General features: G+C 44.5%; 6 protein-coding genes across 13 annotated transcripts; 2 read left to right on the forward strand and 4 right to left on the reverse strand.

The window, feature by feature from the left end:
* Window positions 1–3987: 3987 nt before the first annotated feature.
* glra2 (glycine receptor, alpha 2) lies at window positions 3988–13452 on the reverse strand (the record flags this gene model as incomplete). Of its 2 annotated transcripts, none has more annotated exons than XM_080019455.1 (8): window positions 3988–4281; window positions 4632–4781; window positions 6310–6524; window positions 6600–6737; window positions 6826–6908; window positions 9662–9885; window positions 11010–11077; window positions 13333–13452. In XM_080019455.1, the coding sequence occupies 8 exons, from the start codon at window positions 13409–13411 to the stop codon at window positions 3988–3990; spliced, it is 1251 nt and encodes a 416-aa protein (XP_079875581.1). The 2 variants fall into 2 exon arrangements, with proteins under 2 accessions (XP_079875581.1, XP_079875582.1); XM_080019456.1 differs by lacking the exon at window positions 11010–11077 and adding an exon at window positions 10859–10926 and having other exon boundaries at window positions 13333–13411.
* A 25015-nt stretch (window positions 13453–38467) lies between these two features.
* gpm6bb (glycoprotein M6Bb) lies at window positions 38468–72027 on the forward strand. Of its 3 annotated transcripts, none has more exons than XM_080019231.1 (7): window positions 38468–38561; window positions 63114–63300; window positions 64107–64263; window positions 65578–65746; window positions 66228–66301; window positions 66404–66469; window positions 66946–68800. In XM_080019231.1, exons 1-7 carry the CDS (start codon window positions 38558–38560, stop codon window positions 67024–67026), a joined length of 738 nt encoding a protein of 245 aa, XP_079875357.1. In that variant the 5' UTR covers window positions 38468–38557; the 3' UTR covers window positions 67027–68800. The 3 variants fall into 3 exon arrangements, with proteins under 3 accessions (XP_079875357.1, XP_079875358.1, XP_079875356.1); XM_080019232.1 differs by lacking the exons at window positions 38468–38561; window positions 66946–68800 and adding exons at window positions 55766–55900; window positions 69282–72027; XM_080019230.1 differs by lacking the exon at window positions 38468–38561 and adding an exon at window positions 55766–55900 and having other exon boundaries at window positions 66946–68802.
* A 117-nt stretch (window positions 72028–72144) lies between these two features.
* ofd1 (OFD1 centriole and centriolar satellite protein) lies at window positions 72145–87491 on the reverse strand (the record flags this gene model as incomplete). Its single annotated transcript, XM_080018846.1, has 22 exons — window positions 72145–72291; window positions 73457–73563; window positions 73636–73797; window positions 74003–74184; window positions 75793–75930; window positions 79770–79852; window positions 79938–80070; window positions 80913–81767; window positions 82691–82802; window positions 82955–83085; window positions 83742–83910; window positions 84079–84170; window positions 84263–84336; window positions 84810–84929; window positions 85024–85130; window positions 85311–85484; window positions 85976–86112; window positions 86226–86333; window positions 86420–86447; window positions 86545–86613; window positions 86705–86908; window positions 87396–87491. The coding sequence occupies 22 exons, from the start codon at window positions 87489–87491 to the stop codon at window positions 72246–72248; spliced, it is 3327 nt and encodes a 1108-aa protein (XP_079874972.1). The 3' UTR covers window positions 72145–72245.
* A 917-nt stretch (window positions 87492–88408) lies between these two features.
* Window positions 88409–91181, forward strand: trappc2 (trafficking protein particle complex subunit 2). Of its 4 annotated transcripts, none has more exons than XM_080019666.1 (5): window positions 88409–88421; window positions 88661–88766; window positions 89793–89935; window positions 90639–90726; window positions 90812–91181. In XM_080019666.1, the coding sequence occupies exons 2-5, from the start codon at window positions 88674–88676 to the stop codon at window positions 90908–90910; spliced, it is 423 nt and encodes a 140-aa protein (XP_079875792.1). In that variant the 5' UTR covers window positions 88409–88421; window positions 88661–88673; the 3' UTR covers window positions 90911–91181. The 4 variants fall into 4 exon arrangements, with proteins under 4 accessions (XP_079875792.1, XP_079875791.1, XP_079875793.1 ...); XM_080019665.1 differs by having other exon boundaries at window positions 88420–88489; XM_080019667.1 differs by lacking the exon at window positions 88409–88421 and adding an exon at window positions 88433–88460.
* Window positions 91182–91322: 141 nt separating this feature from the next.
* rab9a (RAB9A, member RAS oncogene family) lies at window positions 91323–93969 on the reverse strand. The gene is made up of 3 exons (XM_080018776.1): window positions 93832–93969; window positions 93399–93515; window positions 91323–93037 (listed from the first exon to the last, which is right to left on the reverse strand). Exon 3 carries the CDS (start codon window positions 92995–92997, stop codon window positions 92389–92391), a length of 609 nt encoding a protein of 202 aa, XP_079874902.1. The 5' UTR covers window positions 92998–93037; window positions 93399–93515; window positions 93832–93969; the 3' UTR covers window positions 91323–92388.
* Window positions 93970–96220: 2251 nt separating this feature from the next.
* On the reverse strand, window positions 96221–105954 carry egfl6 (EGF-like-domain, multiple 6). 2 transcript variants are annotated; one of them, XM_080019699.1, is made up of 13 exons: window positions 105725–105954; window positions 103883–103989; window positions 103530–103622; window positions 103204–103323; window positions 102900–103019; window positions 102163–102297; window positions 101949–102071; window positions 101277–101339; window positions 100497–100751; window positions 98001–98075; window positions 97813–97908; window positions 97125–97387; window positions 96221–96940 (listed from the first exon to the last, which is right to left on the reverse strand). In XM_080019699.1, exons 1-13 carry the CDS (start codon window positions 105796–105798, stop codon window positions 96833–96835), a joined length of 1632 nt encoding a protein of 543 aa, XP_079875825.1. In that variant the 5' UTR covers window positions 105799–105954; the 3' UTR covers window positions 96221–96832. The 2 variants fall into 2 exon arrangements, with proteins under 2 accessions (XP_079875825.1, XP_079875826.1); XM_080019700.1 differs by lacking the exon at window positions 101277–101339.
* Between the last annotated feature and the right edge of the window lie 12667 nt (window positions 105955–118621).

Consider the following 118621-nt stretch of genomic DNA (forward strand, 5'->3'; position numbering starts at 1 on the left):
TGCGCATTTTCTATTGATAGTTGAGGTATGAGGCGTCCTCTCGGGCTCATTTACATCCGTTCTGGGGGTCCATGAATCGATGGAATTGTGTTTGAACATCCAGTTGTTCAGGTTATTGATTACATGTTGCCAAAAACAGCTGTAGTGACACCGAAACATCGATGCCGTAGGTGGTGGAGTGTGGCCAACGATGCTTTCAAGGGCGCAACGTCAAATGAATACATCGTGTTGAGGAAATGCCAATGAATCATTGGAACCAAATAAATGGTTATCTGTCCTGTATACATTCAATGAATGAACAAAATGACTTGCTTATATTTTTGATTATTATATCACCACATCTTTACTCATCTTCCTATTGGATCAGGGTGATGTCTCTCTGGATTTGCTTTTACCATATGACATGGATGTTATTGAACCTCCCATAAACCATGAGGTGCTCACATCTCTCTGGGCGGTTTAACCCAGTGAAAGCCTGGGAATCGTGCTGCTGCGTCAGAGAAATTTGTAAGTAGTCGGACAAACAAGCCTCCGTGTGAACTGAAGCGTTCACTGTTACATTTCATCCCCATTGATTATGGCCGAGACCACTGGGATCCACAACAAAAGAGCGTGGATCGATGTGGCCGACTCACGCATGAATGCCCGCCGGTCAGACAATTGTGTCCCAGCGTCCCGTCTGCGCTGCGGCACGACTTTTAACTTTGACTCCAATGCATAAATGCTTATAAAAAAAGATACACTGTATTTCAACGGCAATTGCCTGGTTCGGGGTTTTCCCCGGAAATGAATAATGGAAATTATAAGAATTGTGCGCCCTGTAGGTAAACTAGCTCTAAATTCGACGACAGCATGTGAGCTGTGCTGGAAGCCACATCGATAGTGACATTAAACTGTTGAAGTGATCCCATTCGAGTGATATCCAACTGTTTCACGACTGTCCTCAACGTCTTCAAACTCCCCCTGTTCTTCACGACTTTTTATTTTTCTGAGAGGTTGCCATGGAAACCCCTCTGTTTTTATTGGAGACCTTACAAAGCTAGTCTCCTGGGCATCAATGAATTATGGGATGCTGTATCCTCTTTAAAGACAATTAAGCCGGTCTATTTTTACGGAGGGAACTGAAAAGAATTGCCTTTTCACAAGCTGTCATTCCGGGCTTGATTGGAAACTCCATGGGAGATTTCATCCTTTCTTATTCATGGAGAAATAATAATGAGCAGTTATGTAAAGCTTTGCCATTAAAGGGAATGGTGCTTCCATCTGAGGATTAGTATTATTGATTAGTTTATAATCCCGGTGCTTTAAGTCTTAAGCGTCGAATGGTGAATCATGCGTCGTCTTACAAACACCGCGTCCGTATCTAAATACGATGGTTTATGGATCCTAATGCTGATGCCTGGAAGCATTATCACAGCATGGTAATGAACTGCATTATTAGGAAGATGAATTCCATCACCGCGTATCTGTGAATCTCGTGGTTCATGGAACGGCGGCCTCTTGTCATATCCCATCTCATGAGCAAAGGCTGTGGTGTCAAAGAGCACAATGCGGTATTTTTCTTCTGCTCGGCTTCATAGCTTGTGGTTATGAAAAAATACAACAAAAAAAACAAAAACTAAAGGAGGTTCGAGAAATGTCAAAATGTACGTCAAAAAGAATTGTCTTCTGTTGTTTTCAGCAGGAACCGGGCTGGTGCTTTCTGTTGGGGTTGGTGTCCAAACAGGTGAGCCGTGTCTGATGCGAGCGCCACACTATGGAGTGTGAAGTCCATTAACCTGCAATAATAGAAACCTGGTGCCAGGACGTATCTGTGTCACTCGGAGGCAGGTGGAATCGCCTCCGAGTGAGAAGATACTTTTGCTTTGTTTCTGTTTCCCTGCTTTGATTGGATCCCTCGCCTTCTTTGAGGCATAGTGCTACGGATCTATTTGTGGCTTGTTTTGCTGATATTTCTCACTGCACTTATGATTATTTTATGTAGTGTGTTTGTATTTGTGTGAACTGTGATTTGGTAATGGGTGACTGATTTGTGTGTGTGTGTGTGTGTGTGTGTGTGTGTGTGTGTGTGTGTGTGTGTGTGTGTGTGTGTGTGTGTGTGTTTGACAGTAATTTCTTGAAAAACATCTTGATCTCGAGCTGACAAATTAATTGTATTATTACTATTATTATTATTATTATATTAAATAACACTTTATTAGTAGTATTATTTTATTAAATATAACTTTTTAGGGGTCCAGCATGAAGTGTGCGAAACCCTATTGTTTTTTATTATTATTATATCGCAATTTCCTTCCTGCGATTAATCAGGTATCTGTCTGTGTATGTCTCTGTCTATCTATCTATAACTAACTGATCATTTTCTCTGTCTTTGTCTTCTAGAGTCTAGCTCTGAGCATAAAATACGAAAACATTTTTGTCTCATATATATTACAGGAGGCATTCTTAAGTAGGTGCACACTCAGCTTTATTGATGTACAGTAGGGTAAATAACCCTTTTTTTGGAAACAGCCTTCGTGAAAATAGCTCTTCACCACAGTGTATGGAGAGTGCAAAGTCCGGTAGCTGCTCTATATCATGAGTGTTGTGGGAACCTCCTCCTTCCTCGCGCCACCTCACAAACGTGGAACCATCCAGCAAGAACACAGAAAGTGAGGGGATGCATTAAATAGAGATTTAAGAAGTTTACATAAAGCGAACATATCCTTCCCCCCCTCCCACTACCCCTGTTAGAATATATATTTTGTTGATATTTCGACTAAAATCTACAAAAAACATACACGGCCAACTCTAAAACCATACCTAAGACATCTGAAATATAATTTTTTTTCTGTAATAAAAACAAATTCACTGGCATATGGGCACATTGAATAGTAACACGAGACGTCCCCAGAGTGCGTGGTTGTAGTCTGCACGGAAGCCTACCTATACACTGGCTCAGTATTGATTATTTCTAAAATTTATCAATGTCTTTTGGTAGAATTTTGGTATCATGGAAGCGGGGGTAATCGTTTTGAGACAAGTGAACAAAACCTTTTGAACTCAAAATTTGGACGATATCAATTTTGTGTGAATAATCATTTATAGTACATTGACAGGAAAGGGAGCAACAACGTTAACGTGAACATAATCTGGCCCTATTGGGGAAGTCTGACCAGAACCAGTGCATTCACTTGACACTATGGAACACCAGAACAGGGTTGAAGAACAGGCAGGCATGGCACTCCATCACCAAATCCATGATATCTAAGGCCCCGGGTAGTTTGTGAAAATGCAGTACCAAACACCAAAGTCCATGTTTCCAGTCTCATCCTTCGTGACGGTGTGTCTGTTTCGCATTTAACGTTTGTAGAATTACGTACGTTGAGTATATGTGCTTTCTGCTGTAGATTCGCCGCGTGTCGTATTGTATAAATAGTGAGGAAGTGCTCGACAGTAGTACGATATAAAATAGTTCAAAACGTCCTCCATATGAAATACCCATTTGAACCGCGAACCGTAAAAAGCCTCGGAGTGAGTTTCTGACTATTCTACCGTTCCGATATACAAACCCGCTGGAATGTTTCCTCGTTGCCCCCGGACGCACAGATCCCTAGGCAGTGATTCGGGGAGGATCTCAGAGAACTTTGGTCCGTGTTTCTTCGGCAATTTTATTTATTTTTTTTCTTTTTAACTTTTACCTTGAGTTAGAAATGTCGCGTGTCTCCCGGAGCCTTACGTCTTTATACTTTACGCGGCGACGCGACAAACAGACCCTCGGTACCGCCCGTTTCCTCCGCTCGCTAACCACAAAGGCGTGCGTTTTGACTGTGTGGTGATGCACGGACATCAGATGCACGTTCCCTGAAAGAGCGCCGCGACGTCTGCGTGTGCTTTCAGCGCGGGTCTCGATCTGAGACACGCAGATAGAAGGAGAGAGAGAGAGAGAGAGAGAGAGAGAGAGAGAGAGATTGAAAGAGGTCGAACGAATGTCTTCACTGAGAGTCTTCACTCCTTGTGGATGTCCTCGTGCCTGATGATCTTGTAGGTAATCCAGTAGAAAATGTTGAAGATGAGGAAGGCCAGCGGGAAGGCGGCTCTGCTGATGGTGTCTATCCTCTTGGCTCGGTCCACGAACTTCTTGCGCACGGTGTCCACGTCCTTGGGGGCCGCCGGCGGGGGCGTGGGGGTGGGGGCGGCGGCGGCGGCCGCGCTCTTCACGCCGGAGCCGTCCTTCATGGGCAGACACTGGCTCATGTTGTAGCCGGAGAAGTTAAAACGACCCTCCCGCAGGTCGTCGTCCTGGAAAAACCCGGAAAGCGCAAGGGAAAAAAAGCCCCACACACACACACACACACACACACACACACACACACACTGTGACTCAGGTGTCTTTTACCTGTGGACGTCCACAGGCCATGATGTTCAGTGGCATGGCAAACACAGCTGAAAGCCTCCTCCTCCCACCCTTGAATTAACAAAAAAAGCCCTCAAATAACCCGAGACAGCCCCGCCCCCCCAAAAAAGAGAAAATGTACTCAGCCAACCACTAATCATGTCATGCAAAGTTGGTATAAGGAAAAGAAAAAAAAGTTTGGTCACCAAGCAGCGACCTCGCCCGAAGAACCCCAAGTGCAGCTTGAAGCGCTCACCTTGTGGCTCCTGCGCTGCCTCCGCCTCAAGCGAAGGAACTCTTTCTGTTGCCTGGAGACAAAATTAACTCCGGCATATTCCAGCAGCGCGGCGAATACAAAGAGCAGGCACACCGCCATCCAGATATCAATGGCTTTAACGTAAGAGACCTGCGAGCACAGACACAGGGGTTTTGTTTTTTTTCCTTTCTGCTCAGTTCCACGTTTCAAACCCGACGGCGTGAACCCCGCGGTCCCGCGCGGGATGCACGCACCACGACGGATGGGGAAACAGCGTTTGATGTTTTTTTTTTTTTAGGGTTTTTTTTTTCGGTGCGGTTTCTATTTTCAACGGCGGCATCTAATCAGAGGCTTCCTATTGTACGAGTTAAATCAGAATGGGAATACTGTATCGCTATGTTAGCGCCTCAAAAGATGATATACGGTGTATCGCCCGTTACAGTTCTAATCTCCTTTCATCAAATCAACTCGCTGCGGTTTTTGAAACGACTCTAATCACCAGGGCGACGTTTGCTGTGTCAAACATAACGGGAATATCAGTAATTGCACAGTGGGGAAATAATTGCTGCCTCAGTTACGAAGCGACAACTGAGCGGAACTGTCCCTCATTTGCGCACCTTCACCCTCAGAATTGACCTGTTTACCATGACAAAGTAACGGCAGGAAAAGATGAAAAAGAGCGCCTCTCCTCCTCCCGCCTCGGCCCCCGCGTCCGTGACTTCCCCTCCGCGGCTGATTTGCATGGAGAGGAAAACAAACCGGGCCCTTCGAGGGCCCTCGGAGCCGCCCCTCGGAGCCCCTCCCTCTAAATATTTATCGCCGCGCGCGTGTCTTTCATGTGCCTCTCGTCGGCGCCTCTGACGCGCCGCGAAGCGCCCGTCTCCGCCCGTGGCGCGGGAGAGCCATTGATCTGCGGCCGCTGACTCGCGCGTCTCGGAGTGGCCCCTCGCGGACGCCACGCCAATTTAGCCCCGACTGGAAACAAGCGCTGAGAGCATCTCCACCCCTCTCCACCGTGCATGCATAAGCAATGGCGGGGGCGGCGGGGGCGGCGCCATCACGATTTCTAAAAAGATATATATACTGTAAAAATTACCTTGTTTGGCAATTAAACTATTTTATTATGGGGAGATTTTCGATTTTTTATTTTTTATTTTTTGGGAGGTGGGGTTTTACATGGCTACGGGTTCTTTTAGTCATAGAAACCCTGTTTTAAGGTGAGAATTGTAAAATGACAAATACAAGCTCTTCAGATTCCTCGTTTCAGTTCCTACGCAGTGGCTACCAACAGTGAAATGACCATATCAGCTGAGAAATGAGTTTTTCATGAACAGCTTTGTTTGACCCTTTTTCCGGCTGAGTAACAGCTCTTGTTTCTTTTTACTTCTTTGTTGTTGTTTTTGTTTTTCTTCTTCCAGTTTTTGTTCTTAAATGATTCCTTCAGGGAAGTGTGTTTGGGGAGGGGGGTGGGGGGGGGGGGATATATAGATCGCCAACCCATTTTTTCGCAGCTCGTTCTTTGATGTTGTGTGGAACGGGCCCTCATAATGGGCTTATTTACAGCACGCTCCGTCAGTGTATTATTGGCTGTTAGGCACAAAACCTTTGACGAGAGGAATTCGGCCGAGCCTCATTACGGGACGGACGGCTCGGTTTGCGGAGCGAGGCGAGGCTTTACCTTGGGAAGGGAGGCCCTGGAGCCGGAGCTCTGCGTGGTCATGGTGAGCACGGTGGTGATGCCCAGCGCCACCCGAGCCGGCGCGGCGTCCATGTTGATCCAGAAGGAGACCCAGGAGAGGATGACGATGAGGAGGGATGGGATGTACATCTGGATCAGGTAGTAGCCCATCTGGCGCTCCAGGTGGAACTTGACCTCGATGCAGGTGAATTTACCTGGTCGGCAACACCAACAGTTAGGGTACGGCGCTGAGAGACGTTAAATGCAGCCAGTAATGTGGGTTTTCTGACCGGTGTTGTAGTGCTTGGTGCAGTATCCCAACTCCTTCTCGTCCCTCATGATGAACTGAGGCAGCGTGAGGCCTTCCGAAACCTGCACCGCCCCGTTCTCCAGCCACTCGAAGATCAGGTCATTCATGGTGTAGCCGACTGCATAGTGCAAATGGAAGGTTAGCAAAATGATTGGTTAACAGTTCCTCCATGCATGTATAAAGTAGAAGTATTGTGGGCTGCTCACAGCTTTCCAGTTGCATTGTGCACGTTTGAACATCCATGGGGAAGTTCTTCAGATCCATCGGGCAGGAGAGGATGAGGGTCAACCTATGGTGTTAGACAAGAGTTTTTGAAAAATATAATAAATAAATAAATAAATAAATTAAATAAAATGGGGATATATATATATATATATATATATATATATATATATATATATATATATATATATATATATATAAAAGAAACTTCTGTAATTGTGGACAAGAATAAAAATATATATATTTTCAAATCTTTTTTTATCATAAGTGGGGGAAAAAGTAAGTGGAAAAACAAAACAAATTTGTACAGTGTTTCTAATTCTGACACCGTGTCTGGTCCTCGGGGTGACTCCTCTCCCGGCGCTCTTCTCCTTCTTTCTCTCTCCCTCTCTTTCCTTTCACAGCGTGAGGGATTTTCTCCAGCGGGTTCCCATCACACTTTTCATTAGTCCAACTTATTGTCTCTGAGATGCATTGCGCTCTCCAGTCGGCACTCAGATGGAAAAAAAAAAAAAAGTGGCTCACCAGCTTTCATCTCTCCCAAACCGCCCGCTGTCTGCGGCCACACCTGGGCTCGGCTCGGCCTGGAACCCAGTTTCTCCTAAATGGACTTTAAATTGATCTCCTTTATATACCAGCATCACACGGAGGATCGAATGGCGGCCCGCTATCACTGAAGTTATATTCAAAATGAAATGAAGCACAATTTTCATATCTTGTCTTACAGGGTTTTGTGGCGTGTGTGTGTGTGTGTGTGTGTGTGGGGGGGGGCTCGTTGTGCCAGAGGGGGATGCACTCTAAGGTGAGGTTGGTTTGATGTTCTTGGATTCTTTTTTTTTTTACGTCCCATGGAATGTCAAATATACTTACCATGCAGAAATCACCAGGAAAACAAATGCATGCACCACGTTATTAGCGTGTTCAATCTCTTTGAAACTTGCTGTTCAAATGCTGAGTAGTAACCCAACCGGTTTAAATTCGTGTTTACTTCTGCTTTTGGTTTTCAACCATATGACCTTAAAAACTGAACTTAATCTAGATGATGGATCCAATTAAGAGCTATTAATATGAATAAATCTACTTCACATACGGTTCACTTTTTTCCGATTTTGTTATTCTACAGCCTTATTCAAAAATGGACTAAATTCATTTCCCCCTAATCAATCACAATGACAAAGCAAAATTCATTTATTTTAAAATTTTTGCAAATGTATATAAAAAAGAAAACCCTGAAATATCACATTTACATAAGCATTCAGACCCTTTGCTATGACATCCACAATTGAGCTCAGGAGCATCCTGTTTCTGTTGATCATCCATGATGATATGATGTTTCTACCAGTCCACTCGCGGTCAATTTCAACTGATTGGACCTGATTTGGAAAGGCACACGCCTGCGTATATAAGTACCCATGGTTGACAGTACATGTCAGAGCAAAAACCAAGGCACGAGGCCGAAAGAATTGTCCTGAGTAGACCTGCGAGACAGGATTGTGTTGAGGCACAGATCTGGGCAAGGATATAGCAAAATGTCCGCAGCACGGACGGTCCCCAAGGACGCAGTGGCCTCCATCATTCTTAAATGGGAGAAGTTTGCAACCACTCTTCCTAGATCTGGCTGCCCCGGCTAATTTGAGCACGGGGACAAAGGGTCCTGGTCAGGGAGGTGACCAAGAGCCCGGTTGTTCGAGAGGCAACCGGGCTCAGAGTTCTTTTGTGGCGATTTTGGGGAGAACCTTCCAGAAGGACAACCATCTGTGCGGCACTCCACCAATTAGGGCTTGAACCATAAAGCCCTAATTGGTGGAGTGCTGCACAGTATGGCCACACGTAAGCCACTCCTCAGTAAAATGCACATGCCAGCCCGCCTGAAGATTGCCAAAAGTCACGTAAAGGACTCTCAGACCGTGAAAAAACAAGATTATCTGGTCTATGAAACCAAGATTGAACTCTTTGGCCCTGAACGCAGAGCTGCATGTATGGAGGAAACCAGGCGCCGCTCGTCACCTTGCCAATATCATCCCTACAGTGAAGCATGGTGGCGGCAGCATCGGGCGGTGGGGATGTTTTTTCCGCGCCAGGGATCGATGGAAAGATGGACAGAGCGGAGTACAGAGAGGTCCTTGATGAACACCGGCTCCAAAGCGCTCGTGTGCTTGAGTGGCCCAACCAGAGCCCGGACCTGAACCCAATCGAACGTCTCTGCAGGTGACCTGTGAAAATGGCTGCGCACCCATGCTCCCCATCCAACCTGACAGAGCTTGAGAGGATCTGCAGAGAAGAACGGGAGAAACCCCTCAAATACAGGTGTGCCGAGCCTGTAGCGCCGTTCCCAGGAAGACGTCCAGGCTGTCGTCGCTGCCAAAGGTGCCTCAACAAAGCGTAGCGTGAAGGGTCTGAATACTTATGTAAACGTAATTTTGAGTTGAGTTTTTAACTCATATGAGTTGATGAGTTTTTATTATTTTTATTTCATTTGAAAAAAAAAAAAAATCCCCCAAACTTTCTTTACTTTGTCATTGTGGGATATTGGGTGTAGATTGAAGAGGATTCTTTATTTATTTAATTCATTTTAGAAGGAGGCTGTCACATAACAAAATGTGGAAAATGTGAAGGGGTAGCTCTGTCAGATGTTTAAGAAGAAACCAAAGGTACTCAAAAGGTTTTGAGGTGTCACTAAAATCTTTAAAAATCCAAACTAAACATCTGGATATCAGATATTTTTTATTATGTATCATTTCACTTTATTTGCGTTACGTATTACATTTCCGGATTTTTTTTTTTTTAGGAACCTGTACCCGGTGGGGCCCTCTGCCTCACCTGATGCTGTACAGAACGGTTCCATCCTTGAAGATCCTCAGCAGCTTGTTGTCGGTGGTCACGTCATGGAAGTTGGCTCCCTTCTCGTTGGCGAAGAACAGGTCCGGCTTCCAGATGGAGTCCAGCATGGAGGGGTCCAGGTCCAGGGAGGAGTCCGGGTACTTGCTGTACGCCAACCGCGGGTCGTTCCACTTCTGTCGCAGGAAGATGTTCACCCTGTAGTCCTGGGAGGAACGGCAGGCAGCTTCACACCCGAGCAGAACGCCACGCGTCAGTACGCTTCCCCCTCACTTTGAAGTGGGGGCGGCCGGCGCGGATTTTAAGGATGCGCTACATTTTAATCCTAGCGCGTTTTCTTGAGGCCCCCTTTGTGTTCCGGCGACAAATCGCATCCGTCCCCTCCTAACGTAGCGTAATTCTGACAAAACATGAATGGAAAACATAAACCTACGGTCGCGATGCAGAGCAGCTTCGGCATGCAACGCTCATGTCACACTAAAATACATTCACATTCACATTCGCACAGAAATGCCACATCAACGGTTGTACGGTTTAGTTGGGAAAAAGGTTGTTTTTTTTTTATCTAGTAAACAATAACATGTGAGAAATAATATAAAGGATGGGTGACATATGGATTATAATGCACAGCTGTCCATTACAGCCATTTTCTTTTTCTTGTTATTATTATTATTTTTTCTTTTTCCGTCTATGCTCTCTGTGATCGCGGCTTGCATCCGGGTTCCAGCACTTTCCCAGGTTTGATATTGTTGACGCCTTGGGCAGCCCCTGGTGTCTTTGGAGATCAGCCAGATCAATCTGTTTGAACCTCCAGCACCGTGCCCCACACCCACCGCAGATATTGGCTGCGCTTAATGTGAATTATTAGCCGGCGTACAATATGTGAATTATTAAACCTGAACTAATTCAACACATGTACAAGCAAGAATCCAATGTTGCTCCATGTTTGCATATGACCCATTTCTTCCTAAATTAGGATAAAATATGTTCGTTATATTCGCTACTAAATGCCTCCTGGACCAATGGACCCCTTGATGGCGACAACTAGACTGTGTCATGAATAAGTAAAAATGCTAATGAGAAACTCAAAAAAGGATTGTTGATTTTGGAAAAAAAGTCGATGGTCAGACTTGGGGAGAGAGCAAGGCTGCGGCTGTGGCACGATTCAACTCAACTCACCATTGTAGTTTCTGCTATAGAACCAAAGCTGTTGATAAATATGTTGCAGGTAACATTAACGGGTGGACCTGCAGTTTGGGGGAATAGAGCGACAACACACGGACACACATCGGACAGGACACAAATCAATCAAAGCGTCAAAGGGACTTACCATCGTTGTCTCTGTTACAGAGCCGAAACTGTTGATAAAAATATTGCATGTAACGTTTACGGGCGGACCTGTGAAGTGGAATGAGAATGACACGACAGGAATAAAGACAAGCATTTTTTATCCCATCGACAGTTTGGAGAAGATGAGGATGTGTGGTAAGGCCTGGCTCCAGAGCAGGGGTGGAAAGGGTTAATCCTTACTGGAGGACAAAGTTCTGCCACTGCAGAGATACTTCACTTGCGTACAAGTACAAGTAGTGACGAGGAAAACGGCGACAGTATATAAGTAGTTTACTAAAAGAACGATTCATGTAATTACTGTGTATTTGGGGGGACAATCCTTTTGAGTTGACATTGGCTACGTCCCATTTGTAAATAACATGGACAGACACACTGTAAGGAATTCATAAGCAATTGTCATCTTGTGGACACAACAGCGGCGTTCGCATCAATACAAATGAATTTTAAAATATTAACTTTGTAAGTGTCATCAAAATGGAAATGATGACGGCTCCTTCGTCTTTAGAAAACAACTTGTGTAGTCAAATAAGCTTTTTGCTCCATAAAGAGCGATTGAGTTATGAATGTACCCAAGTGCTGTCAGGTAGTTGTCACTACTTACTTTCCACCTCTGCTGGAGAATAACACACTGTGAGTTTGTGAATTGAATGGCGTTAAACGTATCAGAGAGGGGCCATTCCTGCATTTAATACAGTTTAACCAGCACACACTGTAACAGGGCTTATGTATATTGTACTTTGTCAACTTGATGCTCAGGCCGAGCTTCTTATTTTCTTTGTTTTGGGGCTGGTGGGAGAGCACCAACACACACAGAGAGAAATCCACACAGAGAAGAAAGTAAGGACTGGTAAATAAGTAGTGCCACTCTGGAATCATAATACCCGCTATCCTACACTGCCTTAAATATGAAAAGTGTCATGCATCCTGCACTGAGCGGTGTAATTTCCCTCTTCTAGCTTCCTCGGAGCTGAAACCTCTTGACAGTTGATACCGTTTAAAGCCACAGCAAATCTCGTTCTCATCTGTTAAGTGAACGTGTAGGCGCAGTCCCCCTTTTCCTGTGCTTTCCTCATCAATATTGCATGGGTCTCGGTATTAATATTTGCCTCGGTTTGTAGTCAGGCAGCTACATTTAACAGCGGTAGCAGAAATAAAAAAAAAAAAAAAAAAAAAAACACGCACACACACACACACACACACACACACAACAAACTCAGCAAGCAAATCTAGGTCAGGCTCCAGCAATACAGTTTTACGCACTCTTCAAAGTATGACTCGCAGGTTCTCAAGCAGAACCTCGCGTTTCCATCATGATGGGAGCGTGCGGTCTCAAGCGTTTGCCTAAAACACGACGATAGGTAAATGTGTCAGTGTGTATCAGCGTCGGTGTGTGTGTGTGTGTGTGTGAGACAGAGAGAGTGGATTTATGTCTGAGAAAGAAAGTGTTGAGATAGAGATGTTCTCGTCATCACACCCCAAAGTTATTTCCCTTTCTCTCCTGCTCATCCTCTCCATGTCAGCCATGCACCGTTGTTTCAATTCTCTCTCACCCCTGGATTCTCCTGGACTAAGACTACTCGGCGCCCCTTATCTCATCTGAAGTCCATTTTTGTCCGTCTGAGTCATCAATTTTACCACTTTCCCCGATGGGTTGGATGGATCCTGGGCTTCCATTTGGCTGAATCTTTGCCCCTGTCCGCCTCCCAAATCCAGCACCCCTCTCGTATCTCTGCCCGCCCGAACCCGCTCGGGTCCCAGAGAGACCCCGGTTTTCACTTCTAGCTCCGTTCCACGGGGCTCTCCTGAGCGCCACTGCCCACAGAGCCGCTCGGGGGGGCTCGGGGAGGGGGGTCCATCCATCACTTTGGACGTGGCATCGTGGCGTCCTTGTTGTTCTGCAATCGGTAATCTCTGACCTCATTAGGGCGTGATGTGAAGTCTGTTTTGTGTCTTTCTGTCTCTTTGCGGGATTTTAATGTGAGTATGGATCTCAGAGTCATAAACTATAGCTTGAAGGAATTCTGTCCGTTTGAGTGATCATGTCACCGTCCACGGTCATGATTGATAACCACTCTTATAAAAAGCCAGAGGAGGTATTTTGCCAATGGCCGATTTATTTCACAGACAGGTCTTTTCAAATTGTGTTTATGGTTGATTGACGTAATAAAGCATCTATTAATTCAGCCCTACAGCAGGCGGTCCTTCACATGCGTTTAGTGCATAATTCTGTTTCTCCACAAGACAGATGCAATCAGAAGAGCGACGGTGGACAATGGGAAAAGGGGAGGCGAGGGGAAACACACCTTTAAAATTGGGTCTTATTCGTGCGTCGTAGCCTGACGTTCGACCCATGAGCGAGTCCAGAAAGTCAGACGGAGACATGTTGGAGGATGATCTGGACTCTGGCTCCTTGGCATCTACAAGCCTGAGTCACCGGCAAAACCAACACATCAGTCGCGCGGAGAATCACGGAAAAAAAAAAACAACAACCTTGATTTGGGTGACGAAAGCAACTTTAGTTGAATGGTCGAATGTACAGTGTTTAAGCCCAATCTCAGAGCAGGCCCCGTTTATCACGAATTAACGTTTTATGTGTAATATGACAATTCAAAATATAATATATTTAATATTTTATGAATAATAATGTATTCCACATTTCCGACAGGACAAACGCTCCCCTTTGGTGCGTTATTCCTTCCATTTTTTCCAACCCCCTCGCCCCCCCCCCCAAAAAAAAAGTCAGCCTACCTGAAGTTGCTGGACTCCACAAAACACGCAATTAAAGCTGTCAAGACTTTGAAGAGGGAGCGATTCATTCCTCTTGGTGTTTCTTCTTTACGGGCTCACTTCTTTGATTTCTCCCATCCGTCCACGCCGGTCAGACACATCATCCGAGCTGGAGGCGCGGCGCGCGTTTCTCCTCCCCGCCGCGTCGTGCGTGTGTCGGGGTGTTTTTTTTCCCAGCCGCGCCGGATCGCAAGAGGCATTCCAGGAGGCAGACCCCGATCATGCCGTAGTTTCATGGAACACTGTGATCTGCGGGAACAGATTTGGGGGGGACGAGGAGGAGGAGGAGGAGGAGGGGAGACATCGGTCGGTGCAGGGAGGGGGGGGACTGGTCCACTTGGTCAATCTCTCCAAGAAGCGGGACGTGAAAAGATCCTTGTGCTTCTGTGGAGACGCGAACGGTGCGTGTTATTTTTTTATTATTTAATTTCTTCTCTTTTTTTCTTTTACTTGTGGAGTGGAGTGAGTCTCTCTCTCTCTCTCTCTCTCTCTCTCTCTCCCTCGCCCTCTCTCTCCCACCCTGCCCCCCTCCTTCTCTCTCTCTCTCTCTCTCTCTCCCTCCCTCCCTCGCCCTCTCTCTCCCACCCTGCCCCCCTCCTTCTCTCTCTCTCTCTCTCTCTCTCTCGCTCTCTCCCCCTCCCTCCCTCTCTCTCTCCTTCCTGTCTCCTCCTCTCTCTCTCTCTCTCTCTCTCTCTCTCTCTCTCTCTCTCTCTCTCTCCCCTGTCTCCCCCCTTCTCTCTCTCTCTCTCTCTCTCTATCTCTCTCTCCCTTCCTCTCTCTCCCCCCTTCTCTCTCTCTCTCTTTCTCCCCCTCCCTCTCTCCTGCCCCCCTCAGGTGGAGGACCCTCCTCTGCTGAGGAATGGCAGAGGAACGCCTTTTTCCATTTCAGCACTTGGACAGCTCCCGGTGTCTTTACGCGCAAGCGCAAGGCTTAAAAACCGGAGGATGGACGTGAGTTGGTTTCCAATAAGAGAGGCAATCTATTCAAACCACTTGAAAGTGTGTTTCCATTCGATGAGACTTAAGATACACACTTTTCTTCTTGTCTTTTTCTTTTTTTTGTTTGTAAATAGAGGAGCTACTGGTTCAGGAGGTCTCGTGGATCAGTTGCGATTGGATGTTTTTAGAGTTGTCCACGGTTTAAAATGTACTTTATCCTATGAATTATTAGGGGTTATAAATTTGGTATAAACACTGGTTTTTACAATGTTTTAACACCGGTATTACAATGGTATTGACACTGGTATTACAATTGCGTTAACATTGGTATGACAGTGTATTAACACTGGTATTGCAATGGTGTTAACACTTGCATTGCAATTTATAAACACTGCTATTATTGTATTTACACTGGTATTACAATGGTATAAACACTGGTATTACAATGGTGTTAACACTGGCATTACAAGGTATTAACATTGATATTACAGTGTATTAAGACTGGTATTTCAATGTATTAACACTGGTATTGCAATGTATTAACACTGGTATTACAACGTATTAACGCTGGTATTACTGGCATAATATACTTAAGTAATAAATATAACTATGACTATGATTATTACAATAATAACACTTATATAACAATGGTATTAAACAGTGGAATTAACAAGGGCATTAACACTGCAAGGAAAATGGTATTACCACTGGTGGTACAACGGTTATAACACTTGCATTAATACTGGAGCTGCTCATCTGTGTATGTAGGCGTATAGGATCTGACTTATGTCTGACTGAGATTGTCTGACATAATATTAGTCTCTATTGTCTGTATTTAACTACATGTGTTGTTTACTAACGTTTTTTTGTCTGTCTAGAACAGGCCCAATCCTGCCTGAGATATGAATAGTGTAAACAAAGGACACACCAAGAAGCCGCTGGGGATGTATTTGGTACCCTGGTTGCCCTGGAAACAGATTTCCAAGGCACATCATTGGAAATGCTGAAAGGTTGGCCTCCCAGAGCGAGACGGAGGAGAGCTTAGACTGACAGACAGAAACACAGACAGGGACGAGAGGGGAGGAGAGGAGAGGAGAGGAGAGGAGAGGAGAGGGAAAGGGAGGAGAGGAGAGGAAGATCAGGTCACTGTGGTCAGAGGAAGAAACGGTGGGCTTTTCAAACCACGTCTGGAACGCAAATTTAGTCCGCAATTCAAACCCACCAGATGCTCGATACAAGGAAGAAGAAGAAGAAGGAAAAAAAAACGAAAACCCTGCAAACCTTTGTTTTAGAATGTAGTGTTTGTATTGACACTGGGGCCACAGACCTGACGGTGTAAGGCTTTGAGTGGGCTGCGAGTGCCTTGAGGGGCATAGGCATGAACGGCTCATTCCACACGAGCACACAGGCATGTGCTGCGGAAAGAGGCGGCGGCGGTGAGAAGAAGAAGCCCCCCGCCCCCCCTTCATTAACAGCAAGCCAGCCGTACAGGAAACCGTGTCGTGAGATTACTCCCAGTGCGTTACGTGGGCCCGACGCCGCGGCGCGCCGGAGGCCGTGTTGTACACCTCAAGTCTGGCACTTGGACGCGGACCAGTTTCCAGATCATCAGCCACGGGAGGCGGGCTGCCTCCGCCCCGGGAACAAAAGCTTCAACGGTGTCCCCTCCCGTCTCCGACGCTGTGGTCCAAATTACAAGTGTCACATTGGACCTGATGGTGGTGAATGTGTCGAGCGTTATCTAGATGAAGATTCCTAAATGCCCGTGGAGGATGGTATCTGGACGTATATGAATGACAGCTTCAATGTGAATAACTTCAGTGGTATCGTGTCCGATTTTAAGCGTACTTAATATTTTCTTTTTTTTTTTAACCCCCTTTAATGAGTGCATTCGCTTGCAGGAGAGGGTCAAATTTCACCCGGACCCCGAGTCCTTTCTCCTCCATCTCAAAGACAGCTGCGGAGGGCTTCTCTTTGTTACAATAACCAAGCAGGACTCCAATTGGCCATTAGTCTCCGCACGGCAGAACCTTTGGCCAAGTAGGTCACATAATTAAAGGTGGAAAAGGAAGGTAAAAATCTACGTGTTACCTTGGGGACCGAGAGCGTAGTTTATCCCTCCTTGCGGAAGGAAAGAATAAAAAAGAATAATCCCTTTGACAGGAGCTCCCTGTTTCATTCATTCAGTGCCGTCCGCAGCTATTAAAATTAAGAGCTCAACACCGCGCTGTTTTAAAGCTGCCCACATACAACCAGGATTGTCTGCTGCTTGCCCATTTTCCTATTGGGAATTAGATGTTTTACATCATCTGGTTTATATTGGCGTACACTTACAGTCTGGTGCTGAAAGGGATTAGCAGCGCCGCATCTTTGAAATTCAAACAAAAGATTTTCTCTTCCTACAATCACTCTTGCAGGACTCCCGTTTCATGCCCTGAAACATCTGAAACCATTTTTTTTACAATTCTGTTTTGCAATTTTTTTCAAGCCTTATTGAAATGTTGGTTCCTACAATTCAGAGCTGTTGATCACCCCTTACATATAAGTGTCATTTTATAAACCCTTTCCCTCTTTCAGGGAAAATTGAACTGGCGCAGCTTCCTGTTTCTAGTCCAATGATGGTAGTATGGACCTCTCCAATTGGCAGAAGAGCAAAACAGTCAATTACACCCTGATATAATGCACAGTTTGTGAATATTTATTTTTAATTTTTAGGGTAACATATAAAGGCTGTCTGACTATATTGTGAGAGAAGAAAATACATTTATATGTATATATATATATATATATATATATATATATTTTTTTTTTTTTTTTTTTTTACTGCTTAAGCATTTGCCCCATTGGACTGCATGTTAACGTCTGTATAACCTCTAAAACGAAGCCCGTATAGGCTTTCCCTAACTCACAAGCTTCATCTTTGGTATTTGGCATCTGCGTATTATACAAAGAAAGCTGTTTTGTGGTGAAGAGTGTGGTGAACGCGCCGACGGTCCCCGTGCATCTTCCGCGCATCCTGGGCAGGCTGCTCTCGGTGATCCCCTTCGACAACCAGGGACCTCTGGATGGACCGGAGAGCTCACCTGGAAACTGCAACCCCCGGCCTCTGCAATCCCGGGGCTTATGTGCACCGGAGTGAAAAGAATCAAATACGGCTGTATATCCATTGCCCCATCGATTCCTCGTATTTTTATTCCACTTAACGTCCCCCCCCCCCCCCCCCCCTCTCTATAATTCACCTCATGGATCTGATCCCCGGGCGCTGTAAAAAAAAAAGAGAGAGAGAGAGAGGAAAGAATCGGGGGGCAACTTTGGGGCCAGAGCCATTGAGTTAGTGTATGTTATCGTAAGCCCACACGCCGAATGAAAAATGCAAATTATTTAATTAGTGGATTGCTGGAAGTAGGATGCAAATAGGGGAGGAGAGAGAGAGAGAGAGAGAGAGAGAGAGAGAGAGAGAGAGAGACGCAGAACGTGACTGCAACGCGGTGATACCACAGTACCGAGCAGTGACATCTGAGCACACAGCGCTAGTGGAACAACGCTCCTATAGGGTTTCCTTGTCCGCGGGCCGTTAGCGTTCGCCGTTTTGCATTATCATATTCGTACGGAACGCCAATGCCTGAGCTGAGCTCCTTGAGCAATAACCGTTGAAGCACGACCTCTGCTTTGCGGCCCCTACAACTCCGCCGTAGATCTGCGGCGTAGTCACCCGGTCCCTAAACAATAGACGCACCCCCCCCCCCCCCCCTTGGTCAGTGCCTGCCGGGTGTTGACACTGGCTCACAATTAATCTATTTCTGGCTGGCAGACTTGTCTCGCTGAGCAATGTCACTCGAGCTGTGCAGCCGTCAGAAGAATTAAAGAGGAGATTGGAGATTGAACACAACTCCAATTGCTTAACTTGCTTTCCATCCAGTCCCCCCCTCCCGGTGGAGCTCACGAGTATGTTATAGGACCAATTACCCGCAAGAAGGGCACTGGCAGAGGCAGCGCCGCCGAACTCTGCTTTTTTTTTTTTTTAATTTTTATTTATTTATTTTTTCTGCAGGAGGAGGGAAATGAGCGCAAAAAGAAATCCTGAAGCGTGCAGCATGTTGTGTTGGATATATTTGGGGGTGTAAGAATTTCCTCTCTGCTCGGAAACTCCCCGTGGGTGGGAGGATGTTGTCCGATGTGACTGATCGTCACATTTGACCGGGGCTGTGGGTCAAAAACCTCCCCTCACCGCTGCCATCTTTTCGGGCATTCTTACGCCGACGCCACGGGCGACAAGGAGTGGGGGGGGGGGGGGGGGGGGGAGACCAAAAAGACTGTGCATACGGTTAAAGGCTGACGACGTATAGACAACGCAGAACAGAATAATGCGCTTGCACGGACGGGGCTTCGCAGCGGTGATTGGCGTGCACCCCGTCGGGGCTGAGAAACGTATGAACAGCGACTGACGGCCACACTTGGTCCGGTGCGTGGCTCCCTGCTCCACCGCCTCCCATTACGTGAACGCAGATTACCGAAGCTATTTGCTGGCGTGACACTGTGCGTCTGCGAGGTGACCCGGCCGCGGCTCTCCCTCGATGGGCGGCGGGCGACGGAACGATCCGCTCCCCGTCGAGGCGTCGGCGCCCGCTGGACTCGGCGCGTCGCCCCCCTCGCCCACCGGCCCCTCGCCCCTCACCCCTACTCCGAGGTTTCGTCCGCGCGTACACCGTCAAGCCGGCGTCGCAGGCGCAGTGCCGGTTCATCGTCTTCTCCCTTCCACCAAAATGTGAGCGGTACCGATCGTGGATCTTCAGAGCGCCGGGTCAAGCGAGCGAGCGATCGGTCATTCGGTCTCTACCTTGATAGACACGACCGTTGAACCGCATTTTGAATTTTAATGTGATGTGATTGCGTTTTCAAAATAAATTTGCACTCCAGGCGCTGATACATCAATTTACCTATCGGGAGATGTTTCGGCAGCCAATCTCGCCGACATATTTTTTTACTTTATTTATTTTTTTATGGCGAACTTACATTGTAGGTCCGAAATATTCTAGTCTTCCTCAAAAACGAAATGTTCCCAGCATTTCCAAAGCTTCTTTTTCAAAAATCTCTTCAACAAATGTTTATTTAAGCTTTTTTTTTTTTTTTTTTTTTCCCCAGAAGAGATCAGAATTTTTACATTTTTAATGGGCTCACTTTGAAACCTAGAGGGTCAGAGTAGTACAGTAGCTCATATTAAATGAAATAAGATCCAAATGCAACTCTTTCTACGCCGTCTCGCCGTCACTTCTTAAACGACGTTAAAACGATATCATTTTTTTTTTTTGCACTATTTAAATGTCAAAAATGTCCGATCAACGATCTGTCCCGTTTATCATTTAGTATTATTATTCCCAGGGCAGCCAGGCCGTCGGGTGGAGCGCCGTGTGGTCGCTCTCTGACAGCTCGCCGGCGCCGCACGCGTACGTACACTCTGGCGTCCCGGTGAGCGTGGGCCCCTCCGAGCGCCGCGACCGCCCAGGGGTCAGCCCCGAGGAATAGTTAAACAACGTCTCCCGCGGTTTCCCCTTTTTGGGGCTCGGTAGCCCCGGCACCACGCCCGAGGAGGTCAGGCATCGCGCGGCGCGGCGCTCGGGGGAACTCCCATATCCTGCATGGCCCCCGGAGCCACGGCCATAGATCCCCCCCCCCTCAGATGTCCGTCCAGAGATGAATGGATCATAGATCGAACTTAATGGACGAACACCCCCCCCCCCCCACCCCACCCCACACACCCCTGGTCAGTCCGGGGTTCCTGGAAAGGCAGAATGAAATCCCAGATTCTGCGCGTCTGAGGGGAATATTCGGGAGTTGGATCGTGTGATAAGACACGGGGAGGAGGAGCAGGCTGGAGGCCAGAGCCACAGACGATTAAACAAGGGGGGGGGGGGAAGAAAAAGAGGGGGGAAATGTAAATGTTTGTGCTGAAGAAAGAGCAGCGTGTTCATTACAGCTTTGTTATGGAAATCCAATGTATGCGCATGGAAGACGGGACGTTGCACAACGAGGGCGGCGGCCGCGCGGGAGCCGTCACGTACGGGGGGGATGTTTGAATCGTCTCCGCCCTCCTCCGCTCCAACTTAACAGTTCGTAATTGTCTCCCGCACGCTTTTTGAAAAAATAAAAAAAAAAAAATATATATATATATATATTTAAAAAAAAATTTTTACGCCGTGCGCATTTCAAAGCCACAACTGTTGTCACTTCGTAATTCTATAATTGTTTTTCTTATCTATATACCATCTGTTATGTGCATTTCCTTTCTTTCATTTCAATCGTCTCTTGGAGTTTCTTTTTTTCTTTTTCTCTCTCTCTCGGACCAAAGGAGCTGAAGGATATTCATGTAAAGCATGAATGTGACGATGGATATTCTGTTAGAATAGCCATTGAAATCCGGGGGGGGCACACGGGTCTTAGTGGATGCGCCGATGGAATCCAAGTTATATTTGAAAAGAAAGAGGCCTGATGACAATAGTTACACCCAGTCTTATTCTACTGTTTGGGCTTCACACGGACAATGAATAAGCACAAGGTCAAGCCTGTACCTCTCATTCCCTTTTATCTACATTTTGATCACGAGCTTCCATATTTGATATCTTCCTTCATAGCTACAGTGTGCACTACATGCCTGGTAACCTGGCAACGTCTGGCCACCCTCACGTTCAGACCGACTTCCAGTCGACCTGGCCAGCGTCGGCCTATCACAACTGTTTATCTGATATGGTGCGGGATTGCAGCGCTGCGTCACACCTTTCGTTGCTCCGATTGGCTGTAGGTCTAGCCAATGCTCTGATTGGCTGCAGATACATCCAAACCTCTGATTGGTTGTAGATATATCCAATGCGCTGATTGGTTGTAGGTCTATCCAAGGCTCTGACTGGCTTTACGTATAACCAATGCTCTGATTGGTTGTAGGTCTATCAAAGACTCAGATTGGCTGTAGGTATATCCAATGCTCCGATTGGTTGTAGGCCTATTAAATGCTGTAATTTGTTCTAGGTCTATCCAATGCTCTCATTTGTTGTTGGTCTATCAATTGCTCTCATTTGTTGTTGGTCTATCCAATGCTCTCATTTGCTGTAGTTCTATCCAATGCTCTCATTTGTTGTTGGTCTATCCAATGCTCTCATTTGTTGTTGGTCTATCCAATGCTCTCATTTGTTGTAGGTCTATCCAATGCTCTCATTTGCTGTAGTTCTATCCAATGCTCTCATTTGTTGTTGGTCTATCCAATGCTCTCATTTGCTGTAGTTCTATCCAATGCTCTCATTTGTTGTTGGTCTATCCAATGCTCTCATTTGTTGTTGGTCTATCCAATGCTCTCATTTGTTGTAGTTCTATCCAATGCTCTCATTTGTTGTTGGTCTATCCAATGCTCTCATTTGTTGTTGGTCTATCCAATGCTCTCATTTGCTGTAGTTCTATCCATTGCTCTCATTTGTTGTTGGTCTATCCAATGCTCTCATTTGCTGTAGTTCTATCCAATGCTCTCATTTGTTGTTGGTCTATCCAATGCTCTCATTTGTTGTTGGTCTATCCAATGCTCTCATTTGTTGTAGTTCTATCCAATGCTCTCATTTGTTGTTGGTCTATCCAATGCTCTCATTTGTTGTAGGTCTATCCAATGCTCTCATTTATTGTTGGTCTATCCGATGCTCTCATTTGTTGTAGGTCTATCCAATGCTCTCATTTGCTGTAGTTCTATCCAATGCTCTCATTTGTTCTAGGTCTATCCAATGCTCTCATTTGTTGTAGGTCTATCCAATGCTCTCATTTGTTGTTGGTCTATCCAATGCTCTCATTTGTTGTTGGTCTATCCAATGCTCTCATTTGTTGTTGGTCTATCCAATGCTCTCATTTGCCGTAGTTCTATCCAGTGCTCTCATTTGTTGTTGGTCTATCCTGTTATGAACAGAGACACTTTGGTCTGTGCCCGTTGGTAATGCCCCTTGGAAATCGAAAATGAACTGAGAGGTTCCAGACTAATACGCATTCGCAAATTGGTCTGGTGATGTCAGGCTGGAAAGCCATCTTTCAACTATCGAGATCTAAAGTGACATTGTAGGTTTTTCATACTTCGTGTGAACTTTATGAGCTGTAACTGAACACAACACTGCTATCAAAAGATGACACAGGCATGCGTTGGAAATTAGTATTATCTCAGGAAGAATACAATTAATTGCCTAATATGTGTACATATCATACCAATCATTGAGGTTTGTCACATATGTACATAAAAAATATATAATATATTATTAGTATTATTTTGAATATAACAATACAAATAAATACAATAATACTTTCATTTAATGCAGTGTGCAATGTCAGGTTATTATATTTTGGAATTTATCCTTGTAGAAAATTGACAATATATTATACATGTATTGCAGAATATTTGTGGAGTCCAGTGTATTCAAATGTATTTTAAAGTGTTCCAATGTTATTCAATTTAAATATGATACATGGGCATAATGACCTCGACATACATGTATAAACACAGTAGGGTACATGTCAATATCTGTCTGTTCCATAAGGCGCCGACTTCCCGAGAGAAAGAGAGGGAGTCTAAGCAGGGAGGGGCGAAGCGCCTTCGAATTCAAATAAAATGCCACAGAAATGACGGCGTTCCGAACCCAAAAGACGCCATTATTCGCCCGTGCCCAGCCCACCTGTTACCGCGTCCCCGTCACCGCGCCGCACGCGGCAGTCTGACGCGCGCCCTACCGCTCTTCTGGAAAGCGGGGCGGCGAGCACAGTTTCCATGGAAACGTCACCCAGACGCACACCGACGAGCGGACTGGCGCGGCTGCACCGCTCTGGCGGCGAATGAAACCCGCGAAAGCAGCAGACGCAATTACACACTGCCGCTGTATTCCGGAAGAGGAATCGCCCTGATTATTATTATCTTTTCGTTATTATATATATATATATATATATCCCCCCCACCCCCCATTATGATAAAAATAACAAACTGTTATCTGGTGTTCACCAAAGCGTCCCCTGGCTCCTGCTGCCTTGTGCCGCCAGATGCTTCCCAGCATCCAGTTCCAATTAGATGTGACTTAACATGCGGATACATCGATCTGGCTTTTAGTCAATCCAGGGAGGAATGATCAGCCCAAGTTGAATTTTTGGCATCAATCCATAGAGTTAAGCAGATGAAAAGGACAATATAAGGAAGCTTAAATGTTTTTAGTGCGGCCCTGCTGTTGAGAGAAAAAAGGTAGATAGATAGATAGATAGATAGATAGATAGATAGATAGATAGATAGATAGATAGATAGATAGATAGATAGATAGATAGATAGATAGATAGATAGATAGATAGATAGATAGGCAGACAGACCGATAGAGAGACAGACAGACAGACCGACAGACAGACAGACAGACAGATATATAGATGGATAGATAGATAGAGAGAGAGAGAGAGAGAGAGATCAATAGATAGATATACAGAGAGAGAGATAGATAGATAGATAGATAGATAGATAGATAGATAGATAGATAGATAGATAGATAGGCAGACAGACAGATAGAGAGACAGACAGACAGACAGACAGATATATAGATGGATAGATAGGTAGGTAGGTAGGTAGATAGATAGATAGATAGATAGATAGATAGATAGATAGATAGATAGATAGATAGATAGATAGATAGATACTGCACATGTATAATAAGTACATATATTATAATGTATATTACATAGATATAATATAAATATATATGACATATTAATAAAGGTTATAAAAATAGAACATTTGTTATCTGTCTATCTATCTATCTATCTATCTATCTATCTATCTATCTATCTATCTATCTATCTATCTATCTATCTATCTATCTATCTATCTATCTATCTATCTATCTATCTATCTGTCTGTCTATCTGTCTGTCTGTCTGTCTGTCTGTCTGTCTGTCTGTCTGTCTGTCTGTCTATCTATCTATCTATCTATCTATCTATCTATCTATCTATCTGTCTGTCTATTATCTCATCACATCAGACACCTTTGGTCCGTGTCCCCGCTCTCGTGGTTTGGGACTCAGCTGTTTGGACGCCACAGAGAAACTCACCTCATCCCCGCGCTACCGATGGTGACCGCAGAAAGGCCATCGCTTTCCCAAAAGCTCTGCGCAAGAAGCGGACGTCCGTCGGTTGAACGCTGGAAAATGTGAGATGTGAGCGGATTGATATACAGTACCCGGTTTATTTTGGGAATGCAATTAGTGGAAAGGCATCGATGAACCAGGGGGTCTGATGCCCCAGCAACAATAGCCTGGAAGTGGATATGTTAAAGGGAAGTATAAATAGATTGTTTTGTCCTTTTGGGATCATGGAAGATCGTTTTATGCACGAGTCAAAACAAACGGCTCTTTGGGGAAAAGAAGGACGCTTCTCCTCGACGTGCGCGACGTCCAGTGATGAATTGGAAGCGAATGGGTCTGTTTTCTAACCGAGTGGAGTCCCAGAAGGAAATGAAGACATATTCTACTGGCACCTGCCACAGAACACTGGCTATCTGAGATCTCCCATCATCCTCGCAAAGCTCCCTTTGTGCTTGAAATAGGAATATGTATATACGGCTATCTGAAGCACATATCAGAAGCTCGGGAGGGGAAAAAAAGCCATTGTCTGCAACCAATGAGACGGGGGGCCGAGAGAAAGTGACGTCAAACGGAATTTTTGGATAAATTCCACTTTTGAATATCTCTGATGTTCCAGTAATTGCCCTATCAAAGGCAAAGAAATCTGGGTCAAAGATGTCCTGTGTCACCGAGATTGAAATCGCTTGTCGTACACTTAAAAGCTTCAGTCAGCCTTTTGGAAGGGGGGAAGAAAAAAAGTAATTTAAAATGGCAAAGAGTGTCCCCGATATCGGAGTCAGCAAAAGTCACTGCACCCACTTAACTGTAGGTACCAGCAGAAACGGCAGCATCATAGCCGGTAAAACCAACAGTTTTCCAAGTTTCCTTTGATTTACCGAGACCAAGAAACAGAGCGAGAGTCCTTTAAAAAAGAATATGGGAGGTTTATGGAGAGCGGCTCTACTTTGGTCAAATGAGGCCGCCGCCAACAGATGCTACCAAAACCATCGCAATTAGTAGCCGTTGTTGTTGTTGTTGTTGTTCTGTTTCCTTTTCCAAAGCAAAGAGCACACACTCTAATGGAGCCACGCCGACCACATGAGCATCCGCTCTGCGGCGCGGTAATCACTTGACACAGTGTGAGGCGTACACAAACCCCCACCGTAATCGCCCGCGGCTCACTAATGGTTTCGCCGCGAACCCGGCCCCGTTTTTTGATTGTGCCGCAGAGGGCCGTCGCACATCAGCCGGCGCGCCGCGCGCGGTTTGGAACCGTCTTCGGCGAAACCCGTAAAACGAATGAAAATGCGAGCGGAAGGACCATTTATCTCGAATTAGTATTGACGTTGTGCGCGCGAGCGTGTGTGTGTGTGTGTGTGTGGGCGCGCGCGGGGAAAAAAAGATTGTCGGCGCTCTGCAGGGAAATTATGTGTCGGACCGACGGAGTATAATCACCCGGCGAACGGAGGCTGTGATGCATGGCCTTAATATGGGACGTGAATGGCGCCGCGGTTTAATTTGACGCAGGTTCGGCGTCGAAAGGAAATAGATCCGAAGATGACAAATGTTTGCGGAGGGCGTGTCGAGAGGTTGCCGCTGCGGAGACGGGTCAAGGAGAAATGAGTCACTGGGCGCGTACGGATGAACCCCCTCCATGCGATAAACGTGACGGTTTTCGAACGAAGCGACGCGCGATGATGCCGGACGAAACCAGCGCGTCAGGGTGCATCGAAAGGGAGATCCTCGATAATTAAAAAAAAAAAAAAAAAAAAAGGTCTAAATTGAAATACATGCATTGAGTGGTTGTAAGGTCTCCTTTAATGTGCCTGCAAACTTCAAAATCGCAATTCAATAGATGTATCTCGGAAAAATAAAAACTGACGAACGCAGTAAGAAAAGGCACATTTTGGGGACATTTCATCGGAGCTAGGAGCCATGCACTGAGCTAACACAGTTATCGTGTAGCCAGTCGATAACTTGGTTCTGGACAGGCAGGGATGATATACGTACGGATCGTCTCGTCTGAATGTAGGTAAGATAGACGGACAAATTTCCCCAAAAATATCCCCTTTTAGTGTCAGTAGGACGACCTAAAGGGTGTGGCTTTCATGCCCATAAGTGTCGCAGTGTATTTTCTCACTCGTTCCTTTTATTACTTTTCGTTTCTCTCCAGTTTGCACTATAAATGTGCATCTTTTTTCAAATCGAGTATTATTCCTGTTTATTTATTTATTATTTTTTTATTGTATTCACTGTAAACTCAAACACAACACAACACAACGTAGCCCCACAGGCAACAAAAGCAGATTACACACGGGATCAGAGTGGAAAGTGAAAATAGTTAAATCCCCCCAAAAAAAGGTGAAAATGTAAGTTTTTGTCCGCGCTTCCAATCAGGATAGGCAAGCAAAAAGAAACGAAAGAGTGTGTTTTTGTTTTCTCTTTTTGTCCGTTCAATCATTTGATGCCTCCTCAACAATTATTTGGCGTTCCCATCACCACACAAGCCGGTGCTGTCACTTTGGCTGTTTCCGGCCCCCGATCAAGCCTCCACGCAGCCACTCAGCAGCGCCGGAGGGGCCTGTCTGCCGCCGTCACTCTGAGGCTCTGATGCACACTGCCATCGCCCCTCCACACCTCCACACCTCCACACCTCCACACACATCCACCTTTCATTCTTCTCGTCTGCAAGAGCAAGTGAGCGTGTTCAAGCACGGAGAATGTGTTCAAAACCAAGGGCGCACACTGTGCATACATAATGCTCTAATATATCCATCCATCCATCCATCATCCACCCATCCACCCATCCATCCATCCATCCATCCATCCACCTATCCATCCATCATCCATCATCCATCATCCATCCATCCATCATCCACCCATCCATCCATCCAGCCATCCATCTGTCCCACCAAACATACATACATACAAACATACATACATACATACATACATACATACATACATACATACATACATACATACATACAAACATACATACATACATACATACAGTACATACAGTACATACATATATACCGTTACCTACCTACATACATACCTACATACATACATATATACCATTCTTCCATACATACCACTACCTACTTACATACAAACAAACATACATACATATATACCGTTACCTACCTACATATATACATACATACATACATACAAACAAACATATACACCGTTACCTACATACATACATACCACTACCTACCTACATACATACAAACATACATACATATATACCGTTCTTCCATACATACATACATACACACATACATACATACAAACATACATACATATATACCGTTACCTACATACATCCATACATCCATACATACATACATACATACATACAAACATATATACCGTTCTTCCATACATACATACATACATACATACATACATACATACATACATACATACATACAAACATACATACAAACATACATACATATATACCGTTACCTACATACATAGATACATACCATTACCTTCTTACATACATACATACATACCGTTACCTACATACATCCATACAGCCATACATCCATACATCCATACATACATACATACATACATACATACCGTTACCTACATACATCCATACAGCCATCCATACATCCATACATACATACATACATACATACATAATTTCCTTCAGATGACCAGCATAAAAACAGCATTTGGTGTATATTCAAAATTATTGGTGTATATTTCAAATCCAACGTGCCACAGCATAAAACTGCCATTGCCATTGTTCCTGATCACATGGCTTCTCCTACCCAGAAATATATGTAGATCAGCCAGGTCGATCCCTCTAATATCGAATCTACCTTGAAATATATACAAAATACACACTATTTTCCAATCAAAGTACATTTTTGACATCATAAAATAAACTAAAATAAATAAATAAATAAAAACAGCAAATTTGATCCGTTATCTTCGATGAGGCGCTTCACTGCTGCACTGCTCTGTTAACCTTTTGGATTTGGAGTTTCATTTGGGATTCTTCTGGAATTCCACAGCTTTGACCTAATATTGCTTTTGTTTGGTCAGTTGCTGAACCACAATTCATTTGCATGTGTCACAAGTTACTCTGTGCCTATATGTTTTTTTTAATTTGTTATACACTACTTTATGGCTGTAGTTTTGGAAAGATGCTACAAACACACACACACACACACACACACACACACACACACACACACACACACACACACACACACACACACACACACACACACACACACAGAGAGAGAGAGAGAGAGAGAGAGAGAGAGAGAGGCCCACAGATGACGGGGCAGGAAGCAGGAGACTCCCGCTTTACTCGGACGGATGCAACTGGAGAACGGCTGCTTGGAGGCGATACCATTCAAGTAACGTAAGTCCGCCGTCATCCAAGGAGCTGATCATTTCTACTGAGGTAAAACTAAGTGCACATGTTTATTAATCTGCCAAACAACCTAACAGGAAGCCTACAGAGCCTTTGGAGAAATCAGCATCCCATTCAAATATATATATATATATATATATATATATATATATATCACACGGAATTGACACAAATGATAATGGTAGAATATGGGTTAATTATTGGTGTATATTTAAAATCCAACGTGCCACAGCATTTAACAGTCATAGTTTCGTCTTCTTCAGACAGCTTCCATTTGACCTTTACCCGAAGCGGTTTGTTGGTAGGCTTGTTTATGGGCTGTAGTCATGATAAACCCAAGGGGAGTGGAGGAACGTCTACGTCCATCTCCAACGGCACCACTAGGTGGCAGTGGTCGATCAACGTTGAAAAGCCCCCCCCTTCACCTAACCGCTCCGAGTGATAAGCCTAGCCCACATAACCCAGAGGTACGGTAAACAAAGCAATTTCCAAACAAACCAAACATTTACGACGTTGAGCAATGTTCACGGGTTAACCCGTCGATTGTGAGACGTGACACTCGCCGATGGCCGCCTCCAGAGAACGCTAACGTTTTTGACTTAAAAAAAATTGAAGAGGGATCACGCTCGGCAACCCGTCCCGGCAGATCCCGCAGTCTGTTGACTCTGTCCGGCATCTATTTGCTTTCGAAGACTCTGCAGTTTAGCTGCGGACGCGCAAGTCACAAGGGCCCGCATGGCTTGCTCTTTGTCCCTGTTCTCACACCGAGGCTGTCTGCTTATTCCTCACTGCTGGGGCCACTCCCAGCTGCTCTCTCTCTCTCTCTCTCTCTCTCTCCGGATCCCAAAAAAGAGCTCCAAGGCGGGCGGACGCAACCAGAGCGGTCCTACGACGGAAAAAACTTCCCGTCTCATCCCCGACCTCACCCCTCGTTCCCTCTCTCTCTTTCAACGTTTTAATTTTTGTCGACGGCGAGTCGCAGGCAAAGCTGGCGGCTGAGTCATCCACGCGATTGGGCCGCGACGGTCGAATCGCTTGCGAGTCCCGCGCCACTCTCCGACTCTCCAAAACAACTCAAGGGCGGCGAGATTTGTTCCGCTTTTTCCACTTTACACAATCGCGTCGAGACAGCTTCCTCATTGCGTACCTGCACAGGAAACCCATCTCTCTCCTCGCCCCCCCCCCCGTGTCTTACCCGGAAGTCTGGCGTGTCCGTGACAACAAACGAGACAGAACCTCTTTTGATGACGTTCTCCTTTCCACGCGGGGCCCCTACGGCGCACATGTGACTTCCTCCCTGGAAACCCACCCCCCCGACGCGACCTTAACCTCCGCCTCGGCCCGCGTGGTGGAGCTCGGTCCAGCGGAGGCGGTCACCACTTCCGCTGACCTCGCTGAGTCAGTCACTCCCCAGCCACCCCGCCGCGGCCTGGGGGGGGGGGCGAGAGACCACTACCACTAAGGAGCGCTGGTCATGCTTTGTGGTTCCAGAATTCGATCGGAAAAAAAAAAAGCCTCCAGATATTCACAGGACCACCCCGCTGCTTATACAACTAGATATTAAGACAAAAACAACAAAACACTGATGTCCTTTCGAACAGTTTTGGACTGGTCCTTGTTTGTCGATAGAAACCTGTTGCGTACACTGTCTCGCCGTGTCTGCCGAGCGGCGGCGGACACTGCCTTGTTTTTGTACTTAAGTAAATTTTGAATGTGTGCATATTTACTTACCCAACTTAGTGAGTTGGAGTGCAACTAATTGTCATTGCACAGAGTACAAGTACTGAGGCAACGAAATGCATTCCACCATCCTAGTAACTGACGTATCTAGGAGCAGTGGGTTGCCATATAGCGGCACCCGGGGAGCAGTTCAGTCTCTCGCTCAAGGACCCATCAGCGCGCTACCAGGAGGAGCCGGGGATCGAACCGGCAATCTCCCCATTACAAGGCGACCCGCTCCGCCTCCTGAGCCCCTGCCCCAACGCGACGCCCCGCCCTTCCCCCCGCCGGGTCACCTTCGCGCTCGGCCCCCGGCCTCCGCGGGCTTTCAAACCTGCGTTTGCGCTGCCGGCGCTCAAAGGGCCACCCGGCATCGACCCCTCAAGGCGTCCCGACGCCGACGTTCTCGTGCAACGACTTGTCTCTTTGAGCCGCTCTCTGAGTCTTGCGAAGCCCCGGCCGTCTCCTCCAATCATTTGATCCGAGAAACAGGACTTGGATAGAAAAATACCAGCACTTGAACCTGTGACTGTTTCAGACTTTGGTCTAAAACCCATTTTGTGTTTTGTGCTCGATGTGTCTGCTTTGAGGACGAGATGAGATCTTTGTTGTTATTTTGCTTGCTAAAATATTTGATTTGAATTGTATTGCCAATGTGGTACTTCCATTTTGACTAGAGTCATTTCGTGTCAGGGTATTTGTACTTTTACTTAAGTAAAAGGTCTGAGTGCTATAATAAAAATCCCTCACTAGTTGTTTAAGCAGCCACCAACATAGCTTTGGGACATTCCTTGAACACAATATGCAGCATTTAGGAAATTACAAGCAGATTCCAGAGGTTTTGCTAAGCCGAACTGGTGCTTGGGTTTAGTTAAAGTATAAGGAGACAAACCCCTCTTGAAGCCAACCTGCTTTCTGAGCAAGCAGTGGAGGCTTTTTGAGTTGCACAGCAAAATTCATTTTTACAGCCAGGCCGCACGGATAGTACTCTTTTAGATAGACTTTTGTGGCGCGTGGTAAACAATGCGCTTCTTTATGCATCTGGCCCGAGATGGCGGCGGAAAAATTCTTTCCCACTTGTTCTGAAAATATATTCGACCAGATGTTCCACACGTCGCGTCCTCTCTTCGGCTCGCGAGGGAAAATCGATGCGAGGCGCTTAACGCCTTTCATTTCCACGGGGTTTAATCCGAAGTGGACATGTTTTTTCTCGCGCGTATTGGACACGACACGGATCCATTAAAAGAAAATGCCGAAAATGTGGTTTGTCACCTCACTTCTTTAGAAAGCCGCCGTGTTCTCGCTGGCTCCGTAACCATGGAGTTTGGTGTTTGTTGTGTGTGTTTCTACTCAGCAGCTTTACTTTACTTGCGATTAGAAAGCTGCAGGATTAGCTCTGTTTGCCCCGCCGCCTGCCATCCTCCATGTTATAGAGTGTTGATGTTTAATGAAAAACATAAGAGGGGGGACTTGGAGGGGCTTTAGCCGGGTGTGTTTCAGACAGCAACACCAATAAACAAATAGATGCATGGTCATCACAGCTCTGAGCAAATGCAGTGACCGCCTGAAGTAGTAAGTTGCTGCATTGGGTGGTTCCACAGTCTCGTGGAACCAATTGACAGAGCAATTTCCAATACATTCCCACGAATGACCATAACCAACTAAACAACTATCAACTACAATCATAATAACTGTCCTGTGCAGAGGGTCGAGTTGTACATTCTGTTTATTTGATATATTGGACTTTTCTTGTTTTGCTTTTTTAGGCTATTTCTGTATATTTGGCCCATTTTATTTGATGTTTTTACTTTGCTCTTTATTCTGTTTTATTTTATTCTCATTTTATTCTTATTTTTCTCAGAATGTTCAATTTTTTTGTCATGCTAATCATCAGTAGACATGTACCAAATGAAGTCATTCTGGCTAAATAAAGTAATTCTGATGAAAATAGGGGGACAATATAATCCATCCAAAAATAGGGTATTTGTGAAAATGTGCACGCTTTTCTTTTTATTAGGTAAACCCGTTGATGTAATCTAAACTTGTGACTTTCACATCCGAAGCGTGGCAGCATGAGGTTAAATTGCACCCTGGCCAACACTTGGGCCCATAACAGTTGCATGAGCCCAGTCTGGCAGCTGGTGCTAGCCCCATGCTGTAGCCGATGCAGTGCTGGAATGTTCCCATGCAGATCCCCCATTCACAGGGAGACCTGCAACGTACACACAACGTACACACTGAAAGCCCCAAAGCACAGCGCGCTAATGCCCTCTCACCGACGTGTCAAATCAATATTTTGGTCCCGAAAAGTCAGGTCGGCCAAATGGCCTGCTATGCTGCAACTAGATATTATTGTTATTATTATTATTATTTTTTTTGCCATTTTGTTGGCTAATCTGGGTGATTAAACCGGTAATGAAAACAATCTAGACAGAAATCCAATACCCCGAACATATGGAAGACTAAACGCTGAGACAGAGGAACTCATGACATTTTGACGATGGACAGAGTTATGGATGTGCAGATGTTTTCAGTTTGAAGATTTAATATCCAGCTGAGTGAAATAGCACGCTAAGCACGCAAACGTGTGTTACTTTTTTATCATTTGATTGTGTGCAAGTGGGAAATCTAGTTGTTATCAATGGACAGAAATGTTTTGGGTTTTTTTTTGCAAGTACGGGCAATACGTATGATCCTACCTTCTGTATTCATTATTATTATTATTATTATTTAACTTTTATTTATTTTTTAATTTTTTTCATTTATAAAATCATAGTCTTGGGGCTGTATTCAGAAGGACCAAATATTTGGCTTTAGACGCTGTTGTCCTCACCACGTTGGGAAGATGCCTTGTTTCTCTCCATCACATAGTCCATTACGCTTTGTCCATCTGGCAGCTACTGAAAAGAGTGGGGACGCGGGGTGCAGGGCGCTGCTTGGATACCGGAAACCAGCGCACTGCATGGATGTGGATTCTGTTCCCATGATTGGGAAAAATAAATAGTGTATTGGACCTAAAACAATCCACCCAACATGTACAGCCTTCAGAGGGGTGCAATGTGCAATATTTATGCCACGACACCGCGTTTCTGGTGGCTCCTTGGGGAGGTGCAGGTTTTCCTGAAGCCCTATCCTGTCCCACTAATTTGTGGACGGATCATTTGTTCCTTGTCGAGAGTTAAGTAAGTAAGCAAAGCATCCAGTCACCTGATAATCACCGGAGGCATCTAGTAAAGCTAAAGGAGAAATATCAGTGACTTGCTTAGTGCAGCGCCGAGGGTTTTTTTTTTTTGTTGTTTTTTTTTTTTGAACCACGTGTCTTAGTTCTCAAATTGAAAAAGTGCAGCAAATTTCCTACTGTAGGTGGTGGGATGTAATCTATTATGTGGAATGTTTTGTAGTGTTGAATGGGGTACTGGAAGGGTTGAGGGTGTTAAAGACAGTGGTTGAAGAAGTACTTAAATTGATTAGATTAGGCTAAATGCATGGTGCTCATGTTTGAATGGATCATATCAAAAGTAACAGCATAAATAACACAACACAAAACGGCCTTTTACTCTAGTGAAAGTGAAATGTAATGTTCTTAAAATATTGAAAGTAAAATAACTTGTCAGATCCAGAATACATAATTATAAATAAAGTACCTTTTTCTGCTACTGTACCTTTTTTTTCCTGTTAACAAGTACTCATGCATATTCTGATCAATCAACAAAACTAGGATAGGTGGTTTCATAGTAATTTACAAGTATATGGACGCAATGAATAGTTGATGAGCAGTTTGATAGGTCCAGTCCTTCATTATAAAAAAGAAAAGGAAAAATGTTTTGCTTTTGCTTACTTTTGATATCCTGCAAATATAAAATCCAAATTTTATAAAAATCTTGATATCAAAAATGAATTTTTATTTATATTTTTTTATAAAATCCTGGTAAAATCTTGAGAAAATCCTAAAAGTATTTATATACATATATATATATATAAATATATATACACTACTCACAAAAAGTTAGGGATATTCGGCTTTTGGGTGAAATTTCAGGATGAACCTAAAATGCACTAAAACCTTTACAGGTGAACTTCATTTGACCTTCTCTAAACTTTTGAATGCACATGTCCAACTGTTCAATGTTTCAGTACTTTTTGCACAACTTGCTGTTCTCTAACATGGAGCCGAACGGCAAAATTCACAACAAGTGTTTGATCCATGAATCGACCAATACATTTCCTGGTTCAGTTAGAATTGGTATTTAAACAGTCCTCTTCATCATGCTGTTCACATTTTGACATCATCAGACCAAGACGACACCTAACAATTGATCAACAGTACCCTGACATTGCGAGATTTCAAACAGGATGTTCTCAGAGGGAAGTGGCCACTGAGCTTAAAGTGTCACAGAGTGTCATCAGCAGCTACAGCAACAGAGATACAGAGACTGGAAGAGTCACAGAAAGGCATAGAAGTGGACGTCCTTTGGCCACATCCCACACTGATCAGCGCTTCATTGTGAACAGTGTCCTGCGGAACCGGATGATGAATGCCACTCAACTCCAGGCACATTTAAGGGAGGTGAGAGGCACCCAAGTGTCACGTCAGACCATTCGAAACCGTTTCCATCAGCATGGTCTGGGTGCTAGACGACCTGCAAGGGTACCTGACCACACCACCAGGCACAGGCATCATCGTCCTGCATGGGTCACGGAGCATTTACGCTGGACGAGGCACCGGTGGCCTCAGTGCTGTTCTCTGATGAAAGTCGATTCACATTGAGCAGAAATGATGGCCGCCAATGATGTTGGAGACGTCAAGGAGAGCGCTATGCATCAGCAAGTCACCAGACGAGCCTTTGGGGGTGGTGGTGTTACAGTGTGGGCAGGTGTGTCTAGTCAATACAGAACTGCCCTACACTTTGTGAATGATACAGTGACAAGCCCATAATACCTGAATAACATCATTAATCAAGTCATTGTGCCCCTGCGTGAACAACACAGGCCTAATTTCATCTTCATGGACGACAATGCTCCAGCTCATCAAGGTCGCATCATTAGGGAACGGCTGCTGGAGACTGGGGCACCTCAAATGGAGTGGCCTGCACTTTCTCCAGACCTGAATCCCATAGAAAATCACTCTGTACCCCAGAACCTCAATGACCTGAGGGCCGCCCTTCAAGAATAGCGGGGTGCCAGGCCTCAGCAGACAATAAGTCGACTTGTGAACAGCATGAGACGTCGTTGTCAGGCTGTAATTGATGCTCAAGGGCACATGACAAGTTATTGAGACATTGACATTTTTTGTTGTGGTAAACCCACCACTGTTGTTGGCTTTTGTTTTAATCAATTGTTTGAGATGAGGAAATCACCATTGCCTGCTTCTACTTAAATGCCCTACTTTCATGATATAATACCACTGTAGCGTGAACTTTTTTCATTTTCCATAAATTTCACCCAAAAGCCAAATATCCCTAACTTTTTGTGAGTAGTGTATGTACTGTATGTATGTATGTATGTATGTATATAAATACATTCAGGATTTTTTCAGGATATATATATATATATATGTATATAATATATATAAATCCTGATATAAAAGACAAAAACTTAAGTAACCCAACTGTGTGAGAAATTCAGTAGAGTAAAAAGTTTAGATATTTGTTTTGAAATGTAATGGAGTAAAAGTCGAAAATGAATATAATGTAAGTACATGATGAAAAAATTACTTAAGTATATTGGTGACATTAGTGTTATTACTATTATCACTATCATTATTATACTATAATAATAATAATATTATTATTATTATTACTATTATTATTATTATTATTATTATTATTATTATTTCAAAGTCAGAATGCCCTCCCCTCCTCAAATTACTTAAGTATATTGTTAATATTTTTATTATTACTATTATCACTATCATTATTATACAATAATAATAATATTTTATTATTATTATTATTATTATTATTATTATTATTATTATTATTATTATTATTATTATTATTATTATTATTATTATTATTTCACTTCCCACTTTTCCTCCAGTTTAATGAGGGCCCCTAATAAGGAGGATGGATGAGGTTAGGGGCCAAAGTCAGAATCTCTGCCCTCCCCTCCTCAAATTACTTAAGTATATTGTTAATATTAGTATTATTACTATTATCACTATCATTATTATACTAAATTAATAATAATTATTCTTATTCTTATTCATATTCTTATTCTTCTTCTTATTTTTCTTCTTCTTCTTCTTCTTCTTCTTCTTCTTCTTCTTCTTCTTCTTCTTCTTCTTCTTCTTCTTCTTCTTCTTCTTCTTCTTCTTATTATTATTATTATTATTATTATTATTATCAGGGGCTAAAGTCAGCATCTCTGCCCTCCCCTCCTCAAATTACTTAAGTATATTGTTAATATTAGTATTATTACTATTATCACTATCAATCTTATACTATATTAATAATTCTTATTCTTATTCTTATTTTTATTATTATTCAAATTCTTCTTCTTCTTCTTCTTCTTCTTCTTCTTCTTCTTCTTCTTCTTCTTCTTCTTCTTCTTCTTCTTCTTCTTCTTCTTCTTCTTCTTCTTCTTCTTTTTATTATTATTATTATCATTATTATTATTATTATTATTATTAGGGGCCAAAGTCAGCATCTCTGCCCTCCCCTCCTCAAATTACTTAAGTATATTGTTAATATTATTATTATTACTATAATCACTATCATTATTATACTATAATAATAATAATATTCTTATTCTTATTCTTATTCTTATTCTTATTCTTATTCTTATTCTTATTCTTATTCTTATTCTTATTCTTATTCTTATTCTTATTCTTATTCTTATTCTTATTCTTATTCTTATTCTTATTATTATTAGGGGCCAAAGTCAAAATCTCTGCCATCCCCTCCTCAAATTACTTAAGTATATTGTTAATATAAGTATTATTACTATCACTATCATTATTATACTATATTAATAATAATAATCATAATCTTCTTCTTCTTCTTCTTCAAGATTCAAGATTCAAGATTCAAGATTTTTTATTCGTCACATACATATACATACTTCCATACATGTATGCAGTGAAATGTAATGCAACGCACCCGGTGATAGCGCACAATATGTCCTAGGAAGAAAAATAGAAAATAAAATAAAAAGTAGAATAAATAAAAAATAATAAAACAAAAAATAAAATACGATAGAAAATAAAAAGTCGTCTTCTTCTTCTTCTTCTTCTTCTTCTTCTTCTTCTTCTTCTTCTTCTTCTTCTTCTTCTTCTTCTTCTTCTTATTCTTGTTCTTATTATTCTTATTATTATTCTTATTATTGTTATTATTATTATTATTATTATTATTATTGTTATTATTATTATTATCATCATTATTATTCATCTCTGCCCCCCCCCCCCGCCCCCCCCCCGCCCCGCGCCGCTGACGTCACCCCCCGCGCCTCTCCAAAGGCACGCGCGGCGGCGGCTCGCGCACTTGGCTGCGTCGCTGCGTGGCCGCTTCACTCAGGCTCCTCGCGCTCGGACAGCTCCTCGCCCCGCGAACGCCAAGAGACGGCAACATGGGTGAGCTCCCCCCGCCGCCGCCGCCGCCGCCGCCGCCGCCGCCGCCGCCGCCGCCGCCGCACGGACACGCCTCGAACTTCCAAAACCCGAGCCCGGAGACCCAACTTTCCGCGAGGCGCTTTACGTCCGTTGGCGTGCGCCGCCTGCTTCGTTCGCGCGTCGGCTCGGGGTTTTTAAGCGCCCCCCCACCGCTGCCGCCGGCGCACCCGGGCCTGGTTCTCGGTTGGGTCGGCATTAGCGGGAGGAGATTAGGCCGATAAGTCCCGTTCTCCCAGCACCTCACCCCGCACGGAGGAGCTGCAGCCTCCCCCCCCCGCTCCCACTAGGCTCCCGGTAGGGCGGTGGATTCGTGGGAAACCCCCCAAACAGACTCTTCCGTCCTTTGAGGATGCCCCCCTGTCGTCGATCCCGATTCTTCAGTTGGTCGGTCGAGGATGATTGCTCACTCCATTGTTGCTCGTGTCATTGCGTCGATTGCTTCGATGGGCTGTTGTCATTGGCTTCCGTCTGCTAAATGTTGATGAAGCCCATGTTTTAGAAGTGGGTTTTTTGAATCAATTTGAGTTACGATGTTGATTTATCGAGAAAACACACGCACACACACACACACACACACGTATTGGTAGCTATTGATTGAGAAAGCATAACTGAGGTATGCAGTAGATTGGGCTTTGCATAGAATACATTTTGCACACAATGCCACAGGGATTTCTTTTTGTCTGTTGTGGGAATGTATGGGAATGGTTTTGTGTCTCAGTCCCAAGTGTTGGCCATCTGTGCTCCCACCCTGGGAATGCATGGGAGGGGAGAGACGCTCCATGGATGTTTGGTAACTTCTAGCTGACTTAGGGCTCTGAATTACAAGCTGTCGGCCAGATGGGATTGTACGAAGTGAGACCCATTCAGTTCTATTCACTTTCTGGCCTTAAAAAGTTGATGAAGTCATATTGAGATTCCAAAAACGTGTAATAACTGCAGATGTACCTGTTGACGCTTGGTGGCCAGGACTCGCACGCAACTCCGGTTGCCGTTGAATGGGGGCTCCGCGACTGAGGGAGCATACTGATAGTGTGAGAATCTGTATCAATGCTCATTAATTCACTCTGAGGCCCTCACAGAGCTGCCTTTGTGCTCTTAATTTGGAACCACTCCTTTGTGAAGATTCAGTCGCTCCTAATGTAGAGAAAAGTTCACTGAATTGCAAGTCTCACAGTGGATGGCTGAAATAATTCTGCGCGGCCCAATTTCACCATCTCATGGAGGATGTTGCCCTGTGTAGCAAGGGACCGTTTGGAGTTGTCTAGTTACCCGTCATATTAAAAAACAGTTGTTTTTTTTATGAACCTTCAGATGGCAACTCACCTCGGGTTCAATTCAAACTTGTGCAAAGTTCACCATTTTCAAATCCACCTCGAGGTCAGTTATAGTTAGAGGAGCACAGTAAATCACTTGTCATTATTGTTTTTGTTCTCCAGTTTTCTTTTTTCATAAGAAATATCTAACGAAGAAGAGGTGTTTGTGTGTTGCCTTCTTTTTCGTGATAGACTCACTTTTCAAAAGAGATAGGGAGTCTATGGGACTCGCTCTCTAGTTGCATATAAATCGACATCGGCGTCATTAAACTGTGTTGTGTTTTGCTGTTCCTTTGAAAACTTTGAAAGCATGAGCGTCATCAAGTGGAATTGCGTACTTGGATTAGTTCTGCCCTTAACGAACACAATGTCATGAGGCTGTTTTTGCGTGAACCTAAAAATGGAGGTCTGAAGATGTCCCTCCCAGGTTATATAAACTATCAGCTGTCTGATTTGATTTCATAGTTTCTTTCACCTGAGGCAGGGGCCGCATTCTTCAGAGAGTTGGTCCTCTGGCCTCATGTTTTAACAGTGCACTGGCCTGTGTGGAGGATGTGGGAGGCCAACTTGGCCACTGACCGTGGGAGCTCAATGTGTTTCTTTGCTCAGGAGAAGACAACATGTCCCTCTCATTTAATATCTTGCTAACGTCTCAGTTGTAGTGCACCAGTTACCCCCCCCCCCCCCCCCCCCCCCCCCCCCCCCCGCCCAACAGCATGCTGTTGCCATGGACCTCCTTGACAACGTGGGAGGACACTGTTCTGTTCCCCTCAGTATGTTTAGGTCAGTGCACGCCACCAAGGACTTCAGTGTTCCTTGGTAGATGTAGTGCTCATAACTACTGCAGCTAGAAATGAATAGCATTATTCTTCATATTGGGAAGTACAAACCGTTTTTCCACACAGAACTGGCACAAACTGTGTCTTCTCTTCAGGATCAACATTGTGGTCCTGGAGGCCTTCTTCCTAAGAGAGCTTGGAAAACACACTAACCTGTCAGTACAAGACATGTATTTTTTTTAAATACTTGATTTAATTACATGCTGAATAACCTTGTATTTGGAGCTATGCTTAATCGAATACACCAAATCCTTGACTATAAATAGTTTCTGTTTCAGTCTTAAGTTCCAGACTCTTCAAAAAAACATTTCATTTTCCTATTGGAAAGTATTGGACCTTTAGTCTTAACAAGCTGTCTGTGTTCAGGTCCTCTGGAGAGGGCGGTGTTTAATTAATCTAATAAAGATTAATCTAATAAAGAACTAAAAGTTAGATCATTGTTTTTTAGGCGGGAGAAACGGTAAACTCATCTCAATCAAAAGTTAGACTGAATCATATTGAAACAGCCTAATAGCTGTTTCAATAAACATATCATTTTTGTGTTCGTCTGTAAGGCTCAAATAGTCAGATGGTCTCCGTGAGTCATGCTTTGTTAGAAGGCCGACACCCTGAACAGGAACAAGTGGGTAATGAAATAGATGGATGGATGGAGAGATGGATTGCTGGGTAGATCGATGTGATGTGATGTCCCAAAGCATTGCCTGGTGGACTAAATGTCTAGAAAACTATTGGTTATTTTTCCCCAAGCCTCAGCAGTTATCACTGTCTTAGCGTCATGTGGCCGTGCGCATTTTTGACCCCATATCCTGAGTACGAGCAGAGGAAAGAGCGATCACTGTTGGTGTCATGCCGATCGAGTGATCGCATTCCCTCTCCTAATCAACAGCTCAGCTGATTCCTGAGCAGTTACAGAGGGTAAGATAACGTTCCCCCACATTTTTGTTTTGAGACTCAAGGTGATAAATTGTCACGGGCCATGTGGAGGAGTTTATAGAAATTATAGCTATTCCCCAGAGTGCTTTCAGAAGATGTGAAAAATAACATATGACAGACAGAAGTAATCTCCACAAAAATGCTGTGGAGTTTTTGGACCACGGGTTCCATTCTTTTTGTTTTAGTATTTGTTGCCTACAGAATGTATCTTTCCTCACTCAAATACATATTCTGCAGTCTCCAATCTCCAAACAAAGCACAACAGTTTTTAAACCTGGTCCCACAATTATACGTTAGCTTTAATATTTTATTATTCTTTATGTATGAATATTTGATTTCCAATCTCCTTCCCGTCCCTGTTGTCTTTCAACGTCTTGATTTTTGTTTGCACTTTTTAAAACTTCCTTATGCATTTGCACTTTCTGAGAGCTGGTCGTCTGCCACCAGCAGTGTGGGTCTGCAGGAGCAATCATGTTAATTTGTTGAGCTTAATAAGTCCTCTGATACAAAGGGGGTCGTTGTGTATTGTCACATGAAATGATAGGAATAGAAACTTCTGAGTTTGGGGGCTTGCTCAAGCGTGCTGCTTGACTGTCAATTTTATTAAGAGCCTATTCACCATTACACGGAAGGGATGTGACAGTGTGTTACCCACCCACCCACCCACCCGCCTACCCGCTGTGTGTGTGTCTGTGTGTGTGTGTGTGTGTGTGTGTGTGTGTGTGTGTGTGTGCATATGGGTTAACAGGGTGGAGGTCTAACTGACTAACTCTAAGTGTTCAACCTCGTTAGTGAGGTGACACATTGCCACATGGTGGAAGCAGCATGACATTCAAATAACTGAAAGTACCCCCTTGATATGTAAATGCACACAGCGTTTACCATATGTTGGGTGCTTAATATTATAAATTATGTGTCGGTTGCAGAGGAGACAATCTGGGTTCAAGTTATCAGCAAGCGTACCAAAAACATCCACCATCTTTTATGTTTTTGAAACAAATACCGGCCTAAAGGTTGGTGGTATTTGTAATGAAATTCCATAACATCCAACACCAAAAATCCTTTGCTTAGTTTTTCATCAGCATTCAGCGTACACTATGTTGCTATCGTTATTTGTAGAGCATTGGGGATATCTACAGAACAGATGTCTACAGAACAACAGCCTTTATCAGAGGTTTTGTTTACAACATAATGACTATTCCAGAAGGGCCGTGTGAAATAATGGATTGGAAATGCAAGCGGCTCAGCCCTGAAGCCGACAGGCATTCACCCACTCAATGAGCAAATGTTGCAGCCTGTTGCATTATTAGCTCTCGTCCATATCAATTCACATCAGGCCGAAAAGACACATTTCCCGACTTAAAGACTATACCTACCAATTTCAATACGCTCAACAACACTATCGCATGAAAAGGGGATGTTGATCAGGCTCGACACAGAGCTGATCACCATACGGTTTCCTGAATTGCTGTACTTTCTGTTGGTCGCTCGTTTGTAGGTCAGAAGTGGTGAAGTGGTAGTCTGATGTGATTTGTTCCATGTGGCCCCATCCAGTGTAGCTGTGGGGCTAGGGAGCTGCGTGTGTATGTGGGGGTGGTTGCTGTGGCATCACTGTCACTCATGGTCGGTGCAGTGTGGCCACCCGCCCCGACAGGTCGGGATCCGGGCCAGAGGATTAGAGCAGGTCAGTCGTTGAGAGGGGGGAACAGATAGTATCAAGAGCAAAGGAGACCCGCTGAGCCCTTTTCACTTGGCATAAACCGAAAGTTTGAATGTCACTGGTGGATGAATGACCGGTGGTAATCGTTTCTCGTCATGTTTCAAGGTCATACATTTTTTGATCGTACCGTACTTTATCTAAGATGATTTTTCCAGAGCCAAAGGATTTTGCTAAGAGCTTTTTTTTTTTCATACGCAATAGCGAAGCAGATCAAATCAGAACAAACAGTCAGGGTTTTCAACTAATCCCCTTCAAGGTTGTCTGTAGGGAGTGCAAGTATTCTCCCAGAAAGCCTTGGTCGTGCTATTGAACTGTGGAAGTGCTGCGGTGGAAGATTGTTAAAAAGGGAGACTGTAGGATTGAGCTGTTGGATGTTTGCCCGCAGAGCGTATTCAGGCCTTCACAGATCGCTCTTTGTCCTCGACTCTTTTACACAGCTGCTAAACAACCGTAAGACAAAAGCATCTGGGGCTCCCCGGCGCACCAATGAGAAGTGTTCACCATGTGAAGAGCCGGGCAAGAAAGCCTCGGAGCATTTGCATGCAGCTACAGGCTGCGCTTGAGATGCATCAAGAAAGACTTTAAACGTAAACCCAAGTTACCCTGTTAGACTCCTCGACTGCCTCTCAGACATCAGGACATGAATTGAAGCCCTTTACTAATCTAGTATTCAACACAGCATTCTGACACAGATGCTTGGTTTGCTGGTGTGTGTGTGTGTGTGTGTGTGTGTGTGTGTGTGTGTGTGTGTGTGTGTGTACGTGCCACGGGATATCTATATAGTGACAGTCTTCTCATGACGGCCACCATTAATACAACTTAACAATGACATCTATCTTTCTGGTTGAGCAGCTGTGAGAATCAAACAACGCTCAATGTAACTTTATAATAGGCCTCCAGTCAAAGATTAAGGCATTTTTGCCAGGCTGGTCATAAAGAACTGGCATTTTTTTTCCAGGGTGAAACGGTACAGTGGGATCGGTATGTATCACGGTTTTTGGGTAACGGTAACGGTTTTGACATCTTAAGAAAAAAAAAAGTTGGTGTTAAGGTGTAAAAAATGTTTTATAGTAGTCTGCCATAAATAACTAATGTAACTGCTGGGCCACACCCGAAGCGACGTGTCATCAGTACGAAATCGGCGCGTCTTTTGACGATGCCTCAATTCCTTTCGGGTCCGACTTCATTCCGTTTGATGATGCGCTCGTGTAAGCGGCATTCTCGAGACGCAACTTTCCATGGGTAAGTGAACCCTTGCTTTTGTTTTCAGCCTTTTACTTTAAATGATATTCGCATTTAGAGGCTGTTTATTAACATAGTTGGATTAGCTTGTGAGTTCAGCGTTTATTGTTTATATTTCGCACAGCAGCCTCTGGCTTGAATACAACATATTTTATCGCTGGAATGAATAATAATCTCTGAATACAGCACATTTCACCCCTTGAATGGGTCATAATCTATAAATACATTGCGGCTTTTGACAGGAGGAAGGCGGTGCTGGTTCTCCTTCGTGGGTCCAAAGGAGGAACCAGGGGTGACAGCGGTGGCGGATTTGTCCCATTAACCAGAGGAGGATGCAGGAGATTACCACAATTTATATATGTGTATTTATTGAGCAGTTTCTGTAATAGTGTTTTGTGATAATTTTTTATTGTCAGTTATTGGTGGTTTGATTATGAAATGAAGAAAAAGATGCAATGGATATATTCTTGTACATTTCATAAAACATATTAATAGCTTAATAATACCTTATAAATAAATCGAGAGATTTCTCTACTACAAAAATCTATAATCTAAGTGAATTTGACTAGAGCCCACACGTAGTTGACTCCAAGCAGCAAGGCGACCGTCCCGCTTCCGTTTTTCCGACAGGTATGGCTTGGTAATTAAATATTTACACTAAATACATTGTTTGGATCTCTATGGGACTCTATGCTCCAGTTTATGCTTTGTGGTATTGATGCGCAATTCATGGTGCTATTAGCAGCTGCAATCCATTCTTTGTGAATTTGCCCATCTGTGTGTATGGTAGGGGGGATTTGGGGTTTCAAGTTCATTGGTGGGCTCTTATGAGTTGCATAAGTTCATTGGCAGGGAGGTGTAGTAGTGGGTAATTGGCCCAGGTGTCTAGGGGGTGGGTTCCTGGCAGAGGAGGAGACAGGGAAGTGAGGCGAACCCCTGGTGCGAGTAGAAGCGAGTGTCTGAAGGGAAGTTGGTAATAAAAAGGGACACGGCCATCCCATTTTCCGACTGGACACCTCAACACCGGTGTAGTTGTCAGCCTCGCAGGCAATAAAACCGCCTTGGCTATGCACGGAGGTTCTGTCTGCGTCTCCTTCGTTGTGTCTGTCGGGTCGACCCCACAAAGTATCACAATATAACTGAAATGTGAGCTACAACAGTAATTGTTGAAAATAGTTGGTGGGATGTGTCTGTACTGTGTTACATTACTTCTACATATTACATATGTATATGTTTGTTCTTTGTATTTAAAACGGGTCTTGATCAATAAGTCAATCCGACAGAAGCTCTCGGTCTCTCGTACAATATAGACTCATATAAAATGCATTTCAATTGATTGCACGCTTTACAACGACATATCCGTGTTGTTTCATCTCGTGTTTCTATGTAAAAGGCTTGCGTAGCTGCGTGCAGTTGAAAACAAATATACCTCGCGCAAAAATAGAGAAATGCCGAGCGGACCCTGCGTGGCTGACGTAGGCAGTGGAGCTCCAGCAGTGGATTCAATAGGAAGTGTGCACCACGCCCGTACGTTTCACCAACGCCTCCGGTGGACTTCTACCATGACATCCTAATACCACGGTTCACTTCTCCGTATTGAACCGTAGGGGGCGTATGAACAGTTTGACCGTATACCGTTGCATCCCTATTTTTTTCACGGTAAACTTTTTTTTCTCTTCCCAAAAACAACCGTATTTTCGGGCTTCCCAATATCTTAAGGACTGCTATTAGTGAGATAGAAGGCTAAACAGGGTATTTGTATCATAGAATATCCCATGATATCCTATGATTTTATGCACTAAGAAATGGCATGTATGAATGCCATTTCTTAGTGCATAAAATCATGTTCAATTTTTGTACAGGAGAAAAAATGATCATATGTCAGTAATTAGTTCTAATTCTAAAAGTTCTAATTACCCCAAACCAACAGATTAACAGCAGCAAGCTTCTGTTGTGTTGATGCTGTTAAAGATAATAATTCTGATTGATGATACTTCAAGTTTAGTATTGAGAATTGGTATGAGTCATGAATTGTGGTTCCAGTCCATTGTTGTTTGAAAGGAAGGAAACACCTTGTTTGTGGCCACTGATGCTTATAAGAGAGTAGCTCTGTCCACGTACTGCACAGTATTGTCCTCAGAAAGGCCTGATAGGCATGGAAAGACAGTTAAGCTGAGCAGATGAAAATCTGGAATAGTTGAGCATTTTTTCTAGATGAAATGACAGCTGCAGGAAACCCAAGGGCTGAGGGAAATCTGAGAGGAGGGGGGGTTCTTCACAGGAATTGTTCCTTGCACAAAGAGGTGCAAACACTAAAGCTGCTTTCACATAGGATGTGGTGTGCGCTGCACTCTTCGCTTGGTGGAGCGCAGATGCAGAGCTGGGCCTTTCACATAGGACGCAGTGTGCGCTTAGTGTCGCGCACGCACGCACGCTTTTGGGACCACTGTCATTACTTCGAAAACAGGAATACTGTTTATGGTATTTTTTTAAGTTCAGCTGGCCTGGATTAAATACTACATTAATTTTATTTATATTTTATATTACAATATGATATACGTCTTCAGATCGTATTTTAATGACAAGGAATAGTCATAATCATGTCGGTAATATTTTTGGCCATTGGTTTTATATCGCTAATCTCCACTGCATTTAAACACACACCTGGTCTGCCCACTTGGTAGGAAATCTGTTTCCATGACAATGGGATTTGCTTCCAAGGTCCCGATAAACCCGTAAGGAGGGGTTGTAGAGCTGGGGGAATTCGGACACCGCAGATTTAGAGAGAGGAAACCCAGATGTTTCGGTCCGAAAAACAGCTTGACTGCACAGAGACCAGGGGAGAGTGGTTAGACATAGAATATCATATATGCACCACGGAGAAGCCTCGTATGTCATCTTAGCTTTTGACCTCTTCTCCATGAGAACCTAATACTGAAACATTCGAACAGCCGCAGCTGAAATGTGTAAGTAATGTTTTGCGAACATCTGGAATATACTGAGCGAGCTGCCTACTGCCTCGCTCATCCTGCTGGAACCAAAAATATGTTGTAGAGTAACACTTGGAGTGGGTGAGACTGAGTAACTAGATAAATGTGGAATGATTCAGTCTTTCCTTTCTTAGGGCCGTGCCTATGCTGCTTGAAAAGAAACAGAAAGAGAGAACGAGGGAGAGAGAGAGCGAGCGAGAGAGAGAGCGAGGGAGAGAGAGAGTGAGAGAGTCTACTCAACTGGGCTGTGTTCTGTCTGTGTATATTATAAGGCATGTGATGAAGCCAATAACTAACCTTTAAACTACAGAGTTGACGACACTCAGAGTTTGAGTCATCTGATGTTGCCCTAGAGGGACCTCTGGATTAGTCAGCTTTGTGCATCAACCAAACTATTTTGATTCTTCATGTTTTGGACAAGGAGACATGACGGTGTCACTGCTGATCACAGTTAGACAGTTAGTATACAAATGTATACTCTGCCTCCCAACCACAAAAAGGGGGTTGACTGTCAGCATGTTAAATACATGTCAAACCCAACCTTGATAGGTTTTATTTACTATATTAAATGTTCAACGGTTATTAACCCCGTATAAATACAGTCGGCCAATAAATGTTATTCTCATAAAAAAAAATACAGCTTTCCAACCCACCACCTGTATGAACAGACAGAACTAACACAGAGACAGAGCAGTCGGAGCCGGCTGGTTGCCAGAGGGTGAAACCCACAGATCCAGGTTACACCAGACTCCATGTCCTTCCGGGATCCCTAGGACATGGGGCTTAAGAGACGCTGGAGGAGGGTATTAAAGCAGTCTGTGGGAAGGCCACTCTGTTGTCATAACAGCGACGGTGAATGCCTGGCTCAGTGGGGCCTCGCCGGCCGCCCTGTCCGGGCGCTGCAACCGCTCCTAAGTGGTGGAGGAGACACCCTTCCCATCTTAAGAGGGGTGCGAGAAACGGTGCCGGGGGGCCGAGTATAGGGTAAACTGTGAGGTCAGGGGTGAGAGGTGGGCCGTGAGAGGACAATAGGGCTGTTGGACAGACGTGGAGAGAGATCCCAGCAGCTGGGAGAGTAGGGGGGGTGGTGTCCATGGGAAGCCCCTCAAGATTAGCTTGAGAGTCTCGTCTGCTGTCTCCATGTCTGCGTGCTTCATTATGTATCTATTGTGTGTGTGTGTGTGTGTGTGTGTGTGTGTGTGTGTGTGTGTGTGTGTGTGTGTGTGTGTGTGTCTGTCTGTGTGTCTGTGTGTCTGTGTGTGTGTGTGTGTGTGTTTGTGTGTGTGGCTGTTCACATGCTGGTGCCCTTTGTTACTAGTTATTCACCGACCGAGCAGCTGGAGCGTGAGAACTTCTTGGGTGTAGGGATCCTAGTTAATGCAAGGAGAACAGAATAGCAATTGGGATGTGGAACTGTTAGAAATCTCCTGTATCCATGGAAACCCAGACTTCCCTAAAATTACTGAGCTACATTGCTTGGTTATAATATGTGCAACATTTGTCTTTCTTTCATTTTAATTATGTTCATAAAATGCAGAACGCATTAAAAAGTGCATGAAAAAGGAAAGAATGACGTTTGAAGGTTTTTTCCTGGTTGAGCAGCCAATGGTATGGATGATATTTCAAAGTGAATTGACATATAAGCTGCTGTTTTAAACAAAGCTAATAACCTGTGCTATGCCTATGAAAGTCTGAATTTTAAGCAGATGAAAGGTTGTCATTTAAGCAGTACAGTGGAAGGTCAACTCAGCCTTGTGCTAAGCTTCATATAAAAATGCTTACGGTAAAAGGCATTGTATTTAAGGGATTAACTACCCTAAGGAAAGTCGTGAGATTTACCCCCCCCCCCCCCAGAAGTTTCTAAACTCTATTGAATTCCATTGGTCTCAATTCAGATGTATTGAAGTGGCACTTTATGTCAGACCAGTTGATTGGCTTGAGACCACCATTGATAGTTAGCTGCCATCAGGAAATGGTATTCACTGTCGAGTATGAGTGTGCTTGCCTCGATCGGGGCACAGAGTCTGGAAGAGACAGATTCAGTTGGATAAGAAGGACACCTCTAAAACCAGGGGGCCATGGCTGAACGTTAGAGAAGGATGTCTGTCTTCAATCCGAGTTTAAATCAGCGAGGTGCTCTTGGCATCATGACAAGAGTGAGCTCATCAGTAGTTGGCTTTTATTGCCATTTTTTATGACCAAATGTAACCCTGTGTCTCTGAGAAGAATTGTGTTTTCGATTAACAAATACTTTCTCATCCTTTTTTCCACTTCAAGCTACATAATTCACATATGTCTGGACAGCTAGACCTATATGTTGAGTTGCCGATCACTTGCGTTCCAGTCAAAGGGACCATCTCCATCCCAAATATTCCTTTGCTTTTTTGTTCAAGAGGAATTGTTGGAAAAGCTGCATTGACCCGAGTTGAGGAAAACTGAAAATTATCTATTATGTCTACATTCTTAACGGAAACTAAATATCTTTATTATAACGTCCTTGGCAAACCATCATGAAAATATACCCATTTAAAGCATAAGAAACTATAGTGTAATGTTCTCGTAATTGGATATTGGAGAGGTGCTTGCTCGCTTGCCTCCAGGCCGGGGTACTGGCTTGGTTAGTGTGGCACACCACAAAGACACTGGGGCCCCATCCAGACCAGAGAAATCAATAACACATTAATGTGTTCTTGCAGAAACACATAATTCTGAAGAGGTATTCAGACCCTACTTCTCCACTAAATCCCCCCAAATATTTAGCCATATTTGTTTGACTAGTTTCTACTTGTTACAGTATAATTTGAAGAACCTTTACTGCGATAACATTGAAATCCATGAAAACATATTCGGCTTCTTTTGGTCTGTCACGTTCTGCCACTTTTCCTTTCAACAATGTGAAGGTTTTCTCTGTTATCCTCACTCAGAATGGCTCTCACATGAAATTTTGTTTCAAGTCTCGGTACTAGACTACTACTATGGTATTGGATTGGTGTGCTGCCCACGCACTGTTCCTTGGGCTGTGATTGCTGCTGCCAAAGTATAGCAGGACGGCTGGGTAATATGAAGCATCTGTGTCTCTGCAAACTCACCATAGCTAAAACCACAGTGCCTGCAGAGATGCCAGAGAGCTGGAGCTGTGAAGTTTGTTTAAGGGGAAAATCACCATTGTCAGGCATCCCTGCAGCCTTTTCCAGACCTAACACCATAGTAACACAAACATGTAATTAGAGGAGTGCTGAGTTGGACATCCTGGGCAATATTTGGTCAAAACACTAGCAATTATGCTTGAAGAAAAGAAGTTCCCTCCTGAGAATGGATTAGTGGAAGGTCCTCAGATGCCAAGCCATAAAATGTGTCTTTATTACAAATCAAAGATGATAGTTAGCATGGTTAAATATCTTGCCTAACATTTTTCAAGGAATAAGAAGTTTGTACCAATAGGATGGTTTTTCAATTGTATTTTCTTGAAGGACATTAAGGACTTTATGTTCCTGTCAAAAATATCAGAATATTTCTCAAGTGTGATTGATAGTCTTGCGAGCATGTAAGACACTTTCCCTTGGCTCAATAATCCACCTTTGATGAACCTGCCACAAAGACTTTCCTGCTCCATTGAGGTCTGTGGCAACTTCGAGGGGACTGTGGTTCTATTGGACAGGCCACTTGCAAGCCGGAATCAGTAGGCATTTTCGCACCATAGGAACTTTTTCATAGTACTAAGAACTTTTGGAGGAACTGTCCCTAATTTTGTGTCCGCTAGGAACATTCGTAGGTCTTAGAAGTCCGTTTCAAGGGAATTTTTTAACTCCTATTCCAGATCAGGGACTAACCGGCAGAAGAAAAACCCTCAGTGATGTAAGTGCACAGTGATTGGTCCAGACCTAAGTCCACTGTCCCTCGCCGGTCCCTTGGACTGAGGACGGTCGGTCCGGTCGATGCGCGTCGCTCTGGGTGTGGACCAGTCCACATACACTCAGCGGCAATAATAAGAAAAAAAAAAAATATATATATATATAGTATTTTTATTGTAGAATATTTATTTAATTTATTTTAATTTCCAACATTAATTGAATGAAACAAAAAAATCAACGTGCGATGTCCGGATGGGAGCCCTTGCCTTACCAAGGTCAGAGTCAGAGTTCCTATTGTCGGTGTGAATACGAGCAGAAAAAAAGCCCTTGAAGGTATCTAGTTCTCGGGGGACCTCCCCAGTTCCTAGTTCCCCTCAGGGAGTCCCCAGAACTGTTTGGTGCGAAAATGTCGAATGAATTGGCTTACAGAGGCTAAAGCTCTGGGGTCAGACATGTTAAATGGTGGTATAGAGCTTCATGACATGACCATACAGTTCTAAATAGACTGTGCCAGTGTATAGTGACAATAACTACGTTAAAGGAATACTCACAATTCAGAGGTGTGAACCAATGCTTTTTGATCATGTCTGTTGGTGTGTAAATCATTTCAAAGTAATTGGTTGTTTGGTTTCTTTCGAAGAGTGGATCATGAGTAGTATGCAGGGTTGCTGGTAGGTAGAAGAGAACTGTATGTTTGCATAGGGATTTTTGTTTAAATTGATACAGTACAGTGGGGAATATCAAAAAGACATGAAAATAAATATACAGTGGAAACCGCTTATATGGATCAAATAGCTTGGGACAGAATCATTCCTATACAAATGCTGCTTAAATAATTTGATTATAGTATTCAAGTAGTCTGCTTACAGTTTTCATTTTGGGTCTTTTCTTACATGACAACATATGGAGAAAAAATTTAAACTATGGTAATTCAATTTTTTTTTTTTGCTTTAGTCCAATGATCCTTTGCCTTGCAGTTACCCATCTGCAGTGGCGGCGCTAAGTCGGGGCTTGTCGGTGCTATAGCCATGTCAGGATTTTGCATAGCACCAGCGCAGCCCCCCCACCCCCCCAAGGATTTCATTACAATTTTACATTTTCATTAAACACTTTAAATCGTGTACGACAAATATTTTATCATTTATTTAAGAGTGATAATTTGTAATGGCGTGAATGCGTAATGGAGAGGGCACGATCTCCACTCCCCTGTGCATCCTCGTTTCCCCTTTTTGCCAAAAATAAAAAAATTTAAATTTTATATATTTTAATTTTCCACTGTTCCCTAATTGAATAAAACAAAAACAAAAAACCTATGTATCCCGTGTCAGGCTCATCCAAGCCATTGATACTCATAGATGGTAATCTGCATGAGAAATAAAGAAAAGGAAAAATAATTAAGTTCTCGGTTTCCACTGTATTAGCAAATAGCAATTGCGAACTGTGTCATTTGAAACTCCGATCTTCACATGCAACAGAAGATGCAGTGCTTGAGTTGTTTTTCTGCTATTTACAACCATGTGCTGGGAGGCTTCGTAGTTTATTGCCTCTTTTCTGACATAGTAAAAAAGACTCTGGCCCATTGTGGTTTCTTCTTCTCTCACTCTACATATCTCGCCGTAATGGATGAGGACAGCTACTCTGTAATGGGATTTCCAGTTTTTCCACAGCATAAAGTGAAGGTTTCTCTAAGAAAAACCTTCACTTTATGAGTTTCAGAAGACTGGGATGAGATGTTGTTCCTGTTTTAAGTTTGCTTGCATTTTTGTATGCGTTTCTTTCAACAATTAGTCTAATTGTCAGTGGAAATTTGTCTGTTGATTTTTTTTTTCCCGATTCATATTGTAAATGGGTCAGTGCTTTTGTTGGCAAATCAATTACTTGGATTCAGCATGCCAAACACGACGAACAAAACGTAGAGCACGTTGACCTACGGAGTGAATCCGCATCAAAAACTAGGTCAGCATTGCAGCTCTGCTCAGCCAGAAACTCATAAAGTATAGTGAAAATCAATTATAACTTTTAAGCCTGTATTCAGCTTTCAAGTACAATAACACTCAAGTTCTCAATGTTCAAGTCTTTTTTTTATCTTAGTATGGAATCCCTCAAAACTTTCCATTTTCCCCTGAAGTAAAAAAGGAGAGCCCCCCCCCCCTCTAAAAAAAAAGAACACACGCACACGCACACACACACACACACACACACACACACACACACAACACAATCTCCAATACAAGCACACTCGACTTGATCCTTGTTGCTCACTGTCATCGGCATGGTGAGGAACTTATTTTCTCAGTGGCCGGTGCTGAATAGCGCTTGAGTCGGGGCGCAGGCCTGAGAATTCCTCTGTCTGTATGGGCCGAGCGGGGTGCAGGTCCTTACGGGTGACGGAGCACCAAGGAGCTTTCAAGCACAAATCTCACGGCGCAGAAAGATCGACCCACAATGAAGCGTCCTTCATCATCAGACCGGGCTTCATCATCATTCACACGGTGCCACTGACAAGAGGGTTGGCGCTGTCTCTTTACACAAGGGTCTGTTCAGGCAGCGATGATGCTACACCCTGGTTTATACACATTGATTGCTCTCTTTTAGTATTAGTATAAGTATTATTTGATAGTTCACCGTGCTGAGGGCCATATCATATTGTTAAAATAGGGTTTGACTTGCATCGACTTGACTTGAATTGGTGGAACCAACAGGGCAGTCAAACCCATTCCTAAATCTCGTTCGACTGACTTTTACTTAAAACAGACCTCATTTACTGAGCCAACAGAGGAGACAAACAGAGGAGCTTAACAACGGAGGAGCCTGTGAACGGCTACAACGACACCTTTATGCTCGCTACTTAGTTCTGGCAATCTGCTGCTAAGATGCTTACAAGGCTCAACACAATGCTGACGCCTGACTCGACTGCTTATTCAATTATTGTTGATCTGTCTGAATAACTGACATAGCTATCTCTAACTCTGTAGTATCTTCACACCACAATATAGAAAAAACATGTCTGTATCAGGCTCGAACCCTCTTTCACCCCTTGCGTGAAAGAGGATGTCAGAAGCTCCTGGTGTTTTAACAGTGCTGACACTGAAAGAGCTAACAGATTAGCACGGCGTTTGTTGTTGTGAGATCCCGGCTAAGTTCACTTCCCGGGGCCCCTGAAGGCCCCCGAGAACCTCCCACTCATCTCTGTGGTCTGGTGTCTGTGAGAAGACCCCTCTCCTCTCCTGAAAGCCTGCTCTCTCATTAGCAATGCCTCTGGGGTCTCCCCAGACCTCCCCTGCCAAGCCCCCTCTCCTCCGTCCAACCTACTTATTTTTCCACTGTTTGCGTGTCTCTTTTTGGTCATCTTTCTCTCCGCATCCCCCCCCCTCTCTTGTTTTAAGAGTCTTGTTTGGAACGGTCTTGTTTTCCCCCTCTCTTATCAGCTCCCTCGGCCTTATTATTGTGTCTGTCCGCGATGGCAGAAAGGTGATCCGCCTCTCTTTCCTCCTTCCTTTTTATCTGCGAGTTACAATCCGCCAGATGGAGGGAGGGCAGCGGTCAGGGGTTGCTAATGTATGCAGCGGGCATATGGTGCGAATCAGAAGATGAAGGGGTCTCGCCCCCCCAAACCCCCATCTTCCCACCCCTGTGGTCAGATGGGAAATAGAGGAAGGTGACTGTGTGCTGACATGCATTCTGCCTCCGCACCCATACACACACACACACACGCACACACACATATGACACAGAGAGTGTCTTTCATCCACTGCCCCCCTCTCACTACCCCAGGCAAAGGGGGAGTCGGTGCTCTCCCACACACATCCTCCTCTCTGATGTAACAAGGTCATTGTCACTGGACAGCCAGAACCTGATTGCCATTCATGGGGGCACTTCAGCCCGAGACAGCGGCAGTGACGCTCTCAGATGAGGGAGTGTTTGTGTGTGTGTGTGTTTGTTTGATGAAAGGAGACAAAAGGAATGTAAATAGATCATACACACAGTGTGTCTTCTGAAACTGTATTTCATGTGACGTACGACCGGGTCAGCTGGAGGGATGAACTCCGCTCCGCCAAATCCCATCCGACAAGACCCCTGTATATCTGGAGGAGAGATTGTGATACACAGAGAAGCTGCGCCTTTGTCTTGTTAGAACGCCAAAGAGCAGGGCGAGAGGGTGGAGGAGATAGAGAGACACCCAGTGAGAGGAAGAGGGAGAGAGAGAGTGAGAGAGAGAGAGAGAGAGAGAGAGCGAGCGAGCGAGAGCACGGGAACATGCAGGAAAGGGAAAGAGAGGGTGAAGGAGGGGGCAGAAGGTGGGAGATAGGAAGAGAGAATTTGCTGAAAGGAAGCAAATTTGTTGGATGGGATAAAAGCAGCGATGGAAGCCACGCCGGGAGAGAACGGAGAGCAGTGCCAGGACAAAAGAGGTACCAAACGAGCACTTGAGCTCCTTTCACTGCTTTGTTTACCGGGCTCCAACATACTTGGTTTTACAGCTCACAATGAAAGGGTCGAACCCACTCGGAGGAGGCTCGCTCACGCCGCCTCAATTCACTGCGGAGAATCAGTTTGAACACACTAGTTTTGTTGTTTCGTGCGCGTAAACTGTTGATTTCGTCACTACATCGCTCTCATCACAATTGTGTGGTATCAATCCTAGTTGAGGTGCAGCTTTGAGCGTAATTTGCTCCTGGTTGTTTATTTTGGCTCTAATCAGCCACAATGTGCGTGTGGGGTAACTGGAAGATCTGATACCCCTCCAGTTCGAGGTTGATGTTATGCCGCTGCTCAACCACTATCGGTGTTTAGTTTCACCATTAAGGACAAAGAGTCTGTCAACCACATTTGCATTAAATCAATCAGCGCTCGAGGCATGTTTGAGTTGTTTTCGGTGATTAATGACACAGACGAGAGGAGGGTGGGGACAAAGACAGATCGCAGCAGGCAACACCAGTCCCACACACAAAAAAAACACTCTGTCACTTTGTCTTTTTGTGTATCTTAACAAACTATTAATTCATGATGAAATAGATCACTGTAGTATAATAAAGATATTATCACCATGTTATAAACATTTCCATTATTCTCAAAAGTTAATTCCACTTATAGTTATCGATGAAAGAAATTGTCATTGAATCAACTTGAAAAAAATATCTTCTGTTTGTAACACTTAATATATTTTTTAGGGTGTCACAATTTCTAAACTTTCATTTCTCATTTTTGATTTGAGAAAACCATAAAACTAAGGTGTTAGTGTGTCAGTGCGGTCAAACTCACTACTAATTTAATGGCTTTTCAGTTACACACAGGCCTTTATTTAATAATGACTCATTAGTTATCATCACCTAATTCATAATAGTGTTAGAGTTCAGAACAGACTTTATTCTCCATTGTTATCACTCACATTACTTGGGAAGTGAGAGAAATGGATCTGTTGAGGAATGAAATGCTCACATTAGCTTTGAGTGCTCATAAACACGGTCGAACCCCCCGCAGGAATAATTGCTTTTCCGTTGCTCTCTGCTACACCTTTGCACTCAAGGGGTAAAGGTTGTGCTGTTATGATGGGAGGTGGCCGAAAACATGAACAAACACAGGACGGTGTATCATATCGCTACATGATTTTATTCTATTTTGGTTCAACTTTTTTGAATTGGCTGGGATGATCTTGAATGTAATGACATCAACATCTTGGTTTCTCTTATTTTCCGCCTCCCCTCTTTGTTTTTTGGTGCAGTGGAAAATAAACAGGATTGTTACTATGAATAGTTAGTTAGTAAAGAATTTGCGCTTTTGGCAAGACTACAGAGCTGAAGGGTTTACTTCACTTTGTTTACCTGAAACATTAGATAATAAATATTTGCATATTTCCGCCCTATACCAAACACCCATATAACATTCACGACCCATTACTGTCTTTCCCCTGTACCCTGTCCCTTTACCGCTCGTAAAACTTGAAACGAGCCTTGCTCGACCCGGAGCCTTTCAAACAGTTATGGTTGAGATACGATCACAATAGCCATTAGCTATCAGTGTATGTTTCCCTTGTTAGATAAGTAAACAGGGAGAGCCCCCACCCCACAAGAATGGCCATTATGAGCCATTATGGAGCCTTTAAGTGGTCTTCCTTTCGACGTGGAGAGTGTGGAAAATCAGAATGCCTCATAAAGTGACTTTTGGCCGCTTGCCCCGACTGAGCAACAAACAACACTTTGGAGGATTGGAGGCAAAACAGGCACATCTGTAAGCAATGAGGCTGAGATGTGAGATTAGAGCTGGACGGTGTTGTTAGCCAGTCAGTCAGAGTTTGGGGATAATGTGGAGTTAGGAGTGTTGTGTTGTCCTCAAGTAATTATAGAAACAACTGCATGTATGTGTTTGAATGTGACTCTATCTGAATTTGTGTCTGCGTTTGTTTGTCAATGTGTCTGTGTGTCTTGGAGTTTCTGTGCGTCATCGCCTGTGGATGTGTTTGTGTCGACCTTTCCTGGCTTTGCTTGTATGAGCACATGATGGTCCTGTGTCTCAGCTGATAGCCCAAACATCAGAGGGAAGACTGAGATGTTTTTTCGGCTGGTCCAGCTGTTTACTGCGGTCTGGCTTTCTGCGGTGTTGACAGGTGGTGTCATGTGACAACAGTTGTTGAGGGATGGAGTGAAGTGATGAAGCTGCACCAGCTGGAGGAATTACAGTGATGGAGCGCCTCAGAACACCACAGCCATTGGGACAAGTGGGGGAGGCTGGCAGGGTTAAAGTTAGAGTTCACCGTACTCCTCGCCGATTTGTTCTGCTTCTTCCTGTCTCCCCATATCTTTGTTTAAGTTGTTCTCTCTCTCACTTCTCCTCTTTCTCTCTCTTGTCTTGCTTCCTTTTTCCAATCCTTTGATTTCTCACTCACTGTGGCACTATAACATGGCTGCGAGTCTCAGGTGGTCCATAATGAGCTTCCTTCTTTGCGCATTGGTTGATTTGCGATGCTCTGACAGACGGGACCCTCCTGTGGTGGAGGGGCTCTGTGGTAGGCCCGTTCTGGGCCCGCAGTGCCGGAAGGGCCCAGCCGTGGTTCAGTGCTGCCATGAATGGCCCAGAGAGCCCAGCGTCAGTCTGGAGCTGCACACACTGGCGCTTTGTGTCCGGCCTTTTTTGGACACTTTTTCTGTCTCCCTCTCCACTGTTTCTCTCGCTGACATTGGGCCTCTGTCCGACTCTGTCTGTCTTTCTGTCCCTCTTCCTCTTGGTCTTCCTCTATCTCTCTAACAGCCACCCACATACAATCAAGTATACACTCACACTCAATGCTACAGCATTGAAGCATAAAAGCCTAAAAGTCTCTTGACACTTTATCACACTTTATCATTTCTTTTTCCTTTTCAAAAGCTCTCCTCTCCTTGTTGTTTGTTTGCCAGTACGCTGGTGAGTGAGGTTTTTACGCTGGAGGTCTAACCAGTGTATCAGTCATGGCTCAGAAGCATGTGAAAGTCATCAAAGAGGCTCAATGTGATTTCCATTTCCTGTGCTTCATTCAGAGCAGGCTAGCAGGCTCCATTTTGTATGTGTGTCACCAAGAGAGTAAACAACTACCATCTCCTGACATCGCCCATGGAAGAATACTTTATTTTTAGGAAATGTCAGGCTGCAGATATTCCTTTTTATCACCAGTGTGACACTCTAAAAGTTAGAGACAACAGTCAGCTGTGCTGCGTGGCAGGTTTGTTTATATGGCATGGAGACAATTCAACAGACTGTATTGGGAGACATGTCGCCGCCACTCCACGGTCAGCCTTCGCCTTCGCCGTTAGAAAACACAAAACATCGCCAGACAAAACACTGAGTCCGGGTCCCTTTCCTCTTTGAACCAAACTTTGGGAGCTGGAAGCAATAAATCTTGAAAGAGGCAAGATGAGTATGACAGAAAATTACTTGGATCCTGTATAATGTGATTGTTTTCATATCGTTTGTGAAGACCCTTTTGTTGTCACGGCAACCAGAGCATTCCTCAGTGAAAATCTGCATGTAGTTTAGTATTGACACGGACAACCTTCTCCAAAGGATGGAAGCTATTCATTATGGTAAAATATGGACCACTGCATACATTACTTCAGAGGTATCAAAAGATTATTCCAAAATCCTAAGCCTGTTATCGATACAAACCAACTGAATGGCTTCATTATTCAACAGTCACTATAGCCCTTACTGCGGTAATTGTAGGGATTTGTGTTGAGCTTTGCTGTCGTATTTCACCATAGATCACACTGTCCAGGCCCAGCCTTGTCTTTCGCAGTGAGCCTGTGTGACTAAAGAGCAGCATTCCCGAATTGTTGAAGCCTTAAACCCTGTCGGTAGCGCTTTCCTTGTGTCCGTGTTGTTTCAACCAGTCCAAACAGTATTAAACTAACCAGCCAACGTGTCTGCTCCAGCTGTAAAAATACAACCATAGATTTACAGGGTTATTAAACATAACACTTAATCACGGTCACAAGGCTGCTCCATTCAGAGAATCACATCTTTGTTCACCGCAGTGTAAGGGCAGAGGCTCATATGCTCTAGTTGTCCAGCGTTATACTGTGGTATTCATGGAAGATGTGTTGTACTCCTTTGGGAAGAGATAACAGCTCATTGTAATGTAGACTATGGTTGTTTGATTAACAGACTGGGGAACTAGATAGCTTAGGAAGCGGGCCAGCGCTGTGAAAGAGGCCATAGTGAAATGGCAGGCTCATTGATTGGATCTATAGCTTTTTTTCTGTCTCTGACTGGATCCAGTTAGAGATGTTGGTCAGCCGTTCTGACTATGACAGACATTAAGGGAAGTGGGCCACGAGGGCCAAGGTGACACCGTCAGGCAATTTAGCTCATAGGTTAAAAGCCGATCCATTCAGGGGGCTATAGATTCCTCATCTGACTCATTGTTGTAGCTGCTAGTCTTTTAGCTTGGACCGACACACACACACACACACACACACACACACACACACACACACACCACACATCGATTTACTTATTTATTAAACTGTCAGATCAAATAATACCAAGGTTGACATAGCATTACTTTCTATCATCATTCATAATCTCACGGTGATAATATCAGAGGAATACTATCTGGTTTTCCGGCGGCTGATCTAATGGAAAACGTGATAAGCACCGAGTCTCGGTTTGAAAGTAAGCAGACGCAGAATAAGTCAGACAACCGTGCTGCTCTCGAGCCATGACAACAAGTCACAATTGATTATGCTCAAATCAATTTGTAACAGACCAGTGCGATTGTTCAGCCTCTCACAGTCACTCATTTGCACTTTTAATACAACTGTCATTTTATTATCGCTGAAGCTCTGACACGCTTCCCGTCCAAAACAATTTTATTTCCATCATGTCTGCAAAGGCTATTGAACGTTACACCTTGTGAAGAGGGGGAAATACTTTACATGACTTCTTTACATAAAAATGATAAATTAATGCATATTTTGGACTGACTTCAACTTTCAAAACACATCTGGCTACTGACGTATTTGTGAGAGTTCTTTATTTGGATTCTATTCACTGGAGTGTTTGGGTTCAATATCCGGTGCATGTTGCTTACATACCCTCCCGGACGTGTTTGTCAGAGAAATGTGGGCCATGCCGGCTCCTCCACTACGGGCATCATTGGCTTGTGATTAACATGCTGCCATGGCAACCTTCCTTTCACTAGCTCGGGGCCAAAACATTGTTTTCATCCCTCTGAGCGACACAAAGAGTCGGGATGAACTTTATGACTGCAAAACTTTTGTCCCAGCGGCGAAATATCTTTTTTAATTTACCAAGACACAAACGAACATTCACGGTTTCCGTCTCATGCAAGGCAAGCAATTGATTCAGCATTTTTTTTTTTTCGTCTGTGCTCTGCTTATTAAAACAAGAGACTGGCTTAAGTTCTCTACAGCCTCCTGCTTTGCTGCTTTTAATCTTGTGTAGAGCAGTGTGTTTTGTGTGATTGACTCATGTCTGACTTTAAAGTATCTTCGTTTGAGCTTTGTATCATGGCGGGCCGATAAATCAATATAATATAGATATCGTGATATACTGTATATTGTCTTGGATTTTGGTTAACGTACTATCGTTTTATGACAGTAAAGTAATCAAGTGAAGTAATTTAAAGTGAAATAAATGTATCAAATTATTCAGGTATTCATCAAAAAATATTGTGACAAAATTCTAAGGAGCGTGAAAGAGGAAAGAAAGCCAATGTCAAAAAAACCTAAAAACAGAATTATTTGCATTGCCAACTGTTGAAAATGGGTAATGAGGATTACTTACAAATAAAATGACCTGCACTCGTCTCTCTCTTCATACGCAAGTTACTGATATCAATTACCGTGTTAGGCCTTGATGCTATCAGGACGCACTTTATTAAGGAGCCCAATGGAATCAATGAAGGTCCCATTCTGTTGTGCGGAATTCCCCAAACCTTTAATGTTGCCTGCACGCTGTATCCTGTTAGGGTCAGCGCTTCGTTCATAAACCAAAGTCTTTGACCCAAATGCCCCATAAATCTCGGCCTCATGGCTGAACGACTCTTCCTCCCGGACACACATGGAGCTGATTGGAAGCACATTGCACTCTGTTAACATGCGTGGACATCACACCGCGGTGAGCGGCTTCGTCTCGCGGGTCGCAGAAGTACCTGGGAGCAGACGCATTGTAACCACCTGGGTCATTTCGTTCATCATCTGGGAGTTTAATCGATTTTCTTTGGCTGACTCGCACGGCTCCGACCTGTTGGAAGTCCATTAGTGTACTTTCAATCTGATGACAGATAGTCACATAAATAGGTAATGTTTGACGGCCTGCGCAGTCTTGAGCCATCCAGCGCGCCCTTTGCCATGTTGACTGGTGCTTTATATCACACGAGTCTACAAAAAGAAGTGGACCCCCACATGGAGGTCCTGGATTCATGCCATGGAATTCATCAAGACACTCCTCAAAGCTGTTTTGTATTATTTCGTTGGATAATTTGCAGCGTTAAAAACGGTGATTCATTATGTTGCCTTGTCTCGTTGCATCACCAAGTAAGACAAGCCCATCTTATCTTACTGGGGAGTGATAATGAAAAAAAGCGACTTAGCTGTTTTGGGGGTTAAAATGGCAATCCATAAAATCATCTGTATTGGGTGGATAACACTTTTCAGAAGTCCGAGAATTCCGTTGGAAACAGCGCGACATCTGTTTAGCCTCGTCCTCGGTCTCGGATGATCACTTTCTTTCCTCCAATGTTTGCGCTCTTCTGATCGATTCATTTGGTGGGGATCATTTTTCATCCACGGTGGTGGCAAATAGATTGAATGGCTGTTTCGTAGAAAGTGCCATCTAAGTACCAGGCATGGGATTTTTTTTTTAACAAAATAATCTCACAGATGATACTCTTTAACAGACCTTTCATTTTGATATATAACATAAAGTGTGATCACTTCCAGTGCTAGTACTCCTCCACGTTAAAGGCAGAGTGAAGAACAATGCCATATATGGGCATCGATACAGTAAAGTGACTTGTAAAGTGTCTATAAACTGTTGCTATGCTGCTCGTCATGATTGGTTCAACGCCTTCTTCTTCATATCAAATAACCTGAATTAAGTATTTTTGTTTCTTGTGCTTTTTTTGTCCAGGTTGCTTTGAGTGCTGCATCAAATGTTTAGGAGGCGTCCCGTATGCTTCACTCGTGGCCACCATCCTGTGCTTCTCCGGCGTCGCCCTGTTCTGCGGCTGCGGTCATGTGGCTCTCACCGGGACCGTGACCATCCTGGAAAACCACTTCTCCCAGGTCACCAGTGACCACGCCATGTTGACCGATGTGTAAGTGACCCACCCCAGCTGCTCCACTAGGCCTCATGGGACGGCGGTCCATGGAGGTTCCGCCGACCCCCATCTAAAAAATTTGGTTCAGCCCTCACATACTTGATAGCCCAACAAAGCACATAATACATGTTCCAAGAGCAGTTTATTAACAGTCACAGCAGAACTTGTTCTCATCTATCCCTCCCAGTAAACAAATAGACCCAAGGCTGATATGGGAGATTTTTAATGAGGCTGACTTCATGGAACTGTTTTTAGCAGATAGTGTCTTCAGAGTTGGAAAGAGCACACCAAATAAGGGCTTCTTTTCAAACCCAGTGTCCATTAGACAATGAGAACTGGGAATTTGTTTTATGCCGGGGGTTTAAGCATACACTTGGAGTGCACTGTTTGATTTAAGATGTCTGCGGGAGCACTCTGTCTCCCTGCAGATGATGTCTCCAGACGTGGATCACCTGTTATCTGCGGTTGTTTGGGAAATCAGCTTAGTGCATTTAGTTGGTCTATCTCAGCCATAACCATCTGCTGGCAATTTATCAGTCCAACTCGCTAATGATTTCAAGATCCACTCGATAAAAAGAAAAGTGAAGCGACGTTGGGCAGCACTTTTCCGTTCCACGCAGCAGTTTCTCAGATGCTATTACTCCCCCCCCCCCCCGACGTTTTTAGTACTCGGAGTTAGATGTGGAAGAACAGGTCACAGTGGTTGAATCATGTCCCGTGTACATCAGCCGTGTTTGCCTATATTGGCTGCAGCGAGCCCTGGCCGTGAGGTTCTCACACGACGTTGTTTTTCCTTCTCACAGAATACAGCTGATGCAGTACGTCATCTATGGCATCGCCTCCTTTTTCTTCTTGTACGGGATCATTCTGTTGGCGGAGGGCTTCTACACCACCAGCGCCGTCAAGGAGCTTCACAGCGAGTTTAAGACCACCATCTGCGGCCGCTGCATCAGCGGAATGGTATGTTAGTGTGACCACCTGGTTATTCTTCCATTAAAACCCAGCAGCAGTCAATTAAAGAGAGTAAACACGGAAAGATATGGGCTGTAGCTGTGACATTAAAAGGAAAAAAAGGTTTGTGAATTTTGACAGCGAGAATCGGCCTATTTTGCTTCCCTGGCAAAAACTCTGTAGAATTTGAATGGTTTGAGATTGACTCCAAATTTGTATTACTGTACATTCAGCATATCGATGAATCATAAGTTATTTCTTTCATCGCATTTGTAGCTCTTTAGCACGGTTAAAGATCTGTGTTTGATACGAGTGGAAAAACAGGCGAGAATTGGTCCATTTTGCCCTTGGTTGGAAAGGGTTTAATATACATCAGCCACAACATTAAAACCACCACTAATAACCACTAATATTGTGTAGCTCCCCCTCGTGCCACCAAAAGAGCTCTGGTCGGTCGAGGCATGGACTCCACAAGGCCTCTGAAGGTGTCCTGTGGTATCTGGCACCAAGACGTTAGCAGCAGATCCTTTAGTTGTTGAGGTGGGGCCCCCATGGATCGGGCTTGTCGTTCCAGCACATCCCACAGATGCTCGATTATATCGGACCCTAACCCCGCCCATCCACATGATGTAGAAGAAAATGTGATTCATCAGACCAGGCCACCTCCTTCCATCGCTCCATGGTCCAGTTCTGACGCTCATTGTAGGAGCTTTCGGTGGTGGACAGGGGTCAGCATGGACACTCTGACCGCTCTGCTACACAGCTACACAGCTACACAGCCCCATACGCAGCAAGCTGTGATGCACTGTGTGTTCTGACACCTTTCTATCATAGCAGCATTAACTTTTTCATCAGTTTGTGCTACAGTAGCTCTTCCGTGGGATCAGACCAGACGGGTTAGACTTCACTCCCCATGTGCATCAATGAGCCCATGACCCTGTCGCCGGTTCACCAGTTGTCCTTCCTTGGACCACTTTTGGTAGGTACTAACCACTGCATACCGGGAACACCCCACAAGACCTGCCTTTTTGGAGATGCTCTGACCCAGTCGTCTAGCCATCACAATTTGGCCCTTGTCAAAGTCGCTCAGATCCTTACGCTTGTCCATTTTTCCTGCTTCCAACACATCAACTACAAGAACTGACTGTTCACTTGCTGCCTAATACATCCCACCCCTTGACAGGTGCCATTGGAACGAGATGATCCACGTTATTCACTTCACCTCTCAGTGGTTTTAATGTTGTGGCTGATCAGTGTATATTAGATGGGGCAGTTGTAAAGTTGTCCCGTGATGCTAACGTGATGCCATCTCCGTGCGCTCAGTTTGTGTTCCTGACGTACATCCTGGGCGTGGCCTGGCTGGGTGTGTTTGGATTCTCTGCCGTTCCGGTCTTCCTCTTCTACAACATGTGGTCCACCTGTGCCGCCATGAGATCACCGATGGCCAACCTCACCAACATCGACTCCATCTGCGTGGACGTCCGTCAGTACGGTACGAGAGGATGAAACTTCCTTAATTTATCATCCCTAGGGATGACTCAATCCACTGTAGAGCAGTTATTCCAAGTGTTGAATGAGTGCACATTGAATATAGAAATTGCAAAGCTGTGCAGAAAACCCATAATTTAGGAGCACGGAAATACAGCAGACTTATGTGTCTAAATAATGACAACTGCGTCTGCACTTCACTTCACTTTTAAGTGCAAAACTAAATCTTGTACGTATCGCATTGGGCTGATAGTGATACTCTCAACACTGGTTCAATTTAAAAGATTCTGGGTTGACCCCCTGACAGTTGAAAAATAAGGCTGGAATTTTCTTCTCTGATTGCAATCTTTCTCTCAAAACGGCAGCCATCTTATATTCTGCAGGAACAAGTCCTTCAGCGTACTAATTACTTGTCTTGGCAACAGTCAAGACACGACCCTAAGCTCTTTTCTCCGAGTCAGTATTAACTTTGAAATGTCATGCAGGAATCATCCCATGGAACGCCGTGCCGGGCAAGGCTTGTGGCTCCACGCTAGGCGACATCTGCAACACCAACGAGGTAAGACGGCGACACATCCGCCGGCGAGGTCGCGGCATCCGTTCGGCGTCGGCGAGCACACACCGACTGAGATTCTAATCATGTTTGTCGAACCTCTTCCAGTTCTACCTGTCGTACCACCTATACATCGTAGCCTGCGCCGGGGCTGGAGCTACCGTGATCGCCCTGGTAAGGCCCCCTCCCCCTCCTCACTCATCCTTTCCTCCTTAAAGTCCGTCGTGGCATCATGGCATGGTCGGTGTCCGTAGATAGTGAGTCCAGGGCCGGTCTCCTCATTTCCCTTGTTGTTGATGGAACTGCTTGACGGGAGATTAATGCATGGGCTTTTACACGGCTCCAGTTCCGTTTCAGTTTACCACCTGCTTTACCGTTCTTATTCATGGAAGAATGGAAACGAATGCGCTTTGCCCCCCGACGCTCGCCAAATGAATTGCCTTCTCCGGTCGTGTGGTAGACTTTAGAGTCCACACTTTGAACTTTGGGGACCAAGCGTCGCCCCGTGAAACTCCGCAATGAAAGTCCATTTTGAATACGCAGGAATGAGCTAGAAATGAAAAGTCACTCACTAACATGTTAGCAGCCATTAGGACCTGACGTGCACGGCATGTTTCTCTGACCAGCTTCATTCTGTTCTCTTCCACCAGCTGATCTACATGATGGCTACCACTTATAACTTTGCTGTTTTGAAGTTTAAGAGTCGAGAAGATTGCTGCACTAAATTTTAAAACTGTTTAAAAAAAAAAAAAAAAAAAAGATCACACCATGCAGTATTTTGACACTGCACTGAGTAGAGAAAGCCGCCACTGACAAACAACAAAACTAAACCCCCCCCCCCCCCCCGAGAGTAGGAAAACCAACATGTATTCATTAGCATCATCACCAGAAGTGTAAATAGAGTGTATGCACCCCGTAGCGCTTGAAAATCCAGGGAGGCACCTGCGCCGAGGGGCCCGATGAGAACGGCCCCTCACCTCGACTGGATCCTCCCACCTTCCTAAGCCTCGTTTTTATAGCACAGCCAGAAAACCACACCAGTATTGTTCTTTAACTCCCGTTTAGCGTGCAGCGGTTCCCCGGCGCTACGCCAGCCGCTGATTCCACCTTGCACCCTCCTTTTAAAAAGATTTAATAGGTCTCGCCGATGGAGAAAAAAAAAAAAAAAAAAAAGTCTGCAGATTTCCTGCAGACATTATAAAATAAAACAACGTAGGCAACCAACGGCACCCAAAATGTAGATTAAATGTTCTTGTAATCTGCATCGGGCCCGGGCTATTTCCTGGGCTGGCCTCATTATTCTCATGTAAGTGTAAGCTCCGAGGAGAGGAGAGGCAGACCAGCTGATCACATGACACAACAACGAAAGTGATGAAAGTTTTTTTTTTTTTTTTGTTTTTTTTGTCTGTTCTTTTTTTTGTCTCGATGAGGAGTTTAGCGCTTTGGGTGAAGGAGGATTTTTTTAGTTTGCAAACCAGACTAACTCCAGTAGCAGTGAAGCATTAAGTGCCTTGTCGTTAAATATGCCCTTTGTTGCGCCGGCCGGTGAAACCGCAGAGTGTTACACAGAGATGTTTTACTGATCTCTCTCTTTTTTTTTTTTTGTCACAAACTAAAATGTAACTCCACTAAAACCTTTCTGCAGGATCATTATTATTATTATTATTATTATTATTATTATTATTATTTTTATTATTATGATAATGTAGGCGAGATGAACTCTGGTGTCAAATGGATTTCGAAGTAACATTCCGAGCGCAGGAACAAAAAAAAAAAAGAAGGCTGAGGGCGTGGCCACGGTTTAATTTCTTTATATATTTTATTAAATAAAAGAGAAATAAGTTCACCTCCTCGGAAGACGAGGCAAAATGTAATTTCCTTTTTCCATGAGATCTGAGGCTGTGGTCGCTTCAGTAAAGACTTTAATGGTTTTTTTGTTTTTTGTTTTTTTCTTTTCCTTTTCCTCTATTCATTCCGAAAGTGCCATTAAAGAGCCTTTGATGATTTTATTTTTTATTATTTTTATTTTTTAACACTGAGCCTGCATGCTTATATCTTCAATATTATTTGATCTGTTTACGGTTACTTATAATTCCTATTTGATATATTTAATTCTCTCCTTCGTTTTTTGCAGACTGTAGTTTTTTTTCCCTTCCCTTTCTATAAAAAAAAATAAATAAACAATCTCTGTTTACAAAAAAATCCCCATATTGGTGTATTTGTTATCACTTACAGTATATAGACAGAGCGCCGCAGGGCAGTGGTTCTCAACGTGGGACCCCCACCGGGGGCCCCTCACGGGGTTCCGGGGGGGCCCCAGCAAAATGAGTAGTGGTTAAACTTCACCGCTATCAGTTACAAGACGTTAGAGCATGTACCATAAAGACTGTTTTGCTCACTGTTCTCTACATAACTATACCATAGACAAGGACAAAAACCTTCTCAGATCGGGGTCCCAGAGACTTAACCTCATCGAAAGGGGTCCGTGGGCCCCGTGTGTGTGAGGTGAAGGCTCCTCCGTGTGAGACGGGTTGAGAATCGCTGCCGGAAACGGGATCGGATCGACGACTTTCCCCCGGGGAAGCTTCACTAACCTCCTCAGGCCTCCGGCTGCCGTCGCCACTAATCCCGCACGCAAAGAAAATGAGCCGCGTTTTCCCGCTCCCAGCGCCATTCCCCTCCCACCTCCCTCTCAAAGTCACCCCGTGCCGCCGGGAAAAAAACACGCCCCCCCCCCCTTTCTTTTGGAAAGTCAGCGATAATAACTTTTTTAGTAACAAACTGTGAGTTCTTTGCCATGCTTTTTATGTTTGTGTGTGTGTGTGTGTGTGTGTGTGTGTGTGCGCGCGCGTGTGTGCGTGTGGTTGTGTGAGGCGAGTAGCTTTTAACTTTTAGCTTCTTGTGTGTGACGTAGCTCTGACTCCTGTAGCTTTGGCTCTGCGTCTCGACGTGCTCACCGGCCATCACCCTCACCCTTCTCTTCCAGATCCACTTCCTCATGATTCTCTCCGCAAACTGGGCCTACCTCAAGGACGCCAGTCACATGCATGCCTACCAAGACATCAAAATGAAGGAGGAGCAGGAGCTGCAGGACATCACCTCACGCTCTAAGGAATGCCTCAATTCCTACACATAAGGACGCACACACACACACACACACACACACGCACACTCAAGACACCCCTTCTGGACGGAGAGAACATCCAGTTCCAAATAACCTGCCAAATCACCTCCTCACACTGTGCAGCACTAACCAGGCTTCTAACAAAACTAACGGCTCCATGTGGCTTCCCGCTCCAAACCCCCTCCCGCTCCTGCTCCTGTTTTTTATTTTTATTTTTTCCCCCCGTTGGGGTTCCTCCTGGTTTTTTTTCGTTTCCGTTTTTTTGATTGAGAACAAAGCCAATTCGGGTTTTGATTTCGCACCTTTGTCTGTTTCTTTTCGTTCTGTTTTTTTTTTTTGTTTTTTTTTACCTGCTGGTTGAATCGGGACGCGTCAGACTTCATTTGCGCGCCTCGGTGACACTGCAGTAACGGCTGCTCATAACTGTTCAAAAGAAACGTCCTTATTGTGACAACAATTCATTTAGCATGTTATGATATTTGTAGAGAAGTAATTTGTAATTTCTGATTATTTTGACGGTTTAAAAAAAAATCCTTTCCGTTCCCGTTCATCTTTTTTTCCATCAGTAACTTGAGTGGAACGCTTTAAAAAAACAATATTTTTTAAGGACTTTATGGACACACATGAATAACATTTTTGGGGTCATGTCACGACACATGACGCAGCGCTCAGATACAGATGTTTATAATAATGTGACAAAAGGTCTAGTTATGGTTTTTTTTTTTATGTATGTGAACAGCCGTCACCCACTGTCCTGAAGAGTCGCAAACGTTGTTTTATCATTTCAGTTTTGTGACTCGCAGGGAAATTCAGAAACAACACCGTGCGATGTCTCCTACTCGAAGGGACCCCCGCCCAAATCAAGGGATCAGTTTCACTCCACGACATGACGTGAAACGCCTTCACTTTTATATTGAAAACCCGCTAAAACCGTCGAGGTTGTAACTGATCACAAGGAATGTTGTTTTATCTTTTTTATCGAGGAGACATTATACGTTTTAAAAACCAGTCTATCCAGTCAGTCTCGCTCTTGAGTTTTACCAGTCTTTGTTTAAGGGTTGGGACCAATTATATTTACACATTTTTATTTGTATTTACACATCATTTTTTTGTTTATTGGCTCTAAACAAACGACTTTCTTTTTTTTTTTTAAGGAGAATAAAACATTTAAACCCCATGGCCTGCGCTAACTCTACCTCAGGTGTACACTTGTCTACAGACTACATTAGCAGTAAACAACACAACCCTCGTTCTAAAGATTTCCTTACTAACGTGGAGCTGGAAGGAAATAGGAAAAAAACAGCACAACATTCGGGTTCAGTCGGAACCGTCACGTGGTATTGGTTCGATGGACCAAATTGCATCCGGTGTAAATAGGGCTGGGTAGAGTCGAGCATGACGTCTCGTGAAGACCTTCTAAATGTGGACCGCTGCCAATCCTGACGTGAAATGACGTCAAATCTGTCTAAAAAGATAATCATTACGATCGCCGAGAATATTCCATTTGTTTGTATTACGGAGAATAATAATGGGTCTTTTTTTGAAAATCTAATCTTTACCCCTTGGATGTTTCTCCTTGCCGGTATTGTGAAATAAAGGATTGTTAACGCACCGTCTTCTTCAGTATATGTACAATAATAACTTTAGTTCTACGTAGTGCTCAATAAAATAAAAAAATCAAGAAAAAAAAAATATTGACATATGTGCTTTGTTACAAAAGGCCGATCCTCTAAAACAAACACCACTTGACATTTTAATTTAGTAGAGGTCTGGAATTGAAACTCCAAAACACTACTTAGAGGAGAATGTAGTAAATGTTTTACAGGTTCATGTTTTTTTTTTAATTTTTATTATTATTGGGGATGAAAAAAAAATTGTTTCGTTTATTCTTTGTAATTGCATTTGTTTTAATGTGCAATTGTCATGCATAATGACTGATGTTTTTTTTTCTGTTAGACGAGGAAGTTACAGGGATATGTTGTCGTTTATTTCTTTAATGCATGAAGAAAAGCGTTTCCGCAGTGACACGAGCGATGTCCAGTTATTTTTTCACTGACATCAACAGTAGGCAGTGTTTGCCCGTTTCCTACTTTTTTTTTTTCTAACTGAATACAAATTAATTCTTTGTACGAGTAGAACAGGATAAAGATAGATGTTTTGTAGGTTTTTTTTGTTTTTCTTTTATGGGGATGATTAAAGAAATAAATACTACACAATTTCTATAGTATTTTGTTACTGACAATATTCCCATATTTTCTACGAATGTCAAGGGCTTCTTGTGAATTTATTTCTGTTGAAACTTTAAATGACTGCGTTCTATAATTGGAAATGCAAATCTAATAACATATATATGCCATTGTCTTTATTTTAGCCAATTTTTTCAGAACTAATAGCCACAGGTACGCTGCAGTGAGACGGCTGAGGTATGAAATGTTTTAGCTGAACGCTGCGTTTCCTGTGTAAGAAACCAAAAAGTGGAGAATCACGGCTCCGATCAATCACCAGGAGGACGAGAAATCCTGCGTCCGCCCCCGTTACTCGTTTCCACGCTGCCAGCCTGTCGACCTTTTACAAAAACATCAATAAAAAAAAAAAAGAATAAACTCAACTATGTGTTGTGACTTTTCTTTCGGGTTTACTTTTCCCGACGGTCTTTTGTGTGAAGCAATAAATAGGAACGACACCAGGTTTAGAAAAATAAGGATTTATTTGTACTCCTGCAAGCCAAGCAAAAAAAAAAAAAAAAAAACCAATTTTTAAAAACATCCAAAATGTAAACTACAGAAGACGTAGCGACCACACGTGGAGAATCGGACGTCTGAGAAATCACCAGAAGTCATCGTCCGGGGCCTCGTGTGAATATGCTGCGATGCTGCAGAGACAGAAAGGACGTGAACAACAACCTACACACACATGCACGCACACGTGCACGCTCTGCTCGCCGGTCCCCAAGTCTGAATTCGGAGTTCATTCTCGAAACAATGGGGTATTTTTTTTATTTTCTTGCGTCCCCGGTGCGTGAACATTTTGTGCTGTCCGTGATGATGAAAAGGTTGGGCAGCGCTGCTCTAAAGTGATGTGAGAGTTTTTCCGACTGAGGTGGCATTGCAGGAAAAAAATCAATCAGACCCGTCTCCGATTAAGGACCGAATATGAAAGTCGCCCGATTCTGAATTGAAAACATCAGATTCCACACCATTTGTGCTGTTCACACTGTCGTGAAAAGTAACAGATGTGAGTCACAAAAATGGGATTTGGGACACTTTACGTGAACGTAGCTTCAGTCATTGGTGGCCTGAAATGTGTTTCTTTTATTATTACCTCCTCTTTGACTACACACACTGTTTTATTGGAGAATTTATCACTGGAGCCTCTACAGAAGATGAGTCTAATCACCATCATTATTCACGTTTTTATGATGGTAGGGGTGTCGAGACTCTGCCAAGCATCTAACATTTACTTTTGTTTATGGAACAGTTTTGGGTGGACAACCACATTAACATTCAACACTGACTTCAAAACAGGGTTCGTATAATGACACTTTATTAACACTGTAAACTAATACTTTTAAGCTGCTCTCCCTGCACAGAGCACTGTGGAACAGTGAGAGGGAGGGAAATGGAAGGTGCTCTTTAAAACCAAACTATAAAGGGAATCAATGTATTTATATATATATATATATATAATACAAATAATAATAATAATAAATGAATTAATACATAAAAAAAAAAAATGCTAATAAAATATCATAAAAAAATACAAATTTGATTATCAATAAGCCACAAATGAGCAATTATTAAAAAATAACAATTAATTATTTGTATGAGATCTACAGATCTGGAATTAGACGGAACATTTTGGAACTTGAAGGGATGAAAAATGAAAAAGGAAACGCTCATGAGAAGTTAAGTGAATTGAGGATCGACTGGGGACAAAAAGTTGACCCAGGTTTTGTGCACGACCTATAAACTTGCTCATGATTCCATACAGCGTCCATTTTCCGTCTACTCTCTCCTCCATGTGTGAGTTATTTCTACCTGTCGTCGGGCTCCTCGGACACGCTGGGGGCCTCACTGGGGGCCTCACTGGGGGCCTCACTGGGGGCCGCGGGGCTGCAGGGGTCTGGCTCTTCTCTTCCGGGACTCTGATGAAACACAGGGTAATAAAACACGCTGCTCTGCGCCCCCTCTGGGAAACTTTATTGACGCGGGCTCACCTGCGCACGCTGCGTCTCTCGCGCCTCCAGAACCATCTTCATGTATTTGTTCAGAGGGTTTTCTGCCGCCGTGATCGCCTCCACCCGTTTCTCTTCTTCCTTCCCTCCTTTCTCCACCTCTTCCTCCATCCCCTCCTTCTCGCTTCCTTCCTTTTGCGGCATCTGGGCGCGCGCACACACACACACACACACACACACACACACACACACACACACACACACACACACACACACACACACACACACACACACACACACACACACACACACACACACACACACACACACACACACACACTTTAGTCTGACCTCCACCCTACGAGGTGGACAAAGAAGATGGGGCGAGGAAGGGGCGAGAGACACCGACCGTCACCATCTCTCTCTCCAGTCTCTCCAGCTCTTCTCGCTCTCGGTCCTGGGCTTCCTCGAGCTCTCTCTGCCGTCGCTCCTGTCTCTCCCTCCGCTCCTTCTCCCACCGCTGCTTCTCCTCCCGATCTTCTTTCTTCTTTTCCTCACCGACATCTCCACGTTCGGCAGAGTCGCCCAGAGCTTGCAGGACAAAGATGAAGGGAAGCTCCGATCAAACATGTCAAATTCATCTCCATCTCGATTGTTGTTTAAGCCGTGGGTTCTCAACCTTTTCCACATCAAGGACCCTCAATTTGATAATATTTGTCTCAATATGAAAAGATTTTCATTGTTGGACATCATTTAGTCCAAACTTCAATACGTGTCCATATTATAGTTCCAGAGAAACAGTGAGACTAGGATTACAGTCATTATTCTACATTCTCCAATCGTCCCAACGTCCACAACATTAAAACCACTGAGCGTTGAAGTGAATAACATTGATCATCTTGGAAGCTGGAATAATGGACAAGCGTAAGGATCTGAGCGACTTTGACAAGGGTCAAATCGACTGGGTCAGAGCATCTCCAAAACGGCAGGTCTTGTGGGGTGTTCCCGGTATGCAGTGGTTAGTATCTACCAAAAGTGGTCCAAGGAAGGACAACTGGTGAACCGGTGACAGGGTCACGGTCTCATTGATGCAGGTGGGGAGTGAAGTCTGACCCGTCTGGTCCGATCCCACAGAAGAGCTACTGTAGTACAAACTGATGAAAAAGTTAATGCTGCTATGATAGAAAGGTGTCAGAACACACAGTGCATCACAGCTTGCTGCGTAGGGGGTTGTGTGGCTGCAGAGCGCTCAGAGTGTCCATGCTGACCCCTGTCTCCCACCGAAAGCTCCTACAATGGGCATGTGAGCATCAGAACTGGACGATGGAGCGATGGAAGAAGGTGGCCTGGTCTGATGAATCATGTTTTCTTCTATATTGTGGATAGCCGGGTGCGTATGGATTGTTTACTTGGGGAACAGACGGCACCAGGATGCGTTATGGGAAGAAGGCAGTGTGATGCTCTGGACAATGTTCCGCTGGGAAACGGTGGGTCCTGTCAAACATGTGGATGTTACTGTGACACGTCCCACCTACCTAAACATTGCTGCAGACCAAGTACACCACTGCAAAAAATATTCAGGAATGGTTTGAGGAATATGACAAAGGGTTCAGGGTGTTGACTTGGCCTCTAAATCCCCCAGATCTCAATCCAATCGAGAATATGTGGGATGTGCTGGAACAACAAGCCTGATCCATGTTGGTCTTGGGGAGTCCATGCCTCGATGGGTCAGAGCTGTTTTGGCGGCATGAGGGGGAGCTACACAATGTTAGGCAGGTGGTTTTAATGTTGTGGCTGGTCAGTGTAAATGATAACGGTGAAGTTGAAATATTAATCATATCGCTGGGGACTCCCTGGAACCTCTTGAAGGACCCCTGTGGGATCCATATTGAGAAGCTAAGCTATGGGTTCCCAGGCCCCTAGGGGTCCTCCAAGGAATTGCAGGGTGTCCGCAGCCAAATAACTTTTTTTTTTTTTTTGTATTCATACTCAACCCACTAATGATCATTTTTGAGATTTGCACTTTTTATCAAGTTTTTTGAACAAGTTTGGGAGGCCGTGGTATAAGCAGCAGAGCGTATACTCTGGGATGTTTTGCGACCTTAGTGGTGTGAGGGGGCGGGAGGACCATTTCCACGGTGGAGAGCAAAGACAAGAGGAACGAACTTTGGCCGCGGTGATGGAAGAGCGCTAACTCACCCCCCTGCTCCCGCTGGATGATCTGGGCATCTGGGAGGTCCCGGGGAGCCGGCGGAGGGGGGACCGAGGGGCCGTCGGGGGCCTCCCGAGCGAGAGGGACGGCCGTGTCCAGGAGCAGCTCTGGAATGCTGCTGGGCTCTGGACGGGAGACGCGCAGCACAAAGAGAGCTTTCATGCTGCTCCATAATGCAGCTGAGCCGGCCAACCAGCACAGAATACATAATCAGCTGCCCTTCATCTCCGCCATTGTGCGAGGCCGCTGAAAGGACACTTTGGAGGCTAGTCACACACTAATTAAAATGCAGCCGCTCTAAGATCCAAAAAGCTCACTCGCGGACTTCCTGCATCCTGGTTCCGTGATTCTACACCGGAGAAATTAATTCTGGAAAAATGTATTGACAATGAAAAGAAAATACGTACCCAAAAGGTTTTTTGACTTCTCACGAAACAAAAAAAAACAACCTGAAACTGATGATTCAGATCACAAATGGAAAACGATTTGACATTTGCTCACACTAACTGTACAGTGTGTTCACAGTATGAGAGATGTGTGAAAGGACTTTATTTCATGTTTTCGTACGACCTAATGATGCTGTTGCATCCAATACTATTGTTGAGGAAGCAGCGCATCTCAGGCTTGTGATACACACTGTACATCTTGCATCTTGTACTGCACAAAAAACTGTTTTATTAAGCAGCATAGAAAAAAAACACCCTTTACTAAAATCTCTTGACATAATGGTTTAATCTTTGTAGATTATGAATGCATATAGCGCTCATCCACCTCAAACTACATTTACGAAGACACAGGCTGTGTGACCAGGGAAACCTGTTGCTGCAGAGTGATGGGAATGCGGTTTGAGTTGCAGCACCAAGTGTCACAGCTAGGGGCGCCGGAGCAAAGAAAACAACAGGAAACTTAACAGAGCCTCCCAAACCCTCAACGTGACAGCTGAATTTAAGGTCTGTTTTCGTTTTGTTTCTCCCTGACTCTACATGCGTTTCGGGAATAAAAGATCCCAAAAACGAGCCGTTTAATTTGAATAATAGGGTCACACCGCTGGTGACGGGGCTGCAGCATGAAGCCAAGCCAGGTTCTCTGTGCCCCTGGTTTTTGTGGGCGTGACGGCTCAAAATCGACTGGTTGTTATGGGCACTGAAAACATTTCAAACCTCTCTCCCTTTACATATTTAATAAACATTGTATAGATTCATGGTGCTGTGTGTACTCTTTTTATTTTTATTTAAATGGTGTAGCTCTTTACTTAGCAAAATAAATTACCCCTTGAAAAAACTACGAAACTAGTCTTGTTCCTTATAATAAAGAATTGTCTGTGTTGGAGAAACATAAAATGACGTTGTCACACACACACACACGATCAGCCACCCATCGTGATGAGCCGATATCCGTGTGATCGGTATAAAGGCCAATTAGAAGAGCATAGAGAGAATTAGAATTAGAAGATGAAGCAAAAGACATGAGACAATTTCTCTTCACGGTTATGCATGGCAGTGTTTCCCAATTTAAATTAAAGTAGAGCTGCATGGAGCCTCTCTCTCTCTCTCTCTCTTTTTAACGTGTAGGACTCTCTGTTATTGAACAAAGTGTGTTTGTTGTATTGTCTGCAACTGTGAACTAGAGAAAATCTCTCTCTCTCTCTCTCTCTCTCTCTCTCTCTCTCTCTCTCTCTCTCTCTCTCTCTCTCTCTCTCTCTCTCTCTCTCTCTCTCTCTCTCTCTCTCTCTCTCTCTCTCTCTCTCTCTCTCTCTCTCTCTCTCTCTCTCTCTCTCTCTCTCTCTCTCTCTCTCTCTCTCTCTCTCTCTCTCTCTGCCAGAGCTTAGATTGGGCCCAAAAAAAACAAGCCCCACCCAATCCAAGCCCGTGCAAGTTCTGTCTGAGCTCGGCACAGGCCTTTTCCATTGGCTGCATTTATAGGCCCTGCCGAGCCCGAGCCTGGTTTAAAACCAAAATGTTCTTAGTAGGTTGGCTGTTTATAAGTAAACTAATTCCAAGTCGTTTGAATGACAAAAACCTTTCCAGAGTTACGTGTGTGTTCTTCAACCCTTCCTTTCACAAAAGACGCGGGTGTGGGAGAGGATCCACTGCACTGTCTGGACAGCGGTGTAGACAGATTTTCATTCTGTTTGGTTCATTTTTTTATTTTTCGTTTGATTCCTACTAGTAGGAAACTTTTTTTTTTTTTTTTAAACACAAGTGAGCATAATGGAGTGAACAAAACAAAATAAATGGTGAATCCCATGCCGCGTCACTCACGTCTCGCCGTCTCTTTCCGTTGCTATGGAACTTCATTTAGTAGTTACTGGAGGTTTTTGTGTAAATACTTTATTTGTAAATAATAAATCTTGCCCTTCTGGAACAGGGAGAACAGGGGAATTTCCCAACCAGAGCGTGCGAATGACTAAATACTTCCACTTACACAAAGGACGTCAGTTGAGTAGGCCGTCCTTGAATTAGTGGGGGGGGGGGGGCAATACCACAAGATTTGTTTTTGATCCGATACCAAGTAATACCAGGGCAGAATCACTGTTATCAACGACCACCATAGCTGTTAAGTTGCCATGCGTGACGCAGCGCGAGTGATGGGAATTCCGCCTCTTTTTAGGGAGTCAGATCATTCTGCTCAGCAAAAGGAGCCGGCTCGTTCGGCTCCTCATTTACTACCACTTCTGTGTTTCATACTGTGGTGTGGGGATGGTGTGGTTTGGGCAGCCACATCTGACCAGGATCTAGATAATTGGGGACCCAGGATCAGAGTGGCTGCGTATCTGTTGCTCGTTGGTTGGTTTAACGAACAGCAGGTAAAACCCCCATCCCCACACACACTCAGGAGAGGAGCCCGTGTCATGACACATCTGCTCCTGGGTTTATTCCAACTGGCCCACTCTCTACAATCTCCAAGAGACATCTCCTGTGTGTCTGTGCAGGAGGTCCCTGAACACGCCACTTTGCGTGGTAGGCGAAAAGTGCCACAAACAGTAAACCTTATCATTTGCAGAACACCATATTTGTATATTATGCTTGGTATAAAAAATGTAAAACAACATTATTACATTTTTCATCATACTGATGGTTTAAGAAGAACTATCCTAGTTGTATGACAAAAATAAAACACTACTAATGAAATAGTATGGTTAATAGATAATTACACAACTCTAAACTGACATATACATTTCAATTTAATTTGTATGGGGCGGGCACCAAGAAAGCGCAAGTGAGGAAATATATATGTATAATAAAAAAAAACAGTTTAACTTATTTTGGAGAGGGAAACTGAACCCTTTTTTGGTATCGATCCTATTGACGCTAGAATCGATCCTTAAAATGACACGTAGCATCGATACTTTTGGTATCGATCCACCCACCCCCACCTTCAGTGTGGCCCAGGACATTTACACTGCTAAAAGAATGTGGCCATATGTGACCCAGAATGTGGTCTGAGCGATTGAATCTCAAACTGCATTGGGCGCGTTTACACCTGGCATTAGCGCTGTCTACTTGTCAGCATCACCAAAGACGCATGTTAATGCCCGTTGTAAACGGGGTCTAAATCTAAAGCTTTGCCCCTCATGCTTAAGAGAAAGAGTGGAATATGTTGCACATGTTGCCTGACAAAAAATAAATAGGTGTAAATTTGTGATACTTTCTCATCTCTCAATATTAAAACTTAATATACAAGGTTGTTAAGAACAGTTAAATAAATAGACCTTGTGATCGGTATCGGCTTCCAGCTGATTGATTCCAGCAATCGGTGATCGGCCCCAAAAAGCATGATCGGAGCACCCTAATAAATAACTATGACACCACCTATAGTATTTATTGTAAATTGTATTTGGGATATGCATGACACCTCATCTGCAGGAAAAAGGTGCAGTAGCACTTAAAGTTGTATTAATAGGATCTGGAAATAATATTTGAGAGAAAAAGAAAAGACCCAGCTAATGCAGCGGTTTGCCTACCTGGCGGAGTCTCCGAGAGGTCTTCCAGGTTTATCTTCTCGGGCTGCGGGGATGACTCGGAGCTGGAGAACACCGGCTGGGGGCTGAAAGTAAACACAAAGGGGTCAGAGGTCACCATGGTCCCACCCGGGGCGCTGTCCTGCGGTATGGTGGTGCTCAGGACGGTACCTGCGTTGGTCCCGCGCCGTGCTCTGGAGCTGGGGGCTGCGAGGCGAGCTGAGGTCAGGGGGGAACTCACAGGAGGACGCCGCCTCGCTGCGGGGGGCCGGGGAGAGACGTCCGTAAGGGTGTGAGGCGGCCTCTAGAGAAGGAGAAGGAGAAGGAGACAGAGTCCAGCATCACACATATCTGGTAGATCTCACATAAAACAACATCTTTGAATTGCAATGGTTCTCAGTGGGAATTCAGCTGCATACCAGATTTAACAGTTAACTGCTCATATACACTATGGGATACATGGATACATGGTTGACTAAATGAGTGTCAACAATAAGTTTAGTTATAAAAAGGAGCATTTGTCAAGCCATGAATGAAGGAGATATGGATGAATAACTTGAACAGTGGTTTCCCTTACTCCTACTCACTAACTTCAGTAGGACAATTAGTCAGAAGAACCTTCTACTGAAATAATCTACTCCCACATTTCCGGCTGGATTGTGACGTGCACTCATTTATCCATGTATCCCATAGTATTTTACTGTTAAATCTAGTCAGTGCAGCTGAATTTCAAAGAGACATTGAAATTGAGAGGATGTGTTATGGTCTCAGAGAACATGGGGTCACCTATTGAAAGTCTGGTGATGTAGATGAGTCAGAGACTTCAGAAAGTCACGTCATACAAAAAAGATATCCAATGAAATAATAAAAAGTAGCGCCAGAGTTGAACATAATAGGGATCTGTCCAAATGCTTTAAGTTACCTGAAAAAAGGGCACTATGCATGAAAAGAGTTAGTATTTCAAGATTATGAAACCAATATTCATGTAAATACTCTCAAATCAAGCTGACAATCTGTATTTAAAACTCATTAATCAAAACATTTCGCGTAAAGAACCAAAACAACAGAAAAGGTGTCACATTCCTCATTGTCAGCACTGCATCACTTTCGAAATGTTACGAGAGAATGAAATGGCCTCTGCCATACCTTGCGCTGTTTGGAGGGGGGGTGGGGACGAGGACAGGCCAGGCTCAGGGCCTCCGTGCCTCTTGACCATGGTCTCAGCGAATGAAAGGTCTCCTACTGGGCTCGGGGACCGGCACTGGCTCTGGCCCGCTGAGGTCAAGATCGGCTGGGAAGCGGAGGAGTTGTTTCTGGCGCGGCGGGGGGATGAAGGGGGAGTTTGGGTGCCGTGGGGGGGTGAGAGGGGAGTTTGGGTGTGGTGGGGGAATGAAGGGGGAGCTTGCGTGTGGTGGGGGAGTGAAGGGGGAGTTTGCGTGTGGTGGGGGAGTGAAGGGGGAGTTTGGGTGCAGTAGGGGGCTAAGGGGGGAGTTCTGGTGCGGTGGGGGGGTGAGGGGGGAAGTCTGGTGTGGCGCATTGCATGTTGCGGCTGAGTAGAGGGCTGCATTCGAGAGATCTTGTGTTTGTGGGGCGATCGAGGGGGAGAGTGGTGAGTGACGCTTCCCCTCTGGGGGGGGTTGGGGTGAAGGGGGGGGCGTGCAGGTTTCAGGGAGATCGGCCTTGTGGCGAGTGTGTGCGAGACGGGGAGGCGTGCTGCCCTCTGCTGGTAGCTCCTGTACGCCTCGTCCACGGTTTCCGTCTCCTTCTCCAGCTCCCGGAATCGGGCCTTTGCGCCGGCTACAAAGTCGGTGTCGGAGTCGGGAGAGCTGCTCCGAGTCCAGCAGGTCGCTCGGACGCCGCCACCTGCGTCACACGAGGCACGATGACCCGCCTGACCCAGCAGCAGAGCCCTTTCCACATCGATGGCGGGGGGAACCATCTCCAAGATGGAGCGCTCGATTACAGAGGGTTTAGGGTTACGAAGCACTTCATTTTCAAGAGCTGCCACCGTGACGTGGTTCACATGGCACAGAAGAAAATGTGGGCAGAGGGGAAAAAGTGAAAATGGGAAAAGAAAGAATGTCAATGATCAACCACCACCAAAAGGAAAGAAAAAAAGAGGATTTATCGACTAAAGATGACCTAGGCTATAACCTGTTCATTTATGAAGGTTAGACATGCAGTGCTACTTGGAGCCAGGTAGTGACTATATGACACTGATTATAAAGGATGACTACACGTGTCATGCATGATGCTGTAGAGCAGTGGTTCCTAACCTTTTCTCCTCAGAGGCCCCCCTAAACGAAAAATGGATTCAGTGACCCCCTATTTATCATGTATTCGTTAGTAGTCGCTGGTCAATTTTCTCTGAATTAGTTCTATGTTCGTGGCAGAGAGAGCATGGCTTTTAGGACATACAATAAATTATGACATACAGTTACAATATTTATTTGAACTGACACAAATTTTGTTGAGTTTGTTTGAGTTGGTAAATTTTACTTTTACCAAATCCTGTCAGAGGTACGGCAAACACATCTTTCTTATCAACAAAAGCGTTTTAGGGTAAATACACAGTCCAGTTAGTTTAATAGTGTCACGATAGGGGATTCAACAGACCGTTCCAGGTCAGCGTCACTCATCTTGGTTGTTTATAAAAATGCCTCGGTGTCTCTCCTCTGCATCCCATCATATCAAGCCCACCCCATATTAGATAATCGGTTGTGATTGGCCCCGCCCTGGCAAGGTTGGGTGGAAATCTGTTTGAATGGGAGGGCGGCCAGACGTATTCTGCAGAGCAAATGCTTGCAGATTTGTCTCGTTCCCATGCTAGGTTCTAGCACCTCAGGTTGGGAATCATCACTGTAGAGCACCTGGCTGGTTTTGAGGCGACTGGACAGAACATGCGGAGCTTGTCGGGGGTTTACCGAGTTGGGTTTGGTGAAGCTGCACCTTCACCTGCTCAGCGTGGGTGGTCATCCACTGTATCTGCTGCTCACTGTCTGTCAGCTGGGCCTTGAGCAGGGTACAGCGCTCAACCTGTCGGAATAGAGGACATTCCCAAAACATGGAACCACGGTGGCCTTTCGCAAGCACTTAACTTGGTCCAATGGGGAAGAAATAACGCAAAAAAGCAATCCAAGCTGCGGTTAGACAATTCACGGCATTGTTTCCCACACTCAGAGACTGACCTCACTGTGGAGCTGGGCCAGCAGCACCTGCCTCTGGTTATCAAACTCCTCCCTCTCCAGCTTTTGGGCGCTCTGCAGTCGCTGCAGCTCAGCCTGCAGGGCCGCTTGCTCCTGGGACGGTTTGCCCAAATCTGAGAGGGACATTGTCAAAGTTATCACAGGACCTTGAGAAGAACAGTGTATGCCCTGACTTTCAACGTTCCTGCCATCTCATGCTATTTTTTTCCCCACAAGGATTCACAACCCACGAATGAGAATTAAAAGGCAAAATGAATGTGAGGCATTTTCTGATACGATGTAGCTGTTGTCCTCGGCTGTGGATGGATTTGGCAGACTTGGCTGACACTGATCTATTGTATTCAGAGCCGAGCATGCGGTGCAGTGCGGTCAATTAAGCCTCCTGTGAGTGACAGATAGGATAGAGCAGCCCACTGATACTTTTAACTGATATGTATCCTCTCAAAAAATATTGTCCCCCAGAGATCAACCCAATTCCCTCACTTCACATTGTTTTTTTCCCTGTCAAAAAGCCTTTAGCAAAACTCTAAACACAGCACAGCAGCCCCACGTTGACATGCACAAACAAATCGGAAAAGACCGAAGGCGTCACACCAGCGCTGAGCGATATTGAATAATTAAATGATCACCTATCACTAATATCTTTTGACCAGTAGCTCAGTGGATATTATATTGACTAGGTAGAGAAATTGACAGAACAGTCATTACATTAGTTTACTGTAAAGCCACGCACACGCGCCCGCACACACACACACACACACACACACACCTGCGCGAAGGAGGCGGTTCTCCTCCTGTTCCTCCTCCAGCTGTTGCTTCAGCCAACGCAGCTGCCCCTGCTGCTCCACCTTCTCTCGCTTCAGACTGCTGTAGTCGCTCACAGCCTCGAGTCTCTGGTTCAGAAGAGAAACCTGCTGCTGGGAGGAGTCCAGCTCCACCTGGGGACAACATTTTATTTACATATCTTATGTACTGAAGTTAAAATTTGCATCACGTCTTTAAATAAACATGCAAGTTAGAAAGAAAAACAGATGGATTGAATCAATGTGAGGACAAGACGGTAGTACTGTTAGTAATGTAGGTAAACAGATAGTAATTCTGTTTACCTGCAGCCTACGCAACTCTGAACAGGCTTTGACATGTTCCTCCATTTTCGCATCGAGTGCAGCCCACTCTTTTTGGATGCGAGCAGTTTCCACTGTAGAAAAAAAATAAAAATTAAACAATATCAGGGTTGATAAAGTGCAGTTCATTTTCAAACTAAAATACGGTACATTTGAAAATACGCACCTTTGTTACTACTCTCGTTTTCTTTCAGCTTCTCGGTCCTCTCGAAAAACTCCTCCTTCAACTCAATCACATACCTAAGGACGACAGCTCAACATCAAACTTTAATACATCGGAGCCATTTATCCTGCTATAAATTACACCAAAACATTATTGCGTGTGCCAAAGTTAGACATGGTATCGAACTACAAAAATGTCTATGGTCAACACCACACATTCAACCTCAGAGAAACAAACTATTAACAGCCATCAGTTGTAGAATCTGCTAAGAAATTAAATACATAGAAATTGTTCAATAATAGTGACATCTTCTGGCCAACATGCAATAATTAAAGATATTTTAAAAGGACCACAGCGGCATAACATTTAGTTTTAGCCTTTTTATTACTCAGTATTTTGTATTTGTTCCCTCCATGTTGAAGCAATGGCTGTTCCACCTTTTCAAATGTAATCAACTCATCTGGTACAATGGGTCTACTTGAGCTTTTGATTTAGGAGATATATTTTTATATGACGGCGTGAACATGCATGACAAGTGCCGGACAGATACCTGGACAGTTCATTTTGCAGCTTCTGTTCATAGGTGTCCTCGCTGGTTTTCAGCGCCAACTCCCTCCTCCTGAGAAGGTCCTCGGTCATCTTCACCTTCTCCTCGTGAATTTGACATGTCCTGTCGCCATTATTCAGTTTGTGAGCAACATTGACTCCGAAACGACTGTTGTAATTGGACAAAATTGGCAAATGGTTCATCAGAGTGTTCTTACTTTTCAAAGGCGTCCATCCTAATCTTCAGCTCATTTTCTCTGTTTCGCACGTTTTCAATTTCTTTCAAAACTGTTTGTCGCTGCATGTAAACACTCTTTTCTTCAATCTAAGAGTGATCAAAATGTATTATATAATATTAATAGAGATATGGAATACCAAAAGCAATAACATGCTTTGAGCAATGCAAAAATGTGGTTTTAGCCATGTCTTGGCTTATCTTTTTACAGTACAGTATTTTAAGGGCAAAAAAAAACAAAACAACATGATTTAAGATTCGTCCCTTTACCTCTTGCTGTTTTTGTAACCGATCAATTGCATTTTTCTCCCTGTTGATTAATGCATTAGTCTTTAGCTCGTACATATTTTCCAGGTCTTTTCTCAGCATCTCAAACTCTTTGGTGGATCTTTCTTTTTCTTCCATTTTCACCTTGGCAATTTCCACATCTTTAAAGTGTTGCATCTACCAAATAAAAAGAAGCAAATGTGCAAATCAATTGAATGACAATTTTAAACCCTATACATCGGAGCCATTTACTCTGCTATAAATTACACAAAACATGCATGCATTTCAGCCCAGACGATCTGTTCAGCTAAACACAAACATGCCAGATCTAAAAGGAATCAGAAAAAATAAATATCTAAATAGGTTTTGAATTCGTCCAACACGTCAATGGGAAAAAAAATTAACCAAAACATTCCAGAAAAGTACATTTGTATTGCTGTCCAAACACTACAACATCTTTAGCTTTTTATAGCCAAGACTAGAGTTTCTAGGCTAGGTCTAGAGAGATCCGTTTTAGTTACTACTGTAGGACAGTAGAGAACTCAATCTTGGGTTAAATTATAATTACTATAATTAATAATAATAATAATAAATCATAATAAAAATAAATAATAATGCATCTGAGAGTACTTTTGTATGCGCATGCACCGCAGGGAAGGTGTGCGTACCATTGTGTTCATCTCCGCTTGCATCTGCGCTTCAAGTTCTTTCCTATATGCAGCGAGCTTATTTTCGTACGACATCCACTTGTCGCCGCTAAAATTAAGGCTTTCATATTCCTGGTCGATCATCTTCATCTTATCAACTGTGAAGAAAAGCAAAGAAAAGAATAAAGCTCTATGTGTTGCATAGGGAATCGTTTTTCACATTTCGAGTTTTGGATCCAACGCGTGGATTGTGATGTGTTTTTATCCGTACCAAGAGATTCTCTACAACTTGCTATGGAGGTGGTCTGAGTGTTAGCATCACAACGCTGTTTGTCGGTGTAACCGTCTGATAGTTGTGTTAAAAGACTCATCAGGAAACCTGTGAAGATAAATCACTCATCTTCAGTATCATATTGAATTTGGAGGAATAAGGCATAGTTAATAAGAGGAGAGCGCTGGGCTTACCTGTTTCACCTTCATGTTCTTCTGAAGTCTGTGAAAACAATAACAACGGAAGGGAAGTCAGATGTTTTCAAAAAGAAATATCTGTACACGCAATACAAAAACTTATAAGTGATATCACTCATTACCAAGGATCTGTAAAGCGCTGAATGAGAACTGATTTTCATTAACCGGAGAAGGTCTCCCGTTGTCAAATTCTGCTTGAGATTAATGAGAAGAAAACAAACATGAGGAGATCTGCCCCAAAAGCAGGAGCTGAAAAGTGGCTTAATGCTGGACCAGTCTCACCTTGTCCTTACACAGGCCACACTCAGGGTAAAACACAGACAGGGTGTACTCGAACCCAGACGTCCGTAGATAATCAGCCACTATGGTGTTGGAAGCCGTGACCAGTAACCCACTGGACTTCGCCGGAAGTGGCCTGAGAGCCGTCTCAGCTCCGCCCAGAGGCACACGCTTCAGCTCCTGGATCAGCTGATTCCGCAGCTGTGTCTGTGGGAAGTAACCACACCACCATGTCAAGGGCCGACTGAGTGCCGAACACAGCAAAAAAAAAATAATCAACTGTCTGTCAGAATGAGAGTGAGAATCAAAATGACTTTCTTCCACCATGTGCATTCACAGAAGGAATTTGTCACGGTGATTATTGGTGGGTATCTACAGTCTGTCTGAGGGATTTAAGATGAAAACAATAATAAAAAATAAAAAATATATAATAGAAAAAAAAAGCAAAAGAATAAATAAAAAAAGTGCACAAATGGCCGAAAAAAGCGAAACAATTACGCCTCAAATATATCAAATATAGCTACGGCAGGATAGGTATGGGTATGGGTGCAAATGATAAATAATTCCATGTATTCACTATGTTGTTACAGTTTGTACAGTGCTATTACACGTATAATATTATCGCACAGGTATTGATTGGTATATCGTGAGTGAGGGAGGAGGAGGAGGAGGAGGGGGAATGAAAGCGTCTTACTTTGAGTGTGTCCAGCACTCCTCTGCTTTTGAAGGTTTGGTAGAGCTTCTTCCTCAGCTCGTCTGAAGATAAAACCTCCTCCCGGGCTGCAGCCATGGCGGAGGCTGTCTCTGACAGGGGCTTCGGACAGTTGCTAGGTAGCAACTAGCAGAGCAACGCGTCACCAACACATATCTCAGTATATTATTATTGTTATTGTTATTATTATTATTATTATTATTGTTTCTACCTGCTTGCAGCTTGCTGGCCGCTGTGACGCTCACGGTCTCAATCAACGGAGCGTGTTGAAGTTTGTGTCGATTGGCGTACCGTGACGTCACGTAGCCGCCGGAAGTGGTTTCAGGTTTGAACGCTTCAGTGCTGTCCCACTGGCAAGACCTATCAGCCTTTATGAGGACATAAATAATTTACATATATATATATTTATTTATTTTTTAAGGTTCGTTTTAGTTTTATCTTGAGCCTGGTAAGTAACAGGCGTCTTCGTTAATGCGAGTCCAATCTGGGTTTAAACCGACCAGACGGACGTTTATGCTGCATTCCATTGGAAGTCTGAAATCAGTAATTCCGCCTTATATTAGTACTTCTGGTCGGGAAAACATAGAGGCTGCGCAACATATCGGTATTGAATCGGCAAGCTTGTACATTCTACAAATATCTACAAAAACAGACCAGCTTAGATCGACATTAGATATGATTTCAAGTAAAAACACGAAATTCTGAATTAAATGGCTGTTCTCTTGCACTCTTCCTAATGAGGAGGGGGTTTTTCTGAGTTCCGATTTCATTGGAACGCCTCATTGTTTTCAGACTGGCGCAGATTTATGACGTTTTATTCGTCTTTTTTCTTTAATATTCTCGAAAATGAGTAATTCTGAATTATTAATTGAATCGAGTAGAAGGCTTTCCAATTACTATATTTTTATTTCATACAACTTCAAAATGTATAGTCAAGATTAAACAAATTCAAGGGGCTAATCACTGCCTATGACGTCGTTCGTGTGCGACGGTATCAGCGTTTGACAGGTAAACAAATATTACAGAGGCAGCTGTTTGTGACTCTCAGTTAAGGATCACCTCGCTGCATCTTGAACGTAATGTGTTGTTTTCTGTTATATATTTATGATATAGAAACAAAGAAATAATCATAATCGACAGGGTCTGCTAATCGGCGCGCTACTGCTTCCGTGCCTGCTGTCGTCATTTTTTAAGCTGAGTGAAGCTAGCGGTTCATTTTACTTACTGACTTGTTTGCTTTATTTCAGGTCAGATAGAAATATGTCTGGGAGTTTTTATTTTGTGATGGTTGGTCATCATGACAATCCTGTTTTTGAAATGGAGTTCCTGCCGCCTGGGAAGGCCGAATCAAAGGTAATATGGAGTTTTCACTGGACATGTATCCTCTCAATGTGCATCTCAGTGCATATTGATACACATTCAGGTATCTCCATTCAAAAGAATGGTATAGTAGCAACAAGAGAACGTTACCATACAATGGTGGTTCAAAATGTTGGACATGGTCCTGTACAGTATCTTCTCTCATTTAGTCTTGTTGGGGGTCCTATTGTTTTTGTTTATGAAAAACTGAAGTCAGTGGTGTGTGAATGTCATGGATCCGTCGCACTCACAGACAAGATGAATACAATGTAAATCTGGGGCAGTCCTAACATGCCGTCATCCAAGTTTGATCCAGATAGGCCCATTATTGTGGAATAATTTAGTAAAATACAATTTTTTTTTATCCTCGCCGCATGCGCAAATGACGGAGTCAGAACTTCATGGATGTTATGAATCCGACGAACTATGATATGTATTCGGGACCATTCCAAAATGGCGTCGTTCGAGTTTCATTCAGATCGGCTGTTCAGTATCGTGGAAGAAGTTTGTACTCAACAATCGCAACCTCACCAAGATGACGCAACGCACAGATGTATCAGATGTATGCTACAACGGAGAAAGATCACATGATGGCATGTGAAGTCCTATTTCGATTCAAAGATTTGTACATTTTAGTTTATTTATTCATAGGTTTATAAAAAAACATCTAAAGAAGCTAAAGAATCATGTTCCCCAAAATGGATGAATAATCGTGATACATAATCGTGATCACAAAATGAAGTTAGATATGCACGATTATCATTTTGGCCATAATGGCGCAGCCCTACTTCAGAGGGATCACCGCCGTAAGTTGCGCCATAGGAAACCAACCCACAGCCGCAAACATCGCCCCATCATAGAATTTCACTTTGACCAGTCTGGAATGAATGAACTTCTGCAGTCACAAAACACAATTGAGAGGCAAAGCAGACTCGTCCGTTTAAATTCTAACAAAGGGCCGACTGCCCTGGACCCCGTGTATCGCTGCCGGCAGCTATATTTCTGTTTGTATCCTAACAGGACGACCACCGGCACCTGAACCAGTTCATCGCACACGCAGCCCTTGATCTTGTGGATGAAAACATGTGGCTGTCCAACAACATGTACTTGAAAACTGTGGACAAATTCAATGAGTGGTTTGTTTCTGCTTTTGTAACTGCGGGACATATCCTTTTTCACTTATATCTATGTTCTGGGTTATGAACTCAGAGCATTTATTACTTTCAGAAAACACATTCATAGGACATTAATGAGTCATCTTGAACCGGCATACAATTATAAATGAGTTGTATTTGACAATATAGTACTTGGTCTAAAATGACGTAGTTTTGAATATTATGTATACATTTTGCCTAGTGTGCAAAATGTTTGAAGTCACAAAATATATCAAATAATGTTTCAGTCAGGCTTCTGACACAATTGTGACAAGCACAAGATCATAGCAAACAAACACAAGTCTGTTTGCTCTAATGGTGTCGAAAAGTCGCAATTTTCTCAGTGTTTAACTTTGCTAATGAATTCAATTGTCAATCATGTATTCAAGGAAACGCCCACAGGAGATTAGTAGTTCATATTTGGATACCTTCTAGAACCTTGAGCTATAAAATAACACGCTGTACGCCTGTAAAAAAAAAAACTATGTATTAGACACAGGAGCAACATTTAATTCCTAAAGGGTTGTCGATAACTTTTCTAGGAGTTGACAGAAAGGATACCACAATGTACTTATTTTAATGCCAGTTGCTTGGTTATGTGAATTTGGTTTTACAGTAATCGTTTAAGTTTGCCGTTGTGCAGTCTCAGCAAGCGTGTAAATAATGAAGCCTTTTTCAATTGTAGTCATTGATTTCCTTAACTGTTTATTGCACATATGAGATTGATCATGTTGCACGATGTCCGACAAGAAGATGGGATAAAAAACTTCTTCAATGATGTTTATGATCTATACATAAAGGTAAGTGGGCGGAATGCTTTTAAAACCCCTTCATTTGCTGGACGTCGTCATCTCTCGTCTTAATGAATGTTTTTTCTGTTTCCAGTTTGCAATGAACCCATTTTATGAAATCAATGCTCCCATCCGGTCCACGGCGTTTGAAAGAAAAGTCCAGTTTCTTGGCAAGAAACATCTTATCAGTTGATAACATGTCGTTTGAAATTTGACATGTTTGTATATACATTGTTTGTGCAATGTCTCTTACATACGTTTGATATCTGCAAGTATATTGTCTTGATTTTTCTTGTTACTGTGTGAGGGGGAACATGTAGAATGTAATGATTAAGAGACTGGGCTATATGATTTTTCTGTCTGAATTACTTTTATATAATTTAGCATTTTTATCTGTAATTCTTGAATAACTAACAATTGTCACCGCATAAAAATACCCTGGACACATTTGTGCATTTGCATAATAAAAGTCATCCAAACTCCATGGAATTCTTATTGACATGTGTTACGCTAAGCCTCAATCAATTTTATCTTTGTCTGCTAGGATAAAAACATTTTGTACAGGTCGATGAGTGTATTATGAAAAACATGTGGGAGGGAGGAAATGTTTCACCAGATAATGTTTATTCCTTTGATTTAGCATTTTTGCAGTCTTTACAACATTGGATTTATTTGAAACATGGATGAGACAAGGTCTAAATTATAGATTCACTATTGCAAATCAGTATAAACAATGGATGTGTAGAGAAAAAAAGAACCTAAAGTATTTAGTATCAAACCATTGACAGTGCTTCAAACATAAAAAATAGTTTTAAAGTAGATAAAACAACAAATGACAAAAAAAGAAAAATCAATCTCCCAAGTAAAGTTCTAAATTATCGTTGATTTAAAAATTCATGAGGTTAAACTAGAATACAGGTTGTAAAACAGTCCAGATAATCAAATACTTTTAAGTAAGTGTGTTAATTTTAATGCTCATCATCTGATAGGGATTTTATCCCTGCGTGCTCCCAGCTCACAGTAATCCATTTTATAGGAATAAAATAAGACACACACAAGGCCAAAAGGTGCAATAGTTGTGAAAAAAACATACCTCTTAATCTGTTACACAAAGTAGTAACTCTACTTTAGGAAAATCCCCCAAAAGGTAAAGACTATAAATTATTCTCAGACAATTGTATTATAAATATGAATACATTATAATATAGTCATAACATAATCTGGTCACCTTTGAGAAGTTTACAAATCTGGTGACTATCACTTTGAGGTTGCACACCTTTCATGTCATAAAATGTATTAAATTAATTAATTCACAATTCATGAAAGAAATGACTTGGCAAACATGTGGCAGCAACTTCTGTTTTTGTAAATTACTGGACCCCTGCGCCTGCCTGTCACATAATGCCATTCTTCCTGGTACTTTATGTCACGCTGTCAAAACTGACAGGCGGGGTGACTAATATGTATACTGTACTTTGTTGATACGAAGTAGGAGTGAATTTTCTTTCTTTTACCGAAGTGAGAACAAGTTAAACGCGCGCAATACCCAGTACCCCCTCAGCAAAAACAAATAAAGGCAGTAGCATACTTAACTTACACGAGATGTTAATTTAGCATTTTAGAATCATCACACAAGCATATAGCGACAGGGTTTGTGGTAAACCCTGAGTGTTATGAGCAGCAGGTGTTCGTGGAACGTGGTTTTCTGTGGAGGTTTACTGTGTCCGTTGGGATGAGATGGTCAGTTCGCTCCTCCATTGCCAACACCCTCCGCACGGCCTCCTCGAAGGCCACCGCCACGTTGGTGGAATCCTTGGCGCTGGTCTCGTAGTACGGGTAGTTCCCGTTCTCCCTGCACCACTGCCGAGCGTCCTCCGCCGACACCTGCCTCTCCGTTACATCCAGCTTGTTCCCCAGGACCACGAACGGGAACTTTTCCGGCTCCTTGACGTCGGCGTAGTAAATGAACTCCTTCTTCCAGTTGCCCAGATTAAGAAAACTCTGGCTATCGTCCACGCTAAACGTGAGCAGGCAGCAGTCGGAGCCACGGTAGAAGGGAGTCCTCAGGCTGCGAAAGCGCTCCTGGCCGGCCGTGTCCCAGATCTGCAGCGTGACGCTGTGGCCGTCCACCTCCAGGTCCTTGTTGAGGAACTCCACGCCGATGGTGTGGAAGAGGTGCGTGTCGAACTTGTTGGTGACGTAGCGGTTCATCAGGGAGCTCTTCCCCACGCCGCCGTCGCCGAGGAGGATTACTTTGAGCAGGGATGTCTTCGTTGCCATGGCTGTCAACTTCCGCCTCACAACCACTCTGGTGAAATGCCTGAGGAGATTGAACAAAAAGTACACATTATTTCCCTCATCTATTATTGCAATACAACAGCGTGAGATTGGGATGACGCACTGCCGACCATTACCGAGCAAGGTTGATATGAGCATTACTCTACGTGCGGTCAGCAAAAGGACTCATAGATAAACTTTACCACTATTTCATTTACAAGATATTAGCGCCGATAAATAAATCGAAATTGGGGGTCCTTGGGGTTCATGAAGCTCCTCTTGGGCTGGTGACACCTGTGAGGGCGGTGTTTCCTCCGCGAACCAGGTTCCGATCAGCTCTCTGCGTCCGCATCTCGTTGTCTGTCGGCGCCGCTACTGTTCGACGCAGATATTATGGGACTCACGGGGGGGGGAGGTTGGATTGGACTCGCCTCCTCTTCCTCTTCTGGTCCAAAGCCTAAACGTGTAGCAAGTGCTGCTCGGTCACATGCGCCTCTCTGCCATGTTCCTTCGGGCCGATCCTACGGTAAACACAAGGCGCAGATGAACAGCTGGAACCGAGTTAGCCGCCACTGCTAGTCCCGCCGGGGCGGCTAGCGCGAGGCCTCCGCGCCTGGAAACGGAGCGACCAAAGCCGACCGATTTAAAAATAATAATAATAATAATAATAATAATAATAATAAAATAAAAATTCCACCGAAACCCAGGCGCACGCCGACTATTTATTGAGAAACGGTGTCGTTTGGACGCGCTTAAGCGGAACAAGACGAGCAACGCATCCAGGCTCCTCAGCGCTCCCTCAGCCGGCGGCCCCCAAGTCGGACTCATATTTCCTACCCTGGGTGCCTCGGTTGCGGTGTGGCGCAGGAAAGGGAATCCCAAATAGCAGCCGTGTCGGGGTCGCCGGCCGCGGGGCTCCGGAGGTCTGGGGCGGAGAGGACTGGCTAGCGGCTAACCAGCTCAGCTAGTCGAGCTCCTCGCCGTCATGTGATCTGGAACGACGCACCCGCAGTGTTGAGCGGGGCGGCGGCGGCGGCGGCGGCGGCGGGGGGGGGGGGGGACGTTCCAGGACGTGATGGGCGCTGCAACAGAGTTCCATTTGAAAACGCCACCTCGCATTTTTTTTTTAAATATATATAAATATATTTTTATTTGTATTAAATCAATCAATAAATAAACGGGTTGATTTCGGAAAAATGCGACTCTCCCTCTTTCTAAGATGTTGTTGTTGTTGTTGTTGTTTTACTGATGGAGAATGCTGCGTTCCGCTGAGGCTGGCACTCGGGTAAAAGCCGTTCTCCCAACACGGAGAAGTGTCGAGGAACGACCGTTTAACTCAGAAGTCGCGGAAATTCTTCGCGTCGCTCCGGGTTTTGGCGAAACACCAGACTCGGACAAGGGTGAACAACGTTCCCTCTACACGTGGGTTTTACGCGAAAACCGAAAACACGTCCGACTTCGCTCTAAACTATTCTGTAGGGATTTTATGTATCTGGTTTTTTTTTTTACGCTGTGTCAAGACATGTATGGGAGCTTGACGAGTTGGTTGTCAAACAAACACAGCGGGGGGTCCATGTTTTCCGGGACAGAAGCGCAGAAGTGGGGACCGCCGAATCGGGGTGAGCGATTTACGAATTCCCCGCAGCGCAACGTTCGTTTGCGCCGTAATTCCAGATCGACTTAGAACGCATCGCCGTAGAGGCAGTGTGTATAGCAGCCACTAGAGGGCGACATTAAGCCGATTCATCAATGACCTCCTGTCCTGCGGAAACACGAAACAGTAATGTTTGTCGTTTAAAGTGGTAATCCCTAAGATTATCTTGTTAAAAATATATATTTGATATAAGTCAAATATTTTGTATTTATAAACATCACATTTTAATATTACATGTTGCATGGTGGCACACTGCTTGCCCTGCTGCCTCACAGCAAGAAGGTCCTGGGTTCGATTCCCTCCCGGGGCGCCGTTGGCACCGCGCTCGGGTGGGTTGTCTGCCGATTAGCGGCCTTTCTGTGTGGGGCCGTGTTCTCCCCGAGGCCGTATGATATCAACCTTGTTTTAAGAAAACGTGTTTTATTCGCAATACCGTGGCGAAGTAATAGACTACCCACAATCCTAAAGTGCAACAGCGTCGCCTCTGATTGGTGGAGCTCGCTGTTGCCATGGAAATGTTTTCCGCACCCGCGATGATGTTTTTACGTCGTTTTGAGACATTTTTTTTACGACATTTTTATGTCGCTGCCGGCGAACAAGGACTCTACCGTCGTTTACGTTGCGTTTACCACAGAGCAACCATGACTTCAACGCTATTATTAACAATAAAAACACTATAATAATGACAGACATTCAATTGAAAAAAACAAGCGTGCTAAACTATCGTTATGTTGGAAGTTGTTGGAAATGGTTTATGGGGTGAGTAGTTCCTTCGCTCTTAAAATAATTCTGTACCGTCTTGTGCCTTTGCCTTTTTTCAGTTTTCCAATTTTTTATCGCTCCGAATGGTCACGATTCATCTTGTAGTTGGTTGACTTGGTTCCAGGCTTTAAACTCTTTATAGAAGGATTTTCTGAGACGTCAATGGAGTGAAGGAATGGGAAATTCACTTCCGGAAACCGAGCCGTTCTAAAAGTGGGCAGTTTTTGGGACTGTTGGGCTCTATTATAAACACGCAGAACGCTTCCTGTCCTGTCCCTGACCACGACACAGATCCACCCCCTGGAATGGAAGAAGATGCATAAGTCTAATTTCTCTATTACCATTACCTGCGTGTGTGTGTGTGTGTGTGTGTGTGCGTGTGTGTGTGTGTGCGTGTGTTTCGGGGTCACCACTACATGCATGCGTGCGTATGTGTGTTGGGTGCACCCAAGACCAATAAGTTCTTCTTCTCATTCTTCTTCTCGAACAACACGTTTATTTAGCACTTTTTAAGAGAAACTTGACGTATTTGCGTCATGCAAATAAATTGAATGTTCTGCTTTCATTGTTTTATTTGTTTCATTCCGGTTCTGGGAATTTAGCATAAATGTCACTCACTAGTCAGTGACGCTAATTCACTCGGCTTTAACTCATTATACTATGCTATCAATTTCCAATGTCAACAACGCACTGCAATGCGGAAAGTTATGCAAACGGTACAAAGGAGTGAGATCAGATCTGAAAAAGTCTTCACAAAACATAATGAAACACAGTGACCTAAACACAGCAACACTTTACACAATCTTTAGAAAAAAAACAAAACATTTAATTGTGATAATATGAAAGCATCATTTACAGCAGTTAGGCGCCGATCGGTGTTATCGTTCTAACTATCCAACCTTCAAGAAAAAACAAAAACAACCTTTTCACAATCTAGGATTAAATTACGGACGTCATTCAGTCAACAATTCACACGTCAAAGATAATGTTGACTTAAAGTTTAACAATGCACCTGAATATACACACCAGAAAACTAAGCACATCATTTTTTATTCCGTTAAATATAAAAATGAGTGTCAGCGATGGCCCTTTCCATCCAAACCTGAGTTATGAGTTGTGTGTATAATATGAGCACAGCCTACACTTTTGAAACAAAAAATATTTTTTTAGTTGTTTTTTTTTTTTTTTAGCAAATCACGATAAGGTCTGTTTATGAAGCAGATCTTGCGCTGTATTCTTTATATGCTACGTGGATTAACTATGACCAAGTCATACTCATGCTTTAGAAAATCCCAGTCATGGGAAAAGAAGAAACTCCATGCTCGGTTGTTAAAAAAAACAAACAAAACCAAACAAACACTCGGAGTAGAAAATTGGGATCTCTGAGATTTCCAACAGAGGGATGAGGCGTGGAATTTAATTTTAAAAGATGAGCCTATCATCCTCTTGACAGGAGCCCGAGGTCAGCACGACGTTGTCCAGGCCGATCTCCCCTCCGACACCCCTGCCGCGCTCGGTCTCAAAAATAATCTGCGGAAAATCGAGAATTCATCATTGTGGGTTCACAAGCGATACGGACACATCCTCTTTTAAGTCAAAAATATGGAGTTGAATTCAGAGCCCACGGCGACGCTCACCTCTGTTATTTTCCCCCAAAAAAAACCAACAAAAAAACCCCGCCCCTGATATCAAACGTGTGCGCGTGTGAACTCACGGACTGCGGAGCCTCTTCCTTCCACGCCACGGTGAGGAGCTCCGTCTGCCACCCCTGTCCTCGGCTGTAGCTCTGCTCCCACACGGGGTACTGGTTGTTGTCCAGCAGCACGCTGAGTGTGCCCACGTCGTTGCCCACCACGCGGTAGTCGAAGGTCAGGCAGAAGCTTCCCTGCTGCGCCCGGTCGCTGAGGAGCAGCTTCAGCTTGGCCGCGTCCCCCGGTTCCCCCATGAGCCCGCTCATAGCCATGTAGTACTCAGCGCCTGAGCCGGTTGACATGGGGCAGAGCGTGTTATTAATTCATTTTTTATTAATATGAATTATTAGTTATTATATAATAAAGGGATGATGTGCAGCCTGCCGGTCATTATCACAAAATAACCCCACAAAATAGTCCGTTACAAAGCTTATTCCATGGCTACTTACAAAATAAACAAATATAAAATATTGATTTGAAAGGGTTGTATTACTAGTATGTCTAGTTTAAGAGGTGGCGCCACCCGCTCTCGTCCGCATTAACACGTAGGCGGCGTGAAACGAGGGATGGCGAACCAGGCGGAGGAGCGACGACGGCCATTGTCGAAGGCTCTGCAGTCGTTATTTAGCAATAGCTGACCGCTGACTGCCGCTCCTGACCAATCAGAGTTGAGCATTCCGCAGAACTGTCCAGGCCACCTCCGTGCTTTACCTTTCTCGTGATAGGCCACGCTCCAGTCCATGTCGTCCCCCTTGTCCTGCACCCACTCACAGGCTCCCTGGTCGAAATTGCAATCCATAATGAACTCTAGGAGATAAGAAAGGGTCAAAATGGCGCAAGAAGATACGATTAATTGAACGACGATAGCACTGAGCCGGATCCTGCGGCGGTAGATTTACCCTCCTTCACGGGCGTCAGCTGGATCTCTTTGACGTCCGTTGAAGGCCCAAACACCGACTCAAAGTCCTCCGACGCTGAGAGAGGGAAGGGATGGAGAAGAGAAGGGGGTAGAAGGGGGGGAATCAAATGAGTACTCGGTCCCGATCGCGAATATGGCGCTCGCTAGTGAAGGGAAAACCGGGCAACGCGAAATACCAACTTCCGCTTTGCGCCAACACATTCCTCCTCCAAAGGGGAACAAAAATGAAATCCTGACTTTTTGGACTAAATTCGATCCAAGGGGTGGGGGGGTGGGAGTCCCTCACTATACAACAAAGCCGGGGGTTTGGCGTCTCAGCTCGCAGGTTGCGACGCGCCCCCCCCTGCTCGGCCCATCCCGAGAGGCGGCACGGTTCGATCCGAGGAGGAAGCGGAAGCCCCAGTGGGTTTTTTTTTTCTTTTCCCTAAAGCCGCCCGCCGCCGAACGTCCCCCGTCGGCGGCGGGCGAGCGTCTAAAACCCTGCTGGGCCCCGAACGGGAGAGAGAGAGAGAGAGAGAGAGAGAGGGAGCCGATGACAGACGCTCTCTCCCCCGGTCTCCAATCTGTTTGCACAACAGCTGTTCTGGCGGAAGCGTAATAAAAGGCTCTGGCGTCTCGGCGGCGTCCCCTCCCCTCCCCTCGCCGTCTTCCCGGGGGATCGCAGCGCGCCCTGGAAGAGCCGCGTCCCCCAGCCCTCGCATTCCGACAGAGAGGGGGGGGGGGCGGACATTCCGCCCTCCAGGTTGATGGATGTCTCTGGGGCTTGTCTCCTCTTGCTACCTGAGGAAACCCTCCGGTCGGTTGTCACTCCTTTCGAGGGGATAAATCCTCGCGGTGAAAGGCAGACTGGGTTTGGGGCGTGAGCGCTGGATCCGCTCTTACGGAGGAATTTGCTTCTCTGACACTCCGGCGAGCGAACGGAGGCGGCCAGACGCAGCTTTTGCTTACGAGGAACGTTTTCCAGACTACATGTCTGCTGAGCAAATCAATCACGGCTGTAGATCTTTCCACTGCACCCCCCCCCCCTCCCCCCAACAGATACATTTAAAACCAACGTTTTAATATTTTTCTTTCTCTTTGGGGGGAAAAAAAAGGCCAAAAATATCTTCCTCTCTGTCTCTCTCTCTCTCTCTCTCCCTCTCTATTTCTCCCATTGGTTATTATGGAAAATGTGCCTCTTTACCTCTTATTGTCAGAACTCTCTGTTTGGGATTGTTTCCCTAGCGTGTGTATTTTAAAAGAGGGAATGAGGAGCAAACGGAGAACGTGGAAGAGAGAGCCCCTCGTGCTTTAGGTCCGGGGCTCAGTGCTTAACGTATCATATTGCATGGTAATCCTCATTCTGATTCCTCGCTCATTCTGAAATGAGATCAATTGCATATGGGTTGTATTAGCGTTTCCACCCCACGAACGTCCCCCAGGAACTCGGTGCGTTTCCGCGGCGGGGACCAGGGCCTGCAGTCCCTGCTGGGGGGAGGGGGGTGCGTAGTGCTTTTCAAAAGTCCAGGAACTTTGGTGGTGGAGGCTGCAGCGCTGAACATTTCGGATTGGTCGTGTACTCGATCAGGTATCAGCTTTTTATTTCCGCCACTATTTTTAAAGATCTGTAGCCACAAACCGACTGTATGTACAGTTAGTTTTTTGTTCTAAAAGTGTTCTGTTTGTGCAAAAAAGGGAAAACGATAAAACTACAAAACGACGAGTGGGCGCTTATATATATATATATACACACATATACATATATATATATATATATATATATATATAAAAAACCTGTGTGTGAACTTGTGTTTCAAATTTGATAACATGCTTCAAACTTGATAATAAAAATGTTGATTGTGAGAGTGGATTTTTTGATTTTTTTTTCATATACAAGGACAGAAGAATTAAATGGATAAAGAAAGACGAGCCGTTCTTTATCCATTTTCTTCTCGTTGTTGTATAGTATCCGCATCAGTAACACCCACTGGACTGGAGTGGAGCGGCTTGTTGTATGGCCGCGCACAAAACCACAGTGTAAAAACCGCCGTCACTTTTTCATATGTCAGCAGACAAATTTGCATAATCTTCACGGGTCCTTGGACCGCGGTGGGAACGCAGACAATGACGGGCTGAAGGAACCTTTTAGCTCCTGAAAAAAAGTTCCCGGGACTAAAAGTTCCGGGAACTTTGGATGAAAAATGCGCCTATTGAGTGTGGTCACTAATGCAAAATCATCGCACAATGCAAAATGAGGCACCAATCGACACAAATCTTCAATGCCTGATGTAACTTCATTCTGCTCAATTCCTTTGCTCTTCTTCGTAACTTTTATGAAAGTTAGTATTATCGGAAAAAAATACTTTTATTTACTAAAACGATTTTCTCAGCAGAGAGTCAGCCAGCACGATCATTTTCGGTCAAGTTCGGGCCGACCTAAGGCGCCTCTAAAACCTCACTGAAAATGAATTATTTTGAGGGGAGTATTGTGTCTTACTGAAAACATCTCCTCTTGGACTGAGCTGGTTGTCCTCCTCCTCCTCTTCCTCCTCCTCCTCCTCCTGAGGAGGCACCTCTGGCTCAGGAAACGCGACCTGCCCCCCTTCGACCAGGCCTCCGATGTAGACAGCCCCGTCGTAGTCGAACGGCTGCTGGTGGGTCCTTGGAGGCAGGGTCACCTCGGGTTCAGGGATGATGTTTTTGATGTGCTCGTTGTCCGGCTTCCTGGGCCTCGCCGGGGAGTCTGGGATGGCTGCGAGGAGGAAGAGGAATTAGGGTTCGACATCTGGAACAATAATCATACGTGGGGAACCATATTGCCAGGGTGATCCTTGATGTCCGCCCGTTTTTTTGTGATCTCTTCACAATCTATAGTCGTGCACTTTGCAGCTGCTCTTGAATCTGTTACTTACCGTGCTACAGTATGCATTTAAATGACTTTTCCAGAGCAGCGAGACTTGTCAAATGCACAGTAAAGAAAGAGGCACGGACAGCAACATCACATTCCATGCAGTAGAAGCAATAAAGCTTGTGTGTGTATTCGGTATACATTTGTTTGTTCTGATGCGCGCAAGCATGTTACCGCAGAAAGTCTGAAATGGTTTCATGCTAAAAAGCTTGGCATCTCATACAAAGTGGAGAGCTGTTGCCAGCCTCGAGCGAGACGGAGACAGCGGCAGCGGCTTCGCCGAGATCGATGGAAGCCGGGGGGCAAGGCACGGCGCGGCGAGGCAGCAAAACAACGGGGGCAAAAGTCTGGCGTTCCACACAGTCTCACCGTTGAGGAAATCGTCCGCACTGCCTTTATCGCCGTCCCACGGACTCTGATAAAAGGGCTTGACTACAGAAACATAAAGGCATTTTCCATTTACACCCAGGTTTTTGCCGAGCAAGAGTCGTGCTCCTGTGTCGCTCAGCCATACGAGGCATAAACCTGTTAACAACGGGGGTCTGGTTCACGGAGTACAGTTCACTTCCCCTCCCCTTGCCCGACACATGGCTGACTAAAGTAGAATGGCAGATATTTACTCAGGTGTTATTTCAATCTCTCTCTCTCTCTCTCCCCTCTCTCTCCCTCTCTCTCTCCCCCCTCTCGCTCCCTCTCTCTCTCTCTCTCTCTCTCTCTCCCTCTCTCTCTCCCCCCTCTCGCTCTCTCTTTCTCTCTCTCTCTCTCTTTCTCTCTCGAACATTTCTAAGGTTCAGAGGGGATCAACAACAGTGAACTGGCCTCGGCAGGTCTTCAGTTCTCTGACACTTTAATAGCCCGCACTGGAAATACAAGGACTTGGCAAAAAAACGATCTCAGACTGACTGCTCTCATCTCGGATCAGAGAAAATATGCACCGTCTGAATGAACGTTCGGTGCATATTTTGCTCCGAGGAAAAACCTTCAGTAGCTGCACACGGGGGAAAAACAACAGTCTTGTGTCGCTTGTATCTCACGTCTCACCGGAGCATTCAAAGCCATTGCCTCTGAACCCGGGCTTGCACCTGCACTTGTAGGATCCTTCAGTGTTCAGACAGACAGCGTGGTGGCTGCACCTCTGGGAGCCGGCCGCACACTCATCAATGTCTGGAATTGGTAGAAGCTCGTTTGTACATCTGCAAACAAGACGGAAATTGCCCAAACCTTTTTCCCTCGGCCGGGTCGCTGTATACCTCACCTACACAATCGTATTTCCCGTTGACGTATTTCAGGTCGTAGCCGTTCTGACACTTGCAGTAGTAGCTGCCAAAGGTGTTGACGCATTGACGGTTGTACGGGCAGAGGTTCTTTCCAGTCGCACATTCGTCGATATCTTAAAGGAGATGAGAACAGGCGGGGAGGGGGGGAGGGGTTGTCAGTGGTCGGAGGTGCAAAGTTGGACCATTTACAGTGTAATACTTTTGATTCCCCCCAGTGTTAGTAGAATGGGAAATTGGCTCGGTTTCCGCTCAAGCGCTCTGGCGGGGAAGCAACGCGACTCCAGTCCAGCGTGTACCTCCGACCGCAAGCGCTTACGCTTGCGTGTGAAAACGTTGATGTTTCTTACCACCTTCAAATGTGAAAAGAACATTCGAGCCACAAAGGAATCTCCACATAATTCCATCCGAACTCCTTCTGCACTATTCATTAGCCGCTAATCCATGAAAATGGGAACAACAGAAAGGTCCTAACCCACAAAACCCTTCTGTTTTCCTGGCATGTTCCCTGTTGAGACTGAAGCTTTTCGCTTTAGGAAGAACACTTTATTTTTCGAAAACAATACCTTTCGTCCTGTCCTGCCCTGAAACGCATAGTATCTATAGTTCTTCGTAGTCCTACAAGCGTGGCGAGAATCATTTGGTTTTTTAAGTCTTCCTGAATGTGCACCGTGGTCATGAGATGAGCTTTGTGTTTCCAGATCATCATTGATCTTACCTACACAGGTCCTCTCATCCGGCCCCAGCTGCAGCCCCGACGACGGGCACAGGCAACGGATCTCCCCTTCCACCTCCTCACAGCCGTACTGGCAGTGGGCGAGAGAGCATGTTCTCGAGTCTACAAACACACACACAAACATGCTTTAGGATGATTGTGGACACATAACATACATGTGCATGTAAATGTGCAAGAACGTTTGCATGGTCCATGGTGGTCCATTGATCACCCTGGTCAATGGACTCCCATAGGCCATGGTCCATGGTGATCCATTGACCACTGACTATGTTTCGGAGGTACTCACTAGCACAGGACCCATCGGGCATCACGGTGTATCCATTGAGGCAGTAGCACATGTAGCTGCCGTAGGTGTTCATGCAGCGATGCTCGCAGGGCCGTGGCTTCTGACCGCACTCATTCAGGTCTGCAAGGAAAACCCGTCGTCTCACAGTGTCTCATCGCAAAGGTACAACTCTGCTAAACCGCAGCAAAAATGTGCATTTTGTTAAACAGCGAGACGTGGCGGCAGCCCCGCGGCAAAGGTCGGGTCGGAAAGCAGAAATTTGATCTCCATGGAACCGGCTTGACCTTCGTTTTCCAGACCCCTTTGCACTGACCCCAATCACTGACCTTGATTGCAAGCCTTTCCTGTGTATCCTGGGAAGCACTTGCATTTGTTAGGGCCGACGCACTCCCCGTGCTTGCAGCTCTGCGCACACTGAGCTGGTGAAGCGTTTAACGGGAAGAAAAATACCACCGGGAGAAATTGCGGTTAGAGAAACATTATGTATTGTCAAACCACATATATTCATTTTTAACATATTCCACATTTTTGTGTGTGTGTGTGTGTGGGGGGGGGGGGTTAGGAAAGTACCCACCGCACACAAAAAAAACTCCATCAAAACGAGCACAATCGTTCAGATTCTTTGACTCCACATGTTTAATCCACCATCAATAACTTTAGATTTCGTGGACGTTCTTACCCTCACAATGCCCTCTGCTGTTCTTCTTCCAGCCGTAGCAACACTCCAGCCTGCTGCCGTAGCGACACACCCCTGGTTGGTTTCCAGTAAGGACTTGTCGGTCGTGCCTTCACAAAAGCAGACGGCAATAAATGGAAAATACGACCATTTGCAGCGTCCCAACGTTGTTTGAAACACTCTGCGTGACGCGGAGGCCGAGTTGAATTCGAAACGGCCTCTGAATGCAATCAAACTTTAACGCCGAGCGTGTGAGGTAGGCCTGCGTTTGTTGTTTGATTTTTGGCGCGCGATCGTTTATTTCGCTTTTTTCCGAAAACGGCCCCACAGCCGTCCATATCTAATGAGGCTGCCGTGGCGGCGGCGTGGAAAACAAACAGCCGAAATACCTTTCTCCCCCCGCTGTCACCCCCGGGGAGGAAAAGTGGTGAGTAGTCAGGATGTGGGTTACAGATGGTGAAGCGCTCCCTAATCAGACGCTGTTTGCGTTGCTGATGTTGCCTCATGGATGAATGGCCCCACTTCCTCTTTCTTTTCCTTCCTAAACTTTGTTTGATCACTTTCTGACTGTAGTTGCACGCGCTCAATGTAAACGTATCCCCGGGAAGCAGGAAGAGCGATGGAAATAACCCCACCGAGAGATTCTATTGCACGCGTGTATTTTTAAACTTTTATTCGATGAAGATGTTTAACCTGCCACTTCCTTCCCCTTTGAGAGCCAGGGACCCGTTGTTTGGATATTCGGGGGGTATCGCGCACCGGATCCCACATCTAAATAATCACCGGCCAAAAAGGTGACCCTTGTCCCTCCAGCCGACCTCCAGTATCCCAGATGTTGACATAGGATTTCGGGGCACTGCGGAGGGGGGGGGGAGTGGCTGCCAGCTAAAAGCAGAGCTGGCTCCAGAGGGGCTGGAGGAATCGGAGACTTGATCGAAATCCACCAGAATAGCCCACAAGAGAAGAGCGGCTTCTGGCTGCGACAGGTGGCGCTCGGTTATTAACAGTGGTCGAGCCGGATTTAGCCGACGCTGTATCATAGCTCCCACAGTCAGCTCCCCTGCAGAGGTGGAGCGCGCGCGCGTGTGTGTGTGTGTGTGTGTGTGTGTGTGTGTGTGTGCGACCGAAACAACCTCCACCCAGAAAGAGTGAAAGCACATGGTTCACCACAAACCTTTTGTTTTCAATCATCTCAGCTGGACAGAGCTGGAAATAACCGGTAGAGTTGATGAAAAGATGGTTTCAAAAGCCCCTGCTTTCACCGGAACACGTTATTAATACGCATGACTCAATTATTGATACCTATTATAGCCAATTTATTGTCGTTTTATATCCTATTTGTCTATTTGTGTTTTTGACGAAGGTGCTTGTATTTTGTTTTTCTCTATATTTTTATATGTTTTCATAGGCTTTTTACCAAGTGTATCTTCCATTTTGTCTCAGTTTATGCCATTTGTGGGGCAGCACTTTGTAATACTGTGTTTTCAAAAGTGTAAATAAACCTTTACTTACTTGCTATTGTTGCCACTTTTTTTTTTTTTATAAACAATTTTTTTATGTTAATTGCTGGACACTTTGTGCACTGAATAGTGCGAGGAGCAAGCATTGCACTGCCAATGTGACACATGCTGAGATGTTAATAATAAACCTGAGACTTGAAAGAGTTACTCGAAGATCATGCAGGTATCACAGTAGACTGTATATCTAAGTAAATGGTCCATAAGAGAAAGCTGAAGCCTCCACACGTACAGCAGCAGCAGCAGCAGCAGCAGGAGCAGCAGCAGCAGCAGCAGCAGCAGCAGCAGCAGCAGCAGCAGCAGAAGCAGCAGCGTTTTGGGCTCCTACCTGTAGGCTCCTGCGCTGCCGGTGCAGATGTAGAGCAGGGAGAGGAGGGCGGCAATCAAGGTGAAGCTCTGCATGTTTCCCGCTCGCCGGGGCCTGCTCTGGGCTCTCTGGCTGCCGGTGCCGGGGGCCTCCGCTCGCGCGTGTCTGTGTGTGTGTTTGTGTGTATGTGCGCGCTTATCCAGGGATCCCAGGAGCCACCTCCAGGCTGAGTGCTCACTCAAGGAGAGCCAGAGTTCATGTGTGCCCCCCACCCTCCCAGACACACACACACACACACACACACACACACACACACACACACACACACACACACACACACACACACACACACACACACACACACACACACACACACACACACACACACACACACACACACACACACACACACACACTCTCTCTCTCTCTTTCACGCTCACTCACACCTCCCTGCAGGGTAAAACTCTCTCCCTCCCTCTGTCTCTCTCTCTCTCTCTCTCTCCCCCCCCCCCCCCTCGTTCTACTTATCTTTCAGACCGTAGCTCCATGTACTATAATTTCTTTCCTCCTCTCTGCCCCAGAAATTCCAGAGGTGGGATGACACTGGTGGAACTGTGCTGGAAGTTAAGCTGTGATCGGCAGGTTTGGGGATGGGTGTTGTGGGGCAGGGTGGAGGTTATTTTTAAGAGGCGCTCTTACACACACTTATAACACGCCCATAACACCCTATACATAACACACATAACACCCTATAAACCATATAGTACGGGGTGTTTTCTTTGCGAGTGTGTTTTGGCACGCGTGAGGTTGCTGCCTCATGGCCAATTCTTTCAGTGTTTATTTTTTTATATTTTTATTTTGTCCCTGTGGATAATTAGCTGGATCAGCTAATTGTGGAACTCAGACGTGCACAGGCCTGTCATTAGCCGCAGCAGCGGCCTTTGATGTCTCTCTCCCAGGCATCACATAAAGCCTTGGCCCGCTCACACACATGCTAATTCCTCCTCCGTTCAGACATAAAAGTGTTTTCATGGGTTCTAAAAACGTTCAAAGTGAGCTCCGACATCTGGCCGGCGCTGTGTGAACGGGGACAGGTGATGTTCGTGGGATTGGCCTCCGTCTTTCCTGTCCCTGGGCTTGGAAACGGGGCGATTTTTCCATTGCGCTGAAGGTTTTTTTCATCCGCGTTTACACGCTGGAGATGTCTGCTGTCAATGCGTCAGTGCATCTGCCAAATTAAATAATTTGCCACTCTGCATGCAAAGTAAGTGTCTACCTCCCACCCCATCCCCACAGACGTGCTCAAACTCATTTTCTCTATCCCTAAGCTCTATAGATGTATTTAGTGTTTACCACATGGGAAATTGTTTCCAGACAAGCATTTCAGATGTTGAGGTTCAGCAGAATGACTTTACCAGGTATGACATAGTGTGCTACACAGTACGACAGGGTCTATTTAGGAAGCGCAGTCAAACACATGCTTCAAACTACAGTTAATGAAAATAAGTAATCTGATCGCATCGCCGATGTTGTCGAGTCGTTGATGCCATCGGATTACTTATTTTCATTGGTTGCTCCTTAGCACTACGTTCTGTAGAGAGATTCCCAAAAAGAATAGCGCAATTCCAGCTCTCGCACCTTTGCCCTCGAAACATGACATCACAGGTGATGATAGTCTAGGGGAGAAAATAACAAGGAGGGGGGGGACCCTTTCCTAAAGCCTCCCATAAATCAAATTATTTTATGAGCAAAGCTTGAGTACCGGCAGGCTGAACGCAGTCTTTCAGGATTAAACAAGAACACCATTGTTCAAGCACATTGTTACTTATTTCACCAAAGCCTTTAATGTGCATGCGATAGAGTTATTATCTGTTCTTTGCATAAAGGGACGTGAGCCGTGGGCTGCTTACCAAAATGTAATAAACAGACACACACAAGCATGCACGCACGCATACACACACGCACATACGCGCACACATGCGCACACCCACACACATTGACACACACTGACACACATTAGCGCTTGCAAAAGTACAGTATCAGCAGCCGCCAGCCACAAGATTCAGTGGAACTTCCACTGAAACCTGACCAACTCCCTTCAGTATGGCTGACATCTGTGGTATGCGGTGCCCATGCAAGCAGCATATTACATTTTAGCTGCTTTTGGTCGATGACGGGGCCCTAGTGACACCCTCACGGCCCGTGATGACATCATTATTCTCCCAACGACTGCTCCCTCGTCTCTCCTGCAGTCAGCAGTCTGGCCTTTGTTCCAAAGCTCCCTGGCCTTCCTTTGGTTCATCTGGGGATCGGTGTGGAGCTGAGAACCCTTTTGGACTATGGCGTGGGCCTCATTCACTCATACACACCTATACTAAGGCCTTAAAAAGTTATTGTTAGCAGATGTGACAAAATGACACCCCTCCCCCCGCCCCACCCAAACAATAAGAATAAAATAGTAGATTTACTGCGTCTCTTTTTAAAGTGGACCCAGGAGAGAAATTAGTCCTCATACAAGGGAACATCCATTGTTTTTGTCCCTTGCAGTACAATTTTCCACCGCTTGAGGGAGACATGATCAAGAAGCAACGCCATTCTTTCCCAGGGTGTTGACAAAAGCCCAAATAGTTTTCATTTACACACTGGTTCCTTCGACAGTAACACAATCTGAGAGTTTCATATAGCCACTCTTGTCTATTATCCTGTCTTCCTGCTTGGACCTACACACAGATCTGTTTGTTTCACAAACGGCACACGACACTACAACACATGGTTACACACACGCACATGCTTTGGATGGAGGCTGGTGAAATGTGGCCTCTGCATTTGACCCATCCTGGCTTGTCCCTTCTCCGGGAGCAGCGGGCAACATATAATCACGCGCCCGGGGACCTGGTTCAATATGATCATCGCAGGTCAGACATTGATGTGTGCATGTTTTTGGTGGGGGTCCTTACTGATGTTAGATGGAGGTGCGATGCATTGTGCCACCGTGCCACGTGAATGATGTTTCACCAGTGTTCTCGTTCTGGTGTCCCTGCGTCGGCAGGGGTCACCGGCTGGATGCATCACGCGTTTACTGGAGACATTTGTTCTGTGGTCTCAAATCCTGAATAATTGCAGAAGCATCTCACTGAGCGATGGCATACTGGTGCTGGAGCGCAGATTTCGAAGGGCGTTGAGGGGAGTTAGTTCAGCTTAATTCATATGCAAATCTGCCCTTCATTATTTCAATTAAAACATTACAACGTTTGCTATCGTGCCACTGCTGTCTTGAAGTTAAGCTGCTAGGACTAAAGCTGCAAGCGCAGCACTCGAGTTGAGTCATTGCCAAATTACTCTCAGGAAGTCTGCTTGCCCATTTCCTGGAATTCACCAAACTTCTCTATTCACAGTTTTCTGTCTTATATTAATGAGCTGCTTCCTTTGATACAAATGAGTCAAAGCGAGAAAACGACGTGATCAAAAAAAAAAAAAGATGCCATTATTTTTGATTAACTCCTCGTAACAACTCGCAGCCGCCATTCGCTCTTTTCTCTGTACCTTCGTCATGGCCGATGCCCGGGCGAGCAAGGCTTTGACTATAAAAGGAGAGATGTGGCGGTTTGGGAGTTATTTTGAAAGTGATGTGTACACAACCACATCCTGCTCGGAGGAGACGCCGCTGTGATCCATCCGCGGCGCCGCCGAAAGAGAACTTTCGTGACCTGCGAGGAGGTCGTCCGTTCGGTTCTGCTCGTTGTCATGATTTGAAACAGCTTCACGGATTCAGATTCAGTAAAAAAAAAAAACCAACAAGGCACGCGAGGGCTGTTGCTCAAAAAACCCCGCACATCCTGTCAACTTTTCTATTCCCTTCGAGAGCTACGCATTCCAAACAAATGCGCTTCACGCTGTGTGATGTGATTTAAATTTGACTTCAATTACATTCTCTGGCGATGGGGAAATGGCAGGAACACAGCCGGGAACAAAGCTGTGCAAAAGTGGACCTTTCGTATTTGGGTGACACGCCATTGCTCCAACAGCCCGTTATTGCGAAACCCTAACAGTCCGAAAAATCCCATTTGATATGGATGACACCCTAACCCTAACCCTAACCCTAACTGTAACCCTAACCATCTCTGATCTCATACCTAAACTTTACCATCTCTAGCCCGGCATTCTTCGGACTATCAGGATTTTGGAACCGTCGGAACAATGCGCACTACCCGCATTTGATGATGTGACCTTGAAAAACTTCTCCAACTGCTGTGATGGAGCAAATGAAGTCACAGAGCTGAGTGAATGGCTCACAATACAACACGGCATGTTCTGAGGGTCAGTGTTGTAACTACAACTGCAAATTCCGTGTCGGTTCATTTTGTGAACTGATCCTGACCACCTTTTTCTGACCCGGGGAAAAACCCAGCTCCTTGTAATTGACCCAGAGCAGCAGATGCTCCAGGTTCCAGGTGCTTATCCTCCTGCGGGAACATCTGCTGCCCCCACGGCGTGTTACAGAGCGGTCGGGAGTCGGGAGTCGGCCGTCGGGAGTCGAGATAGAAAACCTTGAGGGATGTTTTTATTTTTTTGGCAGATCACATGCGCACATGCACTTTCACTCCCCAGCACGACCCAGTAAACACGGGGAGTCTCCTCAGCCGGACACCTGCCGCTCCGCCCCCGTTAATAATGATTCAAGATTCAAGATTCAAGATTCAAGATTTTTATTTGTCACATACATATACATACTTCCATACATATATGCAGTGAAATGTAATGCAACGCACCCGGTGATAGCACACAATAAGTCCTAGGAAAAAGTACAAAAATAAAATAAAATAAAAAGTAGAAAATTCCTTTCTAATAGACCGACTAACTGACTCCTAAAACGTAATACAGTAAGTGGAATACTTATAGAATAAGATAAAAAATATATAGAATATATTTATTTATATAATGCAGAGGGGGACCTGGCGAGATTTGAGGGAGGAGGGGTCGATGAAAAAGTCCAGTTGCCCCCCCCCCCCCCCCCCCCCACAGAGAGTCGTCTATTATTTATTGATGATGATCGGGCGTGGCTGAGAGAGGTGGTTAACACACTAAAAACAAAGAAAAAAGGCGAAATCCTTGCATATTGGCCAACATCCGCCTTTGATATCAGACTCCAATTGGCCAAGTACATTTCCACACACAATGAATATGTCTTGGTAGGGATACCATAAAATACCTTAACAGCCTAAAAAATTATATGTATTAAATATAAAATAATATAATATATGCAGGACACACACACACAAACACAAAATATACAGAATATAAAAATGACATTAAAAGTCTATGGCAGGGGCCTTATGGTTGCTAGACTGATAAATATAGATGGGATTTTTCTGTACAGAATGGATACTGGATAAATATCTAATAATAATAATAATAATAATAATAATAATGATAATAATAAATATAGCTGCAGGCAGCAATACACAGGGTTCTGTTTAGTTGCACTAGATACATTTTACAGTTCTCTGGATTCTGTGCAATGTAGAACTGCTGTTAAACTCATAGCTGCACACTGTGTATTTCTCCAAATTGTAAATCATCCTCATGAAATGAGCTTCTCAACACCGATGCGTCTGGGGAATCAACATTTATATTTAAAGTTTTTCCATTAGTGTTTTTCCACAGTATTTTTCTTCAGTACTTTTATTTTGAATATTGTGACTGACCCTGACGACTGGATTTTTGGACAATGGCTTCTTTATTTGTCTTCGATTTTTGTCCGTTTTTCAGCATCTGCAACAATTAACAAAAACAACTTTAGTAATTACTTTTCATAACAATAACAATAAAGTCATTTTATTTTAGAAATATATAATTGCATGTTACATGAATTTTGCATTAGAATTATTATGGAAAAATGTATCAATACTACCAACACTTTCTGCCTTTTCATTAAAGTTTGTTAAGTTTATGTGTAGGAAAATGTTGCCACAGTGTACAGTGACGGACTGCGATGGCAAAACGGCCCTGGCATTTGCAACGGAGAGGCCCTTTTCTCAAACCCAACACCAACTCCACCCAAATGTTAACATAAAAAGCTTGAGTTCATAATTGCGTCAAACACTTCATTTCCTGCATCTGGGACATTTTAATGCACGTTTTCTGCATTTATGGTGGAAATGTCTTTATTTATGTAAAGGAAAGTTTCTTTCATGTTTTTTTTATGGGGGGGTGCATGTTCTAAATATTGAGGGAGACGTATCCCATGCGTCCCCGCTGAAATCTACGGCTGTTCACGCCAAGACCTCTACGGGCCTCCACCGGAGTTTCTTCTGGCTTCGCCGCGCCCAGGCATAGTTCACTGCCTTTCGGGGACTGACCCTCTGACTCACAAGTGCGTAAGACTCCTTGCTCCGTGTTTCCCAACGGGTCAGGTGGGTAGCCGACATCACCGCTGACCCTTTGCGGTGGGCGGACTGCGCGGACCCCACCCGTTTAACGGTTTCACACCCCGTTGAGCGCTCTTGAGCGGCAAAGTTCTTTTCAGCTTTCCCTCACGGTACTCTTCGACTACCGGTCTCGTGCCGATATTAAGCCTGAGTTTACTACCCGCTTTGGGCTGCATTCCCAAGCAACCCGTCTCCGGGAAGACCGCGCCCTGGCACAGCGAGGGCCGTTACCGGCCTAACACCGTCCACCCGGTGAGCCTCGATCAGATCGACTCCATGCCGCCACCGGGGAAACGATCTTCTATACGTCGCATTTCTGGGCATTCGGCGGCCCATAGCAGGGCGGCCCTTCTGGCATTTGCACAATTTGTCAGATGACCAATCCGTGGCTGACCACGGACCTCGGGCTGACCTCTCCAGTGAACGTGCTTCTCTCTTCTCTCTTATTTCCAAAGTGGTGTTGATCATCTCGTCACGGAGCGCTCTCAGGAAAGCCTAAAGCGACCCGGTTGTCTTTGCGACAGCGACGCAAACAATAATAGCAATGGGAAACGCTGGGGCGGCAAGTTGAAAAGTTAGGTCTCTTTCCATTTATAGAATCGGCCTCGTACTGTTAGATATAAACTGTTTCATATTCCAAGGTTTTATAAGTCCAGCGCTCAGAGTTGACCTCGTTGCTGAGAAACTCCACCTCGGATACGTGACTCCTTATCTAAACCCATGATGTTCCTGTAAAACAACTTCCCTTTCTTCACGACAAACTGTTTCACGCAGCGCAGCATGATGTTTGTAACGCTGAAGAATAAACAACTTGTCAACTCAATTCCCCAATTACTGTTGTGGAAATGATACTGCCAATGGTACTGTACTGTGACTGTCCCCAAAGGTCATTCTTATCTTGTAGCTTAGAATGTTTTTTCCTCCACATGCATTTGTGGCTCATCAAAATTAATTAAATGTAAAAAATGCAATAAATGTAAAAAAGTCTTATTTCATAAAATGTATATGTATATATATATATTTTTCGTATTTTTACACAGATATAACAAAAAATATATGTATAGATATAACACAAAAAAAAAACATTTGGCTTTGTAGCCATTTCTCCGAACATGCTGTTTTTAGTCACACCTTGATCAGCAACAGTGGCTCACATTATGCAAAACTGATCATTTCACCGCAAAGCTGATATCCCTGAAAGGAAACCGCCCCGGTGTGACACGCATGTGAACACACCGGGTTCAATTTTGGGTTTTTCTTTTCCCCTCTGCGTTGGAGCCGCTGTTTCTTAGGTTTACCACACGTTTAACCCCTTCCACCCCAGGGGTCAGCGTTCAAAGCCCGGAGCCTTTATTTCCCCTCTCCTGCGGAGCTCGGGGCTGGCTGCGGTTACAGACACATACACCCAGGTGTTGTAGCAGATAAAGAGAAGAAAGAGAAACTAAATTACACAGCGATCATGTTCACACACAGCCCGCTGGAAGAAACCTGCTGTGGCTTCAGCTGCACCAGACTGAACTGCACCGAGCTGGCGGTGATTTTGCATTATTGTAGAGATTGTAGTCTCCTAATACATTTCTATGACGCTGTGATGGTGTTACCTCGGTACATCCAAATGCAAAAATAAATGATACACATACAAAAATGCATCAAGAAAAACTGGAAAAATAGAAATGCGCAATTATTGCTAGTTTATAGAAGAGCCAATGACCAATTTAATTAAAATAACTCATAGTGCAAGGATCACCGATTTGCACCTGCAATATAAAGGGACACAGGAGGAGAGCCGAACAAAGCTATCTTCCACCTACAGGTTTTTTAATCTTTGCCCTCGCACAGCGGCGAAAGGAAGTAGCGAGCGACAAAGAGAACAGAGAAACACATGTCGCAAACAGCGGAAGTTGCAGTTTCAAAACTCTAAACAAGGCTTTGTCTCAATGGTTCCCATAGACAGCTTAACCACAGACGCGCACACGCACACGCACGCGCATACGCACACACACACACACACACACACTGGTGGAAAGCCGGAAAAAAAAAAGCTGGTAGAATATACCATTTATTACTTGGCATTATGTACAGTTGACATTAGGCTCAATGGGAGTTTATGTGTGAAACAATCGGCTTAATCACTGTCAGCCCAAACCAAACACAAGGTGATTTCAAGAGACGTGGCCGGCGAGATTCAGGCTAATATTCACGGCGTACAGCACCCAAGCTGCATCCGGCCGCGGCGCAGGGAGGGTCGACAGCTAAGAACATTCTTCAGATGGCTTATTGTGGAGCTGTGATGGAATATCGGACCCATGAGCCGAGACTTATAGTTTGTTTTATTCATCACTGTCTGAGAACGGAGGGATCCCCACATAATGGCAGATCGCACTTGACCTTCCAGTGCTTTTGTCCGAGGGTTCGGATTCAGCAATGATGAGTCAGAAGATACCTCGGGATAAAGAGAGAGAGAGAGAGAGAGAGAGAGAGATAGATAGACAGATCCTCTCCTGGTCAAGAACATGGCACAATGGGCATTTCCCTGAAATCCAAACACCCATTTTAAATGCTTAATTTTATGCAACCTGCCTGTCAAAAACATTGCCAAATTGTGCTCTTTTCCGGCCATTATTTTATATAAACACTTCCTGTACATCACACATACTCACATACTGTATATATACATATACTTACTCCCCTCGTTTCACAAACTGCCTCCACCACGTACAGGGTGAGTAAATACTAGAGATTAAATTGAAAGATATGTTGAAGAGGTTTAGAATTTGAGCTCTGCTTTTTCAGAAAAATGACTGGAATATGAAAGTGCCTGATCTGATGTCGACGAGCGTTTATTTTTTTCCTGTTACACAGGAAATTTCAGTCAAAAATTATTTATAGCCCAGTGGAGCTCCCTCTTAACTGATGTAAACGTCTCTCTGAGTCGCTGGAGAGTAATTTGTGTTGTCTCAAGGGGATGTCGTCCCTTTAATTTCCCACAATGCATGTGAACTGACTAAGCTTGCAGCTAGGCCAAAGCAGTAATCAGTAAATGGCTGTTGTGAAAACCACGGCTGTCAAAAAGCACTGGAAACTATTCAGAAAACTGTTCACACTGTAGCTGGATGTGTCGCTGCAGAGATGAGGGTATTTTATGTCAATATTAAGGATCTAATAAAATTAAGAACAGCCTGCTGCCATGGGTTGCCATGTTATAACACCAGTTTGCCTGACACCTGACAGACAAAGCCTTCGAATTCTACAATATACACCATCCATTGTCTTGCATATTTCCATAATCATTTGGATTATCAACCCAAACTGATGCAGAGGGAAATGCGTTAGTTGAGTGAGTTTTGTTGATGGTAACGTTCTGACGCCAGGCATTGTCGTTTATACTTGGCAACCCCTCGACCCCCATTCCGTTTGAGACACCGTGATCGTGCGTCAAAGGTCGGAAGGTTACATAACAGCTTGGCTTCCGGGGATCATGTGGTGCGCTGCATCTATTTCTCTTTTTGTCCCTCCACACTCAGACTGGAGCCTCTCACTTCACGGTCTCAGTCTCACTTCCAGTCCCAATTTCTGCTTTTCAACTACGGCCTGCGGACAGATCTGGACGTGTGTGTGTGTGTGTGTGTGTATGTGTGTGGGTTTGTGTGTGTGTGTGTGTGTGTGTGTGCGTGCGTGTGTGTGCAGATCTTATTTTGTGGTGGGGGGACGATGCACCACTCGTTAGTGTGCCCCTAATGCTCCAAAGATGTGCGTACTTAATCTGATGGACACTCCCACTGCGTCACAGAGTGGGAGAAAAACAACAGCAGCAACAACAGGCACACAAAGAAATCAAGTCGTGTTGGAGAACTAATAAATAACTGCAGCTTGTACTCCCCGTTGAAATCAAACTTCCTTTGCGTTTTCATTTCCACCCTTGAGTGATTTTCTCCAGTGGGTTGTGATCAGAACAGTCAAGCCTTGGAATTGGAACCACTTCTACAATTGAGGATATTCAGTCTTGCTGTAATAAAATATGAGAATTTGTATGCGAAATTCGAGAAATAAGTCACTTACAACCTCATGATACTGACGTGTTGGGTGTTTCGGTCTTTCTCCGACCGGCCGACTCCTGCAAATATCTTTGTCTCTCCTGGGACCAAGTCGTTCAGGGCGTTGCCAGATTGGTTGACTTCAGCTTTTGAGCCTCCCGGTCACACAATAACAGGGCTGCTTTTTCCCACCGTGGTTATGATAATGAAGCAACGGATGAATAGTCCTCTGTGGATTCCGAATGACCAAAAACAAAGCCTGTCGGGGTGGAAGGTTCAATTTCTGTTTACCCCCCAAACTGTTTACTCTGATCGCTCCATTTCGTATTCAAGAATCAAGACCTCGACATTCACCTGGAAAGGCTGGAACATAAAGCGGGAAAACTGTGGTGGTAGATATTTGAGACGGCGTAAAACAAACCAGGTGACATCATGAGAACCCGCCACGCGGGCTTTGTGATGTGGTGCAGTGATTCATAGGTGTATTCCATTTCAATGTGCCGGTTCACCTGAATAAAAAAAAAACAACAACTTGATACACGCACCGGCACAGACGATATTAAAGCAGCCGTGCATTGTGAATTCTGGTCATCCGGCATACTTAAGTTGAATAGACCCAAAAGTAACCTAATGAGGTACCCTTGACCATGACATAGGACGGCATGTGAAATGAATATCTGAGAACAGCATCCAGTAAATGGCTCAAGGCTTTCTGCTTGTCACCAGATTATGGAGAGCCTGGAGACTACGGTGGGCCTATATTCTTGTGACTGAAGTGAATTTGGCACAAACGCTCAGCTGACACTGGTTATGTGAACATGTCTTTGTGCTCAGAACCTTTCTGGAAGGGCGGGGGGGGGGCGGCTATTCAAATGAGGATGCACTTTGAGCTCTGGGTGTGTCGCAGAGAGAGGAGGCGTGCGCGGCGAGGAGAGAACATGTGAAAAGTTGAGATCCGGGCGAGCGACGGAGGGGGGCCCAGGCAGATCGCTGAGCGGGGAGCCACACCACAAGGCAGCCCCCCCGGGCCGTAGATCTCTTCTTTACCACTTTCAAGGGGAGAGTCTTTCAACACCGCGAGGAGGTTTTTTGCGCATTGTTTCCGTACATTCCAGACGCATCTCCTGAGAAAAAAACATGATTATGTCTCTCGTGATCAACATCCTTTTAAATGTCTCAGATGGAGCGAATAGGTGAGACGGGCACAAGTCCTCAAAATCCGTCCCACGTAACCTCCAACATGTCTGAGTGTGTACCTCCGTAATAATCAGAATGAACCAGGAAGAGCATTGTTTAAAAGGCCGAATCAGGAAAGGAAAGGGAAGGCTGCATCAAATGAATCCCCCAAATATATAACTAATCTACGACGGCTTGGTGATTCTGTCTTATTAAAACACAGGTGGGGTCGGCAGCACCAGACACTCTCCATTGATGAGCATAAAATCCTGAAAGTTGATTTAAATTATTCATGCGTTGTCACTTTGCTTCTTCCAGCGGAGCCTCCATTAGTGTCCCCATGCAGACAAATCCGTGCTCCTGGGGGGACGTTTTCAAGGAGGAACTCTATTGAAATGGGATGTGAGGAAACAGCCCTCGAGGTGCTCTTTGTAATAACTCTTTCTTTTTTTTTTTTTTTTACTTTTTCAGAAAAACATTTAGACACACCAGGATTAGGAACGAATCCAAAACGCAAACATGGGTGTTTTTTTTTTTTACCGCCATACGCAATTACATTGCGTCTACAGCGGCTTCTCGGACAGCTTGAACAAACATCTGCACGTAGTGTTAATCTGCTCACAATGTTGGTATTATCTCCTCTGCCGAAATAAGGTTCAGTTTGGCACTCTGCAAAACAAACACCACAGCTACTCTAAACCTCTGTCTAATAAGAACCTTTGATAAACTGTGAAAATAGCTAAACCCTGACTTGTTTTTGTTATAACTTTATCATGTAGCTGGTACTGTTAATGTAACATTAATGTAATATTAATTATAGTTATTTTCACAGACGTTAAACTCCAAATAAACTGGGAGCACTGGGAGTGAGCCCGTTGTAAAGATGGAACTTTTGTCAAAATTGATCAATTTTGCTAATTTAATGGAAATGTATTCGCAAAAAGCACTGAATTGTCATTGAAATGTTGAAATTTTGGCTCCACGGTAAAGGTCATCTGGCCCGTTGGTATTGTGTAATAAGACGAGTGCGACACAAAGGAAGAGTGTAACCGCGAGTGCAAACACATTAGAGTTCCGTCGTGTGGAGTAATTGAAAGCAAGGTCCAAGTTCCTAACCGCGCCGTGGTTCTCCTCGGGGAGGGGGGGGGGGGGGGGGGGAGGCGCGGCAGCACCTGCCTGCTGCCGTGGCAACGGCGACAATGATGCATAAGGAAAACTCAGCGCTGAGGCCCAACATCACTCTGCGGAGGAGACACAAAGATAACGGTGTACCCTTTTTT

This window comes from Zeus faber (assembly GCF_960531495.2).
Source record: "Zeus faber genome assembly, chromosome: 18".
Taxonomy (NCBI): domain Eukaryota; kingdom Metazoa; phylum Chordata; class Actinopteri; order Zeiformes; family Zeidae; genus Zeus; species Zeus faber.

Excerpts from the sequence above, each read along its gene's own strand:
- egfl6 (XM_080019699.1), bottom strand. The coding sequence starts at position 105,798 with ATGCAGAGCTTCACCTTGATTGCCGCCCTCCTCTCCCTGCTCTACATC. Across the intron at positions 98,076-100,496 it reads TCCAAGAGGAGATGTTTTCA|CGTCGGAGGACTTTGAGTCG; the intron begins GTAAGACACAAT and ends TCCCTCTCTCAG. Across the intron at positions 97,909-98,000 it reads GCTGACGCCCGTGAAGGAGG|AGTTCATTATGGATTGCAAT; the intron begins GTAAATCTACCG and ends CTTATCTCCTAG.
- gpm6bb (XM_080019232.1), top strand. The coding sequence starts at position 55,852 with ATGGAAGCCACGCCGGGAGAGAACGGAGAGCAGTGCCAGGACAAAAGA. Across the intron at positions 55,901-63,113 it reads GCAGTGCCAGGACAAAAGAG|GTTGCTTTGAGTGCTGCATC; the intron begins GTACCAAACGAG and ends TTTTTTGTCCAG. Across the intron at positions 66,470-69,281 it reads GAGCTACCGTGATCGCCCTG|ATCCACTTCCTCATGATTCT; the intron begins GTAAGGCCCCCT and ends CTTCTCTTCCAG.
- rab9a (XM_080018776.1), bottom strand. The coding sequence starts at position 92,997 with ATGGCAACGAAGACATCCCTGCTCAAAGTAATCCTCCTCGGCGACGGC.
- trappc2 (XM_080019666.1), top strand. The coding sequence starts at position 88,674 with ATGTCTGGGAGTTTTTATTTTGTGATGGTTGGTCATCATGACAATCCT. Across the intron at positions 89,936-90,638 it reads TCTGCTTTTGTAACTGCGGG|ACATATGAGATTGATCATGT; the intron begins ACATATCCTTTT and ends ACTGTTTATTGC. Across the intron at positions 90,727-90,811 it reads TTTATGATCTATACATAAAG|TTTGCAATGAACCCATTTTA; the intron begins GTAAGTGGGCGG and ends TTCTGTTTCCAG.